Source organism: Pinus tabuliformis, chromosome X (genome assembly GCF_031772625.1).
Source record: "Pinus tabuliformis cultivar Carrire ecotype Pingquan chromosome X, CPIR1, whole genome shotgun sequence".
Lineage (NCBI taxonomy): Eukaryota > Viridiplantae > Streptophyta > Pinopsida > Pinales > Pinaceae > Pinus > Pinus tabuliformis.
The window spans coordinates 765,085,480-765,229,658 of record NC_142308.1 but is presented as its reverse complement, the minus strand read 5'-3'; the positions used below and the strand labels follow the sequence as shown (position 1 = coordinate 765,229,658).

Genomic DNA, 144,179 nt, shown 5'->3' with positions numbered 1-144,179 from the left:
GGTGGAATGCGAAGCTGCGAGGTATAAGAAGTAGTCCTGGTTGTAGTTGGGAGGATGCAACAACGGTGCATGGGTCAACGCGTGTTTAAGTGCATCAAAAGATTGTTGGGCAATCTCGTCCCAAAAGAATTGTGCGTTCTGTTTCAACAACCGTGTAAAACCTTTAGTGACCTCGGCGTAGTTTGGGATGAATCGGCGTAAAAAGTTCACTTTCCCTTGCAAACTTTGGAGTTGGCGCAAACTCGAAGGAGGAGGCAATTTGATGATAGCTTCGACCTTAGAGGGATCGACGCGAATTCCGGTTTTTGAAACAACAAATCCCAGTAATCGACCTGTTTCTATACAGAAAACACACTTGTGGGGATTCAACCGAATTCGATAATGCCTACACCTCATAAATATTGCTCGTAGGTGGACAAGGTGATCAGCTCGTTGTAAAGAATGAGCAGGCAAATCATCGAGATACGGTTTCACAATGTGCTTGATGTCATGAAATGCATAAGACATCGCCCGTTGAAAAGTGGCCCCAGCATTCTTAAGCCCAAAAGGTAACTTGTAATAAGCAAATGTCCCCCATGGACAAATGAATGCTGTTTTTGGTTGGTCGGCAGGTAGAATATTGATTTGATTATAGCCCGAAAAACCATCCATAAAGGAAAACATTTCACTTCCGGCACAATCATCAATAATTTGATCGATATAAGGCGTAGGATAGTTGTCTTTTGGACAAGCTCAATTTATATCCCTATAGTCGATACAGATTCTTATTGTTCCTTGTTTCTTGTTAACCGGAACAATATTCGATACCCTATCCGTTAACGGGATCGGATAAATGAAACCTGCTTTCAACAGCTTTTCGACTTCTGCTTTAATCGCAGCCGCTTTTCGAGGGTGAATCTGACGCAACCGTTGCCGGACGGGTTTAGCATCCGGGTAGGTCTTTATTTCATGAACAACAATGGCAGGATCAATTCCCGGCATTTCCTCGTAAGACCAGGCAAACACGTCGCGAAATTCTTGGAATAGGGCCTTGTAAGTTTGGATTTCATCTTCTGTACAAGCAGCACCTATATGAATGTTTTCCTCGATTCGGGCTTCACTGAAATATCAATGGGAATAGTACGAGAAATATTCCCTAAATTCAACTCTGAATCAGAATGTTTCGTTGGATCCTGAGCGTCTTTGACATATTCAGCGATAAAGATAGATGAAAAATCATTTTCAAATGCATCATCCTTAGGTAAAAACGAAGATCTGTGATGGAGATCCTCCCATGGTAGATCGTCTACACTTAGGATTTCACGAAGTTGTTTGTCAAATGACACGACTTCGGGAAACGCTATCCGTTCTAAGGTTGAGGTGAAAAGTGATTCTTCACTGACCACATTCATTTGGTCGATTTCGGTTGAATGCGAGTCAAAGGCATAGCATCACCGAATGAGTCTATCTCAGAGTCAGTTGGGACAATCCAAGGATCGTCATAAATAATGTTTTCTGATGTAATCATATGAATTGTTGCAAATGAAGGGTCTACGTTGAGTGGAGGGAGAGGAAAAGTTCCCAGTAAACCGGAATCCTTAACTAAACCTACACCAACGTCCCTATAAGGGATTGTCGTCTTACCGACATGCTGGATACTCTCTGAAGAGACTGGGTCGGATGAAAAGTATGTCAGCTGATCAATAGTCACGATCTTACCGTTATATGGAAACTTAATTACTTTGAAGACCGATGAAACGACCGCTGTCATAGCATATGACCAACTTCGACCCCAAAGAAGGTTGTAGTCTAGAGGGGCATCAACCACTTACACATCCAGACTAACGGTTTTACCTTCTACCCCTATAGGCAATTCTCGTAGAATACCAAACGGACGGAACCCACGGCCATCAAAGGCCTTAAGGATGGTGGGGGATTGGTTCAGCGAAGGAGAACCAAGCGATCTCCAACATTGAATCGACATAATACACGTAGAAGCTCCCTCATCAATCACAGTCCGATGAATAGGCCTGTTTTTGACTATCACTGGAATTTGGAAAGCCATTTGATGGGGGAGACGTGGCGTACTATTTTCTAGATCAAAGATTATCAGGTTCGGGTCCTGAACATCAACAGCTCGGATAGCCGACAAAAGTAATTTTCGTTGTGCTGGGCATGATTGCAGCACTTCTAACGCCGACATTGCTGAGGGTGAAACAGCTAAGTCCTCAACAATGTTGTAATTCTGGGCAACTCTCGCATGTGGATTGAAAGCAGACCTTCGAAGTACACCCTTGGTGGGCGGTTTAATTACTAAGTCCGGGTTAGGTTTTTCGATCTGTAGTGGATCGGAACCGGGAGCTGAGGTTGATGGGTTAGAATGAGAAGATTCTGCTTCCTTACCATCAACAGGAGCCTTACTACCATAATCTTGTGATCGAGTCGCAATCCTCACATGAGACATCATCAAAATGGGTTCTTCACTGGCATTCGAAGAAGAACCTATCATCTTATTCTCCTGCTCTGGAAATGGATTTTTTAACACAGCAGGAGTGGGAGAACCTTTGACTATTTTCACAACCTCGGCCCGATGAGGGCAATCTCTCATAAAATGATCCTCTTCACAAATAAGACAAGGATATCGAGGTTTGCGCTTTTCGTCATTGGTTTCCGGCTTTTCAGTTTTCTCCTTTGGAGCCTTGTCTGCTTTAGCCTTCTTCTTTCCTTTCTTCTTCCCACCGTTTTTTGATTTGGCCGTAGATGACTCTACAGCGTGAATGTCGGCGGTAAGTTCAGGAGAAGACTCTCCTGTCGGAGAATCAGGCAAAGTGATAATTGGAGTAGTTGAAGCCTTGGAAGACTTCTTCTTGCTCTTCGTATTCACGATACCAATCATACCATCAGCGGCATGAGATCCCGAAGGAGCAGCAGCGATTTGATTCGACTTCGGAAGATTCGGAATCTTCTCGTGTAACGTACCCGACTGAGTGTAAACTAAGTCAAGGTATTGTGCCTGAGCAATGACTTGCTCCTCAGTAACTACTCCGGCCTTAGCCACATCTTCAGTAATCTTCGGTAATAATGATTTGACAAACCATTCAGCTAAGATTTGGTCCGGGATAAAAACTTTCACTAATCTCCTTCGACGTCTCCACTCATGAATGTGATCAGAAATATACGTGGACGTCGATTGTTTTAGTGAAGTTAATAATTCTGTGCCGTTATCGTATCTCACCGGCAACTGAAAGTGAGTTAAGAATGAGGTAGCTAACTGGCTAAAGTTGTAAAAAGAGGCCCGTGGTCACTCAATGTACCACTTGGCCGCGAGACCAATGAGTGTACGCTGGAAAAGACGTAAGCGGATCGAATCATCCGAGATAGAATTTGAAGCACACCAGAGGTGGTAAGTCATCACGTGATTGGACGGATCCTCTCCAGACTTACCTTCGAACTTGGGTATATCACTGGGCAACTTATTTGGCATTGGCGGCCAGAACTGAAGATATTGAATTGGATCGTTCGTTAGGCGCGTCAAGTCTGGTAAATCCAAAGTTGCGATAAACGGTAACTGCCGGTTAGGATCTCTAAAACTCTGGGTCACAATACCAGCCCCAGGAGGAGGATATCCAGGATAACTAGGAACAGGAGTCGCATTTGGGATATTATATCCTCCTGGAAAACCAGGATTAACCGGACCGTACTGGGGTTGTTGAGGTTGTTGATAAGTGTACCCAGGATACGGTTGATACTGGTAAACCGGTTGTTGGACAGCTTGCCCATGTTGGTACTGTCCCTGGTACGGAGGTTGAACAAATTGAGGTTGAGTAGTAACAACCGTACTTATACCAGGCTGACCTACAGGCATCTGGACCGTGGTTTGAATCGTAGATCCAGACAACGGTAAAGATGTCTAAGGTGTGGTAACAGGGACAGTAGAAACTGGAGTCGTCGATACTCCAGACGTAAGTATGGTAGATGTAACGGTAGTTGCAGCAGCCGTTTGAGATGGAGTACTAGGTGCAATTGGCGGCTGAGTAACTACCGAAGTTATAGAAGTTTGAACATTTGGCTGGACAGGTTGCGGTTGCTGGGTTGGACCAGAAACTACGGGTTGTCCAGCTTGAGGAACCATCTGTACACTTGGCTGCAACACCTGTTGACCCTGTGATGGATCCCACACTAACATTCCAGGGTATTGACCCATAACAGGTTGAGGATACTGAGATCCATAACCAGATTGAGGGTAGGATTGATAATTGTAAGGTGCAGTTCCCATACTTGGAACATATGACTGACCTTGAGGCGGTTGATAACCTTGACTCGAGTATTGACCTTGAGGTTGATAACCTTGAGGTAAATACTGATACTGGGGTTGACCTTGACCTTGAGGTTGGTACCCTTGAGGTTGATAACCTTGGGGTTGATACCCTTGAGGTTGCCATCCTTGGGGTTGCCATCCTTGAGGTTGATATTGATACTGAGGTTGACCTTGGGGTACATATTGAGGCTGAGGTTGACCTTGAGGCACGTATTGCACCATAGGTACATACTGACTTTGAGGTTTCCCCCCAGACACGATTTGTGTACCTTGAGGTTGCCCCCCAGGCGTTAACTGCGGTTGCCCCCCAGGCGGTAATTGGCCACCTTGAGGTTGGGAAACGGGAACTGAACCTGACATCATGTAAATGTCTCCTACACCCAATGGTATATTACCACTGTTTCCATCAAATAACCCATGATCAACGGGTTGAGGAGATGGTTGAGGAGATGCCCCCACAAAGGTACCAGAAAGTAACTGATACCCAGTGGGAACAGAAGGACCGCCGTGTAAAAAAGATTCAGGACTTTGAGTAAACACGGATGACTGACCAGACATATTTACAGGAGTATAAATACCTCCAGGTGGAAAAGGAGTACGAGGTGTAGAAAAACCTACTGAGTTGTCTAAAAAATTGGTTAACGCAAGGTACCAAGAAGTACTTCTAGGAGGACTGTAAAAGATGGATTCACGCTCCCTTAGATCAATAGTAAGTTGACCTTCAAGGTGAGAGACACCTATATCCTCTTCTGGAGCAAGTTCTTCTATAGCAATCAAACCAGAAGGAAGATTTTCGGTGATAATTCTTTCTATTCTCGATGAATCTGGAACACTAGAAGTTGGAGTAACAGGTTCAGATATTTCTGGTTCTTCGCCTGTATCACTAGCAGTCGAAAAACTACCAACAAGCTCAGAAACTGAAACAGCTTCGGGATTATAACCTGTCTCTAAACTTTGGTAATCTGGATGGACTACCAAGGAAGATTCTCCTTCTTCAGGTGAACCTACTCTACTGTCACTAGGAGGAGTTACAAGGACCTTTAACCCTTCGTACTGACCCGGAATGTCTTCAGGAGATTCACCCCGCGATTTACGGAGTTTTCTTAACAAATCTATTCCGGTAACAATCTCAGGAGACTTGCCCCGAAGTCTACGGGACTGTCTCGGTAATTCCGCCACAGCTAAAGACTTTTAACTACTACACACGAAAACAAAGTAAAAATTTCAAATCAAACCACCTAAAGCCGCTAAAGAACCAAACAAATTTTGATGCACATGCCTAAAGAATCTAGGGCATCAAACCACACACAAACAGTAGCCTTCCGGACCGAAAACACTAGTTGGAGATGAAACCCAACATCGCCGAATTCAGTACAGAAGTGGAGGGTGGAACAGTTACCCCGGCAACCTGCTTAATGAATAGACCGACACAAGTTCCTCCACTTTAACCGTCTCTAAGTGAAGCGAATCCCCCGGAAAATCCAAGTGAGTATAACCGATGTCTGCTCCAGGTACAGTGGGATCTTCCCTCCACCGTCACCTTGGGTAGAATCCTAGAGATTATGGTCACTAAGGATACCACGGCCACAAGTACACCTGGGGGAACAGTCTAAACTCCGACAGCACGCAAGGGCAGAGTAACAAGCTCAATCCCCTTACCGGCTCCTTGACAATAATCCAAGGTTTACCGATAAGTGACCCCTGGCTCCTCGACAATGGTTAATCCGAGGTTTACCGTTTGTAATACGTACTGTCTGGCGTCGTTCCCAACGAGGGAGGATTGATCCCCTCACTGGTTCGGACACGAGCTCGTGCTTCTCCTTTAAGAGGAGCTTTCCCAGAGTGTAAATGTAACAATTGGATTTGATTCTAACTCAAGATCAGCTACTTGTTTGGTTTTACTGTCTTGGAGAGTTAGGTACTCACCTACTCCAAGACACTAGCCTAAGCTAAGTTGGTGCTTCAGAGCCCTAGTAAAAGAAAAGTTACTATGTAAATTTTACTTTAAGCGTGAATTTTATGGTTTTTCTTTAACTCAAAAGGTGGCGGAGATGAAACCAGTGGTGTGTAGACTCGACTCAAACCACTACAAAAATGCACTTAAGATGATTTACTCTACTTTCTTTTTTTCAATGAAATTCTAGCTAAGAAAGTTTAGAGAATGCAAATTTATAAAAAACAACTCTCTTTTGCAATGAAAATCAAAGAAATAAAGCTCTTAATCTTTCCAAGCATACAAACATGACCACTCTTTACGTGCACGAAAAACTCTTTTTCTCTTTCAAAAACAAAAAGCTACTCGAAACAAGACTTTTAAAGAAGATGTTTTTGTATTTTTCTTTTAATAAAGCAAATAAATCTAATTTAACAAAAATCAATCTTAACAACTATTAAAATCTACGAAAATTCACTCACAAGCAAATGAAAAAGTAAATTTACTCTAAGCAATCTTAACGAGGCCAAAACCTACAAAGATGTTTCTAGGTTGTTTTACTTGACCAAAATCAAATCAAGGACCAGCTATTGCAGAATCAAGAGCTGATCAAAACAAAACTCAAATCTTTTTGTTCTTTTTGTAAAATGGAAATCAAGACTTAATCAACAAGCACTTTGAAATTTGACCAAAGAGACAACTCAACAGGTTGGTTGCTCACACGGGTAGACTTACGACAGATCCGACTCTTAAGAAGGTTGACCAAACCAGAGAGATCTAAGGCTTGACAACTTCCACCATTAAAGTCACTACAGGATCTACTCAAAAATCAAACCATAGGCTTAAATTTCAATGAAATCCACTAAAACACTTAATGCTACGAAAACCAATTCAGGTGAAGGATCTTTGACAGGATACTAATGGATCTGGGCAGCAAAATCTATAAAAAAGCAAAATTTAAGAGGAAAAAATAAGAAAAATGGAATTTTCTCAAATTTTGGCAGAGGACGCAGGCGACCCGTTAGAACAGGTGCGTGCCCGCTCTGTGCGCACAGCAACAGTGCGTCCAGGGACGCACTATGCAATACTAAGAGGGTGCGTCCGACTGTAAAACTCAAGAAAAACTAAATCTATTTTACTGCTAAGCTAATCCACCCAAACACAAATTCACACAGTCAAAAACCAGAAAAAGAAATCAATTTTCTCAGAGCAAAGTTCATTCAAAGGAAAAATCTTTTTCATTCATGGAATCCCCAGTGGAGTCGCCAATTTGTCAGGCGGAAAGAGTCGATTGTGCGGACACAACCAACCTCCCTAGGAGCCTAAGACTCTCTAGTGACAAACAAGACAAACAAGATCTATCCTTCTCTAAACATGCATTATAATATGAGATATCAAGTGTTTTGTTCTTACCTTTGTCCAAACGCTGTTGTAGAAGTCCAAGCTTTGTTGATCCGGATGAGCTCCTCCTTTTCTCCAAAACCTGCAATCACCAACAGTCAAACAATTAAATAGCACCTGATTATAACATAAAACAAAGCATATTCAACATGTAGACCAAGGAGCACATGAAATAACTCATAAACAACAAGTTATTGAGAAGAATGGACTCATTTGCATTAATAGGTAACAAAAGAACAAATACAACCTGAGCCTTGGTGTTGTGCAAGTCCTTCCCAGGGTCCTTCAAGAGTTCTCCTTTACTTTGACAAAGCACACCCACTTCCAAATAAAACAAGTAAAGATGGCAATCTCTCCTCACAAGCTTCTAAATGGGAGTCCTAATTCCTGCAGCATTTACCCTTAGAAAATGTATAGCTTTAACCTCCCCTCCTTCTGGCCCAATGCCTTTATTTATAGTGCTCAAGAGGAGGTTAATCAGGTCCACCATCAATGGGATAATCCCCTCTTTGGGTGGGATAGCTCCCTTATTGATGGGATAAGTTCCTCTTTGATAGGAGTGCATGAACCATCTGGAGGCGCCCAATACACGTCAAACAACCTTCTAGAATGCTCTAGAAATAACCACAAGTAACTTTTTAAAGATGAAACTTGCGCATTCTAACTTTTACAGGGGGACGCACCTGCCCCTTTACATACAGAGCGTCCAAAGACGCAGTTTTTGTGAACATAGAGAGCGTCCCCACAGGTAAGCTTGAGAGAACCTGCGTCCCCAGAGATAAATACATTTATACAAGACTTTCTCTCTTTTTGGAGTTTTACATGGAGAGCAGAGGCATAAGACTTGCCTAAGAGGGTAGTATGACTGTTGATTGAGCCATACTAACTGTAAATAGTCATGGTGACATTTTTTAGTGTAACAGGGTCAACACGTGCTTAAGTGCATCAAAAGATTGTTGGGCAATCTCGTCCCAAAAGAATTGAGCGTTCTGTTTCAACAACCGTGTAAAACCTTTAGTGACCTCAGCATAATTTGGAATGAATCGGCGTAAAAAGTTCGCTTTCCCTTGCAAACTTTGGAGTTGGCGCAAACTCGAAGGAGGAGGCAATTTGATGATAGCTTCGACCTTCGAGGGATCGACGCGAATGCCGGCTTTTGAAACAACAAATCCCAGCAATCGACCCGTCTCTATACAGAACACACACTTGTGGGGATTCAACCGAATTCGATAATGCCGACACCTCATAAAGATTGCTCGTAAGTGGACAAGGTGATCAGCTCGATGTAAAGAATGAGCAGGCAAATCATCGAGGTACGGTTGCACAATGTGCTTGATGTCATGAAATGCGTAAGACATCGCCCGTTGAAAAGTGGCCCTGGCATTCTTAAGCCCAAAAGGTAATTTGCAATAAGCAAATGTCCCCCATGGACAAATGAATGCCGTTTTTGGTTGGTCGGCAGGTAGAATATTGATTTGATTATAGCCCGAAAAACCATCCATGAAGGAAAACATTTCACTTCCGGCACAATCATCAATAATTTGATCGATATAAGGCATAGGATAGTTGTCTTTTGGACAAGCTCGATTTATATCCCTATAGTCGATACAGATTCTTATTGTTCCTTGTTTCTTGTTGACCGGAACAATATTCGATACCCAATCCATTAACGGGTTTGGATAAATGAAACCTGCTTTCAACAGCTTCTCAACTTCTTCTTTAATCGCAGCCGCTTTCCGAGGGTGAATCTGACGCAACCGTTGCCGGACGGGTTTAGCGTCCGGGTAGGTCTTTATTTCATGAACAACAATGGCAGGGTCGATTCCTGGCATTTCCTCGTAAGACCAGGAAAACACATCGCGGAATTCTTGGAATAGGGCCTTGTAAGTTCGAATTTCAACTGCTATACATGAGGCACCTATATGAATGTTTTCCTCAATTCCGGGCTTCACTGAAATATCAATGGGAATAGTGCGAGAAATATTCCCTAAATTTAGCTCTGAATCAGAATGTTTCGTGGGATTCTGAGCGTTTTTGACATATTCAGCGGTAAAGATAGATGAAAAATCATTTTCAAAAGCATCATCCTTAGGTAAAAACGAAGATCTGTGATGGAGATCTTCCCATGGTAGATCATCTACACTTAGGATTTCGCGAAGTTGCTCGTCAGATGACACGACTTCGGGAAACGCTATCCGTTCTAAGGTTGATGTGAAAAGTGATTCTTCACTGACCACATTCATTTGGTCGAGCTGGGTTGAACGCGAGTTGGTAAAAGACATGACGGCTTCATAAGCAATTTCATATGGACTCAAAGGCATAGCATCACCGAATGAGTCTATCTCAGATTCAGATGGGACAATCCAAGGATCATCATAAATAATGTTGTCTGATGTAATCATATGAATTGATGCAAATGAAGGGTCTGCGTTGATTAGAGGGAAAGGAAAAGTTCCCAGTAAACCGGAATCTTTAACTAAACCTACGCCAACGTCCCTATAAGGGATTGTCGTCTTACCGACATGCTGGATACTCTCTGAAGAGGCTGGGTCGGATGAAAAGTATGTCAGCTGATCAATTGTCACGATCTTACCGTTATGTGGAAACTTTATTACTCTGAAGACCGATGAAACGACCGCTGTCATAGCATATGACCAACTTCGACCCAAAAGAAGGTTGTAGTCTAGAGGGGCATCAACCACTTCCACATCCAGACTAACGGTTTTACCTTCTACCCCTATAGGCAATTCCTGTAGAATACCAAACGGACGGAACCCACGGCCATCAAAGGCCTTAAGGATGGTCGGGGATTGGTTCAACGAAGGAGAACCAAGCGATCTCCAACATTGAATCGACATAATACACGTAGAAGCTCCCTTATCAATCACAGTCTGATGAATAGGCCTGTTTTTGACTATCACTGGAATTTGGAAAGCCATTTGATGGGGTAGACGCGGTGTACTATTTTCTAGATCGAAGATTATCAGATTCAGGTCCTGAACATCAACAGCTCCGATAGCCGACAAAAGTAATTTTTGTTGTGCTGGGCATGATTGCAGCACTTCTAAAGCCGACATTGCTGAGGGTGAAACAACTAAGTCCTCAACAATGTTGTAATTCTGGGCTGCTCTCGCATGTGGATTGAAAGCAGACCTTCGAAGTACACCCTTGGCGGGCGGTTTGATTACTAAGTCCGGGTTAGGTTTTTCGATCTGTAGTGGATCGGAACCAGGAGCTGAGGTTGATGGATTAGAATGAGAAGATTCTGCTTCCTTACCATCAACAGGATTCTTACTACCATAATCTTGTGATCGAGTCGCAATCCTCACATGAGACATCATCAAAATGGGTTCTTCACTAGCAGTCGAGGAAGAACCTATCATCTTACTCTCCTGCTTTGGAAATGGATCTTTTAACACAATAGGAGTGGGAGAACCTTTGACTATTTTCACAACCTCGGCCCGATGAGGGAAATCTCTTGTAACATGATCCTCTTCACAAATAAGACAAGGATATCGAGGTTTGCGCTTTTCGTCATTGGTTTCCGACTTTTCCGTTTTCTCCTTCGGAGCCTTGTCTGCTTTAGCCTTCTTCTTTCCTTTCTTCTTTCCACCGTTTTTTGATTTGGCCGTAGATGACTCTACAGCGTGAATATCGGCGGAAAGTTCAGGAGAAGACTCTCCTGTCGGGGAATCAGGCAAAGTGATTATAGGAGTAGTAGAAGTCTTGGAAGACTTCTTCTTACTCTTTGTATTCACGATGCCAATCATACCATCAGCGGCATGAGATCCCAAAGGAGCAGCAGCGATTTGATTCGATTTTGGAAGATCTGGAATCTTCTCCTGTAACGTACCCGACTGAGTATAAACTAAGTCAAGGTACTGCGCCTGAGCAATGACTTGCTCCTCAGTAACTACTCCAGCCTTAGCTACATCTTCAGTAATCTTCGGTAATAATGATTTAACAAACCATTCAGCTAAGATTTGGTCCGGAATAAAAACTTTCACTAACCTTCTTCGACGTCTCCACTCATGAATGTGATCAGAAATATACGTGGACGTCGATTGTTTTAGTGAAGTTAATAACTCCGTGCCGTTATCTTATCTGACCGGCAACTGAAAGTGAGTTAAGACCGAGGTAGCTAACTGGCTAAAATTGTAAAAAGAGGCCCGTGGTAACTCAATGTACCACTTGGCCGCGAGACCAATGAGTGTACGCTGGAAAAGACGTAAGCGGATCGAATCATCCGAGATAGAATTTGAAGCACACCAGAGATGGTAAGTCATCACATCATTGGACGGATCCTCTCCAGACTTACCTTCGAACTTGGGTATATCACTGGGCAACTTATTTGGCATTGGCGGCCAGAACGGAAGATATTGAATTGGATCATTCGTTAGGCGCGTCAAGTCTGGTAAATCCAAAGTTGCGATAAACGGTAATTGCCGGTTAGGATCTCTAAAACTCTGGGTCACAAGACCAGTCCCAGGAGGAGGATATCCAGGATAACTAGGAACAGGAGTCGCATTAGGGATATTATATCCTCCTGGAAAACCAGGATTAACCGGACCGTACTGGGGTTGTTGAGGTTGTTGGTAAGTGTACCCAGGATACGGTTGATACTGGTAAACCGGCTGCTGGACAGCTTGCCTATGTTGGTACTGTCCCTGGTACGGTTGATGAACAAATTGAGGTTGAGTAGTGACAACCGTACTTATACCAGGCTGACCTATAGGCATCTAGACCGTGGTTTGAATCATAGATCCAGACAACGGTAAAGATGTCTGAGGAGTGGTTGCAGAGACAGTAGAAACCAGAGCTGTCGATACTCCAGAAGTAAGTGCGGCAGATGTAGTGGTAGTTGCAGGAGCCGTTTGAGATGGAGTACTAGGTGCAATTTGCGGCTGAGTAACTACCGAAGTTACAGAAGTTTGAACATTTGACTGGACGGATTGCGGTTGCTGGGGTGGACCAGAAACTACGGGTTGCCCAGCTTGAGGTACCAACTGTATACTTGGCTGCAACACCTGTTGACCCTGTGATGGATCCCACACTATCATTCCGGGGTATTGACCCGTAACAGGTTGAGGATACTGAGATCCATAACCGGATTGAGGATAGGATTGATAATTGAAAGGTACAGTTCCCATACCTTGAACATATGACTGACCTTGAGGTGGTTGATAACCTTGACTCGAGTATTGACCTTGAGGTTGATAACCTTGAGGTAAATACGGATACTGGGGTTGACCTTGACCTTGAGGTTGATACCTTTGAGGTTGATACCCTTGGGGTTGATACCCTTGAGGTAAATATTGATACTGAGGTTGACCCTGGGGTACATATTGAGGCTAGGGTTGACCTTGAGGCATGTATTGCACCATAGGTACATACTGACCTTGAGGTTGCCCCCTAGACACAATTTGTGTACCTTGAGGTTGCCCTCCAGGGGTTAATTGAGGCTGCCCCCCAGGCGGTAATTGGCCACCTTGAGGTTGAGAAACAGGAACTGAACCTGACATCATGTAAATGTCTCCTACACCCAATGGTATATTACCATTGTTTCCAGCTAATAACCCATGATCAATGGGTTGAGGAGATGCCCCCGCAAAGGTACCAGAAAGTGATTGATACCCGGTGGGAACAGAAGGACCGTCGTGTAAGAAAGATTCAGGAGTTTGAGTAAACACGGATGACTGACCAGACATATTTACAGGAGTATAAATGCCTCCAGGTGGAAAAGGAGTACGAGGTGTAGAAAAACCTACCCCTGAGTTGTCTAAATAATTGGTTAACGAAAGGTACCAAGTGGTACTTCTAGGAGGACTGTAAAAGATAGATTCACGCTCCCTGAGCTCAATAGTAAGTTGATCTTCAAGGTTAGAGATGCCTATTTCTTCCTCTGGAGCAAGTTCTTCAATAGCAATCAGACCAGTAGGAAGATTTTCGGTGATAACTCGTTCTACTCTTGGTGAATCTGGAACACTAGAAGTTGGAGTAACAGGTTCAGATATTTCAGGTTCTTCACCTGTATCACTAGTAGATGAAAAACTACCAGCAAGCTCAGAAACTATAACAGCTTCGGGATTATAACCTGTCTCTAGACTTTGGTAATCTGGATGGACTACCAAGGAAGATTCTCCTTCTTCAGGTGAACCTACTCTACTGCCACTAGGAGGAGTTACAAGGACCTTCAAACCTTCTAGATTACTCGGGTCGTCTCGAGGAGGTTCACCCCGAAGTCTACGAGATCTCCTCAACAATTCGGCCACAGAAACCACTTCAGGAGACTGGCCCCGAAGTCTACGGGACTGTCTCGGTAATTCCGCCACAGCTAAAAACTTTTAACTACTACACACGAAAACAAAGTAAAATCTCAAATCAAACCACCTAAAGTCTCTAAAGAACCAAACAAATTTGAAGCACACGCCTAAAGAATCTAGGGCGTCAAACCAAGCACAAACAGTAGCCTTCCAGATCGAAAACGCTAGTTGGAGATGAAACCCAACATCGCCGGATTCAGTACAGAAGTGGCGGGTGGAACAGTTACCCCGACAACCTACTTAATGAATAGACCGGCACAAGTTCCTCCACTTTAACCGTCTCGAGTGAAGTGAACCCCCCGGAAAATCCAAGTGAGTCTAGCCGACGTCTGCTCCAGGTACAGTGGGATCTTCCCTCCACTGTCACCTCGGTAGAATCCTAAAGATAATGGTCACTAAGGTTACCAACCGCAACAAATGCAGCTGGGGGAACAGTCTACACTCCGACAGCATGCAAGGGCAGAGTATCAAGCTCAATCCCCTTGCCGGTTCCTTGACAATAATCTAAGGTTTACCGACAAGTGACCCCTGGCTCCTCGAAAATGGTTAATCCGAGGTTTACCGTTTGTAATACGTGCGTGTCTGGCGTCGTTCCCAACGAGGGAGGATTGATCCCCTCACTGGTTCGGACACGAGCTCGTGCTTCTCCTTTAAGAGGAGCTTTCCCAGAGTACAAATGAGACAATTGGATTTATTCTATCACAAGATAAGCTACTTGTTTGGTTTTGTTGTCTTGGAGAGTTAATTACTCTCCTACTCCAAGACACTAGCCTGATCTAAATTGGTGTTTCAGAGGCCTAGTAAATAAAAGTTACTAAGTTGATTTTACTTTAAGCGTTAATTTTATGGTTTTTCTTAAAGACAAAAGGTAGCGGAAATGAAACCAATGGTGTGTAGACTCGACTCAAACCACTACAAAGATGCACCTAAGATGATTTACTCTACTTTTCTCTTTCAATGAAATTCCTAACTAAGAGAGTTGGAAAATGCAAATTTTATAGAAAACAACTTTCTTAGTAAAGACAATCAAAGAAACAATTCTCTTTATCTTTCCAAGCATACCAACATGACCACTCCTTACGTGCACGAAAAAATTCTTTTTCTTTCAAAATCCCTCAAAGCTACTTGAAACAAAACTTTTCAAAGGAGATGTTTTTGTATTTTCTCTTATTTAATAAAGCATATAAATCTATTTTAACGAAAATCAATCTCAAAAGCTATAAAATCTATGAAAAATTGACTCACAAGCAAATCAAAAAGAAATTTACTCTAAGCAAACCTAACGAGGCAAAAGCCTACAAGGATGATTCTAGGTTGTTTTACTTGACCACAATCAAGCCAAGGACCAGCTAATGCAGAATCAAAAGACCAGTCAAAACAAAACTCAAATCTTTTTGTTCTTTTTGTAAAATGGAATTCAATACTCAATCAACAAGCACTTCGAAATTTGCCAAAGAGACAACTCAAAGGTAAGTTGCTCTCACAGGTAGACTTTATGACAGGTCTGTCTCCTAAGAAGGCTGACAAAACCAGAGAGATCTAAGGCTTGACAACTTCTACCGCCAAAGTCACTACAGGACCTACTCAAAAATCAAACCCTAGGGCTTAAACTTCTATGAAATCCACTAAAACACTCAATGCTATCGAAACAAGTTCAAGTGAAGATCTTTGACAAGAGACTAATGGATCTGGGCAGTAAAAACTAAGAAAAAGCAAAATCTAAGAGGAAAAATGTAAAAAAAGGAAATTTCTTAATTTTTAGCAGGGTATGCAGGCAACCGGTTAAGCCAGGTGCAGGCCCGCTCTGTGCACACAGCAACAGTGCGTACAAGTACGCACTGTGCAATACTCAGAGGGTGCGTACTACTGGAAAAACCAAGAAAAACTAAATTCAATCTAACCTTAAGCTAACCCACCCAAATACAAAGTCGCAGAGCCAAAAACCAGAAAATAAATGACTTTTCTCAGATCAAAGTTGCATACAAAGGAAAAGACTTTCACATCAATGGATTCCCCAGTGGAGTCGCCATTTTGTCAGGCGGAATAAGTCGATAGTGCGGACACAACCAACCTCCCTAGGAGCCTAAGACTCTCTAGTGACAAACAAGACAAACAAGAGCAATCCTTCTCTAAACATGCATTTACTATATAAGAAATCATGTGTTTAGATCCTACCTGTAATCCAACGCTGTTGTAGTAGTCCAGCCTCGCTGATCCGGATGAGCTCCTCCTTCACTTCGAAACCTGCATTCACTAACAATCAAACGAATTAAATAGCACTTGATAATCTCATAAAATAAAACATGTTTAACACATAGACCAAGGAGTACATGAAACAACTCATAAATAACAAGTTATTGAGAAGAATGGACTCATTTGCATTAATAGGAAACAAAAGGAACAATTACAACCTGAGCCTTGGTGTTGTGCAAGTCCCTCCCAGGGTCCATCAAGAGTTCTCCTTTACTTTGACAAAGCTCACCCACTTCCAAATAGAACAAGCAAAGATGGCAATCTCTCCTCACAAGCTTCTAAATGGGAGTTCTAATTCCAGCAGCATCTACCCTTAGAAATGTTTAGCCTCCAACCTCTCCTCCTTCTGGCCCAATGCCTGTATTTATAGTGCTCAAGAGGAAGTTAATCAGGTCCACCATCAATGGGATAATCCCCTCTTTGGATGGGATAGCTCCCTTATTGATGGGATAAGTTCCTCTTTGGTAGGGGTACATGAACCATCTGGAGGCGCTTCATACACGTCAAACATACTTCTAGAAGCCTCTAGAAATGACCACAAGTAACTTTTTAAAGATGAAACTTGCGCATTTTGACCTTTACAGGGGTACGCACCTGCCCCTTTACATACAGAGCGTACAAGTACACAGCTTTTGTGAACATTAGGTGCGTATCCGCAGGTAAGGTTGAGAGAACCTGCGTACCCAGAGATAAATACATTTATAAAGACTTTCTCTCTTTTTGGAGTTTGACATGGAGAGCAGAGGCATAAGACTTGCCCAGGAGGATAGCATGACTGTTGATAGAGCCATACTAACTGTAAATAGCCATGGTGACATTTTTTAGTGTAACAATGGTACAGATCATATATGATAAATGTTAGTTATTGCTGGTCTTAGAACCTGCATCTGCTCAGGGGAAGCATGGATGGATTGATACAACTTGGCATATACAAAGGGGAGCCAAATCAGAAACTTTAGCATGTACTCAGGGGGAGTATGGACAGCAGAAGGTATACCAAAGAAGAGAATATCTTGGTCCGCCCTTTGCCCTTGATGTCAAAGGGGGAGAATGACTTGGTGTGGTGGTTGCCATCAAGTCCAAAGGGGGAGATTGTTGGCATTATAATACAAGTGTTGTCCTTGATGGCAACTCACTCAGAAGTAGGTACAAGTGATGACAACTTAATCAGAGGACAGATCTTAGTACAGCAGGACAAGAAAGAGATATACGCAGGTTCATTAAGGAAAATCAGCGTATACACGCAGGTTGGCCTCAGTAAAAGCGCGTACAAGTGAAAACGTACCTTTGGTCCGTGGCGGTTAGTCCTTGGAAGTTGTGCCTATGGTTTTGGACCATGGTGTCTCAACGGGCATGTCGATCCCTAGTTTTGAAGTTGATGGTATTGTGTTACTATGGTTTTGGACCGTGGTATTGTGAAGTGCCTAAGGCTATATAAGGAGAAGATCATTAGGCAAAGATGTGTAAGCAATGTGTGTCTGATGAAGTGAGAAGATCTGGTATTGCTGGTTATCTGTTCGAGACGCTTGGCAAGGGTCGGATCTGACAGCGAAGGTATAAGTAATTATTTCTAGATCTGCACGCGGGTTGCCTTTGGAGAAAGTGTGTATACACGCGGTTTTGGTATAGCGAAGTAGCGTATGCATAATAAGGTTTGATATTTGAAGTTGCTGTTGATTCTGGTGATTGTTGCAGAGTTCTGGGCTCTGGTTTGTGTTCTGTGTTCTTGATGACAGGGTTTCAGTGATTCAGTATTGGGTGATTATGATGCAAGTATAAGTTGATGATTATATTGAAGCAGTGTTTGTTTTGTACTCATGGATCCAGTCTGAAAATTGATGAAACATGGTCCCTGAAGGAAAGAAGGTTGTAGCCTTCTGTAGGGTCAGCACCTACATACTAGTAAATGGATCGGCTAGTAGAAGAGCTGAGGGGGTTGTAGCTCCCTTCCAGAAGTAGCTGGAAAACGAGAGAGGGTTGTAGCCCTCTGCAGGTTGTAGCCTGCGTACTGGTATAAGGTTGCACCAGTACAAAATATTGTAAACTGAAGTTTCTTATTAAAGAAAGAAAGAGATGACTTGCAGCAGGTGGTTTTCACCCACATTGGGTTTCCACCTTATATCATGGTGTTCATGTGTGTGGCTTTTGTGTGATGATCTGTTCTGTTATACTGCACCTGTTTACTATTAATATGGTTAATAATGTCCTGATGCATTTACTGAAGATAAGCTAACTGAATCATAAGATTTCTGGTTATACGCTGGTTGCTTTAGACACAGTAGCGTGTACACGCTGGTTCATTTAACTGAAGTAGCGTATATGTTTCTGAGTATGAAATTGGAAAGGTTTTACTGATCTGATAATACTGATTCACCCCCCTCCCCCCCTCTCAGTATTATTTCCAACAGTGCCAACCACGAAAATCAATCATTGCTTGAGTGTAACAATTCCTAGAGTAAGACCATCATATGAATGAAGGTGTGAATTGATCAAGATTAGAAATTCAACTCCCACTCTCTAAACCCCAGAAAAAGAAGCATAAGTATGGGGATAGGCTATACAATATTGAGGATGTTTTTGGGGATAAAACATAAAAATCTGATCCCAAACTCTAAAAACCATGAAGTAGATAATGCTTAAAAGATATAGAAATTACCAAAGATTTTTGTTTTATAGCCACGATTTTCCTTTGCAGCGAAGCAAAATGATGTAGACACTAGGGGACTTCTTCCTAGACAATCGAAACACATCAAGAGTAAACAAGGTCTTGTAGTTCGATTGGCAAGGAGTCAAGGATGGTCCTTGATTTTATATGATTTTTTTGCCCCTGTGACTATTGTGTCAAGGATGGGAGGTTATGACACTTGAGAAAATCACCACGAAAACTCCCAATTCCCATGGGCATTAGCACAAAATACATATCCATATGTGATGAGAAGGAGAAATTCCCAAAACATATGTCTAACATAACACCACTTACCCAAAAAAATCAAATTAGGTTTCCTTTTCTTGCCTCAAACCTTGTGAGAGGTCAACTTTCCCTCCTTCCTATCCCATATGTCATCCTGATCAAGAATACAGTGGCATGATGGAAGTGATGCTCCCCTATACTTTCAATCATTAATTTCATAGGCTACCAATTCTCTTAGCATTGTCCTTTGTTCATAATTAGCACACAATCATACCTAGAAGCCCAACTTGTCCTTTATTTATTTCATATATTGATATCCACCCAAGCATGACCTTATAGTTACCATGAGAGGCAAAATTTAACATGCTCGCCCAATGCAAGGTTGTGTGAAAGGACAAGACATATTCCATACACTGTGAGAGCTTGTATGACCAACTTGCAATATATACTAATCGCTAAGGGAGGAGCCTCAAAGGCCTTATAACTCCCAAAAATTTAATAATTGTGGTTGCATGACTAATGTTCCTCCAATGTGCCATTTGGCGTGAGTTTGTTAATTCTTCTCTAATGAAGAGGTCGATGTTCATTAGATTATGGGATAGGTTTGAATTGCTCATTAGCTTTAGTCATAATTAATCCTTGTGCTAACGATGCACTTGAGTTAGACAAATAATTAGCTAATTAATTGTGTTGTCCTAGACTATGATTGATCTCATAAGATTTGAATTTATTTAATGTTCTCAAAATTTTCTTTAGGATACCCTTTAAAATCATGTCTTTGGATGATGTTTTCTTGACCAAGAGTTAAGGTCTTTTATGAAAGATAGAATAGGGATACATTTTTCATGAGCTATCATTAGGCCTTAAAGAAGAGCCTAAACCTCATACAAGTTATTAGAGGGAATTCTTGATCCCCAACAAAAGGGTTAGTGGAATGTTTTCATGAAAGTGTGGTTAAAAATGTTAAAACTTGTTCTTTCTAATATTTTCAAATAAAATAATTAAAATATATTCATATTTGAAAATTTAAGTCTAAATACACCATGCACTAATTTTGGTAAAAATAAAATATAAGAGTTCTTAAAACTTTTTATTTTTTGAGATTTTTGAATAAAGTTATTAAAGTGTAATTCTTTTTGAAACATTTGCGATAAACTTCTACCCATTTACCTTGAATATTTGGAATATAATTAATAATTCATGCACATGTTAAATAAAATTAAAATGTTTTGTTATTTAAAAAAATTTGAAATAAAATAAAAATGTACAACTTATTTTTAACATTAAATCTAACAAAAAAAATCATGTTAACTTCTAATGTCCCAAGTTTCTAGATTGAGCAAATCTTTAAAAATACAAATCTTTCATTAAATGCAAAAATTAGGAAAAAAATTCAAAAAACACAGAGTTAATAATACATCTATATTATTCTAAAACCACAACTTAATTTTATATATTTAATCATTACAACAATAATGAAATGTAAAAATTAAAATAATAAAGATTTAAAATATATATATTTAAAAAAAACATTCCATTAATAATTTTGTTACCCTATATTTTTATAGGCAACTAAACTTCTTCAAAGTATTACTTGTAATAAAAATTATAATGCACATTGGATATAATTAAGAGAAACATGTTTTAAGTAATAATAAATTATCTTTCAAATAAATCATTACACTGAGAGACTTATTCTACAACTAAATACGATGTGTAACACTGTTTGTCCATCATCAAAGTTGAAATTTTGCTCATGTGTGCCAAGTAAAAAAAATTAAAAAATCTAAAATAAATAAATAAGTATACCAAACATTTAAATAATGTAGATTCATCTCATGTAGATCCGTATTTAAGATAGATCTATGCTAGTTAAAACCAAATACATGTTTGTTGGCATTATGGCACAGGTTTGGAGCTATGGCACAGGTGTTGTCCTTGATGGCAACTCTCTTTGGTAACAGATCTCAGTGCAGGCTTTCAGAATGAAAGAAAAGACATATACGCAGGTTCATCTAGATGAAGACGCATATACATGCGAGTTAGACGTTTCAAAGGAGCGTATGCGTATACACGCACTTTCATGCAAGGAAAAGCGCGTATATGTTGGAGAACTTACTTTTTGTCCGTGGTAGTTAGTCCTTGGTATTTGAACCTATGGTTTTGGACCATGGTACCTCGTCAGAAGTGTTGATCCCAAGTATTGGGTCCGTGGTATTGGTTTATTATGGTTTTGGACCATGGTATTGTGGAAGGCCTAAACCTATAAAAGAGGAAGGAGATCATGTGGCAAAAGATCATCTGAATGATTATTGAATATCTGATAAAGTGCTAGATCTGGAATATTGGTAATTGGGTTATGGTGCAGATCTGGATCTGAATGAAGGAGGAACCTGAGTGCAAAAGAGAAGGATAAGTTATATTGATGGATCATAATCTTTAAGCTTGAATGATAGTATCTTTGTATGATTTTGACCTGTTATATGTGGCGCTTACTTGATCTGATAATCTGGGTTAATTAGTGTTTGAATATCTGAAAGACTGAATTATCCTTTATAGATCTGTACACAGGTTCAGTGAAGCGAAGGCGCGTATACACGCTGGTTCAGTGAATGAAAACAGCATATACGCAGGTTGTTCCATACGCAGAAGCGCATGCACGCAGGTTTCAGGTTATTGAAGTAGCGTATATATTTTGAATTGTGATCTAGCTGCTACTGTTTATTGCTGCAGTGTTCTGTGTTCAGATTTGGTGTGTGGTTACTATTACTGAGATCTGGGTACAGTCGTCAAAGAAGTGTTTATTTTGATTCAGTTTTGATTGGTGAAAAGGTGATTGGTTGATGCAGAAATTCTTGATGTTTGATTGATGTTATTTGTGGATCCAGTCTGAAAATTTATGAAACGTGGTCCCTGAAAGAAAGAGAAGGTTGTAGCCTTCTGTAGGCTAGCACCTACGTACTAGTATCTTGGCTAGTGCAAGAGCTAATGGGGTTGTAGCTCCCTTCCAGGAGAAGTTGGAGAACGAGAGAGGGTTGTAGCTCTCTGCAGGTTGCAGCCTGCGTACTGGTAAAGGACTGCACCAATACATTGTAAAAGAAGTTTTTAATTTAAAGGAAGATAGAGACGAATTGCAGCAGGTGGTTTTCACCCACATTGGGTTTCCACCTTATATCTTGTGTTCTTGTGTGCGATTGTCTTTCTGCTTTGTTTTACTATTTATGGTTACTGGTTATTTGAATCTGAAAGCACAGATTAACAATCAACATCAGAAAGATAAAGTAAATTAAAATTTTGCCTTGTATACGTTGGTTTCCTTCTGCAAAGTTGCGTATATACGCGGGTTTAATTAACTGAAGTAGCGTATATCATTTGATTTTGAAAAAGGAATATTTGACTTGATAATACTGATTCACCCCCCCTCTCAGTATTATTTCCAACAATTGGTATCAGAGCAGGTCCTTCAGAAGAAGCTTGATCGCTTGAAGGAAGATCTTTCATCATGAGCAACTACGAGAGGGAAGCATCAATCAGGCCACCGATTTTTGATGGGACAAACTTCGTATATTGGAAGGTAAGAGTTACTGCCTATCTTCAATCTCTTGGTATAGAAGTCTGGGATATCATAGAAACAGGGTATACTTTTCCATCAGCAACTCCTACAGATCCGGCTGAGAAGAAGAAATATGAAACAAATGCAAAGGCGGTCAATACTCTATTAGGATGCCTATCTCAATCAGAATTTGTCAAGGTTATGCAGTTTAAATCCGCAAAAGAAATATGGGACAAGATTGTACTGAGCTATGAAGGAGATGATCAGGTAAAACGAGCAAAACTTCAAACCCTCAGAATTCAGTATGAAAATCTCAGAATGTACAATGATGAAAGTGTGGCTAACTATTTTCTTCGTGTAGATGAGATTGTTAATTGTATGAAAAACTTGGGTGAAGAAATAAAAGAGGCTGTTGTGGTTGAAAAAGTTCTAAGATCTTTGTCCCCTAGGTTTGAATCTAAAGTTTCTGCAATAGAAGAAAAAGAGAATCTACAAAACCTTAAAATGTCACAGCTGCATGGAATTCTAACTGCTTATGAAATGAGAAAAGGAGGTCCATCAGACAGGAGAGAAGCTACCTTCAAGGCTTCAGGGAAAGGAGAGTACTATGAGTCAGGACACATGTCAGAAGAAGAAGAAGAAGAAGAAGAATCAAATTTTGTCAGAAATCTTCAACGAGGTGCTGGATGATTCCAAGGTAAGTTACCTTTCAAATGCTTTGCTTGTGGGAGAGTCGGTCACTATGCTGCCAAATGTCCTCATAAGGATAAAACTGACAAAGGGAAGGAACCCGTTAGATGGAACAAGAAACAAAATGTAACTAAGAAAAGTTACTACACTCATGAAGATAGTGATGGTCTTTCAAATAGTGATGAAGATGAACGAGGTATTAACTATAAACTTTTAATGGCCTTTGAAGATGATGATTACATGGATGCTATGGATGTGGATGGATTTTATGAAGAGATTTCTAGACTCAAAACATGTTTAGAGGAAAAGAATGTGATCATTGATACTTTGCAATTCCAACTTGATGAAAAAGAAAAATTTCTTGAGAAGTCAGAATGTGAAATTGTTGGCCTTAGAAAAGAAATTGAGAAAACAAAGGCTCTTAATCTTAAATTTGTTAAAGGATCTGAAACTCTGGATGAGATTATCAATGTACAACGTTCTCCACTAATCAATATCGGTCTGGGGTATAATGGAGAAGCATCTCAAGCATCCACCTCAAAGAGTTATCTTGATGCAGCAAGGAGGAATGAGCAAAAGCCAAATGGAGATCACCAGGTAAATCAAGGACGAATTACATCAAGAATAAACAAATAATACTAGGTAAATAAGGGGAAATCCACCTTAAGGATGAACAGAAGCTACAACCAGCCACAGGTAAAATCTTCTCAATTTACCTCAAGAATGGATGACAATAGAAACTACAATCATTTGGCAGGTAGATTTGATAATCGGAGGAGTTTCTTCAATGGCCAATGTTTCTCTTGCCATAACTTTGGCCACAAAGCAGCTCAATGTGTTGCCTATAAGACAATCATGACTAGAGAAGCTCAAAAACAAAGAAGTATGACTGGAATCACGAAAAGAACCTATAACAACTTTTCGGCCCTTGAAAATGAAATTGAATGTTCTATTTGTAATAACTTCGGTCATGAAGATTCTGAATGCAGGAGCAGGTTTTGGAAGACAACTCAGAAGGAACAAACCTCAAGTGCCAGAACATGGAAAATGAAGGAACCGCAACGAGAAAGATGTGGGATAGCTTTATATGCAGAAGGACAAGAAAATCAATGGTACATCGACAACAGATGTTCGAAGCATATGACAGGTGATAAAGAAAAACTTTAAGAATATAGTGTTTTAGAAAAGGGAAAGAAAGTTTCTTTTGGAAATGATACCCCTGCAGTCATAAAAGGAAAAGGCACTGCCCAGTTAAAAGAAAAGGTCAAAGCAGGAAATGTTTTGTATGTTGATGGCTTGAAGCATAATCTTTTGAGTGTCAGTCAGATGTGCGATCAAGGAACCGAGGTAATATTTCGATCAAATGGATGTAGTGTTCGTGATCTTGATACAGGAAAAACAGTGATCAAAGGCAGAAGAACTCCAAATAACTTATACATATTTGAAGAAGGACAAAAACAATGCTATTTGAGCAAGGATGATGAACACTGGTTATGGCACTGGAGGTTGGGGCATCTAAGCTTTTCACAAATAAGGAAAGCATGCAAATACCAGGCAGTTCGTGGTCTTCCAGATATCAAAATTCCAGACAACACCATATGCAAATCATGTCAGTTTGCTAAGCAAAACATAACTAACTTCCCTGAGAAGGAAGGATCAACCAACAGGCCTCTTGAACTAGTCCATACAGATGTATGTGGTCCATTTAGGACAAGGTCACTTTGAGGAGAAGAATACTTTATATTATTCATTGACGACTTCTCTAGGATGGTTTGGTTAGGACTTATGAAACACAAGGACGAAGTATTCGAAAAATTCAAATCTTTCAAAGCCTTGGCTGAAAACGAATCAGATCACAAAATTAAGTGCCTTAGATCTGACAGAGGTGGGGAGTTTACCTCAAATGAATTTTTCGACTTATGTGAAGAACATGGAATAAGAAGGGAATTCTCTACAGCTAGGACTCCTCAGCAAAATGGAGTAGTGGAAAGGATGAACAGAATGGTTCAACAAATGGCTCGTGTTATGCTTGATGAGTCTGGAACTCCCGCAACCTTCTGGGGTGAAGCTGCATTTGTTGCGGTTGTTATTCTCAACAAAAAAAATGTCTGAGTGAACATCACTCAAACTCCTCATGAGCTCTGGTATGGCGAGACTCCTTCGGTAAAGCATTTCAAAATTTTTGGAAGCAAATGCTATATTAAGAATAATGATGAACAGATTGGCAAACTTGAACCTAGAGCAGATGAAGGCATTCTTCTTGGTTATTCTCCCCACAACAAAGCATATAAGTGTTACAATAAAAGACTTGGAAGAATTGTTGACAGAATTGATGTAGTGGTTGATGAAAAAGGATACATTCCTAGGCAAGTAAATTATGAAAATATCGAAGAGGATGAAGAATACTCTCCAAATCAGACTGATGATGAAGAAGAACCTCAAGAGGCACCAGAGGAACAGATAAGGATAGAAGAGAAGACTCCATCCAGGTATGTTCAGAAGAATCATCCAGAATCTCAAATTTTGGGGCAAAAAGAGACAGGTATACAAACAAGAAGAACAATTGTAGAAGCCTCAAGCTATTTGGCTTTGATCTCCTCCACTGAGCCAAAAAATGTAAAAGAAGCATGCAAAGATGAATGCTAGGTCAAGGCAATGGATGAAGAACTTGAGCAGATCAAAAAGAACAACACTTGGGAGTTGGTTCCTAGACCAAAATATAAAAATGTCATAGGGACAAAATGGATCTTTAAAAATAAGTTGAATGAAAATGGAGAAGTAATCAAAAACAAGGCCAAACTTGTGTGTAAAGGGTATGCCCAACAAGAAGGAATAGACTTTGAAGAAACTTTTGCTCCCGTTGCTAGACTTGAAGCCATCCGAATGTTCCTTGCTCTCTCAAGCTTTCAGAAGTTCAAAGTATTTCAAATGGACGTGAAATCAACCTTTCTGAATGGAGACTTAGAAGAAGAAGTGTACATTGAGCAACCAGATGGTTTCATTCTTGGGAATGATCCAAATCTTGTATGCAGACTAAAAAAGTCTCTCTATGGTCTTAAACAGGCTCCAAGGGCTTGGTACTACCGTTTGGACAAATATCTTCATCAACAAGGTTTTTCAAAAGGATAAACAGATAGCAATCTCTATATAAAAATTAAAAATGACAAATTGCTAATACTTGTTGTGTATGTAGATGATATTATCTTTGGCAGCAATGAAGAAGCTATGAGTCAAAGCTTTGCCTTGGTGATGCAGAAAGAATTCGAAATGTCCTTGCTTGGAGAACTGACATACTTTCTTGGATTGCAAATCCAACAAAATGATGGCGGTATCTTCTTGTCTCAAACCGAGTACCTCAAGCAGATTCTGAAGAAGTATGGCATGGAAGATTCGAAACCAGTATGTACCCCTATGGTTACAGGATGCAGTCTCAGTAAAAAAGATGAATCAGCAGTAGTATATCAACCAACCTATAGATCTATGATTGGAAGTCTACTTTATTTGACAGGTACCCGACCAGACATCATGCATGTAGTGGGAATAGTTGGAAGATTTCAGGCAAATCCAAAGGAAACTCATCTTCAGGCAGTGAAGAGAATTTTCAAGTATCTTCAAGGAACTAAAAACTATGGCTTATGGTATCCTAGAGATACAGATCTCACTCTTCATGCTTATACAGATGCAGATTGGGCTGGAAGCATGGACGAAAGGAAGATCACAAGTGGTGGTGCATTCTTTATGGGTTCCAGTTAGTATCTTGGTTCAACAAGAAACAGAGTTCGATTGCTTTATCTACAGCTGAAGCGGAATATGTGGCCGCTGCATCTTGTTGCACTCAACTTCTTTGGATGATGCAAACCTTGCAAGACTTTCAAATCACTTGTACTCCACCCATCTCCATCTTATCTGATAATACAAGTGCAATCAGCATTTCAAAGAACCCAGTCATGCATTCAAAGACTAAGCACATACCGATCAAGTATCACTTTCTTCGGGAACAAGTGTTGGAACAAAAGGTCAAATTGGAGTATGTTCCTTCTAAGGAACAAGTTGCTGATATTCTCACCAAACCACTGCCCAGGGAGACATTTGAATACCTCAGACAGAAGCTGGGAGTAGTTGATGCATCATCTTGCTGTTAAAACTTGTCTGTTTCAGAGAAAAATGGGTGTACGTGAGTTGCCTGAGGAGGATCCGCGTACATACGCCGGTTTGTGCAGAGACAGTTGTGTATATGGAGGTTTGATGGATATTAGTAGGAACAGGCTCTGGTTGAAGATATTCTGATATGGGTCTGACAGAGACCATCCGGCACAGGTTCAGGGGGAGCAAATAATCTTCTAACAATGCATTGTTGGCATTATCTTAGAAGCTTTTGGTTCTAGTTCACAGCTGTTGTTGGTTTCAGGTGGAACATTGGCAGAGGGAAATCTTGGTTGCTGATCTGAATGGTGATTGTCAGATGCTGCTGCTATCAGTTATTGGTGACTTTCATAAGTCTTGTTCTAGATATTTCGTCTCTATGTCATGGATCTGTTTTGTGGTATCTCTTTTATGGTGTCAAGGTCATGTAACGACCTATTTTGGTTTCCCCACTATGCCTGGGATGAACATGTAATGAACTTGGTTGTCATATGTAAATTTCTGATGTATCCCCACTTGGTTGGGTGGATGATCCTCACTTGGTTGGGTGATGGATGTATGTATTGAGTCTTTTGATAGGAAGGTATTTTATGATGTATAAGTCATGGTTCTTCTTAAAGAACATCTTTTGCAGATCTTGCCTACAGTCAGGAGGAGCATGGTCAGCACAGCAGGGCATAAATTTTAGCATGTACTCAGGGGGAGCACAACCCTTTGCCCTTGATGACAAAGGGGAAGAATGACTTTGAGGATTTTGGGTTGCCATCAAGTCCAAAGGGGGAGATTGTTGGCATTATGGCACAGGTTTGGAGCTATGGCACAGGTGTTGTCCTTGATGGCAACTCTCTTTGGTAACAGATCTCAGTGCAGGCTTTCAGAATGAAGGAAAAGACATATACGCAGGTTCATCTAGATGAAGACGCGTATACACGCGGGTTAGACGTTTCAAAGGTGCGTATGCGTATACACGCACTTTCATGCAAGGAAAAGCGCGTATATGTTGGAGAACTTACTTTTGGTCCGTGGTAGTTAGTCCTTGGTATTTGAACCTATGGTTTTGGACCATGGTACCTCATCAGAAGTGTTGATCCCAAGTATTGGGTCCGTGGTATTGGTTTATTATGGTTTTGGACCGTGGTATTGTGGAAGGCCTAAACCTATAAAAGAGGAAGGAGATCATGTGGCAAAAGATCATCTGAATTATTATTGAATATCTGATAAAGTGCTAGATCTGGAATACTGGTAATTGGGTTATGGTGCAGATCTGGATCTGAATGAAGGAGGAACCTGAGCGCAAAAGAGAAGGATAAGTTCTATTGATGGATCATAATCTTTAAGCTTGAATGATAGTGTCTTTGTATGATTTTGACCTGTTATATGTGGCACTTGCTTGATCTGATAATCTGGGTTAATTAGTGTTTGAATATCTGAAAGAGCGAATTATCCTTTATAGATCTGTACGCAGGTTCAGTGAAGCGAAGGCGCGTATACACGCTGGTTCAGTGAATGAAAACAACGTATACGTAGGTTGTTCCATACGCAGAAGCGTATGCACGCAGGTTTCAGGTTATTGAAGTAGCGTATATCTTTTGAATTGTGATCTAGCTGCTACTGTTTATTGCTGCAGTGTTCTGGGTTCAGATTTGGTGTGTGGTTACTGTTACTGTGATCTGGGTACAGTCATCAGAGAAGTGTTTATTTTGATTCAGTTTTGATTGGTGAAAAGGTGATTGGTTGATGCAGAAATTCTTGATGTTTGATTGATGTTATTTGTGGATCCAGTCTGAAAATTTATGAAACGTGGTCCCTGAAAGAAAGAGAAGGTTGTAACCTTCTGTAGGCCAGCACCTACGTACTAGTATCTTGGATAGTGAAAGAGCTAAGGGGGTTGTAGCTCCCTTCCAGGAGAAGCTGGAGAACGAGAGAGGGTTGTAGCTCTCTGAAGGTTGCAGCCTGCGTACTGGTAAAGGACTACACCAGTGCATTGTAAAAGAAGTTTCTAATTTAAAGGAAGATAGAGATGAATTGCAGCAGGTGGTTTCCACCCACATTGGGTTTCCACCTTATATCTTGTGTTCTTGTGTGCGATTGTCTTTCTGCTCTGTTTTACTGTTTCTGGTTACTGGTTATTTGAATCTGAAAGCACATATTAACAATCAACATCAGAAAGATAAAGTAAATTAAAAGTTTGCCTTGTATACACTGGTTTCCTTCTGCAAAGTTGCATATATACGCGGGTTTAATTAACTGAAGTAGCGTATATCATTTGGTTTTGAAAAAGGAATATTTGACTTGATAATACTGATTCACCCCCCCTCTCAGTATTATTTCCAACAATGCTTATATTAAAAAACACTACTATAAACTTAAATAAAGCACAACAATAATTATGTAATAAAATTAAATAAAACACAACAATGATTATGTAATAAATCCTTAAAAGGGAATCCCTGTAATCAATTCTTATTTAATTTTTACATTCTCTACACGAGAATAAATAGATATAATTATAAAGGTTGGATTTTGAGCATTCTATATCATATCATGTTTTAATTTTGTGGGTCCTTTGAGTGGGGACAGGACAGGGAACAAGTACATTATAAAAATTTGTAAGATTTTATTCCGTTTTATTATTATTATTATTATTCTTATTATTTTTACGGCCATCGGTAACTTCTTGGTTGTCCAAATATCCATGGTGTGAAACGTGACGAGTTTGAGTTCGATTAGCAGCACGAGCATAAGGAAAAGGAGAAGAAAATGTGGTACTGTATAGTACTCTAAGATATGATTTTATTTTTTGTTTGTAAGTATTTGGTTCGTAGTAATAATAATTGTTGGTCGAGAATTTATAAGATTTTTTTTTTATAAGTATATTTTATTATATTAATAATAATTGTTGGTAATTGATTGTGTTGTTTGTTATTGGAAATATTAATTATGTTTTTATATTTATGATTAGCTGTAGGTTATATGTGATATTAATTGGTATGTGATGCTTAATTGTTTATGGGAAATAATAATTATTGTGATTTTTTTATAATAGTGGGAAGGTAATTGTGGAATTATTTGTTGAAAATATAAATGATTGTTTTCTTAAATAAAAAATTGTGAGTATAGATGTTGATTTTCTTTACATAGTCATTAAAGTATTTATAAAAAATTTAAATATGGTAGTGGACATGTTTATATATAGTTTTTTTAATATAAAATATGTATAATTTTTTTTAAATATTGTAGTGGATGTGTCTTGAAATCCTTTTAGCATGTTTAGTTGGGAGGAAACAATAATGTGAATGTTATGTATTTACTTGCAGGCTTATTTGATTGAGGGAAATGGCCACAAGTTCAAGATGTCCAATGCTAACGAATTCCTTCCATGTGATCACAACATGGATTTTTGTTTGTTGCTGCCTTCAACACCTATAGAGACTTTATACATTCCACCAGGCATCGCCACACAGATTCAATATTTCCAAATTATTTGTATGTTCCTTTTTGCATACTTAGTAATTTTGATATGGACATTGTATCCCTGAGATTCTATTCTAACTCGTAGCCTGCAATTATGAGTTTTTACATAATTTTTTAATTCTTAAAAGATTCACTATCATCACTCATTGTCAATTTGAGTGTTTGGATAATTCATGTTTGCGTTCTAATTTTTATGTACCATTCTACACACATTTATTTGATTTTACATTGATGTATTTTGTTGTCTTGGCTCATAAAATTTTACTCTTTTAGTAATGCACAGGGTATTAGTTTTTAGTTCTCGGTGAGCAGTGATATGACCACTTTGTCATGAGAGCCAATAGCCCCTCTAATTAAATGAGATACTCGCCATCAAGATTTCACGAGTCTTGAATATAACTTTGCCTCACATAAATTATCCCTCGATGGATCTCTACATTTCTCTGAGTTAGTGATCATATCACAACTTCACAGAGAACTAAAATTACTACCCCATCCATTACAGAAAGATTGATAGTTTTTTAATCAAGCCAACAAAATGCATATCTCTAAAATATGCACATGTGTTTATAGTTGTACTTAAAATCCATAATGCTCTCCTAGCATGCAATATCCAAACATTTAGATTGAACGTGGGTGGTGGTCTTGAACCTTCTTAGAATTAAAATGTCATGAAAATTCATAATCTAGCCCTGCAACTTGGAAGAGAAACACAAAAAGACAATATCCAACAACAAAATTATAAATTGTATGCAAAGAAACATTAATATAATTTAGAAATACTGAATCAATTCCAATGAAGAACATATTTAAATATCTATGGTCCTAGTATTGACATTGTCTATGCCAAAATATACTTTAAACCAATTATAAAACCATTGTTTGTACCTCCAATATTCCAAAACCAGAAGAGAATCAAAACACCAAGAGAAGTTAGGAGCGTAACAATAGACCTTAGTGGAAATATTCTAAAGGGTTGAGTTAGTGTTGTTATTCCCTACAACCATTGTTAGTAGTTATTTTGGTTGTTGTCTTCATGAGGTTTGGTAGTAACTTTTCCTGGTGGTGTCTAATGTCCCTATAGTCTCCATCGCACTCTTTGCGCAAACCCCTACATTTGCTCCTTGTGCTAGTGAGTGAACTTGGTTGTGAACAACTTCTTCCTCCAAGTTTTTGTTCATTTGTTCTTTCACTACTCTTAGGTACAAAGGTAGGCACATATTAAGCACTAGGTAGTAATTCAATGATTGAGTTAGTGACTTTATCTCTTATTTTTTTGATTGAATATCACTTTATTTTAATTTAGTGAATAAAATGTAAAGGTAGTAAACCAATCATTGACTTAATTCATAGTGCTTAATATTTATAAAAAACAACACACTACAAACTTGACATTCAAACTAGACACTAGTCCTCTGATAGTTAACATCCCATGCTGTTTAGTGGGCATCCTCGCCCTAGACTTCTCGTCAATAGAATTTGCAATGGCAAAATTTTTAGAGAGTGCATGGAAGGCACTTGACGTCCCTCCTCCCAATTGGGCATGAATTCACTGCACGAGTATAAAATTGTAATAGTAAACTTCTTATGTTTAACAAAAAGATTAAGTCAAAATAAAACATTATGATATATTAAGTGTTGTATGGGGAATATATATCCAATCCAATTTTAAGGTCACAGCCAAGCCCAACACCAAATTGGTGTATGAGACCCCTTGTCTGTGGGATAAGGGACCCACCTCCGCACAATGGTTTGGCTGCTAAGTCTATGAAGGCATACATACTCTACCCCCCATCCGGTTTTGAACGTGTGACCTCTAATGAGGAAACACATGATATTAACCATTAGGCCCACTCAAGTGATGAAATTAATATAAATATAAATTTACTATAATTTCGAATTAGATAATAATTTATAGGATTTGGATTAGTTGTGAGTGATCTTTTGTGCGGGAAAGCACTCCTTACACTAGGTTGGCACTTTGAATTCCCTAAAAATTAGTCAACCCAAAAAACCTCCAAATCAAATAAAATTTAACTAAAATTTTTAGACATCTGTGTATAATTTAAATTACTAATTAGGATAGTTGAATAAGCATATGACCATGATATAACTTTCCAAGCATGCATGGCCATTGCTTAACACTCTTTTCCAAATAGGTGCTCTAGTTATTTATTTTAAGCATAGTCTCCACACATCAGGATCATCTCCTGTAGTAGCCCGTCCAAGTGAAAATTAATAGGATAAACAAAGGTTACCAGAGAATAGGAAAGGCTGCACTCACCAACATACTCTTTAACAACTAATGGAACATCAATCCTTTATAACTTTCTTACAAACATATCATATCATATCATGGTATTTTGAGAACACTTGAAAAATAGTATGCAGGATTAGTAAGAAAATATATAGGCAACATTGAAGTATATATACATGCAGTGTCATGCAAGATCTGGCACAGAAAATTTGTCATTCTTGTTAGCGTTCAAATCTCCCATCATAAATATTTTGGGTTTTGACTGAAATAGATGCATTGGTTTCAGTGTAGTTGTTGATTTCTAATCCTATTTGATTGCTTGCACTACATGCATTGATTTTAGTGTAGATCTTGTTTACTAATGATATTTGATTGCTTGCATTATATTCTTTTATTTTAGTGAATATGTTTATTTCTAATCGTATTTGATTTCTTGCACTAAATGCATTGTAATCACAAAAAAATATTGATAATGTGCATTGAATTCTGTGTTATAGTAATTCAACCATAAGTAAAATACTTGAATTTTCATCTTAAATAAATGTTCACTTAACTGAAATGTTTGCTTCTTCAAATTGCAAACTATTTGTAGTTGGATAAATTATTATTATTCCTATTCTCCATCATTCAACATTGTTAGTTACTTTGAATTCAAACCAGGTAAGAAAAAACAACTACCCTTGAAAAATTACTTGGGGTTTAATGTAGTCACAGTGATTGATTTAGGAGAAAGCATTATTAATATCGGAGAGAAAGAGAAATAAGGTATGGCGTTTACTACAATAGATCAAGTTAAAGGTTTAAATGATCTACGATTTCAACCACCCTTTTCATATGATTGATACGAAAAGATGAAAAAAATAATACGTGTGACAAGAAGAAGATTAGAAGAAAATATTATAAGATTGATCACAATGAATATTATTTTTAATTGACTACATTCTTATTATCCACGTTCTCTATCATTCAACATTATTACATTGTCAATTTACATTCAAATTTTTTATAACATGGAAAGTTTATAGCTTCCCGAGTGGGGTCATCATTTTTTTGTCTAGGTAAATCCTGTCTGCGGACAGAGACGATCCCTCTAGCCCAATGGGTGGTACTAGCAACCAACGTGACAATCTATGAGACACTTTCATAAATTATAATCAAAATGAGAGAAAATGAAGGAGACCTACCTCGTTCTGACGATATAACACAATCCTTTGTTGAAGATCTTGATCTCTCACTCCTCAAGCTCAATCCTTATTATTCACCGTGTTTGAATAACTACACAAGAGATCAAAGACACAACAAATCATACAAGTGCAACAAGCATAATCAAATTTAATCCACTTAACATATCAAGTAGCATTAAGATAAATGAAGCATTAAAACAACCATTTATGGAAAGTGAACCAACAGTTGTATTTATTAATGAATAAAAGAGGAAGCATACAACCAAAGCCTTGATGTTAACAAGCCCTCCTTGAGTGAATGTCTAAGTCTAATCTCAAGCTCTCCAAGCACTCCTTCTCCAAGCCAAAGTGAAAAGCGTGTAGGCATTATCTCAGCATAAGGGTATAAATAATTAGAGACCAAACCATTTGGGAATGGAAGAGGATGAATAAATAGGCAAGGAGAGGGCCCTCATATCAAGGAGGAAGCTCATAGGGATAAGATCAAAGGGTAATATTGGGAGAACTCGACCACATCCACAACGAACAACCTCTAGCTCTTCGTTTTGGAAGCCTCTAGATCATGAAGGTTCTTGTCCTCTTTGGGGAAACTTTCCTTTTAGGGATCAACGCGAGTATCCAAGTAAAAAGCGCGCTCGTGGCGCGAGGCTAGTATGGTGCAACCTGCCATTAGCACAGGTTGGCAGTGTTATAGTCACGCTGACCCTGAAATTAGGGTTTTGAGCTTACTTCTTTAGAGAAGGCTCAAGGCATGTTTCGTTAAGTCTTCAGGGAGGATCTGGACTGCATATCAGGATGGGTACACTGTATAATTTCCAAGTTTCAGGCACTCCGGGGTATGACACATGGAAGTGCAGGAGGCGTTACAAAATACTGTGTAACAACTACCCAGGAACCTCTGCCACAACCATTGGGCCTTAGCAGAAAACACCCGAGCAGAGATGACCAAATACTGAAGCAGAAGATCATATAGTTACTCAATTTAAAGGAGATGTTGGTCTGAACTCTGATGCAAAATTGATTATGGGTACTCATGAAGCTGAAATACCAATGCTCCACAATAATTTCTCTTCTCTTCAATGCGTCCATCATTCTATCCCACTCCATCATCCCTCGAGTGGACTAAACATTTTGGAATAGAGGGATTAAATTCTTCTCATCCTCTCCCAAATTTCGCATGGTGCCTTCGCTGAATCATTGGTCACTACAACTGGTACAAGGAGGTGAAGTTTGAGTTCTCACACTGGGAGACCTCCCAAATCCAAGTGTAGGACGAAAATAATGAAAGCTACTACACTGCAACATAATCTCGATTAAATAGATGCCATGAGGTGTCAGGAAGGGCTAGGAGAAATTAAGCGTGATGGGACAAGGGTCAGTTGATAGGAAATAGTGCGGGCTGCAATGAGGCGTCAAGGGTGGCAGAGGAGAGGGGTGACAGAGGAAAGGGAAGGGAGGTGTCAGGGAGATAGGATAAGGGGGATGATGGGGGGAGGGGATCAACAGAATGGTGGAAGGGAAAGAGTGGGGAGAATGGGGGATAAATAGGCAAACCAAATTAAACCAAATCGTCTCTTTTAATTGAATTTTTTTATCCTACCAGGAGTACACTCCACAATCAAATTTTTGGAATTCATAACCATGAGTAAGGAATGAATATCATTTCCTCTATACCATTCACATTACTACTTTCCTCATTCATCCGACAGGCCAAATTTTCTGGCCTATCCGCTTCTTGATTATTCCCTCTTAGGATGTGGAAAAATGTAACATGATCAAAGAGAGAGATCATGCCTTGGGAGCACTTTATGATTTGGTTTAGGATTATGTTTTGTGCTGCTGAGCTGTATCTCATGTGATTTATTATCAGCATGGAGTTACCTAGCATTTGCATTTCCTTGATACCCTTTTTTTTAGCCAGAGAAATCCCAAGGAGAAACCATAAGCCTCAACTTGGTTATTTGTCTTCCTTACCTGGCCCCAAGCATATCCATCTTCTATGATTCCTTTGAAATTAATGAGAATCCCTCCCCCTCCTGTCACCCCCCAAAAATATAATTTGCTTTTTACTACAAGGAAACAATGTAATTTTTTCACATGACAAGAAATAGTATTATTGATATTGCATCATGTGTAATTCATTTTATGTTCCATTTTCATGTGATATTTAAAACAAAAATATATTTATAACAAAAAAAAATTACTCACAACCATAAGTAAAATATTTCAATGTTCATATTAAATAACATTATTTTATAGATACTTTATCTAGAGAAAAATAATGTAATTGAAATTGAAAATTTTCTTATATTTTCACTTTAGTGAGAAAGATTGAGAGAATTTTTATTCCATTAATAGTTGTTTTCTAATTCAATATGTGAGGGATATTTGTAAAATTTTCAATGTTTAATATGAATTTGATATGTAATATTTTAAAAAATATTAAAAATAAAAATAATTAAATGTATACGTACATGAAAAATATATGAGGGGACATATTTTAACATTTTAATACGATGAACTTGAATTATAAATAAAATATTTCAATGTCAACTACATGTATATTATACCAGCTGCCTAGATCAAATCTATTTTCACTCAAAAAGATGTTTGCATCTCAAGAGATTTGATCCCTTTTGTCACGTGGTAAATCTAGAGTTAAGATGGATCTAGGCTACAAATTGTAAAACAAAATGACTTAAATTTTTCAAATTTAACAATAGATTGAATTTTATAAACTAATATTGAATTAGTTAAATTGTATTTTTGAATAATTTATTATTAATAATATTTTGTAAAAAATTGAATGATTTACACATTTTCGTCTTTTTAAGAACTAATTAAAATATTTTACATTTAATTATTTTATCATTGTGAGTATTGAAATATTTTACTAATTATGTTACATTGAATATCAATGAACTATCTAAGCAATAGAAAATATTTATCGTAATTTTACAATCATAGTTTCAAACAAACTAAACTTTGTAATTTATAAAAATATCTTTGCATTTTTTTTAAAAGTAGGTCGTTTTACATGCAATTTCATATATAAAAGTTTGATATAAATTCACCAATACATAATCTATAATAAACATTATTTCATAAAAATAAACATCATGACGATAATCATCTAACAAACATAAACATCATCTAAGATACACATTCGAATTCACTACCATCATCTAATTATATACACTTTTAGTAGCACATATAAACGTCATTAGTTAGCACACAAATCTAATAATCTAACATGGCATCATCATTGTGATCACATCTAACAAAACACAAAGATTATAATCTAACATCATCACCACACACATCCTCAAATTAATATAAATCTCATGTCAAATAATTGTTATCACGTACACATCTATCTACAAGCACATTAAATGAACATATCTAACATGACCTAATAATATACACGTCAACAACAACATATAAATTAAGTACATAAACATGAAGGAAAAAATGCACCATATATGTATACACACACACACACAAAGAAGTCAAATAACTACATCATGAAGTCAAATAAGTGTAATCAAATATCTGGTACAACAGACATAGTAGTGCCTACAACCTGGTCTGTAGTAGAAGACCATGGATGGTCAACTACTACCTGATCAAGTACGTCTATTGAAATCAGCTAAGGTAGAGGACAAAGAGGTGGTTACTCAGTAGTAAAAGGTGGTTGTTTTGCAAGAGAAGGTGGTCGTTCTGCTCTATCAGGAGAAACATACGACACATCCTCTAGCATCGGGATTTTATCATCATTAGGCGACTGACGAGAAGGTGTACTACCATAAGGATCACCGACACCTTGATGACCATGATGTGATGGGATGGAAACACTAGAAGCATCATCATCAACATCCTCATGATCATGATCATTATCATCACCCTCATCATCATCATCATGACCAACCCCATCTCATGGATGTGTTGCTACATGATGCCCTATAACCCTCATCGGTACCAGTAAAGTAATAGTTCCAAAGACATGTCGCATTAGAGACATCAAATATCGTAGACAATCCCTATAGAGATCCATGAACATCAGATCCGCGTTGATATCTCAAGGCCTCACAGGGCAGACTCCATGCCAAACCAAAAATCTAGCCAATCTATCACAGTAGTCCATCCAAAATCGCATAGTAGCACTCCACCCCCGGACGCCCACGCCCCCCTGAGGATGTGCCTCACCCTCTTGGGCCTCGCCCATCTCCTCCATGCGATAGTGGGGGAGGAGGCATGTCCCCATCATATGAGTTGATTTCTACAAAATATATAGTACACAAAAATAATTAAACAATTTAATAAAACAAGTTAAAGAACGTGATAGAAAATTTTTTATTCTTTCATTAAAACAAGAAATAATGAAACTAGATTAATTTAAAGAAAACATTGATATTACCTCTATCATCTGGAGGCTCATTCGTTGTGAAGAAGATGTTGGGACACCCTCTCTAATCAATCCTCGCGTACATATACCCCAACACGACAAACACATGGTCATCCACACTGGCTAGTGGCGTCAGTGCCGCGTTTGAAATCTTGGATGAAAACTCTAGCATGTCCCTCTTGGGCATCATCTGCCCCCACATGTGCATCTGGGCCTCAGTGATCGTCCTAGGAGGGCAATGATCAAATGTAGGCCTCATCTTTAGAAACCTCTCGAAAAATAAACAAAAAATCTCGGAAGCAAAACGGAAGGTCTCCCTCCTTTGTATTGACAACGCACGACATGTATCTAAAGTTGTCCAAAATAACCTAAAAAAATATGAGACCATCTAATGCAATGTGGCACCTGAATCAAAGAATCAACATAATACAAAAGAGGGCAACTAATGCACTTCCCATCGCCATAAGAATGTGCAATGGTGTCAACTAATAATGAGAGGCACCTAGTCTCCTCTATGAGAAAAGAAGAAATTTTGTGTTCTCCACCATGGACCTGAAAATCTAATGGACAGACCACATGAGGCCTGACATATCTCTGAGTGTATGCAAGTTGACTCTCAACTAGAACACCATGGGGGACATCAGGGAACTGGGGAAAATCCTCCCCTCTCTTGGAACGCCAATGATAAATTATATGTCCTCCTCAGTGGGCCTATACCACAACTCAGGGCCAACATGGAAAGCCTGTTGCTGGACATTCCATTGGTGGATCAGATGCGCCAATAATATAGAATGCACCTTCAGGGATGTACCCTCCTCATATTACTTGAGGAAGCCTACATTCCTGGAGAGTGCTTGGGTCATTGTAGTAATAGGGCAAGGGTATAAATCCCTCTCCCTCTCCCTCTGTCTCACCTGCCATGGTCGGATCATATTGTATGGCCTGCTTGTTGCTCTTGGTCTTGTTGTTCCTCCCTTTCTTGACATATTTTCTACATGATTGACATATACATCAGCCTCATACATAAAATACATTTTTTAAATATTAAATGAAACATGTATTTATAACTATGGAAACATAACTTTCAATTAAAAATAAATAAATAAATACTGGTGTGCTCAAAACACAATACACACTGGCATCGGTGCGCTTTCAACTATAACCACACCGCTAATGGTGCACAAATAAGTATGATGCACAACAGGTGTTTCATAAATTCAACATTTCATAGTAGTGCGACATACTTGTGCACTAGTGCACACGTATAACATGTTGGCACCGGTATGGTACATTTAGGTTATTGAATGCATCAAGCCATAGGAATATTATTAAATATTTATTTACGGTGTGTTTGGTAAATATAAATGCACCGAGAGTGACACACCAACACACAATTTGTCACATCTTTCCCAGTGCGTTTATATTTACAAAATGCACTGCCACAACGACGGTGAGTTATGTTCACGCACTGAAATGTGGTGCACCTCGTAAATTTATAGGGCACACTGCTCACGGTGCGAGTCGAACATATCGAGCGCACCGCTCGCTGAACAATGTTTTTTTCAAAAAAATGAGAAATTCAACCTAATTTGCAATTCTAATCTGCTAAAAACTTAAATTAGAAAGAAACATAGAGATTACCTAGACATTTGGTCGTCGGGGAGACATTATGGACACATAATGGAGAAAAACAATTTTTCACATCGTTTGAAAAAATTGGAAACTCAAACAGTGAACACGATACTGAAAGGTGGTGAGAAAGAGAAGCACCAACGTCAGGGCGCTTGCACGTGGCAAGAGTGGCACCGGTGCTTCAAAGATCTCCTACACTATAGATGGTAAAAATGAAAATTATGGTCGGGAGGGTTTTTTTTTTTAATTTAACCCTCCTCTGGTGCATTTCGCGAAGCGTACCAGGGCGGGTTATATCTAAAAGCATCATGTTGTTGTTGTTTTTTTTTTTTTTTTTTTTTCTAATTTAACCCTCCTCTAGTGCGTTTCGCGAAGTGTACTAGGGCTGGTTATATCTAAAAGCGTCATTTTTTTTTTTGCAATGCTTTATCGAGACACCAAAAGCATATATATTATTATTATTTTTTTCGTGATACTTTATCGAGATAGCAAAATCATATATATATATATATATATATATATATATATATATATTTTATTTGTTTTTTTCTTCCACGATGCTCTATCGAGACACCAAAAGCATCATGTTGTTGTTTCTTTTTTGTTAATCGCAATGCTTTATCGAGACACTAAAAGCATCATGTTGTTGTTGTTTGTTGTTTTTTGTTTTTAATATCGCAATGCTTTATCAAGAAACCCCTCGACTTTACATTATTGGTAGTGCACCGATGTTGTGGTTTTACAATAGCACCGATCTTTTTTGGAAATTAGAAACCATTTATTAGTATGGTTTATAAGATGCCCTTGGGTGTTGTTATACATTTTCCCCAACCATTGGTGGGCGATATGCAACGCATCCGGATCCAGATTCCAATCTGTAGAAATTTTGAATAATATGACACTTATTCACAGAGATTATCTTGATTATACACTATTTGCAGAATGCATTTATAATACATAACCTCCTCTACTATTGATCATCAATTTTTCGGAATTAAGAAACAATCGCATGCGCACATTGAAGCATCAATCACACATATCAACACAGTATATCACGGGGAAAGCATACAGCTGAAAACCCCCAACTATCTGTATATTATATTGATTGAGAACATGTAACAATACATAGTACAATACTCCTCTCAAGTACTTAGTACTATCTCCACCTGTTACACACAAAACTAGCTCAGATCTGAATCAATCACAGGTTCAAATCTCCTCCGCTGCTTGCCTGCCTCCACTGCGCAATCCTGCATGAGAATAGATGAGAATGGCTGATCCAAACTCGTATTTCCCTTGGCTGAACCATGCAATCCTCATTGGAAATCCTCAATCCATTGACTGTGCAAATCTCATGCACAACTATAGTCACAACTGACACCTGTCTTGCCCTTTGACTCACCTCTAACACCTGTCTCCACTGAACTGTCCATGCATTGAGTTAACTGATGTATTCTTTAGTTGATTTATGAGTTAATAATTAGTGAATTAATTAATAATTAATTCACATCACTCATCACTAGTGTATTCTGCAGTTAGACTAAATACAACTAGTTCAACCAAGTCAAACTGAACACAACTCCATCAACTCCTCAATCAACTCCACCAAACTCAACCACTTGAGTTCTAACTGAAGTCCATCATGCAATAGCTCAACTGACCCATAAGAAAAGTGTATTTCCTTCTGGCAGCTGCATGTGCCACATCCGTAGCTCGAACTGAAGTGCTCCAAGAGGATAAGATAATGTTTATAGTCCAAATATTATTAAGAGCTAATAATATTCGATTGTTCTATTTTTAGACTGGCAGTCTAAAAATAGACTTCGCCCATATGTCTAAAAATAGAAGTCCATCTATTTTTACCAACATGACCAATCATCCACAAATAGCATCCTGCAACTCATAGACCATGATCCATATGTCTAAAAATAGACATAGTCTAAAAATAGACTTTGCGCCAAAAATAGCCTGCGGGCCCACTTAGTGAAGGCGACTTCTTTTCACTAAGCTCCATCATCTTGTTGCATTTTCAAAACAATTCATATGCAAGGACAGAGGAAGCATACAAAAAACCTAGGATGCTCCTTAAGCTCTATTTGTCCAAAGCTTTTTATAAGCTCAGTTGGGAATATATTGAAAACACTCTTATAGCTTTTGGTTTAAGCCCTTTATGGACTCCGGATGTCATTGTCGAATAATACCAATACATTTTACTATATGGAGGAGTCTGATGCTAGTGAATATTCAAGCACCAGTGCGTTTGGGTATTTAGGGCACCGTCGTTTTTTATTTTTCAAAAAAAAAAACATCTACAGTGCACCATGTTATATGCATCTTTGGTACGTGTATGGATAATAAAGCATTGATGCGCTTAAATAATTTAGATGCATCGTCAAAGAAACATCCGCTAAAACATTTGCCTGCCCACCTCCGCTAGTGACCTTTGCTACAAATGGATTTTTGGGCTATTTTTATAGGGGCCTCTGCAAAAACCTCTGCTACAAGGTCTTTTCCTTGTAGTGAGTTTGACTCCCCCAACTCTTAACTAGAGATACAATATCAAATCTTATAGACTCACATTCATAATGGTCATGTGGTTAGCCCCTTTCCTAGGAAGAATGGGGCTAGAAGTAGCATCCTCTTGATTCATGGTGGTTAAAATAGGAAGGTCAACTTTCTAGCGACACAACCTTTGCATACAAACTCCAATTGAGGTGATTCTTGAGTCATTGGAAATATATTTGTGTGTAGAATAGTCCATGGGGTACCTCACTTAAGCAACAAATTTTTACGCCAAAAAAACATCATTTGATGCCTTAAATTGCTTTTCGAAGGTTTTAGACCTCAATTTACAAATCTAGGACTTGCTAGTAAAAATAGCCCTGTGAGTTGATTCCTCCAATTTTTCCACTCTAAAAACATTAAGATGGATAAAAAACAATATAATTATTCAATCTAGATCACATCATGATTTCCTCAATCCTTCATGATTTCGTTGCATTGTCAACTAAACATGTTGCATCTACACTTTCTCTTATTATCCCTTCATGAACGCAAGACTAATGCATTATTCCCATAATTAGCTTTGCAAAATTGTGTCATCCATTTTTCAATTCAAATGGATTGTAGCCCATTATGAAACTCTTTTACATGCCATAACCAAATTAGGTTGCATCCAACAACTCTAGCTAGCTCAACTGGTCTAAGTGAACAAAATGCCTTAAGTAATCGTCCAAAAGGCCATTGATATGTTCAATTTTGTTGGGTCCCTATAATACTAGTGATTACCCCATTACTATTGTAGTTATACCCCTTATTTATATTGTTGTGCCCCTATTACCCCCATATTGTTATTTCTGTGCCCCATAGAATCCCTCTATTGTTATTTTTGTGGCTTTATATTATTATTGTTAGGTCGGCTGGATTATATTGTGGCTCCTTAGACTCCTATATATAGAAAGGAGGTTGTGTCATTTGTATCATCGAAGAATTGTTCATTTATGTATTGTAAAGGAGGTTTCCCCCTTGAAGAGGCTGAATTCTAAGGCGTTGATCTATCTTTTCTATCTTTTCTTGAGCTGGTTTCATAACATTTGGTATCAGAGCTTTGGATTCTAGGGTTTCGCTGCTCCAAACAGGTCATCGTGGCATTTTTGCTATAACTTTTTTTCTGTGACATTTCAGAAGTCGCAAAAAAAACCCATTTGAGAAGAATTGATGCTGAACCTTGGGTTCAAATTTCAGAGCTTTTTGCACGACATTTTCGGAGATATGATCTGAGGAAATTTGCCTTTTTTCAGACTCCTGAATTACATTCAAAACAGGTGACCTGGGGAAAATCGTCATAACTCTCTCTCTGAGGATCGGATTGAAATTTCATAAAAAGGTACAGAAAGAGGACGGACTGTAGTTTCTTGTATGTGTGTTTCAGATTCAAAGGTTGAAACAGTGACTCGTGGCACGTCGTACAAGTTCGCTCTACTGAACCAGTCTAAAAGCAAGTCATTGTGGGAGATTTCACATAACTCTTACTTGGAGAATCCAATTTGGCTCAGACTTGTGGCATTGGAAAGAGGACGCAGAAGGCTACTATAGGTAGCAATTTAAGAACTGGATGATCTGAAATTACAGAGATACATCAGATTCAATATCAGGCTTCTATAAAGTGAAAAAAGGTGTGTAGTTTTTTATTTTATTTTTTATCTAAGCTTGGTTTAACGGAATTCAAAGGGCATAGTAAAGCATTATTATCGGTAACTGATGCCCCAAGGAAAGAAAATGCAAACACCTAGTAAGGAACCTGAAAGCTCTAGCATGACTCATGAAGAAGAGGAAGAAATGCTACATGATATATCAAAATTACAAGAACAAGTGCAACAAATGTCACGCTCACAAAAGCTAACAGAAGCTAAGATAAGTGGCGTGGAATCTAAGATAAATGGCGTGGAATCTAAGATAAAGGGCATGGAAGCTAAGATGGAGGATTCGATGGTAAATTTGAAGATAGATTTGAAGACAGACATGGAAGAATTGAAGAACTTGCTACAAGAAAGGGTCACTAATGGTGAAAAGGTAGTAAAGGAAACTCATGATGAGAACAAAAGAAATGTTAATCATGATTCCATAGACTCTAATGTTGGATCGAAGACTCACCATGTTCCAAAAATCGATATGAGGAAGTTTGATGGCAAGGATCCCGCCACATGGATATTACAGATGGAGCAATTCTTCGATCTCAATAATGTGCAAAACACACAAAAGGTACGTATGGCAACTTTATATTTGGAACCAAATCAGTTTGTATGGTATCAATGGCTTTGTTCTCGTAAACAATTTATCACTTGGGCAATTTTTACGGAAGAATTGATAGCACATTATGAGGATACAAAAAGCAACACTTTTTTTAGCCAATTGATAAGTCTCAAACAAAAGGGTTCAATAATGGAGCACATTGAGGAGTTCCAAAAATTGAACATAAGGGTAAAAGATATTCCAGAGGAGCATAGGATTGATGTGTTCATAGGGTCTTTAAAGGATAATATCCAACATGATGTGCGCCTTTGGGAACCTGATTCATTAGAGAAGGCATTCAGGTTAGCAAGAAAAATGGAAAGCAAAATTATGGCAACTAGGAAGCATACCATTCACAACTATAAAGATGGAAGTGTTGTTGCCCATAGTCTTCCACAACCTACAAGGTTGACACCACAACAATTGGAAGAAAAAAGAGCAAAAGGGCTTTGTTACAATTGTGATAGCAAATACAAAAAAGGTCATAAGTGTGCTGAGAAGAAATTATTCTACATAGATTGTGAAGAGGAAGAAGAAAAGGAGCAAGAAAGGTCAAAAGAAGAGGATATATTCCAGGAACAAAGCCTAGATGAAGAAAAAATAAATCCGACCATATCTTGTAATGCATTGGCGGGAATTACCACTCCTCAAACCATCAAGATAGAAGGACAAATCAAGAAGAAAAAGGTAATAGTGTTGATTGATTCAGGAAGCACCCACAATTTTATTCATTGTAGGGTAGCAAAAGAATTGAATTGCTTCCTATATCCAGCACCAGAGTGTCAAGTGATGATTGCAAATGGAGGAACAATAAATTGCTCTGGAAAGTGCCATAATATCAAGCTATCCATGGGAGAATATGTATTGACTAGCCCAATGCTTTCCATTCCAATGGGAGGTGCTGATGTTGTACTAGGAGTCCAATGGCTACAATCCTTGGGTACAATAGCTTTTAATTTTCAAGAACTTTTCATCAAATTTTCTTTGGAAGGAAAGGAAGTTGAATTAAGGGGTATTGCAGGGAAACCAGGAAAGATAATCAGCTCTAATGGTATGACAAAGCTTCTAAAAAAGGAGCAAAGAGGTGTAATTGCACAATTATGTTCGCTAGATGTTTCCACATTGGAATCATCTATTTCTCCAGATCTCCAAAAAGTCTTGGACAATCATTCCAAGGTATTTGAGACTCCCAAAGGTCTCCCACCTATGCGTGATCATGATCATGCTATTCATCTGATTCCAGGAAGTGTTCCTCCAAACATCAGGCCGTACAGATATCCCTATGTCCAAAAAAGTGAAATTGAACGTATGGTTGCAGAAATGCTAGAGGCTGGTATAATTCAACCGAGTCAAAGTTCTTTCTCAGCTCCAGTAGTATTGGTGCACAAGAAGGATGGATCATGGCGCATGTGTCCAGATTATAGGGAGCTCAACAAGCTCACTATTAAAGATAAGTTCCCCATTCCTGTTATTGATGAATTACTGGATGAATTGCATGGATCAATTTACTTCACCAAGTTGGATCTTCGTTCGGGATATCATCAAATCAGAATGAAGATTGAAGACATTCCAAAAACGGCATTTAGAACTCATGAGGGTCATTATGAATTTTTGGTCATGCCTTTTGGCCTTACCAATGCACCTTCAACATTTCAAGGTTTGATGAATTCAATTTTCAAACCATTCCTTAGAAAATTTGTGTTAGTATTTTTTGATGATATACTAATCTACAGCAAGTCTTGGAAGGATCATGTTGAACATGTTGACAGGGTGCTACAACTATTGGAGGAGAAACAATTATATGCAAAAAGATCCAAATGTTTCTTTGGAGTCCAGGAGGTGGAATATTTGGGTCATATTGTATCTCATGAAGGAGTTAAGGTAGACCCTAGCAAAATTAAAGCCATTAAGGAATGGAAAATCCCCACATCCATAAAGCATCTGCGAGGATTTCTTGGGTTGACAGGGTATTATCGCAAGTTTGTTAAGAATTATGGGAGAATAGCAGCACCTCTAACAACATTATTGAAGAAAGATTCATTTTCATGGACTTCGGAAGCAACAAAGGCCTTTGAACATCTTAAAGAGGCAATGTGCCAAGCACCGGTCTTAGCTACACCGGACTTCACAAAAACCTTTATTGTGGAATGTGATGCTTCAGGAAATGGAATTGGTGTTGTTCTAATGCAAGATGAAAGACCCATTGCTTTTGAAAGTCGTCCAATCAAGGGAAAGTTTTTAAGCAAAGCTATTTATGAGAAGGAAATGTTGGCAATACTCCATGCACTTAAGAAATGGCGACCCTACCTAATGGGAAGACACTTCAAGGTAAAAACAGATCATGATAGCCTTAAATACTTTTTAGAACAAAGATTATCCTCTGAAGAGCAACAAAAGTGGGTCACAAAGATGTTGGGTTATGACTTTGAAATCATCTACAAAAAAGGGAAGCAAAATGTGGTGGCAGATGCACTCTCAAGAAAGGATGAGGATGTGGAAGCATTGTTGTGTGCCATTTCTATTATCCAACCAGATTGGATAAACGAAGCAAGGGAGGAATGGAAGAATGACGAAGAAGTGTGGGCACTTATTCGAAAGCTACAACAAGATTCCAGTACTTCTGATACATTTAGCTGGCAAAATGATTCGTTATGGTACAAAGATCGCTTATACCTCTGTAAGAATTCCCAGCTAAAACAAAAGATTCTTATGGAATTGCACACTTCTCCCTTAGGAGGGCACTCAGGATTTTTAAAAACTTACCACAGGGTTAAGAAGGAATTTTTTTGGGATGGCCTTAAATCAGATATTCAAAAGTTTGTGGCGGAATGTTTGGTTTGCCAGCAAAATAAAGTTGAAACAATTAAGACACCGGGTCTATTACAACCTTTATCCATTCCAAGCCAACGTTGGGAGGAGGTTTCAATGGATTTTATCACAGGTTTACCCAAGTCTGAGGGAAAGAGTGTCATCATGGTGGTAGTTGACAGACTTACCAAGTATGCACACTTTTGTGCATTATCACATCCATTTAAAGCCAGTACAGTTTCTACTGCATTTATGGAAACAGTTCAAAAGCTACATGGAAACCCAAAGATTATTGTAAGTGACAGAGATCCCATTTTCACTGGAAATTTTTGGACAGAATTATTTTCTTGTCTTGGTACTCAGTTAGCTCATAGCTCATCTTATCATCCTCAATCTGATGGGCAAACTGAGATAGTAAACAAATGTTTGGAAGGATATCTTCGTTGCTTTGTATCTGATAAACAGACACAATGGGTCAAATGGTTGCCTCTGGCTGAATGGTGGTATAACACTTCCTTCCATACAGCAACAAAAATGACCCCATTTATGGCACTTTATGGGTATCAACCACCATCCATCACATCATATTTAAGAGAAAATTCTAAGGTTCAGGCAGTGGAACATCACATCGAACATCAACAACAAGTCCTCCAACTCTTAAAGGATAACCTCGTGTTGGCACAAAATAGAATGAAACAACAGGCAGATCAACATCGCAGTGAAAGAAGTTTTGATGTAGGTGATTGGGTATTCCTACGGCTACAACCATATAAGCAAATGTCCCTAAAGCAAGCTAAGAAGGATAATAAATTATCACCAAAGTATTATGGTCCATACAAGGTGTTGCAAAAGATTGGTACTATGGCATACAAATTGGAGCTTCCTGCAGCTTCTCGATTGCACCCAGTCTTCCATGTTTCATGTTTAAAGAAGGTTATAGGTGACAAGCTCCCAATTCAAACAATATTGCCAGAACTTGATGAGGAAGGAAAAATTATATTGGAACCGGAAGCAGTCACAGAAACAAGAACTCGACAGCTACGAAATCGATCAATTTCAGAGTATCTTATCAAGTGGAAGAACTTATCTGCTGAAGATTCCACATGGGAGGATGAGAATTTTATGCAGAAGTATCCAGAACTACTCAAACGTTGAGGACAACACTTTTTTGAAGGAGAGGGGCATGTTGGGTCCCTATAATACTAGTGATTACCCCATTACTATTGTAGTTATACCCCTTATTTATATTGTTGTGCCCCTATTACCCCCATATTGTTATTTCTGTGCCCCATAGAATCCCTCTATTGTTATTTTTGTGGCTTTATATTATTATTGTTAGGTCGGCTGGATTATATTGTGGCTCCTTAGACTCCTATATATAGAAAGGAGGTTGTGTCATTTGTATCATCGAAGAATTGTTCATTTATGTAATGTAAAGGAGGTTGCCCCCTCGAAGAGGCTGAATTCTAAGGCGTTGATCTATCTTATCTATCTTTTCTTGAGATGGTTTCATAACAATTTTTCACATATATACGTGGATGCTAACTTAAAATCATTATCAATTTGGTTCCTACAAGCCTGAACAACTCTGTAAAAATTTTCCCAGTGAACCTTGTGCCTTTATTTAATAGAATTCTCAATGGGATACCCCAATACCTCACAATATTCTTAAAGCACAACTTTGCAACTTCTTCTTCTATACAATGCATCTTCATTGGTGTGAACATTTCATTCTTGGAATATCAAGTAACAACTACCATAATCTCATTATACCCTTGTGAAACTTAAAGTTGAGTGATGAAGTCTGTGGAGACACTTGCACAAGGTCTCTCTAGCACCAACGAATGCCAAAGTGGACCAACCTACATTTTAGTGTCTACATTGTCTTGTTGACAGGCAAGGAAAGTTTAAATGTATTATTCCACATTTCACCTCATATGTTCCCAATAGTAACCTCATTCCAACATTTCCATTGTACTTTATTGTCTGACGTGGCTAACCAAAGCAAATCATGACACTCCCTTAAGAGTTCCTTCCAAAGGTTAGATGACTTATGCATGTAGATGTGATGACCAGAGTAAAAAAATTCACTATGCGCCCACAATTCCCTTGTTTTTTATTCCTTCGCTTGTCCCATGATGTTCAAAGTTATGGAACCCTTGTCCAATCCTTCCTTGATCTTTTCAAAGCTTGTTAAAACTTGCGCTTGACTACCCATGAGCATTGACAACTCATCCTCCTTTAAGGCTTCAAGTTGTACCTTCCCGTGTAAGGCATCTACTACCATGTTCAATTTGCATGGCTGATACTCAATGGTAATGGCTACCAAGAAGTCTTACCACCATGCCTACTTAGGTGACATCTTTGGTTGGGTAGCATAGTAAGTTGAATTGTAGGTCTTCACAATGAATAATTTGTGTAATAATTAGTGTCCCCATGCTTGTAGATAGTGTGCAACTAGATTCATCTCTTTCTTATGTATAGGGTACCTCTATTCACAATCTTGTAGATTTTTAGTCTCATAGGGCACTAGACATCATACTTTGCGCTTTGGTTCACATCATACTTTGCGTTTTGGTTCCAGGTACTTCTTTCATTTATTTTGTGGTTTGTTCTTCTTTAACAAGTGACTAAATGGTGTCAAAATATTAGAGTAACCTTTAACAAATATGTGGTTGTAGTTATCTAAACCAAGGCAAATCCTTAACTTATGAACTATTACCAATTTCTCCCAATACTCAATTTCCCTTATTTTTGCAGCACATGGATGCATCCTTGTAAAATCCAATAGCTCAAGAATGGAATTTTAGTCTGCCTAAAGACACACTTGGACATCTTCATTTAAAATTGATTAGCCTTGGTGTATCAAAGAAACCTACCAAATGCCTCTTATGGTTTTCCATGTTCTCACTGAGCATCATAATGTCACTTGTGTAGATAACCACGAGCTTTTGTAAGAAAGGTCTAAGACATTATTCATCAAAATCTAAAAGGTGGTTGAAGTGTTGCATAATCCAAACGGCATAACAAGGAATTCAAAAATATGATACATTGTCATGCATGCTATCTTTGACTTATCTACAACCCTTACTTGGTAGTATTTCTACCTCGAGTCCAATTTTGAGAAAACCTTGGCCTTAGCCAACTTATCAATGTAACCTACCATCAAAGAGGGTACCTACTTTTTATTGTCTACTTGTTTAATGCACGATAGTCCAAGCATAACCTCAATTCTAGTGTGTCCTTCTTCTTTTAGAAGAGGGCTAGTATGCCATATGAAAACCCAAAGGACATTGCGAAGCCAAGATCGATGAACACATTCAACCATTGCTTTAACTCTTGTAACTTGGGTCTAGAAAGATGATAAGAAGCTTTAAAGATGATAAGAAGCTTTAATAGTTTTTTGCAATATCAATTCAAGATTAATATAATGGTCAATAGTGCACCTAGGTGGGAGAACTTTAGGCAAAGAATAAAAAAATTGATCTATAAACTCATCTAACACATTGTTAAGTGTTGGTGGAATATACATCGACACTCCACCCTCATCCACTTATCTAATAACTATTGCAAAAAGTCGAGACTCTAGGTGGTTGGCTACCCTCTTCGTGCTTGATGTAGATTTAATCCACACCTTTCTATTTTGCTTCATTATTGTCGTGCACTCAATAAATGTCTTCCATCCACTAAGTTTTACCAACTTGTTTATAAATGGCATGATAATTAACTTCATTCTCCTTAGGTATTTTTGCATAAGAACAACTTTAAAGTCATACATCTAGAATACCATCAAGTTTTCACTACCCTTCTATTTTTCCATCTACATGTGAACTACAAATGTAACCCTAATTGTTGCCTTAGCCTTAAAATTGATTACCTCAACTAAAGCATTGCATGAATTAACTCTAAACCAAAGTTCACTTGCCACCTCCTTCTTTAGGAATATGTGCAAGGCATAAAAATCCAACAATGTGAGTATTATCCTTCCATTGATGATTAAATCCACATAATGAACCTTGTTGATATTTTTCCCTTGGTTTCGAACCAAGGCACTCATCTGCTATAAAAAACCCTCCAAGAAGGGTTCTTCCTTCCATCTACCATGAAGCTTGATGTGCACAACTTGTTAAAGGAAATGAACTAAATAAATAAAAAATAAGATTTTTACCTATAGTTGAAATGGATTACCAATAGGTTCCATGCAATGGAATCTTTAAAAGGTTTGTGGGGAAACCCTTGGGCCTGACTACACTTGAACCCAAGATAGTCCAAAGTGTGTCCTATTTGACCTTTTTGTACATCTTAACCTGGATAAAAAGCACTCTAAGGTGTGGTAAGACACTCATCCAGGCTACTTCTAGACTCACCATAGCCTGCAACAATGAATCAATATCATCATATACCTTCATCCAATCTCCAATGACTACTAGCACTATTTTGGACAATTTTTGAAAGAAGGGTAGCTCCAATAATTATGTTGCTAGATGTTGCCTCAATGAGTGCCCAAGCCTCCTAAGCAACTTCCTTGCCAAAAGATGATTTCAAAGTCACTTTGAATCATTTAGACCACCCTCACAACCTGCTACTCCCTTTTGAAACACGTGGAAAACATCGAACAAGGTTTTGAAACCAACTCTTTTGAGAAGTCAAGATTTTATACTACATATCACAAACCTAAGAGTCTTGCCCAAAATTTCCCTTTTGTCATCTCCATTCATGTAATGTTGCCTTGAAACAGTCATAATGGATTAACCAACTTGCACTTACTACAACTAGACTATGCGTCTTCTTTTAAGGTCCACCCATAACTTCACCTTAAGCTACAATATGTTAGATGCACAATAAAGTTCACCAATAATAGGGGCACATCCAATTATATCTTGAAAAACATTCCAACAAAACTTAAAATTATCCAAGTAAAGCAACCATACTACACAAATATAGGTGGCACACAAGGTGAATGCCTTAATTATATTTATATGAATAATGATACAAAGTAAAAAATAGGAGCACAACTAATTGTTTACAACTTATTTATAGAAATAGTTATATTAGGCACAACTATGTACAAGAATTGTCAACCCAACCCTTAAAGCAACTCCAAGTATGCCCTAATATGCCAACCTTTTACTTAACACAAATCAAAAAGCTCTTTCACACTATAATGAATGGCTAATGCTTCTTCTTCCATCATTAGCATCTTCGAGACATCCTTCTTTTATGTGACACTTGGCTTGCACTAGCAAGCTCCTTCACTCTAAGGTGAACTAAGTGACAATTGTCACCATCGATTCCTTTAGTACCTTGTTCATTAATTGTTCCCATCCAGCAAGTACACTTAACTATGCCTAGTATGCCTGACGAGTGCACCTAATAATGCTTTCAAGCGTACCCAAGTACCTCCAAGTATGTAAGGTAACTTGAATGGCTAAGAGACATTTATCTCCTTGGGCCTACATGTTCAACTTATGTGCTTAAATCATCCCAAATCATATAAAGGTGACATGGAACAATTTACCATTTTTTCCGTTGACTGGGTAGACACCCTTTGGCATTGCAACCTACTATGGCCACCCTTTGTGGGAACCTAGGTGGAGCACTTAACACCATCCATAGCGAATGAATTTACAATAATCGACCACAATTCAAAGCAAAAGATACAACAAAAATATTCTTGTTACAAACATTTCTCTTGAAGAAGGATAAAAGAGCTACAAAAGGAATTGTGACAACTTACATTCTTTTAATTTGCACATCATCACCCACTATCCATATAAAGAGGCTTTGAATGATTATGATATCTAAAAATGTCACCAAATACAAGCTTCCAGCTAGCAATCTCATTGGTTATTTGTGTTTTTACTTCCTTGTCCAATTGTCCATACTTGGTTAGATCTCTCCCTACAATGTAAAAAAGATAAGAAACAAAATTATAATTAAAAAAAAATCACCACGAGGGAATTCAATATTGAAAACCAGTGGACTCGTGCACCCCCATCTTTCGATAAGCATCCTAAGGTGGACCTTATCTAATATAAATTATTTGTGACACCACCTCATAAGTGAAAGATATATGTTCTTTCTCCTCAATCACATGTTGCATTTCCTGATATGTTGAATGGTAGAAAATTTATTATACATCTTATTCTTCGGCATCATAACTAGATCTCATTTAATAGTCAAGGGACCACCCCGAATTCAACAAATTCAAACCCAACCTTTTGTTTGGCATTATCCTTTATTGCAACAATCCCATTCCTTCATTTCTGACATCGTCCAAAGAATTAAACCTAGAATCTTAATACTCGTGGACTAACACCTCAAATACAAGGTAATTTCTTTTGTAGTCAATCTTCTCTTGGTCATAACCACCCATGGGAACTAGGTCCATTTGATCGACATGCCATTCCACTGAGTGTACCTCATGGGGGAATTGTCAAGGATTAGATTTTGGTATAGATAATCATTCCTTTCCTTAGAGACCTTTACTTGTTTTTCACGTAAGGGCTCAATAATACAAAAATAAATGGAATTATTTGTATTCTTGTGAAATATATAAAGGAGGACTCGATTTGGTTATCCATGAGAAGCCCAATAAAATTCTCTACACTTTTTTTATGCCCTTGGGGGTTTGCTAATGGGGTAAGCTGTAATAGTTAATAGATAGTTCACTCTCTATCAAGGTTAGGAATTTGATCTTTGAAGTTAACTATCCATCTTTAGGCATGTGAGAAGAACTTGTCTTAGTCTCTGCTTCAACTTGCTCATCTCTCTTTGGAGAGGTCTTTCATTTCATGTACTCCTTTTGCTTTAGAAACCAAGCTGGTACCAATTCCAGATGAAAATCCCAAAAATTTTCCTCGTCATGTCCTCTCTTGTGCCAAAAATATCATGATACCTAAGAGATATCACTGGAAGACCATTCTCCCTTTTTGACATAGCCCAAACCTTGATATCAAGGTCTCTCCTTTGCCTCAATTGGATGGATAATGCCTTGATTGTTCACTCCAAAGCCTCCTCCCTTGTAACCCATACTAGACAAGAACGTTGTTCCTATGCCTTTTCTATGCTTCTCAAAGGCTGCAAAGAGATTAAATCAACATTTTCATGTAAAGAAACTACATGTAAATGCTTACCATTTTCCTCATATTTCAACTGAGGGACAAACATTCTCTTAAACTCTTTCCTAATTCTTTAGGTGTCTTATTGGACTCATGGTCTTTCTTCTTTCAGATCCTTGGACTTTGGCGTTGATCGAACCTCATGTACTTCATCATGTGGACAAAACGTGGAGACTTGGCCATCTTCCTTCTCTGAGGGGCTTTCTGCACTAGCCTCTTGTGAAAGGGTTGTTGTGGAAGATGATGATGACGAAGGTGAGGATGATGATGAAGAAGATAGTGGTTTGTCACCTTTCCCTTTTAAAGGCTTGTCCCCATCTCCTCCTTTTCCTCCAGGAGAACCCTCTCCTTTTGAAGGCTTGGAGCTCTCACCCTGCAATCTTGAATTTCTTTCTTCATAGAGAACTTTCACCATGTGGGTCATGTTAAAGAAATCTTTTCTTAAAGCCTTCTCATACTCTGACATATTATTATCTCCTCCATTAGACATGCTTACTGAAGCTTCAGGAACAAATTGAGGTGAAACTTGTGGTGGAGATTATGGCAAATGTGCTCTCCTTGTCCTTGTCCCAAATTGAGAACCTGTACCCACAAGATTACCTTCTCCTCTCTTAAGCTTCAACCTTGTAAGCATCAGAAACACTTGCAAAAAATTAAATCCTCACAGCAACAAAGAAAACTTATGCTCCGATACCAAACTTGATTTGTATATGAAACTGCTTAAGGATTATGTAAATTGCAAGTTAATAAAATGAGTTTTTATGAATCTTCAAGTTGAATTCATACACATATTAAAACATGAATTTAACTCATAAATTGCAGAAAATTGTAGAGAACAAAACCATAACCATAACCACAAAACAACAAGTGTTGAAGGAGTTCACCTCTCCTGGGCTACGTCTCTTGGTCCAACTTCCAATGCTTGGCTCTCTTTCATTATGCTAAAAGAATGTGATTACAATGACTTATAGTGCTCAAATGGATTCAAAACCTGCCCCAACATCTTCAGAGCTATCAAAAACCCCTGTCTAGCCTCTTTCTGCTCCCAAAAAGACCAACAACAGATAAAGTTATGAGTTTTCCAAGTTTTGTTTCCAGTTGACCCACAATTTCTCCAAATCCGGCTAATTGTCCTACATTTTTGCCCCATTTTTCGCTAACAGAGCAACAAATTAGTGCACCACTAGTGTAAGTTATGGGACCATTAATTTCTCCATTAACTCCTATGCTTGTCGGTGGTCACATGGGCACTCCATATGACCTCAGGTTGGCCCTCGCGGTCTAGCTCCCCTTCATATCGTCCCTTGGTCTCGGTGCTATGGTCGCCTGACCAATGTTTAAGGTTGGGGGGGCCGGGCTAAGCCCTGGTCCTCGGTCTTGCCCCTAGTCCTTGTGGGCACGGTGACTAGGGCTGGGGCTAGCCCTCAGCCCCTTACCCCAATACCCTACCCTGTTAATGTTTAAATAAATATATGGCGGGTCCTTTAGTAAAAGGCCCACCTTTGACACAATGGTGTATGTGGATATTTGTTGGTAAGAAGTTTCAAGTTCGATTCTTGTGGAGTGTAATTTGGACTTGCCCCAAAAAATTCCGTGGCCACTGAGGTGCCACGTGGTAGTCAAAGAAAGCATGTTGAGACATGTTGATGATCATAACCTTAGTCTTGAATACGAATCTATATTGACTTGATGGTTTGCTTGTAGGTACTTTCTATTTCTATTTAGAAACTTCAAATGACTAGAAGAGTAATTATGTTTCCCTCCTCTTATCGGAATGAAACTACTCTTTCAAAGGAAAACTGTCCAACCTACAGTTGGGTTTTGGCTGTCTTCCAATTATCACCTGGATCTGGAGAAAGAGAGAATACAGTGTAATATTTAAATACATAAGCAGTCAGAAAACATGACCTATTGGAATTATGATTTATGCCACTAGTTTTATTTTTGAATATGCTTATTGAATAATGTAGCTTATGCAATAAGACACAGGTCATGCCACAAAAAAAACAGGGGTGGAAAATAGGTTGTGCCACAATCACAACAATGCAAAATCTGGGGAGAATAAAAAGTCCCTGCTCTCTAGATTCTCACTGAAAAATATAATCAAGGTCAACCTCCTCATGTGTTCAAGGAGTTTAGGGTTTTCAAAATAAGCCTAAAGAGAGTTACAATGTGACAATATTGTAAATGCTTTAGCTACTTGGAATAGATTAGAATGTAGGGTTGATGTTTCTGTTGGAGCCTAAATTCATGCAATGTTCAGATTGTAGGTTTGCCTCCAACAATTATTAAAACAATATTTTATGTTCCCATTGTAGTTTTTGATGCCTACTGCATCCATTCTAGGGTTGATGGTCAACATGCTTCATACAAAACAAGAACCAACGAAATAGTAAGCATCGCACAAATTTACCCATATGTCCCTTATAACACTTTCTTCATCATAAGCTTGGTGAAGTCAATTGCATTTCCCCAAAACATCTCTATGGGAATCTTCCAAGCATTGTAGAGAAGGCATTTGAATGTAGTCCATATATAGAAGCATGCTTCAATTAACTTTAATGCAGTGACAAATGAACTAGCTTCAACCCAATGAATTTTATATTGTATTTATTAAAGTATGGGTATTTCCATGAAGTTAGTTAAAGGTATCAATCAATAGTAAATAGGCAGAAACTCTTACAAGCCAATATTCCTGGCAATCTACTCTATCTCCAACAAGAACATAACTTTCACATAAAACTAAAATACATTAAGTTTTGAAACAACCATTCACATAGTTCTGCACATGTTTCGCTTTCAAGATAGCTCATTGTCCGCGTTTTGTTCTATGTGGAGGGATGAGGTAACCCTCAGCTCTTTCTCAAGGACACTTCAAGATGTCCAATCTTTAGATCCCATAGCTTATTTAGGATCTATCTAAGTTTTAGGAACTTGTGGGAGGAAGTTATGTTGTCCATTCTACATGCCTTTTCACTTTCTTTCTTTTTATTCTCTATTGTTTGTAAATATTTTCCTATAAATATAAAACATATTTTATTCAAAAGAAAGAAGAAGAATAGATAAAAATCTATCATTGAATTCATTAGAACAAAGTTTGGCTTTGATTATCTATACACAAGGTCAATGTAAACCACAAGGAGAAAGCTCAGAGGGGCAAGACGCTAAAGAAAATGCGTTCAATGTAGAGGTATGAATATATAGGCAAAAGAAATCTCTCTGGAGTCTGTTAGCAGAAAGACATTGTCCAAGGAGTCAAGTTGATTTGTAAATGTAATATGCCTATGGCCTCTCCATTTCACCAACACGGATCCTTTGTGGAATTAATGAATTCAACTGGTGTCTCTGCAATTGCTTGAATGACAGATTACAACAATGCATATAAATTCTTTAACACTAACCTCTGTCTCTGTGTTATGCTTTCAATTATTTATTTTATGTGTGGCCTATCCAGAGAACCTAGTTTCTAATACATTGATTTCCAACTAGTAAATAAGGGTATTTCATTTCAAAACATTCCCAGCACTTCTATGCTCATTAATAAAACAAAAGAACAACTATATATATTGTTTGATCAGAAACAAACATCACAGTGAGCATTATCCTTCAAGGAAACACTGAATTTATGGTTCTTAATTTGAAGAGAAGGCAATGGGGATTTAAATATGCACTTGGTTTGAAATATGGTATCCAACCACCAACGCTGCATTAAATAAGAACAAAAGCACTCCAACATTAAATAAGAATAGTAGCATTTTCCTCAAGTTTCAACATCAACATCACGAAGCATTGACATATTTATATATTTAGATGAGGGCCAACAATTTAAATGGGAGTATCTACATACCATCTCATTTTCTGCCCTCCATCTCAGCAATTAACAAAGTAATGAGAAAGTATTTGTTTACAAAGGAAAAGATATGAAGTGACATACATATACCGATTTTTCATGTATACGTTTTTTGCAATTTACCATACTATGCATTCTCCAAAGACTGCCTGGTCCTGCATATGTTCAATTTCAGAATAGGGGTCCAAAAAAAAATTAATTTTCAGTGCAGAAATTATATATGGAGAATTACATAGCTTGAAAGACATCCATAATACATATACATTGAACAAATGGGTATATCACTAACATGGTTAGTCACAGAATTAAGAATACTTGGACGTAGCTAGTCAGTGGGTGGGTGAGATAAAATCTAATGCCTGTGAGTAGATGAAGAAAATGTTGTCATAAAATAGAATACACCCTAAGGAAAGACAGAACAAGAAATTTGTTGTGTGAAATGAGGATGGTAGAATTTAATACTACGATGTTGTTGAAACCCTAGAGATTACTTCTGAGCATGCAATGCGAACAACACTACGATGCTTTTGAAACCCATGAGATTAATTCTGAGCATGCAATGCGAACAATACTAGTCTAGTTTAGTCATCCCATTACATAGCACTCATAAAAAATTCAATGATGTTGCCCAAAACTATTCCTCTTATGATTGTGATTCTATTGAGTACTACAGTCTATCGTTGAATGGGAGGATTTCATACTAGCTAAGGAGACAATTAATCACTCGACCCTAAAATTTTATAATTTGTGTAGACACAAAGAAGATTACAAGATAAACACTAGCTTAAGTAGATGGTATTTCGATGAAAAGTCAACTTGGTGAATAGAAAGTGCACTTTCCCCTAAAAAAATCACTGATCCATCACTTCTAACGTCAATGACTGAAATGACCACCAACATAAGCTTCAGCCCATCCATCAACGAAGGGTTCTAAACCCTCACATTAAAAATAAAATGAGCCTACATCTAACAGAATATCATTACAAAATCAAAAGAACATTCCTCAAAATGAATTTGACCCATGTATTAGACAACTATTTATGAAAATACACAGATACATAGCAATGAAGCTATGGTGACCATATCTTTGGTGCCAAACCAAAAACCCAGTAAAATGGCTAAGAAACAAAAACCACACTGACGAAGATCATTAAAATTACAATCAACAAGGCTTGACTCGTAATGAAATAGCCGTCTGACTGCCAGTAATCCTTTGGACTTTCAAACCATAGAACATATTTTCCCACCCCAAGAAACCACCTGAGCTTCTGAAATGTATATATGGTAGATAAATGAGTTATATTTTGCTTAATTTCTACATATCTTGAAGATTTGTTTCATGGAAACCGGAGAGTTTTACTCCTTACCTTTGTGGAGAGTTCGATTCCCTAAAAAAACTATGCACATGGCTCTCTCTAGTCACTGACATTGTTACTGAAGTGATTCCTTACTCCCAACAACCATACGGTTTACCAATTGAACCATAAGCCTAACCAGCTGAGTTGGGGACTGCCAATGACTTCCCAACCATAGATTGGTCTGCACTGTAAGCTTTCTTGTAGCCTAATCACTCCCATTCCAGACTCCAGAGCATGAGGAGTCTACTTAAAGGATGAAGCACTCGCTCCTATTCTACTTGCAATTTCTAGCCCATTCTCCCGCGTACCTGCTTCTCACCCTCTTCATGACATGCTACCTTAAACAGAGTACTGTCATTCACAGACTTCAAGTTCTCCCCCTCCTTGTCAGTGCGCTCTTCCTTTTGAAATATGCCTCAAACTGTTTCCCCCTTTCCCGGGTATAACCAGGGTCTGATAAAAAAAATCTCCCTCTGGCCCAAAGTTACTGAGCCAATCAATTGTTTCCCAACTATCCATCTTGTTCCATATTTTTTTGTGTTACTTGACCTTATCACCACTGATTAATTTTTTTTCTTCTTGCCAAGTATTGCAAGCCAATCTCTGTGATGCCACATACAAGCCTTCATGGTTGTCATAAGCAACAAAATCCCAAGCAGTTTACCTCCTCATCTCTGGAAGTCCATGTCACCAACTTAGCCTTTTTATTTAATTAAATTTATAATGCTTAAAGCAAGCGGGAAATGTATTGAGTTATTACAGCCAACACCACATTACAAGATCCATAATTCCTCCAGGCACCTAGTGTCATCAAATTATCTTACTCCAAGAATTAAAGGACTTGATATTGAAACCTAGAATTAGCTACCATGATGAGAATTCTCTTAGACTAGCACATCAAGAAAATTACACTTCCACCTTGTCCTTTGAAAATTAAAAAATTATAGAGAAATGGCAAGGTGATATGTTTGGAGATGGCCCATTTTAACTCTTAGTTACCTCCTGTACACACAGTTTCTAATCCGCCTAAAGGGTGTTTAGACTCTACATACAGAGAATAAATAAAAATCTCCTTAGATAATGCACAAGATTCACATAAATTATCAGTGGTCAATAAAACCTCTAGAGCTTAGAAGTCACTCTCAAGATAACACACATGTGAGGTACATTGGATGCAAGAATGATAAAAATGAAACCACAATTGCAACCTAGCAATGTCACCCACCCAACACCCCTAAATTGTCTCAAAAACAAAGAACCCAAAAAACACCACAACAAATAAAAAGCAAACCCTGAAACTCATAACCCCAAAATTCTTGGATAAGATTTTTTTTTTTGAAGAGCTAAAAAAATCAATGATGACATTGCAAAAACAAACTATTGATAAACCATTAACGTTCATATAAACACTCTTAGTTGATGTTTCTCAACATTTCCTTGTATCTTGGCATATCCATTACGAACCCATGAATCAACTTGAGCATGCATAACTGAGGGTCAATCCCTCTCATGTCTGGGTAGTCCCATGCAAAAGCCCCTTTATATTTCCTAAGGACTTGGATAAGTTTCTGTTGTTGGTCATTACGTAGATTACTGTTAATGTTCAGGACTTTCCCTTGCTTGATTTCAATAGGCTTGCTATTATAGACAGTGGTTGCTGGTATCGATTGGTCATTAAGGTCTCTCAAGGAATATTCTTAAATCTCATTAACAAGGACTGCTTCAATCATGTGACATCTCAAATTAGACACTGCAGCGGGGTGATTGATAAAGGTGTTAATGACATCATATTCTGTTTGTTTTTGAATTCAAGCGCATCTGCCACAGTCAACGGTGAACAAATATTTTCTTTTAAATATGTTGTTGGTTGTTTCCTAATTTTTACAATGGTTAGCCTTGGCTGAGTAGGAGGGTATAAAGCTATATTATTTACATCATTCCCTCTGGTTATGGTCATACTGCCTATTCGACAACCTATATAAGCATCGAATGTTGCTAGCCAAGGCCTTCCCGGTATTAAGGGATGTCCATCTAATCGATTTCTAGGGTTAATGATAAAAAAATCTGTCGGATATTCCCAAGAGTCCACAAAAACCATCACATCTTGTAATATTCCTTCTGGCCTAATGACTGAATGTTCAGCTAGTTCCAGCAAGGTAGTGGTTGGTTCTAAGGCTGTGATACCAAGCACTTCACAAGTTTCTGTTGTAAGAATGTTAATGGCTGCCCCTAAGTCAACTAAAGCATTGGGAAAAGAGCGACCATTTATTTGTACTGTGACAATGGGATTTCCCGGGTCTTCGTATTTTACAGGTGTCTCTTTGCCTAGTAATAAATCAGACAAAGTTTCGACGACATGGACAGTTGGTGTTATTTTTGTTTTCCTCACAGACTTCTTTGCACACAATTATTTAATGGTTTTAGCATATATCGGAATATCTTGAATGGCCTGGAGGAGGGGTATTTTTATACAGATATTTTTGAGTTCACCCAAAATATCAAAGTCAGGATATTCAATTCGTCAAGGTATTATCAATATTTCTGGGAGCGGGGTAGAAGTAATTATAATTTGCTCAGGGTCTTTCTGCCTGACTGTATCGTCTCCCTGTTTTATTTGCTTGTCATCTATAGTCGAAGGCTTATCCGGATGCGTTTCTTTAACTTAGGTTGTAGATTTTTGTCCTCATCTGGAGAAATTATGCATCCAGATCTTAACTTAAGTTCATTACATTCTCTTAACTCAACTTCAGGGTCTAGACTCTCAATAATTTGTATTGGCTGGATTGGTTTGTTGTTAGGATTTGGGTTGGGTTAAGCTGGGAGTTGCGGTCGTATATTAGGTTGAGGATTTTGCTTCAACGTGTAAGGTGCTAGTAAAGTTGGTTGAGGCATAGGAACTGTCCCTATAGGCTGGTTTGCGGATCATTGCCAATTTGGTTGCCATTTATGATTTTGTGAGGTAGAAGGAGACCATTGAGAGGAATAGGGGTTCTTCTACCAGAATGGTGGAGGGTAAGAAGAATTTGGCCAATTATTATTTGGATTTGATTGGTTGGGCCATGATGGCATAGAAAATGCTTGAGGTGGCTAGGTAGAGAAAGGTGGTTGGTTCTGCCATGCTGCCCCTAGATACTGCTGAGAATTAAATTGTGAGGGAGGAAAGAACGAAGAAGGTTCTGTAGGCATACCTCTTGGACATGCTTTCCATTGATGGCGTTGGTTCAACAGATATACTAGTTCCACTTCCTCGTCTGCTTCCTTGAAAACTGCTTTTAACCTAGGAAGCGATGGACAACTTTCCGTAGCATGATCCTTAGTGAAAATGGCGCATGTTTGTATCATATCTAGTAGAAATTCTCTATGATTGTGTTTCTTTCTGCAACGTGGACAAAAAATAGCCAGGTTCTATTATGCTTCGGCCTTTTTTTGTTTGGCTTGCATGATATTCAATTGTGTCGTCAGGGTCCTCAAGATATCAATCTTGAAATCTTCCAACAGATTGCTGATTTCAACTCGTGTAATGCTTCTCCCTGAGGCTTTTCTGTCTCTGGCGATCGCACCTCATTCGGTTGGTTTTAGCCTTGTACTACCTCTGGAACACCTAATGTACAATCATATAATATTGTCATAATCTTCTTGATAAATATCACCCTTCCCCATTAAATTTAATGTTTCTACCCATTGGTCTTTCATACCTTTGATCATCATAGTTTTAAGAACTTTAGGAGGCAAATTTGCATAACAAGATCTTTGCAAATTATATTGAAAACGTTCTACATATTCTTCAAGAGTCTCATTAGTATTAGCTACCATTTGAAATATTTCATCCTTCAGTTCTCTAGTTCAGCAATAATCTTGGTTTTTCTTTAGAAATGTTGTTTTCATTTGGTCCCAATCATTGATGGTACCTCCACCAAGCCCCATAAACCAACGCAGAGCTCCTTTCAGAGTAGAGGGGAACAACTTCAGCTTCTGGGGGTCGGTAGTGTAATTACACCCCCTACATAAAACATTGAATTCGGAAAGGAATGCATCAGGATCCTTTGAAGTTAGCCCATGAAAGGTAGGAATATTCTGTAATGGAATAGCTTTCATGGGAGCATTGACAACTTTATCAACAATAGGGTATTGTAATGTAGAGGTCTGAGGCTATTGCTAATTATTAGCCATTTGATAAAAAATATGCCAATATTCTTCAGGGATTTCCGGCGCTGGAGATTTGTTCCTGGGGATTTAGAAGAGACTTTTAGAATGGTTTTAACAACGTAACCTTGTTCTGGAATACTAGGTGTCATCTGTTCAACTACTACTTCAAGATATTTGGGTTCTGATGATTTAATCTTTTCAGCATTACCTGTTTCTCCCTCTCCTTCATGGAGGTTGCAAGAATTCCCTTCTTGTAAAGGGTTAGGCTGTAAATTTTCCGTGTTCTGAAAACTTTGTTCATACCCTTCAGTCTTGCTGTGAATATTAGCGTTAGCTACAGATGGTGATCCTGCGACCTGAAGGGTTACAGTAGGATTTCTTGTAGAAACGGTTCGGGGTCCTACTGATGACTGAGTCTCAACTTTCCTGATGATTTCATCAATGAAGGTTGATTGTCCAAGTGGCACTGATCCCTTAGATTTTTCAGATCTGGGCGGAGGAAGAATATCTTTTTCTACTCTTTTCTTCTTAGTCATTCACACATAAATTCAAACATTTATTTCCACTTTAATTCCTACACAATTTTGCTAAAAAGTGGGCAAAGGAGCAAGCACTTTACTTGTTATTACGCAGGTTCTTACCTTGCGTTTTTAATACCCAATTCTTTCACAACAAACAAACATCAAACATCTATTTCTACTTCAATTCCTACGCAATTGTGCTGAAAAGTGGCCAAGGGAGCAAGCACTTTACTTGCTCGTACATAGGTTCCTACCTTCCATTTTTAATACCCAATTCTTTCACAACAAACAATTATAAAACAAACATCACCTTCTGTGAAATGGGAAACACTCTCCCCGGCAACGGCGCCAAAATGTTGGGTGCATATAAGGTGTCTTTTAGAACTCCTAAATGCTTCACATTAATTATCAACCTGGGTCAGTATTTTTGTTTCAAGAGTGTACACAATATGTGCAAGTGATGGAAATCGTTATATCTACATAGAGTAATGCTTTGAAATAACTTATTGATTTCAATACAAGAGTAAATGGATCAAACCATAACTATCAAACTTGTAACTTCAAACCATAACTATCAAACTTGTAACTTCAAGGAAATTAACCTATTCAAGCACCAAAACTCAATCTTAATCAAGAAGTTCTAATTGCAATTTCATCAACCGATTGCACCGTAGCAATAACAGAGCTCTTTCTGCTGAATCTAAACTTCTGCATAAAAGTAATACACTTGATCTAACCAATAACACTCTGGATTTCAATTAACAAGAAATGATTCTTACCTAATAATTAAATCAATCTACGACATGAATAAATAAAGCCAGTTGACAGAAATAAGAATTAACGCAATGAATACACAAACTCAACACTAGTGAAAGTAAATCAATCGTAAAGCTATGAAACAGAGTAATTAAACTTGCAGTAAAAGAAAGGTAAACTATAAAATAGGGAACATCAGTGAAATCCACCTGTGACTGGGCCCAATCGGCCAGTGATTACTGCTTAATTACTTCAGAATATTGTGAATGAACAGTAACAAGAATTATATATTATTTATCGAATCCAAATGTCATTACAACACGATGTATCCTTCAGAATAACGCTCTGTATATTAAAATTACAACTGAAGTAAAAAGGAAAAAAGTTAAGTCCCTCCATTCTATTCGTTTTTCCCCTCTTATAGTCAAAGAGGAAAAGAGATAAATGTGATTCCTCAGGATAAGGAGATCCTGAGGAACTCGCAACCAAATACTATTATCAAACAATCTTCCATCTTGCGTTGATCCTCCTGATTCGCTTCTTGATTTGATTACACTCTTTTCTCCTTGTTTAGCCTTTGTTGTTCAATAGTTTGAAAAAGCAGTTGTTCCATTCGCTAATTTCTGCATAAAAAGCAACGAAAGTTAGTTTTGATAGCCAAATCACATCAAAAGAAGTTTCATTCACTTCTTATCGAAATTCTATCAAAACCTTATTACATCATGGCACAAATACATAAAAAGGAGGAAAAAGATAATGTAATCAAGAGTAAATTTATACCTGTTGCACGACCCAACAGTGGGGTGAGAGATTTTTCTCTCTAATTATCTATGTCAGATACTTGCTGATTGGATTGCTAGTTGGGCATCCATAGATTGTACTCAGATTTCACTACTGCATAATAAAGTAAAACCCTCATCTTTTGCATCAATTTTCCCAAAGTTGGGTTTTTCTGAGGACATTTGCCCAAAAACAACGGTGTTAATTTTATGTGTGTGTGCTAGTATTTTCTCAGTTCCAACACTATTTATTTCCACAATTTTTATTTGTGAAGGTTGAATTTTATTTATTTCGATGTTGTCGTAGCAATAAACTAAATAATTAATTTATCAGTTAGAAGAAAGAATACTAGTTGCTGCAATAAGATTATGGTTTTAGGAATTTTCACAGCCCTGGCCCAGATGGCAAGGGTATTGAATTTTTCCTGGGTATTTATGAAATTATGGGTAGTGATTTATTAGATGTGGTTAAAGAATCTTGCTTGAATCATCATATGCTCCTTTCTTTAAATTCTACTTTCATTACTCTGATTCCTAAAGTGGAATACCTTATTTCCTTTGATGATTTTAGGCCTATATCTCTCTATAATGAAGTATACAAAGTCATTACGAAGTGATTTCCCTTCGTCTCAAACCAATTCTCTTGGCCTCCGGCTCTAAGGAGCAATTTGATTTTCTTGAAGGCATACAAATTCATGAAGTAATTTGGGTGGCTCAAGAAGGCCTTCATAGTCTGAAAACTATGAATCTCAAAGGTGCTATATTAAAACTTGACTTATCAAAGGCCTCTGATCAGGTTAGTTGGATGTATATTTGGTTACTTCTAACACATGTGGGCTTCAGTCTTGATTTCATTACATGGGTTATGAGTTGCATTGAAATGGTCTCTTTTGTTGTGCTTATTAATGGTGTTTCTTATCCCTTCTTTCATGTACAAAGGGGTCTTCGTCATGGGCGCCCCCTCTCACCTTTATTATTTCTTATAGTTGTTGAGGACCTTAATCGGATTTTGGGAGAGGTGAAAAACAATGGGGATTTTTAGGGATGCATGGTAACTCGAGCCTTGGATATTTCTCACCTTCTTTTTGTCGATAATATTCTCATATTATGTAATGGAGATATCCAAGAGGTATGTTGAAAAACTGTCAAAAATGATTTCTTCTAGTTTCAAATCTGGAAGAGGATATTGTTCAACTAATTATTGATCTACTTCTGAAGGATTTCTCTCATCTAGATGATGGTCTTAAATATTTGTGTTTTCTCCTAAAAACAAACACTTACAGAATGATGGATTAACATTGGCTGATCACAAAGGTTGAGAAGCATATAAATATATGGTGTCACATACAGATTTCTCGAGTTGGCTACCTGGTTCTTATCAAATATGTTCGCGAAGAAATTTATGTTTATTGGTCTTCTCTTGCCTAGATTCTAAAAGGTGTTTTGGAGTGTATTAGGTTGGTTTGTTTCAAATTTTTATGGTCTTGTCAAATTATGATGTCACCCTCCCATGTGTGGGATGGGATAAAATAAGAAAGCCCAAGGTCTTGGTTGGTTTGGGCTAGAAGAACATATTTCTCTTCTCACATACTCTTGATGCAAAATGTGGATGACGTCTTCTTACCACCCAAAGCCTATGGCCCACAGTTTTTATTGAAAAATACATTTCTCCACTCTCAGTGGAGGATTGGTTTCATCGTGCAAATAAAACTCACCTAAACATCTCTAGAATTTGGTGTTCTATTGTAAATACCTTTGAAACTATCTATAGTGGCATGGTTTGGAGAGTTGGATCGGGTCTTCGGGTTCATCTGGGTATGGATCCATGGCCTGGATCCCATCATGATCATCTTCTTCCTTCTCCAATAATAAACTTTCTTTAGGATCGTGTGATATCAAATTATCTCACATCGTTGATCTGACATCTTCTTCTATTTGGAGTCAAGGGTGGAAATCTGTGGCAGATTTGGGAATTCCAGATACTTTCACTAGTTAGTGGAATAATTTCGTTAGCGCTCTTTGATTGGGCCATGTTCGTCTATCAGACAAGGATGATGAAATCATTTGGTTTGGAGCCAAGAGAGGGATTTATTCTCTAAAATATGGTTATAATTACAATTAATCTTAGTGTCATCCAAATGATACATTATGGTGGTAGCCAATTATTGGAAATCAAAATTCCCACCGAAGGAAAAAATCCTAATGTGGTGTATTATGAATAGAAAGGTTCCTACATGGGGTGTACTTCAAAGGTGTTATTCTATTGGCCCTAGATGGTGTGCTCTTTGTCAAGATGAGGGGGAGTCTATCACTCACCTCTCCATGAATTTCTGTTTTAGCCACGTAATTTGGGACCTCTGTAGATTTGCATAATCTCAAATTAGTCCTTGGATGGGTCCATCTATTTAATCCACTTAGCAATACTGGCTCTCTCTCTCGTCCTCCCACACTTTCAAGTCCCTTCCATTAATCATATGTTGGGGCATTTGGGTAGCTCACAATAGATCTATATTCTAGGATCATATATCTTCTCCTAGGATTATTGTCGTTGAAGCAATGGTGATCCTCAGTCACTATCCATAGGAGAAATAAGTTCATAGGGTGTGTGAAATAGTGGCTAAACAACCCGAGGAACTAAATTGTGGGCATATTTTGACAGTGCTTCAATTAATTTGGGTGGGAACAAGAAGGGGCGATTTTATTCTTCATCTCACTTCTAACATCTATTTTCATGTATCTGTTGGTATGGGGGTTGGATCAAATAACTATGCTAAAATTATTACTTGATGGAACCTATTTGTTTTTGCCATAGAACAGGGTGCATCTCATTTACAACTTTTTGGAGACTCCAAGCTTGTGATCGACTGGTTGAATGACACTTAATATTGCATAAATTTTCTTTTATCACCCTTCTGGATGAAGTTATGAGATTAAAAAATATGTTCTCATATTTTTAATGTCAACATATACACACGAAATTAAATCAATGTGCACATGGTATCTCCAAACAAAATCTTAATCTAGCAAAGGATTGTTGGCAGATCACCGAATTTCATGGAGGAACCTCAACTACATCTTCTTTCAGCCGATCTCCTACACATATTTCTAGTCAACAATTGTGATATGATTGTTGGGATCTATGATCATTTGTATATATAATTTTTTCCTTTCTTCTATTTTTTCTCTAGACATTATTCATCTTGATCTCTATTTAGAATTGTTTTATGTATTATTTTGGGACTCTCTATGTGCTCATGTTGGATGAGCTTCATGATATTTTTGTATTTTGGGGACAATAGTTAGTATATGACCCCGATTTGATATATTTATGGTGATATTGAGTGATTGATTGATAAATATGCATACATACAACAATGTGTCTACAAAATGTAATTTTTATTATCTCTTAATAAAAAGTACAATATTTTTTTTTTTGTGGGAAACAAATATTGTATTCATTAATTCAAATTTATCATTCACCATTTTAAAATGTACGTTTATTTAAATTCATCATTCATCATTTTATAACATACATTAATTTAAATTCATTATTCTTTACTCATTATTCTAGCATTTGATTAGTACTAAACAAAATAGTAGATATTAATATCCCAATGCTAGAATAGTAAATTGAAATTATTGAAACTCAAAAAAGTAAAGATTGATGAGTCAAATACTCGATGTGAGGTCATAAATATCTACAACCAAGAAACAAAAGTTAAAAATAGAAATTAACAATGGGTATTGAACCATGTTATCTACTCATTAAACCGATCGACCACAATAATGAGAAAAATAACATAAAACTAAAAGCAAACCAAAAATCGATTGACCAAAAAATAAATAAATATTCATGTGCATCCATATGAATCAAAAACATTACACACAAATATGTAAAGTTTCTTATATATAAAAAGTAGGTGTGCATATAACAAAAATAGCACTAAGTGCAATCCATGTTTGAACAAAAAATATGTTAAGAAAGAGGCTCTAGATGGCCTCTACAGTCCAAAAAAATCATGGTACAACAAATACCTACATATCATCAAAATCATTGCCTATATTGGGATACTTATCATCAATATCACTATTTAAGCATTAAAATAAGATATAAAAATATTAATATGTAAATTTGAGATTTTGTTTGAGTGATAGATACATTTTTACTAGGGTCATGACAAAGGATTTTAACAACTAATACCACAAAAATTGAGGTACACAGAGGGCTTGGTCTTCTTGATTGAATACTAGTTCCATACCCTCAAACATGATAGAATCCAATGACAACATTGCAATCCTCCACCAATCCTAAAATCTTGAAAAATGTTACTTTTGTTGGATTTTGAATGGGATCCAAAATTCTACTTTCTCCATATGAAATCTAATGAGGTTGGAAGCACTCTCAAACATCTTGAATCAATTAATGGTATTGTTAAAAATTTAATTAAAAGGATGAAAATGGAATATAAAGGAGATGCCACTTCTTGACATTACAATTAATTACATAGCATTAGTAGGGAACTAGGGTTGAATGTCAAACTTCCTTACTCATAAATTATTTCTTTTAGGAAAAATTCAACGGGTTCCCACAAGAACCCCCTTTGGGGAAATGCATTCCCCACATTGGGAAAATGTTCCCCCCTATGTTTCACTAAGTTTCCCCAAAAGAGGGAAATGGGAAACATTTCCCTAGGTGTCTCCTATCTTAGGAGTGCAGGGAATGTATGGAGCATAATCCCCTCTCTCCAATACTACATATTGGTGAAAAATACAACGCTTTACTTTGATAGTAATAATAAAATCAGTCGTAATGTTAGATTTTATTTGGATTTTTTTTTATATTTTTTTTAATCCCTGACCATCATTAGATATCTTACTTTGTTCATTAATGTGTTGGATATTTGACGCAAACTCTAGATATCCGACTTGCATGCTATGTGTGTCGGATTCCCGACATATGACCAGGTCAAGCATAGCAATGTTGGAATACCAATGGTGGAGGAGGTCAATTTTTTTGTTCGTTATAAAATTTCTCTACATAATATTTGGATGGTGTAAATCTGACAAAAAAATTATTATATATAATGGAATTACAAATTGCATCACAAATAGTTAAGCTGTGATTGATTTTTAAAGATAATCAATATTGAAAGTTTGGTAAGGAAAAATGGATGATGGAAAATATTATTACCCTTGTACTAGATGCAGGGGCTACAACAGGAGGAGACTTTTAATAAGAACAACTAAACACCATTATAGAGAATTTGGACACCTTGAAGATAGGCATGAATATCGTTCCTTAGTAAGTTATTCATTATATGTCTTTATATTGTAGACTTTTTTTGTAAAGTAGGCGTTTATGGTTTAAGGGGTTTAAGGTTAGGAATCAAGGGGTTAAGTCGGCTTATGGGTTAATAATTTAGGGTCTTAGGGGTTATTGGTTATAAGGGTTTGGGGGCTAGGGATTAAGGGTTAGGGGATTCAAGGCTTAATTAGGAGGAATGGGCATAAGGTGTTAAGGATTAGAAGGATAGGATCTAAGGGGTTATGGGTTAGTAATTTAGAGGTTACCAGGGGGTAGGTTACTGATGTATGTGTGTGTGTGTGAGCTTTAAATATTTTTATTTGATTTTTAACTAATTTGTTGTCAAATTTTGTTTTTTTTTTGGTCATATGGTATGATTTATATTTTGAATGAAAAATGAAGACAATATAAGAATAAGTTATCTTTTTTGGTTCTGATTATATATCTCACAAAGTGTTTATTTTTCTATCTGCTAAGAAAAGTAATGTTTTTCCTAAAAAAATTCAACATATTCCATGAACCTCTTGATAAATTGCAGAAGCTTTGTCATTGATTTGTTGTTTTCGTTTCTCAGTCTCACCTAGGTTTATTGCTCCATCTAGACTACCAACTCCTTAATACCCCTGATGCTTGGATTTTTAATTTTTGAAAATTAAAAAAATTATTTAATAAAAGTTACATTATCATACACATTTTATTAAATAATAATAAAATACCCCAGCGTTAAGCATTCCACCAAGAAAAACTTCATCGATTAATGGTCCAAGTTCTTTTAAGGATGAAGTGAGAGGGAAAGTTGCCACACTAACTCCAAATATGGTTGTGTCGGGGCCTTACATAGATGAGAAGGCATAAAAAGCATAAGAGCTATCAGTAAAATTGATATAAGTGAGTGGTATTTTCACTGTTCTCCAAGCTATATCTATGATCTACCGATTTAATGGCTTATGGCCCAAGTCTGAAGATCTACATCAATGGATCTACGTCAACTGGACTAAAAATTATGATATATGCCCATGTGCAAATGGATTTTTTGTGTTTCAATTCGACAATCTGAAATATATGGACTACGTCATAAACGAAGGACCATGGTTTTGGGGAAGGGAGGGTATCTTCATCACTCCAAGGTTTCCAGCTTTTGATGCCGCAATAATGGTGATTACAAAGATGCCAATATGGGTAATATTTCACAATCTCCCACTTCCTTTTTGGAACCATCAAGTTTTAAAAGGCACTTAAAATTCATTTGGGAGAATTATAAAGATGGATCGAGAAATAATGGACAAATGTATCTTTACTTTTTCCAGCATCTGCATGGAGATATACCTAATCAAAGGCATACCAAACTGCATCCATCTAAATCATCAAGATTTCAAGCGGACACAATGTCCAGACTTTGAAAAAATTGCATTTAGGTGTCGAATCTACCATTAGACAAGGCATTTGCAGAACTCATGCCCTTAAGCAAAAGGAAGGACAAATAAAAGATCCCAAATTCCAAAGGGATGGAAATCTTCAAATCCACCTTCTTCAAATGATAAAGATGAAAAATGGATGAGAGTCTTCAACAATCAAAAGCATAGAATCAACAAGGCTCCTAAGTGGAGGAGGTAGAAAAGAAGTAGAAGGATTATGCTAAACATGTCATACCCTTTCAAAAGGAAGTAGGGGGGAATAAAGTGAACCCATACATCAGGGAGTTTAGATTCAGAAAAAGAAGTTCCCCCGAAGGTAGAAGGCAATCAATTGGAAATAAAATAAACCGCTCCTAATCAAGGAGTTTGGCGAAAGGTGGAAAAAAAGAAAGGAAAAAGGGGAAGCCTAATTAATTATTATCACACTTAGCCTCGACAATTTTATGTAATTTTTTTGTTTTGTTTTGTTTTGTTTTGTTTTTTTTTTCTCTTTTTGTGCATTGGACAAAAGGTTGGCTTGATCAAATTCTTTCGGGCATTTGCAAAATGTAATTTTTTTCCTTTGTTTTTAGGTTGAATACAATTATGAATTTTCTTCGAGAAATATATAATATTGATGTGTGTAATTTATTTATTTTTAATTTTATTTGTATAATTAAAATTTATAACTTTTTATTAATAATTAGATTTGAAACAATATCAACCAAAAAATTACCTAAAATGTATTATAAAATTATGTCTTTAAAAATCCTAAAATATTCAAATTATAAAAAATTCAACTTCAAATTATAAGTTAGGGTACTTATTAGTTAATAGGTTAAGTGGTTAGGGGTTAATAAGTTAGGGTTTAAGTTAGGTTTAGGGGTTTAGGTCCTGGGGAATTTAAAGGATAATTGGTTATTGGTTAAGGATTTAGGGTTGAATGATTTAGGTGTTAAGGGTTAAGGGCTTAGGGGTTAGGGGTTTAAGGGATTAATTAGGGGGAATGCGGTTAAGGTGTTAAGGATTAGGGGGATAGGGTCTAAGGGGTTAGGGTTTTGGCTGGATTAAAGGGTTAGGGCCGGTTAATGGTTTAGATATTAAGGGTGGGATAAAGGCTAAGGATTAGAGGGAAAGTTTCCATTGACTTAAAAGCCCGCATGACCACCAAGTGAACTCGAGGAAGAATATGGCATGATGATGAAGGTGAAATAAGAATAAATTATTTTTATTATTATTGTGACTATCTATCTCACAAAGTATCTCTTTCTACGTGTCAATACAAGTAACATTTTTCCTAAAAATTTTCAACATATTCCATAAATATCTTGATAAATTGCACAAGCTTCATCATTGATTTATTGTTTTTGTTTATCACTCTTAGCGAAGTTGATTGCTCCATCTAGACTACCAACTCATAAGTACCCCTAACACTTGGATTCTAATAACCTCTTAACTCCTATTGTGTTAACCCTTAATCCCTCAGCTTTGAACCCCTTATAAATTAAACCATTGTCTTGAATTAATTTGGAAAGGAAAGTTGCCATCGAAATCAAACTCACAGTCTCCAAGTGAAATAAAGAAAAAATAGGACATAATTATGAAGGTGAAATAAGAATTGGTTGTTTTTTTCTAGTTGTGAGAATATATCTCATAAAGTGTATCTCTTTCTAAATGTTAAGAAAACTAACAAGTTTCATATATTTTTTCAACATAGTCATAAACATATTAATAAATTGCACAAGATTCATCATTGATTTGTTGTCTTTGTTTTGATATAGTATATTTTTAAATTTTTGTATCATTTAAAGATTTATTATATACATCAATATTACTTTATTGTTTGTAATTATGCAGAAACAACGCTTTAGGTAACTGGCCATGGATCAAGATGTCGTGGTCGTTATACAAGCGCCTACTCAGGAACATGGAGAGAATATTGAATATCAAGTTAATGATCCTATGGAGGAAGATGATGATGCTAATAACACAGTTGAAGAAGTGGGGACAAATATATTGATCCAGGATACATTTAATAATGATGGAATGAATGATGACGATGACCAAGTAGATGGTGTTTTTGATAGACCTCTAATTGAGATGGAAACACAATCTCTTTATGAAGGCTCCAAAACAAGTCTTATCTATGCTATATTGCTAATGGTGAACTTAAATAATATGAATGGTTTGTCACACACTTGGGTCACACAACTCCTAAGTTGTGTAATATATTTTCTAACATTTAGTACTTGATGATAATTTTTTTTGTTTTTCCTCTATTTTTATTGTAAGTTGATCATCTATAAAATTGGATGCAATATGTATGATTAATTTTCTTTATGTTAAGCATTAATAATTTTTTAATTATGTTTTAGATTGTTAGGTAAATTTATGTTACCATCGTCAAATGTTTTACCTCACACATATCGATATTTACATGCCATTATGAAAGATATTGGAATGGAGTAACGAGCTATCCATGCATGTCCTAATGATCATATTTTGTATCATGGATAACATGCGTTGAAAGAAGAATGCCAAAAAATTCAAATTAATAGATATAAAATGGATCAAGTAACAAAAAATGTGCCTCGCAAAGTGGAAATCATGCTTTAATTAATTGACCCTGCACAAAGGGGGTTTTGAATGGGGCCAACGTTGAATTTTTTTTAGTTTGTACTTATATGCACTAAAATTTTACATGGTTATAGTAGATGCATGTGTTGATAGTATGGGAAGGTTCCAAGACTCAAATATGACTCACACAAAGAATTCGACAAAATTATAATATAAATGTCGAGGAGATGAAATTATGTAGGTAGCAAGATGTGATCATAGAAGCAAAAATTGAGAAACTACTAGAAGAAAAAACATACCAATGATCATCACATGGATGCCTCGAATCCTAAATTTATCCATTCTCATAATAGCGAAACACCAACACAAGATTGAAGTGGAATTAAAGACTAGTGTGTATGACGAGATTTAACAACAAGAATTTTGTTATCCCTCTTATCCTAATCTTGTCTCCTCCTAATTGAAAATATTCCTTTGGTTTATGGCTTAATTGATAAACCTAAATTTTGGGGGATAATCCTTAAGTCTAATATCCACTCCCTCTTGTAATTTGTAGTCCCTACTTCCCCTTGAATGCTTTAACCATATACTACATTTGTAACATATGGTCTCTAAAACTTAATAAATCCCCACGCCACTAACTCACGTAATCCATACAACCCTAATAACTCTTGAACCCATAAGCCCCAAACTCTTTATAGGCTAATATAAATATACAACCTTCAATATTGAAATTTTAACTCTTGAAGCCTTTATCTCATAATATAACGTTTAATGCACCTATAACTTGATACTTATATTCACTCATCACAACAACACTTGACCATTAAGCCATGTAACTTATGTCACATATAAAACTGAACTCCTAGTCCTTAAAATATAAGCACAATACAAAATTTTAAATAATCATTGAAACAAGAGTAGGAGTAACTTCGATCTTAGATGTGATCCAAGTCCGGGTGTGAAGAAGGACCCTTCCAAGACCTTTTACTTTCGTGATGTGTTAAAATTTATTTTTAAAAGAACATTAATGAATACATCTACATGCGGAAAGAAGAGAAACATAACAATCATCAACACATGAAAACATAAGCGTTGATAACGGAGTTCGTCCAGGAGGGACTACGTCTCCGGGCCTCGTGTCAAGATGGTGTAGGCCACTGCATTAAGTGTTGTCAATAAAGGTGATGTACACAAGATATGATGTCGTGATCATTCAAGGAAAAATGACCTCACGCAGGAGTGGCTCTAAGAGTTGTTCCACAACTAGAAATCTCGATCAAAAGACTCATATCAGTATGATACAAAAACATGCATGGTGAGCATCCTGCCAACATGGCTCAAAAGGGATGTCAATACAAAACACATGCATGATGACAACAAGAGTAGCCAAGCAACATACAACACAACCAAGGGCCATCTGAAGAAGTGGAGGTCTCACTGCTAAGGCTGCTTAGGCCATCGATCTCAAGGAGACGATCGTATGAAGATGGCTGCTCGCACAAGAAAGTGGACATCTGAAACATAGCTTTCAAAAATGTTGAAGCTTGCTAAATATAGATTTCACAACATTGATTGCAAGAAGAAGAATCAATCAAAGAAGAATTGATCAAAGAAGAATAACTGCATTGGACTTCTCGCTCTGTAGCTCTATGGCTATCTGGCCCTATAGCACTGTGGCTTGTCACTGCAGCTCTGTGATCAGCTAGAATTTCAAGCGTTGTGATTCTATAGCTACCTGCGCTCTGGATTGATAAAGCTATGTGGCTTTATGGGGTTCAAGCATTGCGCTAGCTTTCTAGCCCTCTCTGGAACTTAGGCTCTTGGGCCTCTTCCTCGCAGCCTTTCCACGCAGCCTCTCGGTCTTTCTGTCATACTGCTCTCGCCCACTGTTACCCAGCCTTTTCGCACTCCCCCTCAGCTCTCTGTCACCGTCGTGTGTTATAATACGCTTGGATCAAAGTTGCGCTTAAAAATCAGAGGTCGGTTTTGTTTAGAATAGAAGCCATTTGCTTAGAAGCATTGGCTGGTGCAACAAAATCCTTAGAATAGACTTCTTTCTATTTAAAACATAAATACACTAAAACTGATAAATCCGAACAAAATCCTTTAAAGCCGAACTTCAAAATATTTTAAATCAGCCCTACAAACCCTATTAGGTCTACCTTTAAACGCTTATAGCAATCGTTGCAACGTGGGTTCCTGCCTTTGGCATCCACCGATAACCGACGCCGATCGTTCTGATCGCTAATCACAATCGGCCCAAAGGTCTGGGTCTTGTGCCTTGGGTTTCACCGACCCGATTCGCCGATGCCGACATTCCATCACCGATTTGACTTCTTCGACCCCATATCTCGGTAATCGTTGATCAGGGGTCTTAAATTCCACCCTTTGCATGATTCCCGAGGTGATTTTCCTTATAAAGGCTTTAAGTCCATTTTTATGAGAAAAACCTCCTTTTTTCAAAGGAACCAAGGCAACTCTTTTCGTGATAACTTCATCATCCATACTTAGATTGACGAACCATTCACACATCCACGATCAGGAAGATGAGATATATGCTCTGGTCCTGGTTTGAAGTCATTCTGAGTGCTTTTGATTTTCGAGCATTCATAACCCTCTATCCTGTGTGTCTTTCTGGAGCCACTTGGATCAATCCTCCCCGTTGAGGAGATTTTGGTCCTCCGAAAGCATAAAAAGTAATCTACAACTCTCTCTGTACCCTGTCTGCATCACAAGCATCCTGAAAAGGTCTCACTTCCATCTCCTTCACCTTTGTTCTTCGGAGCCTTAAGCGACGAGCCGACACCTGCTACTTTTGTAACCTGTAGTACATTGTTTTACAAATCACATGCTTGAATGATATGACCAACTAATGACCCAACATCCCACGCTTGCCATAAGTTTATCACATACTCGATGGTCAAGTTTACAACAAGATGGACGTGATATCCTAGCTATGACAACAAGGCCAACCTATCATGGTTGCTTCAAAAAGTGATGGAAAACACATCATCACTGCAACACATGATTTACACACATAATGCCAAACACTATTGTGTGGACAAGTGATGGAAACATAACATCACTTTCAGAGTTTTAACATGCAACTCAAAAGACGATTCAGGAAATGACTAGACATCATTATTGTTGAACAAGTGATGGAAACACTTCATCACTTTTACACTTTAAAATGCAAGAAATGATTTATAAAATAATGACCATGAAACAACAACATGTCTAGAAACCATTTTTCACTTATCATGGTGAATGGTCACCTTCTTGAGGTGGATTTTCTTGTCGAACAACTGCTTTACTTGGTTCACACACCGATGCTTTGTCTTTATGGCACTGCTCTGGATGGAGCTTCCAGCAAGTGGCTCTTTGATGGTCGTTTCTATTGCAATTACTGCAGTAGGCTTTCTTCCTCCATATTTGCTTAACTTGTTTCTTTTCATGCTGTTGAGAGGGTCTTTCACACCTCATGAGTGTTGCCATTCTTTTCCAACACTTAAAAAAAGGTATGGTTAGGTAAACCACAAAAGGTACATTTTTTTCGATGCCTTGATCTTCGTTCATTATTAACAACATGATCATACTCAAAATGAACATTTGAAGATCGAAAATGTTTATACCTTCCTTTGTTGTTTCTGATGTCAGTATGGTGATGAGAGATTTCCTCAGCTCTCTCCCTGCAATGGAAACTGCCATGGGATGATGGGGATGTTTTCCCATCATTCTCTTTCCTCGACGATGTCTCGAACGAATCTGACACCTTTGAGCACTCTCGTTTAGTGTATCTCGAGCTTGAAAATCAATGTTCATGCACAACCTCCAAAGGTTGAGTGATGCCTTGGTTATTAGCACCAAGTTCTTCTTTCTCCTCATGCCTCATCCTTGTAAGGAGCCTCATGTTTGTCCCTATAATTGGGATCTCCAAATCTCCAACAAACATCATACTATGAGAAGATGAAATCAAAAGGAAATCAACATCTTTTACCTTCTCTTTCGATTGGGAAAGAACTGTTGAGGGATTTTCATCATCCGTCGTTGGTGGTTCGTTAAATGTCTCAACGCATTCCCCAACTTCTTTCCTGACATACCCAAGTCCTGCTTGACGGTGTAACTCCTCTACTTTGATGGTATTGACAATGCCTTAGCGATTAATACCCAAGCCTTTTCCTTCATACCCAATTCTCTTCAACAGTTTGGAGCCAATTCCTATGGTGTGATTTTCAAACATAGCGAAATCATTACAGGAAACATACATGAAGATGGAGAACTACTTTTTACCTTGCATGGGTCATGCTGTAGCTTTTCCAAGGCCTCGTCCTTTGCTTGCAGCTGTCATAGCAAAATTTGTTTTTCCTCTTTCTCTTCATGTAGGTGCATCTTCAATTCATCATTCTTTGTTTGAAGATTATGTTTGTTTTTCTTCAGTTCTTCCATGGCCTTTTCTGTGGCTTGCAACTGAAGCTGCAACCACTCCTTTTCCTCTATCTCTTTCTGTAGAGTTTCATACATAAGTTTCACTCTCTTGGAAATGTCGAGCATGGTCTCGTACATCTCTCTTTCATCCTCTATCATTGTTCACACTACAATTCACATCAATGCAAAGACCGCTCTAATACCACTTGATCCAGGTCCGGGTGTGAAGAAGGACCATTCCAAGACCTTTTACTTTCGTGATGTGTTAAAATTTCTTTTTAAAAGAACATTAATGAATACATCTGCATGCGGAAAGAAGAGGAACATAACAATCATCAGCACATGAAAACATAAGCGTTGATAACGGAGTTCGTCCAGGAGGGACTACGTCTCTGGGCCCTGTGTTAAGATGGTGTAGGACGCTGCATTAAGTGCCGTCAATAAAGGTGATGTACACAAGATATGATGTCGTGATCATACAAGGAAAAATTCCCTCACGCAGGAGTGGCTCTAAGAGATGTTCCACAACTAGAACTCTTGATCAAAAGACTCCTATCAGTATGATACAAAAACATGAATGGTGAGCATCCCGCCAACATGGCACAAAAGGGATGTCAATACAAAACACATGCATGATGACAAAAAGAGTATCCCAACAACATACAACAAAGGATCTCAAGGCATAACATAAAGAGTTATGACAACAAGTACATCACATAAAAGATTCCGCATAACATGAAGCAAGGAATCATGACAACATGTAATAAACAAGATCCTGCATCAACATCAACCAAGGATCTGTGCAACATAATGAAGAAAGAAGAAGTACATGAACGCATCATATACCTCACAACCAAGGGCCATCTGAAGAAGTGGAGGTCTCACTGCTAAAGCTGCTCACACCATCGATCTCAAGCCGAAAATCTTGTGAAGATGGCTGTTCACACAAGAAAGTGGACATCTGAAACATATCTATCAAAATTGTTGAAGCTTTCTCAATATCGATTTCACAACATCGATTGCAAGAAGAAGAATCGATCAAAGAAGAATCAATCAAAGAAGAATTGATCAAAGAAGAATAACTGCTCTAGACTTCTCGCTCTGCAGCTCTATGGCTATCTGGCCCTATAACGCTCTGTCTTATCACTGCAGCTCTGTGATCTGCCAGAATTTCAAGCGTTGTGACTCTATGGCTATCTGCACTCTGGATTGATCAAGCTCTATGGCTTTATGGGGTTCAAGTGTTGCGCTGGCTTTCAAGCCCTCTCTGGCACTCAGGTTCTCAGGCCTCTTCCTCACAACCTTTCCACTCAGCCTCTTGGGCTTTCTGTCATACTGTTCTTGCCCACTGTTACCTAGCATTTTTGCACTCCCCCTCGGCTCTCTGTCACCATCATGTGTTATAACACGCTTGGATCAAAGCCGCGCTTAAAAATCAAAGGTCGGTTTTGTTTAGAATAGAATCCGTTTACTTAGAAGCATTAGCTGGTGCAACAAAATCCTCGGAATAGCCTTATTTCTATTTAAAACAGAAATACACTAAAAACTGATAAATCCAACGAAAATCCTTTAAATTCGGACTTCAAAACATTTTAAATCGGCCCTACAAACCCTATCATGTCCACCTTTAGATGCTTATCGCAATCGATGCAGCCTGGGGTCCTACCTTTGGCAGCTGCTGATCGCTTCGATCGCTGATATCAACGATCGCTAATCACAATTGCAATCGACCCAAAGGTCTAGGTCTTGTGCCTTGGGTTTCACCGACCCGATCTTCCAATTCCGACATTCCATCGCCAATTTGCAAGCGCTGATATCACCGATTTGACTTCTCTGACCCCATATATCGGCAATCGTTGATCGGGGATCTTAAAGTCTGCCCTTTGCACGATTCTCGATGTGATTTTATTTATAAAGGCTTTAAGTCCATTTTTATGAGAAAAACCTCCCTTTTTCAAAGGAACCAAGGCAACTCTTTTCGCGATAAATTCATCATCCGGACTCGGATTGATGAACCGTTCACATCTCCATGATTAGGAAGATGAGATCTACGCTCTGGTTCTGTTTCGAAGTCATTTTGAGCGCTTTTGATTTTTTAGTGTTCATAACCCTCTGTCCTATGTACCTTTTTGGAGCCATTTGGATCAAGATGCCAAGCCTTCTCATCGATGAAGACCTTCAGGCAGATTGATTCCCTGGGTTAGCCCTTGGGAATATGATTAAGGCGACAAAGGTGTGATAATTTGGGGTTGTGTTCTCGACAAAGGCATTATCATTTGGGGTTTTGTTCACAATGAAGGTGTGAACATTTTTGGTTTTGTTCAATGCGATGAAAACATGAGCATTTTGGGTTTTGTTCTAAATAAAGGCATTAATACAATCTTAAAAACCATCTTGGTAGAGAGGTTATTTGGTAAATTGGCCTAGCTTTGTGTCAAGCAGTGAAAGTGAAAGTGATCATGGAAGTAATTTGTTCGTTTTATGCTGCTACAATTTGACTAATTTGAGGATTCAAACCCTCCTAACTCCATAGCATTGATTGCATTCACCATTCAAAATTACCTTTCATATTTAGTAATAAGAATATTCATAGTAATTCCACAGAGTCACGTACCTTAGGCCTCGAGAATGGCATCAAGTTGTGGGCTTCAAAATGAGTTCTAAGCCACATGCAGGGTGTAGAATGTTGGACATGGCCACGATGCTATGAATTATCAAGCATAAGAATCATCAACAGTGGCAAGCCCATATCGAATGTGGAGATGAGAGTGGGTGAATAGCCTTTGAACGATATGATGGGAGGAGTTGGTCTATCGTTGGGTTGATGTGGCATCATGTTATTAGGTATTGGGCCTAGAATAATGCCTGAAAATTCACCCCTCAATTGGTTTGATATTTTTAATGGAAACCGAGGTATATCCACTGATTTTCCATCAACTTGGGTTATATTCATGTGGGTTTTTTTTATAATTTTCTTTCGCCAAATCATGTGCAATTGTAATAATAAATTTGATATTCATCACATTCTGCGACTATATTTCAAGAAATCATCATATCACATACTCATTGATTCCTTATAACTAGAAGAAACAACTTGAATGTGCATTAAAAGAGAGCGTAAAAGAAAAAGGACAAAATAGGTGGAAAGGACAACGCACACAATTAAATCTTAGATATGATTTAATTTGGTGGCCATGGCTTGCTAATAAATAAGCATTATAATTTAAGATCTGAATGGGGGGAGAGAGAAGGAAGTCCGCTATTTGAACAAATCACAATTAAAAAAAGAACAATGAATTTTGATTGAGATGGGGCAATGATAGTGCAAGATTGCACACAACGTTCAATTTTTTCCACCATTTTTCCCATTAAACAAAGAATTTGAGCATTGTACACTAGAATTTAAACTTTTTGGGCTAATAATAGGTTGTTAGCTAGGATGTTTTGAGTTGATATAGATTATCACCATGAGGGTATATTTATCTTAGCATTGTTTGACTATTTTGATGTTTTCTATGCACCTTGCATAAGATAATCAAGCTTCTTTTGTTAAATATCATTTTTTTCATTTTCTTTTCATATTGTTGTTAACAATTTAAGATTTCAAGTATGTTTCAAGAAATTGACTGGATTATGATTTTCTCATGGGTTAGAGAAGTTGGGAATTGAATTGTGTTTTGTAATGGATTAGAGAAGTTGGGAATTGTAACAACTATTTGTAAAAGAAAACACAATTTCTACAACTCATTTATTTCTTGTTTGAGGTTTTTGTTGTGAATTTCATCTTTGGGTATGAATTCAATGCATTAAATGAATATAATGTTGTAATACTAAAACATTGTAATGATTTGAAGGAGAATTTGGTTTATTCTCAAGCTAGACAAAATGCCTTTAGGTAGGGCTCTTACTATAACACCCATGGAATTCCCCAAGGGAAAGAAACCTATAGAACAAATGAATGCTTTGCAACAAAAACCTATTATGGTAGAAATATCTTCAAAAGAATAAATTTTTGATATCTAGACACCTCAATCAAAGGTGGAACAACCAAGACCTATTTTCAAAGGCATTGAAGCCATCAAAAGGGCTCAAAACCCTTTTCCATGATGAGGGGAGGTGTATCAAAGATTTCACATATAAGAGTGTCTTGAAATAGTACCTCATATTCACCTTTTTTTTTGTAATTAAAATATTTATATTATATATGATCAAAAATTACAGTCATGAGAGCTCTACAGATTTGCAAAATCCAGCCATAATCATGATCTAGCATATGAAAACCAAAGAAATGCCAGAAGTAGGAGGAGGCCTTTTTGAAAATTGTAATGAGAGTTGGTCTTCATAATTGTCATTGTACTTATGTAGTCATATATTTTACGTAAAAAGAAAAATAAAGAATTTTGTTTTTCAAGCATGGGTTTCATGCTCAAGTCAATTTATTAATTAAGTCAAGCATGCTTTTCATGCTTCTAGGGTTTATTGAGTCAAAAGAATATTTTTCATGATTCAAATTATTGTATTAGAGTCAAGTCCCATTTGTAATTTGAAAAGAAAGTGGAAAAATATTTTTATTTGAGTCGAAAATATCAATTTTGTCCCCATAAGACCAAGTTGGACCTACTTGGACAAGTCGGCCCTGAAAGTGACCTATTTAACCTCCTAGTTGTGTATAAATAGAAGACAATTTGACCTCATTTCGAGTATGTCAAGTAAATTTTATTTCTATGCCAAGAAGAGAGAGAAAACAAACAAAAAAGTCAAGAAGAAAAAGCAAAAGTTAAAGGAGAAAGAGTGAAGGTCAATGGAGGAAAAAATATATCCTAATTCTCTCACACATGTGAAATTCTGAAGCAATTGCAGGGGCTAAAAATCTACAGTTTGACCAAGTTTTGAATGTGTTGACTATCGTTGACCAAAATGAATTTTGACTTGTTGGAAAAACTTGAAAGGAGGGTATACTTGGGTATTGTGGGAAGTCTTGGTCTTGGTGTTCGGGTTTTGGAATTATCACTTTGATTTTAATCTATAAGAAAAGAAGAAATTACGGGGTTTTCCCCTTGGAGGGGTTTTCCCCGAGCTTCGAGTCTACATCTCGTGTTCATTGTTTTATGTGATATTCATAGTTTATGGTTTTGGTAATTGGTTGATGAATTGAACATAACAAAATTAATAAGAAACCAACATATAATCACAACCAATTATCAAAGTAAAGATATTTCAACCTTAATTTCTACCCTCGTGATTTCTCAACATGGTATCAAAGCTAAGATGAGGAGAAGGCAACTTGAAGATCACTCTTGTTGGCACAAGTGAAAGACATTCATCAAAGCTACTTTGGAGGACAAAAGGAAGGATAAAGGCTCATCATTCATCTTGAAGGAATACATGTACATCATCTATTTGTATTTCTCTTTCTACCATTTAAGACTGTTGGTTGCTCATCATTTTTTGAAGAACATCATCATCTTATCAATCTCTCTCTCTTGGAATCTCTTTGATCATCATTCATTTTGAAAAATATCTCTACAAGAAGAAGAATCAAGATCCTTGGGAACATCATCTACATTCTTGGAAGCATCATCATTCATCTTTGAAGTAACCATCCTAGAAGTCATCATTCTACGGCATCTTTGAAGTCTCTTGGAAAGTCTTGGGAGCATAAAGATATTTGAAGACATCATCAAAGGAAACACATTTGAAAAGTAAATACTATATTACTCTCTATGTCTCAATCTTCAAATAAAATGAATTCATTTTGTAAAGAAGGCAACAAGCTTGATGGGGTATGTGCCTTGCGAGGCAATGATGATGGTGTCTATAGTCATGCATCCCCAACATTGTGCTTTAATATAGTGGAAAGATAGAGCTTGTTAGTCAAGGCCTCGCTATATCACTATGTTGACAATCTGGCTCTTCTTATGATAATATTTCAATTTGATATTTTCCTTGTATCTTGTAGTGCAATTATGAATACCTCCCTAGTTAAGAGGAAGTGTTGAAAATTGTAACTAGGTTTGGTCTTCATAATTTTCATTGTACTTATGTACTTATATATTTTATGTAAAAACAAAAAGAAGGAAAAACAAATCTGTTTTTCAAGCTTGGGTTTCATGCTTAAGTCAATTGGTTAATTAGGTAAAGAATGTTCTTCATGATTGTAGGGTTTATTGAGTCAAAAGAATATTTTTCATGAGTCAAATTATTGTATTAGATTCAAGTCCAATTTGGACTTTGAAAAGAAAGTGGAAAAATATTTTTATTTGAGTAAAAAATGCCAATTTTGTCCCAACAAGGCCAAGTTGGCCCTGCTCGGAAAAGTTGACCCTAAGAGTGACCCATTCGACCTCCTGGATGTTTATAAGTAGAAGATAGTTAGACCTCATTTGGAGTATCTCAAGCAAGTTCAAATTTTGTGCCAAGAAGAGAGTGAAAGCTAGTAACAAAGTCAAGAAGAAAAAGAAAAAGTCAAAGGAGAGAGAATGAAGGTCACAGGAGGAATAAATATGCCCTAATTCTCTCACAAGTTGGAAATTATGAAGTAGTTGTAGGGGCCAAAGTTGCAGACCTAGTTGTAGGGGCCAAAAATATGTAGTTTGACCAATTTTTAAAGGCGTTGACTACTGTTGACCAGAGTTGACTTTGAGTTGTTCGAGAAGCTTGAAAAGAGGGTTGACTTGGGTCTTGTGGGAAGTCTTGGTCTTGGTGTTTGGGTCTTGGAATTCTCACTTTGATATGATTCTATAAGAAGAGAAAAATTTACTGGGTTTTCCCCTTTGAGGGGTTTTGACCTAGCTTAGAGCCTAGGTCCTGTGTTTATTGTTTTTCTGTGATCTTATAATTTATGGTTTGGGTAATTGCTTTATGAAATGAAGATAAAAAAAGTAATAAGAAGCCAACATGTAATCGTAAGCAATTATCAAAGTAAAGAGAATCCAACATTAATTGTTTCCATAGTTATTTCTCAACAACCTCTACCCATTAAGGAGAAACCAAAGGTCATCTTGAATACTACAAACCACATTACAAAGGGAAACCAAAGCGAGGTTGTCAAAAGGAACCATGAGAAGAAAACAAAAAGAGGCGGAAGCATAGGAGAATCGTGGCCATGAGGAGGATACCTTGGAAGCCTCACGTGGTCCAATTAGAACCCGAGAGTGACTTCCTTGACCATGGGACAGGGCTTGTAGCACTCAACATTGTCAGGAAGAGGGTGCATCATTAGAGTTGGCTCACTGGAGGGACCTATTTCGACTTGAGCTACCTTAGGAACCTTGCGGGTATTGCGACACTTTAGTGAGGGACTGAATTGTTGATCATGCATCATTGTTGTCTGAGTTGGAGAGAATTGGGGAGAATCTAGAATTGTGTCCATCGAGGGTGACACTTAGCCTTGAACTTTCATTCTCATAAGCACAACAATGTGGAATTCCATGTCTAAGAATTTTCCTTCCAATATAAAATTTACATCCTCTTGGTCTTTGAAGTTATGATTGAGGATGTTTCTAAGAGCCCAAATATTATCACCTGTGACCCCAAATTATTGCATCTCTATGTCTACAACCATTCAAAAAAAATGGTGGGGGATGGTTCAATCAAAATGGTCATATCCCTTCCCATACCTAGGTTGGAGGGTAGGCCTACCTTTGCCACAACCACCTCTGTGTGGGAAACCCTTCTTGTGCATCATGGTTTTTATTGAACTGTTCTTCAAACTTTTCACCAGAATTTCTACTATGGATCTTAGCACCCAACTTCTTAACCAAATTTTGAACTCTCACCTGCTCTGGAATGAGACAACATATTGCTACATTAGTGAATTGTGTGTGTTCCAGCGGAATTTCAACATATGCTGGAGGTCCTCTCACTAGGTGGAAAAATGAGTGTACTAGCTTATAAGCTATCATAAATGCCATTAGATGGTGGGTTTGTCATCGACTTCATCTCCCAATCCCAATCTACACAAGAAGACAAGCCCATGGTGCCGCCAAAGGCCTACTACATGAGAGCTAGGGATGGGATTCATGAATTTAGTTAATGCGCTCAATTCAATGTCCATAACCCAGATATGGGGGTAATACCTATGTATACATATCTCGAATCCCCTCCTTCATGTCCGTTATCAATTTATTAAGGAGAATAAGAGACATTATACAACAATTTGTGATCAATTATCCCCTTGGTGAGTGGTAACATTGCTGATATTTCATGTGGTGGAAAAGAAGTCGACCCTGAAAGGAATATGGATCAGTTACATAGGGGTCATATCCTAGTGACAAGGATGAACTTTGATGAGGTCTTTGTTGAGAAATCAATGCTCGTAGACTTAGGGTTAGATTTGTCTTTCTTGATAATTACTTGTGAATTATGTTGGCTTATTTTACTTATTTGTTATATTATCTTTTATCAAGCAATTACCAAATTATGTGTGCATGAAGATCACAAAAACACAAGACACAACCAGGGAAAAGACCTATCGAGGGGAAAACCCAGTTAAAATCTCTTCCTTCAATAATTTTTTTTGAGACTCTTCAACCTAGACACAAACCTCCTAAACACCAATCCAAACTTTCCTTCTTCGATCCAACCTTCGACCTAGTAGTAGCCACAATTCAACTCCAACAAATTTGACTTGGAAAGGAGACTTCAATATCCTAAATCATCCCACATGAGAGAGAGAGAGAGCAAAGCTTCAATTTTTTTCTTCCCTTCCAAATCACATGAGAGAGAGACCAAAGCTTCAATTTTGTTCTTCCCTTAAAAATAACACTCCTGAGAGAGATAGAGAGAGAGAGAGAGACCAAAGCTTCAATTTTTTTCTTCCCTTCCAAATCACACTCCTTTTAGCCTCCTTCTTCACCTTAACAATTTTCCCAAATTCCAGCTTTAGATATCGAACTATGTGTGAGAGAGTGAGATGCTCCAAGTGAGTTCGAACTGCCTTGTATATATAGCCTTCCAATGAGGTCAAATTACCTTTCTTGAGACCGACTTGATCTTCTTGAGGCTGACTTGGTGTGGAGGTTACATAATTCATCTTTGACTCAAAATAATTCTTTTTACATCATTCGAAAGCCCAAGAAGGGTCTCATAAAATATGCAATGACTCTAATAACTCTTTATTAATCCTAGGAGTCTAGAATGGGGACTTTGACTAATAAAATGATGACCCAAACATGAAATCCACACTTTAATAAATCATTGTAACAATAATAAAAAATATTTTGACAAATACATTTTATGAAGACTAAACCTACTTACATTTGTCAACACTCCCTCTTAACTAGGGAGGTATTCATAAGGAAGATCTCAAACTATATGAACTATAAAGAGTTTAGGCACCATGTTAGGGTCCAACCCTAAACCCCTTATTTATGTAATAAGGTCGAGTCATAGTTATAGTTAAATAAAGAGTCAATAAAGCCCATATTAATAATTGTAAGTGGTTGACCCACATTTAAAGAAGGGACCACAATTAGTTACAAATGGGCCATGGTATTAGATAGATGGTATTAATAAGAACCATGGTATTAACCCATGGTATTGCATGTATGAATCCTATATAAAAGATAGAGACTCCCCTCGGGGAGCATTGTGTCTTATTTTGTAATTGAGCTCAACTCTATTGGAGGTTGCCCCCTCGAAGAGGCAAGTGAACATTGCTTTCCTTTTCTGAATAATAAAATACTTCCTATTATTTCTTATTGTTTTATGTTCTGGGTATATTTCTTCGCATATTTGGTATTCTGGTATCTTCTCGCAGGTCAAGAGCATAACACACCGCAATGCCATGGAATAGATTCCTGACCAGGGAAATTTATCCAAGGTCTCTCAATATTTTAGGCATTGCAATGCCACATACTATCCTAACCAGGAAATCTATCTGAGTGGGATTAAGATGGACTAAATCATTCAGCCTCTCTAGGTACCATCAGGCTTACTTACTAACCATCAACCCAGGAATCTGGGTGTGTATATGAGGTTAGAGCTCCATGACCAATGCCACCCTCCTACTTCGGGAACTAAACATCAACACATAGTGTCGACCAGATGTCCTCCCAGGCACTGTGTTTCACACACAAGGCCTCAAAAAATTTCTTCCAAACTTTTATCATCATCAAAAAGATCACTAATATCAACTAAAACAAGCACGCTTATAAGATATTCAAACATATTATTAGGAAGAGAATTTGTTAGTATATCAACTACCTCATTTTTTGTCGAGACATATTGTAGCTTCATGATCCCATCCTTCACCAAGTTCCTAATATAATGGAACTTATTGTTGATATGCTTCATCCTAGCATGAAACACGTGATCTATAGACATCTTGATACAACTTTGATTATCACAATTAATCATAGTAGGGTCCAGAGGCTTCTCGAACAAATCTATCAAAATCTTCCTCAACCATACAACCTCCTTTCCTACTTCACATGAAACCACATACTCTGCTTCAACACTACTCAAAGCAACACGATCTTGCTTTGTACTCATCCATGAGATCATGGTAGATCCCAAATTAAAGCATCCACTAGTAGTGCTTATTCCATCGGTCTCGCTACCACCCCAATCAGAATTTGTGAAGCCAACCGGCTTGACTTCCTTGCTATTTTACTTTAGGCCGTGATGTATTGTGCCACAAGGATATCTCAATATATGATTGGCAGCTATCCCATGATCATGAAGAGTCTCCAACTAAAATTGATTGAGGATGTTCACAATAAATCATATATCCACCCTAGTATTTACTAAATACATCAGAGAACCCACTAAATGAAAATATGAGGTAGGATCCACAAGACTTGGGAAAGATCCCCTCAACTTCTTGAGATTAGTGATCATAGGAGTAGTCATGGGATTAGAATCGATCATCCTAAATTTCTGTAACAACTTGATGATATAATTTCCTTTCCCCAAATATATATCCCCAAGATTTTTCCAGACTTCCAGACCTAGGTAATAGTGCATCAACCCTAGATCCTTCTTCTCAAATTCATCTACCAACATCTTCTTACATTCTTGTATTCTTCTCTCCACACTAGTAATGAATAGCACACCCACATACAATAGAATAATGACTAGCTTATTATTCACAACCTTGATGTAGAGATTTGGATCAATGAAACTCTTCATGAACCCAATTCTTAAAAGGCATGCATCCATTATTTCATGACATGCCCTAGGATCTTGGTTCAAAACTATAGGGCCTTCTTGAGTCTACACACATGATTATATTTTCAATTTACCTCAAAGCCTTTGAGTTTCTCAATGTATACTTCCTCATTGATGGTCCCATTTAGAAATGTTGTCATCACATCCATTTGATGGATATTCCATCCCATTTTAGCATCCAATGAAACCCAATTTCTAATGGTAGTATACCTTGTAGTGGATGCAAAGGTTTCTTGATAATATATGTCTTCCTTTTGAAAGAAACCACTTGCAACAAATTTGGCCTTGTATTTATCTATACTTCCATCAACAACGTGTCTGATCTTGTAAATCCATTTTGAGGTGAAAACCAATTTTTCTCTAGGTCTAGGAATGATTTCCCAAACCTCATTCTTCATGATGGATTGACATTCTTCCTGTACAAATTTCTTCCATACTTCTTGATGATAAAATTATTCAAATGTAGATGGTACTTATTCAATTAGTCTTCTCATATATGAAACATATGCAGAATATCTCTTAGGCCTTTTTCTTTCTCTAAAGGTTCCTTTCGCAGCTCCATGTCCTTCATCATATTCAAGAGTAGATTTTAACAAATTTGGCCTCTTTCTAGCATTCGGTATGACCACAGGTTGAATAGGCTCATTTAGTCCTTCTTCTTCTTCTTGAATTGTAGAGGGCTTGTCAGGTTGTACTTCTTCTTCTTAAAATATAGGTATATCTTCATCATCAGAATCAATAGGAATATACTTTGATCCTTTGTAGGCTTGATTTTCATCAAATATAATGTCGCTTCTTACTTCAATGTGTCTCCCTTCCTTGATGTAGATTCTATATGATTTTGAGTAGAGACTACAGCCAATGAAGATCCCTTTGATGCTTGTAGAATCCAACTTCTTTTGTTTTTCCTTTGGAATGTGGATGTAGGTTAGACTCCAAAAGATTTGGAGATAGTCCACACTTGGCTTCTTCCCTGTGAATTCTTCCTCGAGTGTCATATTTTCAAGAATTATATGAGGACTTCTATTTTGAATATATATGGTTGTCATTGTTGATTTTACCCATAGAAATTTTGGTAAGCCTTGATCAAGGAGCATTGTTCATACACCTTCTTCAATAGTACTATTCTTTCTCTCAACCACTCCATTTTGTTCGGGATAGTAGTGAACAATAATATCCCTCTTATTTCCTGCTTCTTTACAAAATTCAATCAATTCTTTAGAAGCGTATTCCACACCATTGTCAGATCTCAAAGTATTTATTTTCCTTTCAGTTAGGGTTTCCACTTCACTTCTAAACTCCTTGAATTTTTCAAATACTTCATCCTTTTTCTTGAGAAGGTAGAGCCATGTCTTTCTAGAGTGATCATCAATAAATGTTACATAGTAAAGATGACTCCAAGTTATTTCTTAGACATGGGCCCACACATCATAATGTATGAGGTCTAATATTTATTTATACCTTGTTTCACTATTTGAAAATGGTTTTCTTTTATGCTTTCCCAAAGAGCATCCCTTGCAAACTCCTTCATGATATTATTTAATATCAAGGATGCCATGAATTGGATGTTTAAGAGTGGGAAATAACTTGTAGTGAAGATGACCATATATTCTATTCCATAGCTCAATGGGATTGATTTCCATATGAACTAGGGATTGAGGAAGTGGTGTAATGACTCTATACAAGCTTCCTTCATGAACTCCAATAACCCTAGCTTTATCAATACTTGAATATTTTCCCCAAACCAAGACCTTTCCATCAAAAAAAGAAACTATATCCCCTTTATCTTCTAAGCAAGAAATTGAAAGCAAATTCTCTTTCAAACCTGGAAAATATAGTATGTTATTGAGATGAAATTTTGCTCCATTTTCCATCTTCAAAGATGTTGATCCCATGCCTCTAACAACGTAGCTTTTGTTGTCTCCCAATTCCACTACATGAGAAGATGGTTCCTTTGATAAAGTTTGTAGTTGTTTACTTTCCCCTATCACTGATCCATTCATTATCATCATTAAGTGATCCTGTAAGTGTAGCTAAGAACCCTTGACTTTTGACCTTGTTGAATAAGTAGTAGACAATATTCTTGATCCATATTCCTATAGAATTGAATCCCATTGTTATCATAGAGGGAGTAATCATTTCCTTCAAGCCAACGAAGTGATATTCAATCTTCTTTGACCTTAGCTCTAATACCATGTTGATAAATCAATGCTAGTAGACCTAGGGTTAGATTTCTCTTTCTTGATAACTACTTGTAAATTATGTTGGCTTCTTTTACTTATTTGTTATATTATATTTCATGAAGCAATTACCAAATTATGTGTGCATGAAGATCACAAAAACATAAGACACAAGAAGTAGGCACTCTGCTAGGGAAACCCCTATCTAAGGGAAAACCCAGTCAAAATATCTTCCTTCAATTTTTTCTTGAGACTCTTCAACCTAGACACATACCTCCTCCATACCAGGCCATCCTTTCCTTCTTCGATCCAACCTTCGACCTAGTAGCAACAACATTTCGACTCTAGCAACTTTGACTTGGTATCTTCCGGCATCAACAAACAACAACATCAACTTCGACTTTGACATGGATACTTCAATCTCCTAAATTAAACCATGCAAGAGAGAGAGAGAGAGATCCCAAAGCTTCGATTATGTCTTTCCCTTCCTTTTTTACCAAACTCGCACTCCTTTTAGCCTCCTTCTTCACCTTCGCACTTTTCTCAGCTTCCAACTTCATATATGAACTATGTGTGAGATGCTCCAAATGAATTCGAACTGCCTTGTATATATATCCTTCCAATGAGGTCGAATTACCTTTCTTGAGGATGACTTCGTGTGGAGGTTAGATAATTCTTATTTGATTCAAAAATAATTCTTTTTACATCATTTGAAAGCCCAAGAAGGGTCTCATAAAATATACAACGACTCTAATAATTCTTTATTAATCCTAGGAGTACACAATGGGGACTTTTACTAATAAAATGTTGACCCAAGCATGAAACCCATGCTTTAATAAGTGATTGTAGCAATAATAAAAATTATTTTGACAAATACATTTTATGAAGACTGGACCTAGTTACATTTTTCAAGAGTCTTAGGGGTTTTACGCTTGAAAATCACAACTGAAATACAAATTTAAAATGTCATATTTCTTACCCAACCTGAATTGAGGGACAAGCCTTTGAATATATTTGAGATCCATCATGTGGAACTCATATTCATATGATGAAATTATCACCAAATTCTTCCCCCAAATGAAACTATTGACTACTTCACCTCATCCAATTATCAATAGAGTACACAAACAATTTCATCAATGATAACCCACTGGGCCAACCAACCAAACATTCAATCTTCATGAAGCACATTAGAGCAAGGAAAGTTCCCTCACACACCCTCAACCTATGAAAATTCATGTCTTTAGGCTCCCCTAAACTAAGTGTAAGTCCACTGATCAAACCACCAAACTATTTATTCCCTAGAATATGAGAGTGTTTACCCAAAATGCAAGCAATTCAACACAATTTGCATCAAGCATTAGGAATAAATATTTGCAGTAAAAAAAAAGGAAAACAAAACCAAACATTTTCTCCTTTGTATATAGGTGTTGGGATTCCTATTACATGTTAGCATTGTAGTATCCTTATATTATCTTGATTTAGTGACTAAGTTAGTTAGAAATCAACCACCCATTTTCTGCATATGGAATTTCGAATCTTAGGAATTCACTTATTTGGAATATTTCCAATAGCTCACCTAGTTGATACAGGGTAAGATCTAGGGAGTGTATAACGTGCATATAACCCTCCCCATGATGATCAAGGGACTAAGCTAACCCCCATACTATAATTGTGAGGAAAATGAATATATTGGTGAATATCTTACATCACATTGTTAGATGTTCTTTGAAGACTATACCCCACGTAGTCTTCTTATAAAACCTAAGGTTCGAGTTGTGAATCCAATCACGAACCCAATATCTAGGATTCTAGTGGAATCTTTCAAAAACTCTCTTCTATAACCTAGTTTATTCAACCAAGATATTAGAATCATTATCAAATAACCAAACACTGTAACATTATAATAAACAATATACAACATACATTTAAAACTAAAAAACAATAAATAAAAAACAACTCCGCTTGTCCCCGCTATTGAAGCAGGTAAAGAACACTTTAATTCTCTTTCTATAAAATGAATACTTGTAATAATAATAAACAAAATATCAATTCAACATTTCTTTCTTGTTGCAGTTGATGATTTTCCCCTCTTGCAACGACCTCAATGATGTCGTGAGTACATGACCGAGTCATCAATCAAAGCTACAAAGGCCATAAGAACGAAGGGGAAGAAGAAACATTTGATGAAGTCATTTCTGAATTCTATTCAAAAGTGAAGAAAAAGAAAAATAAATGATTTACTAGTTATATAATTAGAAACATCATGTACCATGTTATGAAAACATATTTTTGATGATAAAATTTATTGAGATAAGTGTTTTATGTTTATGATTAATGAATGAATGAATGGATGAATGGATGTTATAGTTTAATGAATGATTGCTATATGTTTCTTTATGTAAAAAGCATGTATGTTTCTTTATGAATTTTTTGTTTTGCTAGTGTTTATGCATGAACCCTAATTTGTTGATTTCAACTATTTCCTAGTAGATAGATTGGGTACTAGGGAATTGAGAGTGATGGGAGAAGGGGGGGGGGGGGGAGAAGGGGGTTAGGGGGGGGGGGGGGGGGGGGGGGGGGGGGGGGTGTGGGGGGAGGGGCCATAAGAGCTTCCACCTTCATGTGGTTAGCCCTATTCATTAGAGAACAAATTAGGATTTGGATAATATTGCAGAAAACTTCCCTCAATACAACAGAGAAACAACAAAGTTAATGTTGAGTTCATGTGTGGCTTCGTCAAATCGAGGGACATTTGCTCTAGGATTTGACTACTCTGATAAATTATTCTAAAAAGAAGAGAGGATCTCACTCGGGTATTCATGCACTCAATTCTTTTTAATTAATATTAATTCATAAAAATGTTTGTTGATTGATTATATTATTTTGATGATTATTTTTCTACCTTCAACTCAATTTATGTGAGTTTCGGGTAGTTTATTCTCAATTTATTTGTTTTCATCCCAAATTCGACATCAAATCAGTTGAAATGGATCTTTACTAGTAAATTTCATGTATGTTACACAAATCAAGTCAAAATTTTATTATTTTTTCATCTAACTTGTTCATATGAGTCTTCTACCTCGATTACCTTCTCTTGTTTGATAGACCTAGTACTTTTTTCTACATTGATATTTCTAGTCATGCTCCTTGTAAAATTACATTTAGGAGACAAACTCACATTGAGAGAAGTCCTTCTTTTCTTTAATCTTGGTGTTTTTATTCTTGGCATGACAAATTGACTTTTTATATCTAGGACTTCTTATTGAACATGTGTTCTAGGTTCAACCATAACTACTATGGTTACATGTTCTTGAATCGGCATGCTGTTATTCCTTCTTTGTATAGGCTATATTTTTATTCTTTTAGAAGAAAAACAGATTTAGGTCTAGCTCTAGGGTTTTGGGATTTCTTATCAATCCTTCTAGGCTGCTAGGGTTTATAAACCCTAGACTTCCAATTTTTATCGAACCTTTGTCATATGCAAGTTTTCTTTCTAAAATTGAAATGCCAAAAACCATAAAATCCATATGTGATAAAATTAATCAAGGCATATTAGGGTTTATAGTCCATTATAACTTTTGTGAGGCAACATATCTCAACTAGTTTCATATGCAAGGCATCTTTCAAGGTTCACTTCATCAATACAATGCCCTGCTTCTAAGCAAATTCTGAAGTGCAATGTAACATTTCCAATAGAAACATAGGTCCCCAAAACTTCAATCCAATGTATAACACTTCAGTTTTCCAAATAATTTTGGCAAAAGTACAAGAATTTCACATAGTTAATCCCTAACATGCTTGATTAGCTTTCATGTGCAGTTACCCAAGATACATTTTGATAAAGAGGCTTCTTTGAAGCCTTATCAAGCTATGGATTAGCTACCGCAACAATCAATATTGGTTCAGGCTAGGTTCATTAACTGCCATGCACCTGACATTTTGATATATCACAACAACCATTGATTTGCATTTCTCACTGCCTTTGGATCATATCGCTCAACAGAAAGGCATGCATTATAAAAGTCCCATCTTCTCACCCGACATTACAAATTGAACATTGGATGTAATGAGTGTGGGTCTTCAGATCGTATCAGGGGTTAAAATCGCATTGAAATGCACGCAAGTTCAAGGGGGATGCACCTTATCAGCCATAGGATTGATGGATTTACAACCGCTTGATGATATCAGATTCAAATATGAAAGTGGGTAAATGATGATTAAACGATAGGATGGGAGGGGCTAGCCCCACTACTAGGTTGATGTGGTGTCATGCTATTGGGTATTAGGTGCAAAATAATTCCTAAAAAACCACCCCTCGATCTGTCTGATACTTCTTATCAAAACAAGGGATCATGGTTCTGTGAATATCAGTTTGTTTTATAATACTCCATTAACCATCAAACTTCCAATGCAAAACCCATCGGATACACAAAGGGGTATTTGGATTCACCTGTGTATTCTATTAGATATAATGTTGGCCTGTTGGATAAACCGTCAGATTTACAACACATTAAGGTCAGAAGGGGTTGTTGGATGTACAATGTGGTCGTCAGATGTATAATAGCAGTGTTGAATTACTACATCAAATTTATGACGTAGACATGTTAGAAAACCCTAGTTGAATGCATAACTTGGCCTTTGATTCATTCTTAGATTTCCTGTCGGCTATCTGAAACCCATTGTAAGATTCTTATCTTTGAATTTGTGTACTTTATAGCAGAAATTCATCTTACATCTGACAAGGAAGAAGTTGGATACTTGATGGAATGTTTCATCTCATGGTTGTCGTTTATCTAACTAGAGGTTTGTGGATTTCCCATTGACTATCCAATGCCAATTTGTTGGATTCTTATCATCAAATTTGTGGACTATCCGACAAGATGTCGTGGGCTATCCAATGGAATATGTGTTGAATACTCGAAAAAATATTTATATCTTGTTCATCGTTTATCCAACTAAAGGAGGTTTTCGGATATCTGATGGCCATTTGTCCGATCAATTATTTGGTCGGGTTGCACTGATGGCCTTGGAAAAAGAGGTCTGTTGAAGTGATTATAGAATTCTATTAAACATATGACATTAGGCCATAAGATTTTAGTGCACTATAGAGTAGTGCTCGGGGATGCATCCTCATGGAACACTAAATTTAAGATGGATTTAGACTATTTGTTTTAGATGTTACCATGTATATATGTACAGATATAGTTATTTATTTTTCTTATTACAAACTAAGTACATGTTTACTTTTTTATTTCCATGATCACTTCATAATCAAAACTATATGTTTTTTTTTAGTTCAAGTAGTTTGTTTCCTCTAGAGATGGCTATAGGTTTAATATTTTGCTTGATAAACCGCGACCTAGGGGCATCTAAGCTGTCAAAATAACCCGAGGATCACGCCTGGCCTGGGTCACACCAACCCTTAACATGAATGGATTTTTTCCATGGATTTTTGAATCAGTGACCTTCACCTCACGAAGTGACTTAACCATACACCCCATCACTGTTTATTATATGCCCCGTGGGCCAAAAGTATATGCTTCTTATTATTATCATTGTCATCTAATAAATTATCAAAAAAAAATTATTTCTATTTAGAAACAAAAATTTAAATTTCCCCTAAAGCCCTTTTGTTTATTTTTAACTTTAATATAAGTATTTTTCATTACTTTTTTACTTCGTTTAGAGCACCTCACAAGTCGTGCAATAAATATTTTAAGAAATGTTAGAAATTTGTCACACAATAACATCTTTGAGACTATATTTAACTCTACTAACACAACAAAGAGTATCACTCATATTTAACAAGCAAGAGAAGAATACTAAGGAAGCTCATCCTAGAGAAACAAGTGGTATAAGGGGTAGAAAATTGTTCCAAGATGATGGAACTTCCCTAAGCAAAGTGAAGTAGAGAGGGCGAAAAGGAAAACCCACACATCATAATGGTCTCTCTAGTAAGGGTAAGAAAACCAAGTGAAATCTAGTAAGGGATTCAAGGAAATGTGATTAAAATGACCAGAAATAAGCCTAAGGAAGATCAACATACATAAGTAAATAAGGCAATGTATAGAAAAAATCACAAGGTAGATTTTTTTTGGGAATCCTCCCAAGGTATGGCTAGAATACAACAGAGGAGAGAAAATGAGGCTCATATTTAGATTCATGGTAGGTATAAAGGAGGGATTCCAAGGTTATAAAAATATCCAATATCAACACCAAAAGGGAAAATAGGTGCTAAATTAGGGCATCCATGTAAAGGAATGCTCTACCCTGTAAGTCATGAAATAAAAATAAAGAAGGGTTATTGTCACAACCTAATGGGATCAGAACTAAGGCACAATGAAGAGGGAAATGGTGGTCAATAATGCATTAGAAATGGCATGGAAAGACCAACCTCTATATGCCAGGGTCAATAAAATTCACCTAATATTCAGTGGATATAGCAATAAAAATGCCTACCTTTGCTATGAAATCCATCTAGAAAGACTAGACCCATGGTTAAATCCATGTTTTGTATATGTGTGTCCTTGTATAAATCCTCAATGATTGTGAAAAATGTCAACATAGATAGATGAATTACGTAAGTAACATCGCGCTCTCCCATGGGTGTGCCTATGACAAGCCTAGAACATGTGACTAACAAATGCAAATAAATAAATAAGCATGAAAACCATTGAACTAAAACAACCCGCAATCAAGATAAAAAACACTCATGTCACATACCAAACCAAAACTAAAATACATATGTATAAGGTACAACATAATCTAATAGGTTATGTTATTTAGTGCCCGACCCCAGGCATAAGCCAAGGATCCCTATGGATGTTTATGAACTCATGGGTTGTTATCAACATCATATGGCACACCATTTCGAGGCCACACTAAACAAAGTTGAATTGTCACATTCCTAAAGGTTGATGATTCCAGAGGAAAGCCTAGAAATGTATCATTATTAGGAACTGCCCAAGGACATAGAGAGTGAGTAATATGATGAACTATTATAGCTCCTTGATGATGGCTATTAATACACAAAGTAGTTACAAGACACTCGCCAATGTGGGGGGGTGGGTTTGGATTGGAAAATTCATTGTAAAGTTTTATAAAATCCAAGGCTTTACTCGATCCAAGGGTGGAACTTCATTGGATGACTGAGGAAATGGCCGTTGGCCTGATTCAAAATTTTGTTTACCAAGATCCACCATTTCTAAATCAAGAAAAATAGAGGTATTATGACACATATCCTCCCTTGGATTATTAATTGAATATATGACCTCCACGATGGTTCATTGTGAAGGGAACTTATCATCAAGGAGTCATATGGAATAGTTGGAGTGATGAATTTTGTGAGAAAAATTGTTATAGCTAAAAATTTCATCCTTAAGGTACACCATAGTTCAAAATGACACCCCTTTGGGTCTACTACAAAAGCACCTCAAAATGAGAGCTAGAATGTAAGAGAAAAGCTAGGGATAGTGATATTATATCAAATTTGAAACTCACTTCTCTTTGTAATAAGCTACAAAACACATTGAGCCTATTTATGAGTTGTGGTGAGAGGAGGAGCCAAGGGAAAGGACCATAGAGGGACCAACATTGTAAGTATTGATTGGTATAATAAAAAGATCATACATTTCCCTAATGCAACATATTTTTTCTATTTTATTGATAATGTATGTATCTATGTTATTATGATGACAATGCTAACTTCATTTGTAAGGAAATATATATATATATATAGTGGTTGTTTGTTTTTTGTGTGCATGTTACAGGTGCAAGTAGTGAAAAGACCAAGACCTTTAGGAGCTTCATCACTGCAAGCACCAACCATCCACCTTCCATGATAAGGTGTAGTTATTTCTTCTTCTCCATTTGATTTCATTATTCATTCCTATGCCATATGTTTTATGGGTTAAGTAGATATCAAAAATATTGTATTTCATAGGCCTTGGGTAGGTCCGTGGGTCAAAATTACTCTATTACAATAGAGGAAATTCCATATAAATAGGACTAGCGCTTACAATAGAGAGTCCTAGTGGATCCTTTTTGTGGTTTTTTTTTTTTTTTTTTTTTTTTTTTTTCTGATTTAATTTCTTTTGTTTACTTTTCTTGCTTTTGAGTCATCATTAGGGGTCTTAGAATAATTCATTATGAAAATTTGTGCTTGAAAAAAACTTCAAAACTAGGTCTAAAACCCTTCAACTCTCCTCTGCAGTCTTGAAAGAGTGTTGTTCGCTTGTTCAACACTATGTATGAGTTGTGACAAAGGATTGCAACTCTCTATTTCCTCTGTTATAAAGCATTAAAACACTCAAAAAGGGGTTTTGCATGAGTTTTCTCTAAAATTTCTCAATTTTTCTTGCACCAGTATTAGCCCAAGGTTAGGCCAACTTTAGATCTAATTCTTTAGTCCTTGTCTCATTCAAAAATTTCTTAAATCCACTTCAAATAAGTGAGTTTGCAATCTTGTATAAAAGTTTTGAATCCTCTTGGGTTTTATTCCCAACGGTGAAATTGGAGATTGGGTGTTTCTCTCAGTCACCATTTTCATGTAGCCATGTTTCATTTTTGCCTTATGTTGTGAGTATGTTCTAACAATTGAATCCTTTTCTTTCATGCATTCTTTCTTGTTGTTAGGGTCTTAGGTTTTGGGTGCGTTCCTTTTTTATTCCTTTGGGTTTCTCTTTTATTTCCTGCATATTACGATTCTAATATATTAACGTATGTTAGAGTGATAAATGAGAGCGTTTTGAGGATTGTATTCATATTGCATTGAAAATATATAACTCTCCCATAGATAGTTTTCATTGAAATAAAATATTACATTTGCATATTTTGCATCTCTTTCCTTGAAGAAATTCAAAAACCCATTGAGTTTCATGCCATATACTCCTGACATAAAAAAATAGCCACTAAGAAGAAATTTAATTAAATTTATCAAACATTTTTCATTTCTTTGGCAGTGCACCAACATTAGCTTAGGATTATAGGGCCTTCGAATAGGTTGGTGGGGATGCTCTCCAAGGCCATAAAAACAAAAACTAGAGTCTTCAGTTAGTTAGTGTAAATCTAGATACAATTAGACATTGTCTAGGAATCCCTTCGAACACAAGGGTCAAGCATTAAGTCACACTGGGGATGGTGGAGTGACTGCCCCACTTCATTTGGTCTTGTTGGTGTGGTATAAAAACATACGAGGGTATCTATTGGGAGGTTACGAGATCAATACTGTTGATGTCCAAAATAAAAGTACTATTTGCCCAATTTTTTTTGAATCCTTGGTAGGCTAGAACAAAAAATATGGGAATGTAGCCTTGAATTTCAAAGTAACTACTCAATAAATAAATACCAATAACATTAATATGATTGTTATATTTACATGCATGGACCAACCATAAGTAGTGCCATAAGTCACATAAGAAAAGAATTAAAACATCTACTAACGATGTATTTACAGTTATAAAAGATAAGACATACATGGTAGATTGTTATAGCAAGTAGTTGCAACCATGTCAAACAAAATTCAGCAATATTTACTGCTTCTATTTCATATAGAAATTCATCAACAAGAGAGGCATTGTGTACAAAACAAATGAAACTACAATTAAAAATGTAAAAAAAATAAATAATAACAAGAAGACATAGGATGGCAAGATAAGAAATAAATCCTTCATTGAGTATATCTGAAAAATTGTTTGGATATAATGATCCCAACTTAACAAATTATAAGTAATATATGACAAGAATCTTCTTTGGAAATGACAACGCTTATAACCTTATGAGTCAAATGTAAGTAGTAAAGAACAAAATATAGCCTCAGCCTTGTTGCAGCTAACTCAATAAGATCTTTTGGATGTTGGTATGACTATTGCAAAAAATGTTAATTATTAGCAATGACAAATAAACAATAGAGATAAATATCATTAAAGTCAAAATTTAAAGTATACCTTAATAAAAAACACAAAACTTTTAAACCTCCATTCATTGCTACTATTTAAAAGAAGTCTTATAACAAAATTTTCATGTGTCTCAAAATATCTAAAACAACTTAACAAATTATCTCGAAACTAAAGAAATTAGGCTCATTCATACCATACTCTGTGTGAATATTGATCTAGTTTTCCTTCTCCATTTAGGTATTTGTAATCAAGTTTTACTTAATAGGGTTATGCAATTGTTTCATGTTTTATTTTCACTGAGATTCAACAATAAAAATGACTCACAAATAGGTGAGAAGGAAAATCATTTTAAAATGGTGGACTCTTAATAAATAGGGGACACATATGACTCAAGAGGGAGGGAGGACCCACTTCCATAACATTAGCATGCCATCATATTTATATAAAAAATGATCTTTTAAAGAAACGAAAATCCACATTATTCATGATAACACCTTGTATCTTGTACAAAGTCATGCGTCACATTATGGTCACTCATCACAAGATCGACTTTCCCTCAAAGATTCCATATATATATATATATATATATATATATATATATATATATATATATATATATATATATCAAAATTAGTGAATAGGAACTTTCGATATGAGTTTCATTGTCAAAACAAAACCATCATCAAAACTAACCAAACAATTGTAATTAATACTTAATAGAAGTCCAAAACCTAATCTACAATCCTATAAATTAAAATACGCATGAGAAAATAGTTGAGTTATATGTTGTTTCAGAAAAAATATTATAAGTTGCAGCCATTGGTTTCCCTGTAGATGACTCAACAAGGTTTGCATTAGACACAACCTCCTTTTATTTTCCTCCTTCTTCATGAGGTGAAGCTCTGAAAACATCACCTATGTTTAAGTGTTCAAGATTAGAAGTAGGATTTTCAACATTAGGGCTAATAGAATTTACTTGCAGAGGACAAGGATTAGTTGAATCAAAATGTTTGGGAATTGGATCATCAACAACAACAACTTTAGTAGCAACAACATCAATATGACTAGGATCAAAAACTATAATGACAATAGTCACAATATATTTGGTGTTAGGGTTATAGATGCTTCAAATGGGGAATATTGAGCATGGATTTTTGAGGAATGAGAGTGATTAGACACATGGCGAGCAAAGTTTGTAACAATTTGTCCCCAACCTTTATCTTCAACCTTTATCCACACTTTATCACTAAATTTATAGTAGTTGAGTGTAATTCTTCAAATTTTATAGCTGAAACAACTCAATATAAGTGAGTATGGAAAGATAAGCAAGTTATCATGGCTAGGGTTTTTACAAGGCTTGAGGATTTAAGATCATGAACAAGGGTAATAGGTCCAGAAATAGAACTTATATCAAAATAGATGAATAAATGAATTCACTGTCGAGCATAAATACCCAAGGACGAATTTAACCTTAACTTATATGAGGGCTTTCACATTTTGCAATAAGAGTGAGAATTATTTTAAAAATGCCCATTCAGAGCTCATTTCCAGAGTCTATTTCATGAAACCTTAAGTCAAAATTAAGGCCTTTTAGTTTACTAAGCTCGATAGCTAATTTCGTGAGGTTTCCAACAAAAAGTTGTTAAAATATGTTGCAGTAAAAAGGGGTTTTATAGAGCCAAATAATGTCAATGTAATGGAGAACGAGAAAATATACAATAAACACTAATAGTGTAAAAAATGGTTGCAGAATTGATGATGAATCTACAGAGTAACGAATTAAAAGAAAATTGATTAATCAACATCCAAGACACATGTTAACTGCATAATTAACCATAACATATATCGACTTACTTGTACCTTTCATTTCCAAAATTGACACACGACCTTTAGAAACATTCTAGTGGTTTTTCCACAACTTTAACTCAATGATCTCTTTTGGTTATAACTACTGCAATGATGCTTTGGTGAGACAAATAATTGTCGTTTAAAGTTATGGTTTGGTATGGTTATTTATTGTGAACTTGTGTCATGAAAATCATTTGATTCATAATAAAACATTGCAACATAATCAGTTATAGATTCGATTGTTGAGGCTTGATCTGGTTGCAAGTCATCTAGTCATAATTTGCTTGGAATACACTTTGATCCCACGGTTACATAGCTTTGGCCTTGGTTCAGTATAAAACATCATATGATTCACATTATGACATGGAAAAGGCATAATATATGGTCGAGGTTTGATTGGTTCAATATTTCCACGACATATTCCACGATGACATCCCTCGATAGGATTTCATGGTATATGTTGTATTGGTTGGCACATGACATGAATTTTCAAGCCTGACACATCAGACCAAGGTGGTTTGTATAAGGACTGACACAATGTAACACATATTTGAGCATAAGGTAGGCATGTTATCTTGCCCCTATTCAAAGTTAACTTTATTATAATGCCAGAAGAATAATATTACAAGGTTTAACATATAGATCAGTCGGTGGTGCACCGATAGTGTATGGGTTGAGACCCTGGTTCGAGTTCTGACGATAGTTAGGCTATATTAATTGTCTTTTATATAACGTCATTTAATCAAATGTTTAACAAACCGACAACATACATTTTGTAGTGTCGACACCAAAATGTGACCATAATATGGCCATTATGTTTAATGCCATAAATAAGGAAAATTGTATAATGGTTATTTTATTATATGGTTTTAAATGGTTGTTTTGATTTTTTGAGTTCATTCATGAGCCAAATTGAAATCTAGAAGATGCAAGTATCCCATGAACCCCTCCTTCAAGTACATGCTTTAATGTCTAATGTTATAAGGCCAAATCATTTTTTCCTCTGTCTTATCCAAACTTTAGGAAAATGGGTAAAAATTGGGGGACCATGTGACAAGATTTGTGGCTCCCATTGATGCAACACTTCATGCAACTCATTTAATCTCAATCTCTTCACATTATCTGAGTACAAGGAAATGTCGATGTTTTGATCTCTTCTCAGATCTAGAAATCTTGCTATTGATTGTTCCAATTTCTACAATAATTTTTTAAGGTTATTGGAATATGGATTATAATCGCATGTGGGATTAACTCTAAGCATGTTAAATTTACAGTATCATATTGATATCCTACTCTCAACATGTTAATTCCCTGCCACTTTTTTTTTTTTTGGCCTTCGAAGGTACTCTAAGTAGTTTCGTTTGAGAACGATCAACATCTCCAGGCATATCTCTGTGGTGACGAATATAACTTTCTGGTTTGTTGCTTCATCATTTTCTGAGTGGACTTTGGCAGTATTGATTCCCTCTAGACTCGTCTAGGTTTCAGGTTCGTTCTGGTGTGCCCATTTCAATTAGTCTTTGTTGATTGTATTTTCATCTCTAAGTTTATATTTTTATGTTGGAGCTCCTCAAATTTGGTTTTCTTTATCCATCTATCTAGTACTCCCTTCTTTTGGCTCATATTTTGTGTCTTTGAATTCAGCGAAGCCTCTTCCATTTCTGGAGTTAGATTTATACTTTGGCATCTTTGTTATCTTTACCCCTTCGTCAATGACATTAGTTTGTCTCACTCCTACTTGGGCCCAAATGTCACAATATTAGGATTTCTTTAAGCGTGCTCTATCTCCTTTAGTGAATTGTGGTTGTTTCCTCTCTGTCTGGACCATGTTGTCTACTATAAGGTCTCTCTTGTCCTCCTTTGAGAAAATTGTTCCCTAGCACCTTTCTCCTATATCCCTCCTATTATTCTCTAGCACCTATTATGCATCATGCGAGAAGGAAAAGAGGTCTCCCATGCCATCAATCTGATGATGTGGGAAAAAAGAGATAAAACTCCTCAAACTATGGATAACCTAAATTGTATAAATTGTTCCAAGAAAATTGAATCTATACAATTGGAAACAATGGAAATTAACTGGGAGTTGCATAAGCAAATGCCAATGTCTATCAACCTCCTTGAAGAAATAAAAGCCTTGAAAGGAAAATTAGCTTAATAGAAGGCCACAATCGACGCTTCCCAACAACAAAAAGAAGGTTTAAAGGTGCAACACCCGGTTGATGATAATCAAACTACCAACAACAATGCTTCTAATCAGCGTGTGGGCATATTATTGCCTGATCCCAACTAGCTTCCCAAAGATGACCCCCCATCAATTCTTTGAAATATTCTCTCTATAAATGTGTTTTGATTCTCGATCAGTTTTGAAAATTTTATGCATGTAGCTCATTAGTAATAGTCAGATTACAATATAGCTAATTTGTAATTCTAGAAAGATCCTCTCTAGAGGAACCACTACTAGATGAATTATTGTTACTACTTCTCAAGTAATTGTCGCATTAGAGCACATATTTTAATAGAAAATATTCTCGTTTTTGTTAAAAAAAAATGTATTCTATAATATAAAATGTTCCTTATCACTAGATCTACATCCACACTTTACACTAGATCTATATCTATATATTTATATAGATATAAATATATCTATATAAATTTTTTGGGAATTTAAAAATTTATAAGAAAAACAATTAGTTTTTAAGGATATAATCCATTACAAATTTGGTTAGAAATATAAATAAGTTATATTTTAATTTATTTTCAAAAATCGTAAAAATTATTTAATTTAAATTTTCTAAGGTTAAAAATATAAATAAATTATATTTGTATTTATTTTCAAAATCATAAGTCCACGAGTCTTGGATAGATGGTAATATGCTGCAATGTTAATGAACTCCTTAATGTGAAGTCACCGGTTCAAGAGCAAAGCTTTACTCTTCACTGCTGATAAGGCAGAGCTATTAACCACTAATATTTTGGAGAAAGGCTGGAAGAAAACTCAGCATGTAAATCTGGTGGGACCAAATGCAGTTTCATGGAAGCTATACACTCACCAGCTGATTTTATCCTTTGTTAGACTGGGGGATAGATATGATTCCTTCAAATGGTCTAAAAATATTGCTACAAATTATCTCACTGCCAGACTAGGTTATAGAGAAACGTTTGGTGATGAAATTGGTGAGAAATGTTTAGTGGTGAAAGCCCATTTGGAAGGTCAGATGAAAACACATGTTTACATGTGGCTTATTTTAGCCAAAAAAGTGTTTCTGGGAGGTACTACAGAAATGAGCATGGCAAGGTCCTAGCCTCTTTTCACTTTGCAAGTGTAATAGAGAAACTATTTATCTCCTACTCATACACTGTGCATATATAAGGAGGTGTGGAGACACTGTGGCGGGAAAATATTTTAATCAACTCTATGAACTGGTTCACTAACAAAGCTTTGAAGAAGTTTAAAATGGTTCCCCTGTTTGTCTCCTAGGCCATTTTGATTGCCAAGAACATTTTCTATTTCAAGTTCAGGAAGCTCCCCCTTCTCAGGTAAAGCACCAAATCGTGTATGTTTATGATGCCATCAAACGTACTCCTTTGGTTAAATTTCCTAGGAAGCTTGGTACTGGAAGTGGACAAAGCTTCTCCATGGGCTGTTTTCAAAGGACATACCAGGGTAATCATGCATCTAGTGGAGCTGGAGGTGTAATTTGCTTTAGTGATTCTTGGAAAGAAATATTACTAGTTTGCAGGGCCTGATTCAAAACTGGTTACAAATGGCATTTCTAGGCATTTTGGTAATATGAAATTTGGTTCTTAGACCCCACCGTCAGCAGGCTAAACTTCTGGTCAACAATTTCATGGTCTGCACTGTTGCTCACATCTATAGGGAGTTGAAAACAGAAGCAGAAGACTTACCAAGGAAAGCTTTGGACCAGAATGATGGTGTTTGGGAAATGTTTGAATTAGAAGGAGAAGCTGCACATCCTCCTTGTATTAAATCCATATCTGACTAGTTTATCTTGCAGTGCTAGGTGGACTATCCAGAATAGACTTTATACATTTCTAGGAAGTTATTCAGTTCTATTTTTGAACTTTTGAAGCTCAGTTTGAGCTCGCCTCTAAATTTGATTTGAGACTGTTATGTATACACCATATGGACAGATCTGTGGATACTTGGGGCTTAGTTTCTGAATATATTTTGTGGTCTTTTCAAGCATTTAAACAATTTTAATGGTTTCCCTTTGTAGTCGCTAATAGAGAGTGGGTTATACTGAGGGATGTACCCAAGTTAGAATGTAAACGTTTTTCCTCCTGAATATAAATTACAATTTTTTTCTTTAGATTAATAATAAAAAAAGATTACACAAACATAAAAGAGAGAGTATATTAATTAGGGTAAAGGATATTGACAAATTGTCCAATGGCTTCGTCACCAATATAGATCATACTGAACCATAAACTACATATACTCAACTATACATATTACAGACCATAGTCAATTATAAAATCAAGCATTTAGAAAAGAATATAACACATCATAAGTTGAGAAGATCATCATCCATATGACCACAGCAAACCATAAAAACGATAGAGTAAACAATAGAGATCATATAATGATCAACTGGTCTAGTTCTTCGTGTACCAGGGTTGGGTAGGAATTTGTTTTCCATAGAACAAATTGCAATTGCAAATCACCACGTTATACAATTCAAAGATGGCAAATGTCTTGTGAAAAATAAGAATAATGATATACTTTCAATACAAGATCTATAAAAAAACCCATGGAAAGTTTGTGTAAAACTCTGATTCTACAAATGAATCTTAGATATCTCATAAACTAAAGATATTTCATGAATGTATTCGAAATTTGGGTTATGACTTATGAGGTCTCAAAAGTTGAGTGGATTCTGTTGGTTTACTTGTTTTTACTTCAAACAACTTCTTCTGTGAAGCGTGTGTCTATGGTTAAAAAACATAAACAGAAACTTGACAAAATTCTAGCATATAGAACTAATATGAGTTTGGTTTATTCAACATTTTTATAGAAGCAACATAGATCCATCTTAAATACGGATCTAACATAAGCCCAGAGGAATCCAATTTCTTCACATTCAATTTTTTTATAAGTCGACATATAATGTTACACATCATACTGGGCTATAGAATGAACCTCTCCTCAATAAAAAACTAGCATATATCCATCTCTGCTCAATAAAAAGAACCAACATAAATCCATCTCGGCTCAATAAAAAGAATCAGCATAGATCCATCTTAAATAAGGATCTAACATGAGCTGAGAGGATCCATCTTAAATCAGGATCTAACATAAGCCGAGAGGAATCTAATTTCTTCACGTGCATTCTAGGGCTATAGAATAAACTTTTCATATCGAGCTGTAGAATGAAGTTTTCGGCCAAAACAATTAAAACATTTTTATAGAATTAAAAAAAAATTAAAAAGATGGCTAATTTCTTACTTGTTTGGTTTGAATTTATTTGATTTTCACATCATAATTTGTAACTTTTGTTGTTATGTAAAGATTAAAAAGATGGCTAGTTTCTTACATGTTTGGTTTGAATTGATTTGATTTTCGCATCATAATTTGTAACTTTTGTTGTTATGTTTAAGTAGGATTTAGTAAGAATATGATATAGAACATACATATTTAAAATCGATTACCAGTTGATTGAAAATTCTATGATAACAAAGACTCTCATACTATTGGAATGCAGCATTACTGTATGATTCACAAAATTCAACACAGTGGATTGAGAATTCTATTGATAAAACATACTCTTCAGGTTGAAATTTAACATAACTCTATCGCATACATAAATCAACATAAAGTTGATTGAGATTTCTATGATAAAACATATTCTTCCAGTTGAAATGCAACCTAGTTGTATCACATTCCCACCTAAATAGCGAGAAGATACTACCCTTAATGCAAGCCCCTATGATAGATGACATTTAGTAAGGCCCATGTGTGCTGCTTTTGAATTGAAGAAAACGCAAGGACCTAATAATTTACACTTTGCAGCTTATCATCAATCACAAACAAGCAAAAGCTGACCTTCACCTTCAGGGCCTCAGGAGTACAGAACCAAAAATGAAGCTCACTAGTGATCAGGAAAAGTTGCTTTCAACGACATGGAGATGTCTGACGAAGGCATATTGGTGACAAAAAGGATCCACATATATACAATATTAACCACATTTTCACATAAAGCATCACAGATCTGGTTTTCTTTGAAGATAGATTAAAGCGCTTTGCGAGATTTGTGGCAACACTTTTGCAGTGAGTTAATGATGAGTTTCTAGCAATAACCTTGCTATCATCTTCCATCAGATCCTTCGTAAGATTCGGCCAAACATCCAGAATTCGAACAGGTAACGATATCTGCAATCAGAGGCATTGAGAAGCTTTTAGTCCAGAGATAATGGAGTATAATTTAGGGATTTCAGTGTCAGACAGAAATTGCAGTTAGTTAATTGTATCTGCAATCAGAGACAGTGAGAAGCTTTTAACCCAGAGATAATGGAGTGGAATTTAGGGATTTTTCAATAGCAGACAGAAATAATAGTAGTGCTTAAGAACAATCATGATCTTTGGTTAAAGCAGACATTCTGAATTTTAGAAAAGGCCTAGTTTGTATCAGATAACGCAATGCAAATTAATGCAATAGGAATTAATAAAAAAGCCTATTCCTAATCTATACATTTTCGTGAAGCTCTTGCTGGGTTTTTAAGATTTTATTTATTTATTTTGAGTTGGAAAAGGTCAGGACTTGGCAGCACATTGTTTATTGTTATGGAGTCCCACACAAGAACACTTACTACTATGAATAATGAGAAACAATGTCTTTGCACAAAGTATCATCAAATCACACAGCTCCTGGGCACCCCTAACCACCTGACTGACTGATATCTACTCAAGTGGTAGAACACCATAAGTAATTACATGAGTAAAAAATATGCTTACAAGGTCTAAGATGAATGCTCATTAGTATCAGCAGTTATAACTACAAAAACAATAAGAGGAAGGCTAATAAAAGAATAATGCCTATGGTGATGAGGAATTACAGTGAGAATTTGGGTGGTTAATAAGTTTGAAGCTATGTTTGAGCCCTGAGACTGAGCCAAGACAAAATAATAATCAATTAGGTAAACAAAAATAAGAACCCCTACAAGGATCTGCAGGGACTTCTGGAAAAACAATAGAAGTATGCCTATCAAGATCTACAGGAACCCTTGTTAATGTTGAAAACATAAGAGGAATGCCCATCAGGATCAGCAGACTAGCCTGAGCAAGAACTATTGCAAAAAAAAAGAGGAATGAGTATATGAATAGAGCAGGGCTGCTACCACACTACTTACCACACTATAAGAAAAAAGGACATTGGTGAGGGGCGAAAAATGCCACCATAAGCTCATTGGTGACGGTCAAAAGAGTGTTCGTCACCAAAAACTAAACGTCACCAAAAGTGGTGTCGCCAAAAATATAGGTGTTTTGGTGACATTCAAAATCCATCACCAATAATGATTTATAATGATGGATAGCGACTGTCACTATTTCGTATGAGCAATGGTGACGGACCATAGCCTCAGTCACCAAAAACTGAACGTCACCAAAGGTGGCATCGCCAAAAGTATAGGTGTTTTGGTGACATTCAAAGTTTGTCACCACTAATGATTTATAATGACGAATAGTGACCGTCACCATTTCATATGAGCAATGGTGACAGACCATAGCCCCAGTCACCAAAAACTGAACGTCACCAAAGGTGGCGTTGCCTAAAGTATAGGTGTTATGGTGACATTCAAGGTCCGTCACGAATATTGATTATAATGATGGATAATGACCGTCACCATTTTATATGAACTACAACGATTTATTGTGATGGATATTTCATGGCTGTCACTATTAGTGCATATATATGGTGACGTTCATTAACCGTCACCAAACACTGCATTGTCAAAAGTATAGGTGTTGTGGTGACATTCAAGGTCCATCACGAATAATGACTATAATGACGGACAATGACCGTCACCATTTCATATCAACAACAACGATTTATGGTTATGGACCTTTCATGGTCATCACTATTGATGCGTATATATGGTGCCATTCATTGACCGTCACCATTTCATATTTTGGTGAGGGTCGAAAATTGTCACCATAAGCTCATCGGTGATGGGCAAAAGAGACATCATCACCAAAAACTAATCGTCATCATTCCATATGGATATTAGGGCACAATGGAATCGAACCACCAACCAAATGCTTGTAAAGCAGATGCTCTTCCATTGAGCTAGCACCCTTTAAATAATTAGACCTTGAAACTTCATAAATTGTAAATTCAACAAATTTCAATAAATTAAAGTCTCGAAAATATTTTACTAAACAAGCAAAGCAACATCGAAGTTGCAAGTCCCTACTTAATGGTTATGGAACTTATGAAATGTGGGTGGAGGAAAAAATAATTACATATAAGAAAATCAATATGTTAAGTTGAATACTCAATTAGAAGTGTAACTTTGAAGACATTTATAACCTATAAATGACCTATAACTAGCAAATGCACCAAATATTGCAAAAGAAATGTCATAAGTGGATAGCATATGGAAGAAGAGCATTGATGAAGACAGATGCAATATGTTATAGGTTGAGTGAAATAAAAATCTCAATGTTGTTGTTGTTGGATGTTTAGATATTTGAATGATATCTAAACTTCTGTGCAAATGTAACATGGATCTCCAAAAACCATGAACGGCATAGGATATATATATATCTATATATATATATATATATATATATATATATATATATATATATATATATATATATATATATATGTATATATATCTATATATGGATATATATATATATATGTATATATATATATGTATATATGTATATATGTATATATATATATGTATATATGTATATATATATATGTATATATGTATATATATATATATGTATATATATATATATATGTATATATATATATATATATATGTATATATATATATATATGTATATATATATATATATATATATATATATATATATATATATATATATATATATATATATATATATATATATATATATATATATATATATATTCCCCCTTCACATAAACTAACACGCAATTTAAAATTTCACAAGTCTGCACTCAAAACACAACAACAACCAACAAATAAAAAAATTGATGTGGACAGAAAGCAATAGCTTCACCTTCATTCTTAAGCTACTTCTGTTTATTTGAATTTGACTAGTGACATTCTTTATCTAACAAGGAATCAAAATCATCACTAGTATTAAATTCATCCAACACGGACTTTGGAGGTCCAACTGACATCTGCATTTTTGTCGCCATGCCTGAAAACAATGGAGATCCATGTCAATAGTAGAATAAGATGTGTGCCTGTTGCTCAAGAACACATTCCTTATTAACCATTGTTACCTGACAAAAACCAAAGAGAACACAATATCAATGTACACAAAATCCCCTACAGAAATATAATCATAACTTAGCTAAGATGTCTAAAATATGTATTTAATTAATAAACTTTGTATTTGGAAATTATGTTTCTTTAGATTTAAAAAACACTACATTGTAGAACACTTTTGTCTATTTATCTAGGCAATGATATAGTAGCATATGTCATGCGGTAGCAATCTACAACAACTAAAGTAAAAAGACATTTTCTCAAGAAAATAGATTTAGAAAAGAGCTTTGAAAACTATATGTTCGTCATCAAAGCTTTAATTAGTTTCACAACAAACTAGTTGGAGTTTGAAAATCAAAAATATTTCATAGGAAACGAATAGGACAATGGCCAAAGTCGTTATTCATACAAATAAATCTAGAGTCACTATTGCCATTGTAGATAACTGAAATTTGGGCAGTGGTCTAACAATTAGAGCTTATTTGCAGGGAAGACTCGTCAGTACCATCATTTTTTTCTAGGGTTTGTTGTGTCTCTAGATCTAGATCACATAGCTTTCTATTCTCAAGTTCTACCTTTCAAGTACTTATTTTTGGCTTACCCTTTAAAACACAATTCTACCACTCCATTTGATTTTGTTTTGTCAAGAGAGTTGGCAGGAACCTTCCCATCCTCTATTTTACATCAATCAATAACCATCCATCAGTGATATAAAGAATAAAAAATACACAGCAAAGGCCAAAGATGCGCTAGTTGTATACCTATGTTCTATGACTCATCTGACCTTACTGGTGCAAAGAGCTCACCCTGAAAAAATAACGTCTACGTGGAATTTACAAAATTTTTTTAAATCAATTAAAATACGAACATCATTTTAATCAATAAAATATCTGACTTAAAATAAAAGTGGCCTAGAATTGAATGTTATATCAACCATGTCAAGTAACTAAAATTGGGTGAGAAATACAAGCCATGCATATTGGATTAGTGAAATAATTGATCTGATGAAGCTCAAAATCAAACAGATGACTTACAACTAAGAAACACAAATAAATGACTTACAATTAAGACATGAGGTTTCCCTTTCAACCATGTCGTTAAATGACTCTTCTTTATGTCACAGAACATTAAACTTTTTCTGATACCAGGTGGAAGTGGTATTGTAACATTAACCACTGATAGAGTTTGTGTCCATGACTACTGTCACACGGAATTTGTCAAGGGTGCGGACACAGCTGACCTTCCTAGAAGTCTAAGACATTCTAATGACAAACAAGACAAAATGGAGTGATCTTTCTCTAAATACACCTTTTACGACATGAAAACTACAAGTGTTTAGGCTTACCTTATTCCAAAACGTTGTTGTTGAAGTCCGTTCTTGACGATCCGGATGAGCTCCTCCTTCAAGTCAATTCCTGCAACCACAAACAATCAAACAATTACCAAGCACTTGCATTTCATATAATAAAACATATATTCAACATGCAGACCAAGGAACACATGAAATAACTCATTAACACAAGCTATTGAGAAAAATAAACCAGTTTGTATTAATAACGAAACAAAGAAACTCTTACAACCTGGCCTTGGTGTTGTGCAAGTTCCTCCCAGGGTCCATCAAGGGTTTTCCTCTACTTTGACAAAGCTCACCCTCTCCCAAGTAGAATCAAGTGAAGACAATCTCTCCTCACAAAGGCTCTAATGGAAGACCTAAATCCTGCAGCATTTACCCAAAGAAAATGTATAGCTCCAACCTCCTCTCCCTCTGGCTCAATGTCTTTATTTATAGTGCTGTAAAGAGGTTATTCAGGTCCACTATCAATGGGATCATCCCCCTCTTTGGGTGGGATAGCTCCCTTATTGATGGGATAAGTTCCCCCTTAATAGAGATACATGAACCAACTGGAGGCGCATCCATTTCATCAAACCGACCTCTAGAATGTTCTAGAAGTAACCACAAGTAACTTTTTCAAGATAAAACTCGCGCATTTTGCCTTTTACAGAGGGACGCACCTGTCCCTTAACATACAGAGCGTCCATGGACGCAGATTTTGTGAACATGATCAGCGTCCCCGCAGGTAAGGCTAGAGAGAACCTGCGACCCCAGAAATAAACATAGTTTTTACAAGACTTTCTCTCTTCTTTGAGTTTGAGATGGATAACAGAGGCATGAGACTTGCCTAAGAGGGTAGCATGACTGTTGATTTGAGCCATACTAACTGTAAGTAGTCAAGGTGACATTTTTTAGTGTAACAGATTGCCCCCTAAAGTGCGAAGCCTGGAATAGAGTAGGGTTTTGTAATTCTAGGAAGGGTGAAGCGCTTTATCATTTCAAGGATTGTCTTGTGGATGGCCTGGTTGGAACCTGCAATTTTCAACACAAAATACATGGATAAGATTATATCATCATTGAGGTAGGCATTCCCATACTCAGATTCAAAACTTTAACTAATGGACTAACTATTCTAATACAGGAATGATCTTGCAGTACATCATTTTATAGACTTTTGTAGACACAGTATGGACGCAGCCATCTGTTTATGATTAGTCTACATAGATAATGAATACAAAACTCCTCGCAGCCTGGATGGTAGAAACTAGATCCAGGGTCTTCACTTCTACTTCCCGAATTGGTACGATTCTAGCCATGTGATTAAATGATTCGATGTCGAACATGTTAGAAACCACTTGATTACCAGTCGATGATGTAAACTGTTAACAAGCATGAGAGAGACCACCAGTAATGTCAATGGTTCTCAAAGTACCAAGCACAACCCGTGAAATGTGAATAGATGTTTTGATGTCGAACACTTCACGGAATCCTTTGATCGAAAGTCAATGATGTAAACTGACGTCAAAGGTGAGAAACCTGCCATTGATGCATGCAGACTTCAAGGTACTGTCGATTCCTAAGTCATCTTTCTAGATAATGTGTCGATGTCGATAGAAAGCGACCCGTTGCAGGCAAGCCCGCAACACGAAATCATTGTTCAAGTTGAAGAAATGTTGCTGTAAGGACTGACTCAGGGATGGTCAAATGGATGACAAGTATTTTGCAGATGAAAGTTTTGCTTGCAGACCTCTTGAACACATAACGACACAACAGATGGCTTGGTGACGAATAACTCAAAGTTAATCCCCGAAACCCGGTTAAAGACTTTCAAAGTGATTTGGTCAACTGTGAGGTAAAAGATTTCCCAACCCAGGTGAATGAAAAGTGTCGTGTTCAAGAGTGGTAATAAAGTTTCTTCTGAGACAAAAGGTGACAAACAGGTTCATTCTTCTCTCTTTTCCCCCACCATTTCTGGCAAGTACCTCTTTATTTTTAACAAGCTTGAGGAGGATAACATATGCTTGATTATAAGCTCATCCTTCGGACGAGTCCAACCTAGTTTAAATTCGAACCCTAGGAAGGAGTGGTTCGTTCCTGTTTGTAATTGAACAGGTCCTCTACTGTAAAAGTTTAACGAGCCCAGTATAGGAGAAACTCGGCGTTTTTCAATTTTAGAGAGTCTGAAAAAACTAAAGGAGACTCCACGTTGAACTTTTTCGTATATTTGTGTCCCTCAAGCCCGAAAAAGTATAAAATAATACCTGGGGGAACCGCTTGATCTTGCGACCAAGGAGTACTTTCATAATAGTGTCGTTGACCTGAAAAGTAAAAAGCGATCAAGGACACGTCGTTTTATTTCCTTATCGAGTTTGAAACAACAAAAACCCGGCAATCTTTTCCTGATTTTGCGGTCAGAAAAGAGCTAAAAGGGGACCGTCTTTTAATTCCGTTTTAACGAGTGTAAAAGAAACGCTCGGCGATCTTTTCATGTTTTAGGAGTCAGAAAAGGGCTTAAAAGATGGCTCTGAGGTTTCACTTTTTCGTAAGTTTTAACGAGTTCGAAAAAGGGATAAAAATGTACTCATGTGGCCGACTTTCAATTTAATTTACGAGCAGGAAAAGACGGAAAGAACTCGGCATTTTCATTTGTTTTACGAGAATGAAAGATAGCAAAATAATCTCGAGATTTTCATGAGTTTAACGAGTCTTGAAAATAACTGAAATTGACTCGAAATAGGTTTCATTTTTACAAAAGCTTGAAACAGAGAAAAACTATGCTTCAAAGTAGTTTCATTTTTACACAAGCTTGAAACAGAGATAAAACTGTGCTTGATGCTCCCTAAGCATAACTGTTAGAGCGCATGCCCCCCTAGCTTCATTTCATTCAACCAAGTACAAGCTGGATGGAATGAAGGTTCATGAACGAGATCATTTGAAAGACTCGACCGAAAACTACGTAAAAAACTGAAATAACTAACCTAAATATACAACTTAACATTTATGAGATCTAGTCAATCTCTCGACTCAAGTAGAGGAGGATTTGTTTCATTTTTTAACGAGCTTGACACAGGAAAAGAACTATGCTCGGATTCGGTTTCATGTTTACACAAGCTTGAAACGAAAAACTATGCTTGTTATAAGTTCACATGCCCCCAGCATAATGACGCAAATCAAGGTGCATTTGTCAAGGGTGCGGACACAGCTGACCTTCCTAGAAGTCTAAGACATTCTAATGACAAACAAGACAAAATGGAGTGATCTTTCTCTAAATACACCTTTTACGACATGAAAACTACAAGTGTTTAGGCTTACCTTATTCCAAAACGCTGTTGTTGAAGTCCGTTCTTGACGATCCGGATGAGCTCCTCCTTCAAGTCAATTCCTGCAACCACAAACAATCAAACAATTACCAAGCACTTGCATTTCATATAATAAAACATATATTCAACATGCAGACCAAGGAACACATGAAATAACTCATTAACACAAGCTATTGAGAAAAATAAACCAGTTTGTATTAATAACGAAACAAAGAAACTCTTACAACCTGGCCTTGGTGTTGTGCAAGTTCCTCCCAGGGTCCATCAAGGGTTTTCCTCTACTTTGACAAAGCTCACCCTCTCCCAAGTAGAATCAAGTGAAGACAATCTCTCCTCACAAAGGCTCTAATGGAAGACCTAAATCCTGCAGCATTTACCCAAAGAAAATGTATAGCTCCAACCTCCTCTCCCTCTGGCTCAATGTCTTTATTTATAGTGCTGTAAAGAGGTTATTCAGGTCCACTATCAATGGGATCATCCCCCTCTTTGGGTGGGATAGCTCCCTTATTGATGGGATAAGTTCCCCCTTAATAGAGATACATGAACCAACTGGAGGCGCATCCATTTCATCAAACCGACCTCTAGAATGTTCTAGAAGTAACCACAAGTAACTTTTTCAAGATAAAACTCGCGCATTTTGCCTTTTACAGAGGGACGCACCTGTCCCTTAACATACAGAGCGTCCATGGACGCAGATTTTGTGAACATGATCAGCGTCCCCGCAGGTAAGGCTAGAGAGAACCTGCGACCCCAGAGATAAACATAGTTTTTACAAGACTTTCTCTCTTCTTTGAGTTTGAGATGGATAACAGAGGCATGAGACTTGCCTAAGAGGGTAGCATGACTGTTGATTTGAGCCATACTAACTGTAAGTAGTCAAGGTGACATTTTTTAGTGTAACAGATTGCCCCCTAAAGTGCGAAGCCTGGAATAGAGTAGGGTTTTGTAATTCTAGGAAGGGTGAAGCGCTTTATCATTTCAAGGATTGTCTTGTGGATGGCCTGGTTGGAACCTGCAATTTTCAACACAAAATACATGGATAAGATTATATCATCATTGAGGTAGGCATTCCCATACTCAGATTCAAAACTTTAACTAATGGACTAACTATTCTGATACAGGAATGATCTTGCAGTACATCATTTTATAGACTTTTGTAGACACAGTATGGACGCAGCCATCTGTTTATGATTAGTCTACATAGATAATGAATACAAAACTCCTCGCAGCCTGGATGGTAGAAACTAGATCCAGGGTCTTCACTTCTACTTCCCGAATTGGTACGATTCTAGCCATGTGATTAAATGATTCGATGTCGAACATGTTAGAAACCACTTGATTACCAGTCGATGATGTAAACTGTTAACAAGCATGAGAGAGACCACCAGTAATGTCAATGGTTCTCAAAGTACCAAGCACAACCCGTGAAATGTGAATAGATGTTTTGATGTCGAACACTTCACGGAATCCTTTGATCGAAAGTCAATGATGTAAACTGACGTCAAAGGCGAGAAACCTGCCATTGATGCATGCAGACTTCAAGGTACTGTCGATTCCTAAGTCATCTTTCTAGATAATGTGTCGATGTCGATAGAAAGCGACCCGTTGCAGGCAAGCCCGCAACACGAAATCATTGTTCAAGTTGAAGAAATGTTGCTGTAAGGACTGACTCAGGGATGGTCAAATGGATGACAAGTATTTTGCAGATGAAAGTTTTGCTTGCAGACCTCTTGAACACATAACGACACAACAGATGGCTTGGTGACGAATAACTCAAAGTTAATCCCCGAAACCCGGTTAAAGACTTTCAAAGTGATTTGGTCAACTGTGAGGTAAAAGATTTCCCAACCCAGGTGAATGAAAAGTGTCGTGTTCAAGAGTGGTAATAAAGTTTCTTCTGAGACAAAAGGTGACAAACAGGTTCATTCTTCTCTCTTTTCCCCCACCATTTCTGGCAAGTACCTCTTTATTTTTAACAAGCTTGAGGAGGATAACATATGCTTGATTATAAGCTCATCCTTCGGACGAGTCCAACCTAGTTTAAATTCGAACCCTAGGAAGGAGTGGTTCGTTCCTGTTTGTAATTGAACAGGTCCTCTACTGTAAAAGTTTAACGAGCCCAGTATAGGAGAAACTCGGCGTTTTTCAATTTTAGAGAGTCTGAAAAAACTAAAGGAGACTCCACGTTGAACTTTTTCGTATATTTGTGTCCCTCAAGCTCGAAAAAGTATAAAATAATACCTGGGGGAACCGCTTGATCTTGCGACCAAGGAGTACTTTCATAATAGTGTCGTTGACCTGAAAAGTAAAAAGCGATCAAGGACACGTCGTTTTATTTCCTTATCGAGTTTGAAACAACAAAAACCTGGCAATCTTTTCCTGATTTTGCGGTCAGAAAAGAGCTAAAAGGGGACCGTCTTTTAATTCCGTTTTAACGAGTGTAAAAGAAACGCTCGGCGATCTTTTCATGTTTTAGGAGTCAGAAAAGGGCTTAAAAGATGACTCTGAGGTTTCACTTTTTCGTAAGTTTTAACGAGTTCGAAAAAGGGATAAAAATGTACTCATGTGGCCGACTTTCAATTTAATTTACGAGCAGGAAAAGACGGAAAGAACTCGGCATTTTCATTTGTTTTACGAGAATGAAAGATAGCAAAATAATCTCGAGATTTTCATGAGTTTAACGAGTCTTGAAAATAACTGAAATTGACTCGAAATAGGTTTCATTTTTACAAAAGCTTGAAACAGAGAAAAACTATGCTTCAAAGTAGTTTCATTTTTACACAAGCTTGAAACAGAGATAAAACTGTGCTTGATGCTCCCTAAGCATAACTGTTAGAGCGCATGCCCCCCTAGCTTCATTTCATTCAACCAAGTACAAGCTGGATGGAATGAAGGTTCATGAACGAGATCATTTGAAAGACTCGACCGAAAACTACGTAAAAAACTGAAATAACTAACCTAAATATACAACTTAACATTTATGAGATCTAGTCAATCTCTCGACTCAAGTAGAGGAGGATTTGTTTCATTTTTTAACGAGCTTGACACAGGAAAAGAACTATGCTCGGATTCGGTTTCATGTTTACACAAGCTTGAAACGAAAAACTATGCTTGTTATAAGTTCACATGCCCCCAGCATAATGACGCAAATCAAGGTGCATGCCCCCCAAGCTTCATTGCATTCAATGAGGTGGATGGAATGAAGCTTTACTTTCAAGATCTTGGAAAGACTTGTGGGAGTTGTTTCATTTTTTAGTGAGCTTGACACAAGACGAGGAACTATGCTCATAACTACTTTCTACAATCTACCTAACAAAAAACTATACTCTAAAAAACCTTGATTCATTGTTTAACGAGCTTGACACAAGACAAGGAACTGTGCTCTAAAAAACCTTGTTTCATTTTTTAATGAGCTTGACACAAGACAAGGAACTATGCTCTAAAATCCTTGTTTCATTTTTTAACGAGCTTGACACAAGACAAAGAATTATGCTCATGACTACTCTCTACAATCTACCTACTTAACCTACCCTTGTTTCATTTTTTAACGAGCTTGACACAAGATTCGCATGCCCCCAGCATAATGATGCGAAATGAGGTACATGCCCCCCAGGCTTCATTGCATTCAACCGGCTGGATGAAATGAAGGTTTACTTTCAATATTTAACTTGAAAAGGGAGTTGTTTCATTTTTAAGGAGGTTGACACAAGAAAAGAACTATCCTCAAACCTGATTCATTTTTTAACGAGGTCGACACAGTAAAAGGAACTTTCCTCGTACCATCCAGTTTCATTTTTTAACGAGGTTGAGAGAGGAACAAACTATCCTCATACACACTGATTCATTTTTTAACGAGGTTGACACAGTAAAAGGAACTATCCTCACAATCCTACTTTCTAACTATCTATATGACCTAAAAACTAGCTGATTCATTTTTTAATGAGGTTGACTCAGTAAAAGAACTGTCCTCATGACAGCCTGTTTCATTTTTTAACGAGGTTGATACAAGAAAAAACTATCCTCGTACACACTGATTCATTTTTTAACGAGGTTGACACAGTAAAAGGAACTTTCCTCACACTCCTTGTTTCATTTTTTAACGAGGTTGATACAAGAAAAAACTATCCTCGCAATACCTTGTTTCATTTTTTAACGAGGTTGGCACAGGAAAAGGAACTATCCTCGCACCATCCAGTTTCATTTTTTAACGAGGTTGAGAGAGGAACAAACTATCCTCGTAACTCCTTGTTTCATTTTTTAATGAGCTTGACACAAGACAAGGAACTATGCTCATGACTTCCAGTTTCATTTTTTAACGAGGTTGAGACTAGAAGAAACTATCCTCACACTCCTTGTCATGGCTTCCAACTGGAAGAAAGACATGTCAATGGACACACCTTGATCATGGCTTCCAAGAGGTCTTCATCAGAAGGAAGAATACTTCTTTGGAAGGAACACATGTCAAGGGACTCAAAAGGGATAAGAACATCGTGTTCAAGAAATCCCATAGAGTTTTCCATGTCAATTACCGGATCTAAATCAACAGTGAGAGGCTCACTTACATTGGTAACTGAAAACATGGGATCAGTTGCCACATAATTAACCCGTGGCGGGGTAGATACCACTTTAGAATCAGGAACATTTAGGGGTGTCATATTATTGGTAGTTGAGACAAGACTAGGGAACGAAAGCTGGTCTACAGTCACAATACTGCCATTGTGAGGGAAAGACATCACGCGAAAGAGTGTCGATACGACAACTTTCAGTGCATAAACATAGTCTCGCCCAAGGAGTAAATTGAAATCCAAGGGACCTCGAACTACCATAAGATCAATACAGACAGTTTTACCTTCCAAGGTAATAGAAAACTTAGGAAGAATCCCTAAAGGTTCACTGATGGTTCTGTTAAAAGCTTTCAGATTCTGCGTAATAGGCGCAAGCTGAGGGGAACCCAAAGCTTTCCAAACAGTTGAGGATAAAATACTGACAAAAGCACCTTCATCTACCTGAGTACGATGTATGTCCCTACCACCAGCCTTGACAATGATTTGGAAAGGGATGGAGGAAGGAAGACGAGGTTCTGTCAGTCTATTCCAATCAAAGGAAAAGACCTCAGTGCTTGGAGGGGGTTCTGTAGAAACAGGTGAAGTGCCCCCTGGCATAGAAGAATCTGATGTAACAAGAAGAACCTGAGCGGTATGAAGTTCACTCTCCAAAGGGAAAGTGTGATCGACCGAATGTGAAATTGAATCGACCACTTGATCAACTAACGGATCATCAACCTGAGTGACATGAGTTTCACTCTCCAATAGGAGAGTGTGATCGACTGTACTTGAATTTAGATCAATCACTCCGTCAGTTGACGGCAGGTTGGGAGAAAGTTTACGGTAACCAGTTGGAAATTCTTGCTGTGGAACAGTAAGTTTTTCCAACAATGTTGAGGCTTCATCCATGTGAGGGCAAATGTGAGTTTGATGACGCCCTTTGCATAACTTACAAGGAAACTTAACTTTACCCTTTTTCCCAGGAACCTGACTATCACTGGTTGATGGATCAACAGAAAGTTGATGACGTTTTTCTGACCATACTTCCAAGACCTTTGGAATACTAGGACAATTAACAAGGAAGTGGTCACCCTTACAAAGCCTGCAAGGGTATTTTGGTTTACGGTGCATGTCGGAATTTTGCTCAACACAACTAACACTTACAGCCATGGTTGGTTGGTTGACTTCTTTCTTATCTTGCTTCTTCTTCTTCTTCTTCTTCTTCCCTTTCTTCTTCTTCTTAACCTCCTGGTTACTAGCATCAAGGCTTTTACCAGGCGAAGAGGAAGAAATGGAGGAAGAAAAATTAGGCGAAGAAGGTAAAGGATCAACAGAAGGTTGATGTTGAGATGGTGAACTCTGTTGAGGTGAAGCATCCGGTTGAGGTGGAACAATTGGAGTACTTTGGGCCAACGAAGTTGAAAATAACCATATTGGTAATCCTATTGTAAATCCAGGTAATGACAAAGTAGCCATATAAGGAGGACCAACATTTCCAAAGTAAGGAAAAGTACTAGGATTCTCATTAGGAGGGGTTCCTAGGTTGATAAATTCCGGAACATTTGCCATTATATTCAACTTCAGTGAATTTTATTAACAATTTAAAACTAAAATTAACAATTCACAATTCACACTTAACAACTAAAATTCACAATTCACACCTATGGTCTCTAAAAGTAAAAACAAACAAATTAACACGCGCTATCAAATCTAGGAGTCAAACCACACACAAACAGTAAGCTCTCCGGACCGAAAACACTAGTTGGTGATGAAGCCCAACCTCGCAGAATTCAGTACAGAAATGGCGGGTGGAACAGTTACCCCGGCAACCTGCTTAATGAATAGACCGGCACAAGTTCCTCCACTTTAACCGTCTCGAAGTGAAGTGAACCCCCAGAAAATCCAAGTGAGTATAACCGACGTCTGCTCCAGGTACAGTGGGACCTTCCCTCCACCGTCACCTCGGTAGAACCCTAAAGATTATGGTCACTAAGGTCACCAACAGTAACAAATACACCTGGGGGAACAGTCTAAACTCCGACAGCACGCAAGGGCAGAGTAGCAAGCTCAATCCCCTTACCGGCTCCTTGACAACAATCCAAGGTTTACCGATAAGTGACCCCTGGCTCCTCGACAATGGTTAATCCGAGGTTTACCGTTTGTAATACGTACTGTTTGTGAAAAGACTGAGAGAAACCTCCAAGTAATGACCAAAGGAAATCAAATTAAGAATTTCTCAAAAAAGAGACTCAAAACACCCAATTGATGAAAGCTAAAAGCAGGAATGCTAATGAAACAAGTTCAGGTGAAAATTTTTGACAGGGTACTAAAGGATCTGGGCAGAAAACACTAAGAAAAAACAAAATCTAAAAGCAATTAAAGCAAAAATGGAGTTTTCCTAAATTTTTACAGGAAGATGCAGGCAACCCGTTAGAACAGGCGCGGGCCCGCTCTGTGCAAACGGCAACAGCGCGTCCAAAGACGCACTGTGCAGTACTCAGAGGGTGCGTCCTTCTGGAAAAGTTAAGAAAAACCAAATATAACTAAATCTAAAGCTAAGCCACCCAAATACTAATTCTCACAGTCAAAAACCAGAAAATAAAAATGATTTTCTCAGAGCAAAGTTCACACAAAGGAAAAGACTTTCTCATTAATGGATTCCCCAGCGGAGTCGCCAATTTGTCACACGGAATTTGTCAAGGGTGCGGACACAGCTGACCTTCCTAGAAGTCTAAGACATTCTAATGACAAACAAGACAAAATGGAGTGATCTTTCTCTAAATACACCTTTTACGACATGAAAACTACAAGTTTTTAGGCTTACCTTATTCCAAAACGTTGTTGTTGAAGTCCGTTCTTGACGATCCGGATGAGCTCCTCCTTCAAGTCAATTCCTGCAACCACAAACAATCAAACAATTACCAAGCACTTGCATTTCATATAATAAAACATATATTCAACATGCAGACCAAGGAACACATGAAATAACTCATTAACACAAGCTATTGAGAAAAATAAACCAGTTTGTATTAATAACGAAACAAAGAAACTCTTACAACCTGGCCTTGGTGTTGTGCAAGTTCCTCCCAGGGTCCATCAAGGGTTTTCCTCTACTTTGACAAAGCTCACCCTCTCCCAAGTAGAATCAAGTGAAGACAATCTCTCCTCACAAAGGCTCTAATGGAAGACCTAAATCCTGCAGCATTTACCCAAAGAAAATGTATAGCTCCAACCTCCTCTCCCTCTGGCTCAATGTCTTTATTTATAGTGCTGTAAAGAGGTTATTCAGGTCCACTATCAATGGGATCATCCCCCTCTTTGGGTGGGATAGCTCCCTTATTGATGGGATAAGTTCCCCCTTAATAGAGATACATGAACCAACTGGAGGCGCATCCATTTCATCAAACCGACCTCTAGAATGTTCTAGAAGTAACCACAAGTAACTTTTTCAAGATAAAACTCGCGCATTTTGCCTTTTACAGAGGGACGCACCTGTCCCTTAACATACAGAGCGTCCATGGACACAGATTTTGTGAACATGATCAGCGTCCCCGCAGGTAAGGCTAGAGAGAACCTGCGACCCCAGAGATAAACATAGTTTTTACAAGACTTTCTCTCTTCTTTGAGTTTGAGATGGATAACAGAGGCATGAGACTTGCCTAAGAGGGTAGCATGACTATTGATTTGAGCCATACTAACTGTAAGTAGTCAAGGTGACATTTTTTAGTGTAACAACTACTTCTCAAGATCCACTCCATTACCATCATTTGGGGCTAGATAAGATTCGTGCAAAAACCATCAACATGAAAATGAAATCTACATCCTTGTAAAAAAATGGGAGGAAAAAAAATCCACAAATTGAAACAGACTGTAGGATAACTCATTCCTGCAGCATGATTATCTTGTCATGAACAATAAAAAAAGAAATCAGGAGAAATGTAATTTTTTCCACATTTTGACAATCATTTCCTTTTGCATATTCTATGAGCAATTGATGAAAAAAGTCGACTAAAACTTGTCAACATCAAGATTATAGTAAAACATAAAAGAACTGCTCCAACACATATATAATCCTAAACATAAGTATCTATGCATATAAGTATTTATTGAGATCATTGTATTTTGTGAAAATATGGAAGTCAAATCTTTGAATTAACACAATTTATGGTACCACTGCCTTATGAAGTCCATTCATTCGAGTATTTACAAAGTCCATTCAAAAATTTCTTCAAGGTTCAAAGTTCAAACAATTAACATGTAGCCTAAAAAAGCTCAGATTTGAAAAAGAGATAACCCAAAAATGTAGAGTATATATCTCACATTTATATATCCTAATTTCTAGACATTGAAATGACACTTTTTAGCATACTATTGTGAATTCAGCCTAAAATGCTATAAAAAAAAGTATTGATGGTTATTTTTGTTAAAAATGGAAACTAGGGCCAATTTACACTTTGAATAGCTCCTTTGGGGCTAGATAATTGTGGCATTGAATTCCTCTTTTTTAGAGGACCAAAATCGATCTAAATATCTTCAAATTTGGATAAGTAGAAGTGGAATTTCAAATTTATGTTTCTCTCATGTAAATTATTTAGGTCGGCCTCAACTATATGTCAGCTTAAGAAGATCAAAAGTCACATCCCCTCAAATCCACTAAATTGTATATATAGAGGAGCATTCCATCTCATTTGGGACACATCAATCAAAAGAAAAAGATATCTTTGTGGCAGCGAATATTAAGGAGGATAAATTCAACTACAGGTCAAGGGGACCCATCAAACAACCACATAAGAAAGTACACTTATACATAACATAAGTTGCATTTAGATTAAGGTGCATGAAACACTTTCAAGCTAAACAAAATTCAACGGGAAATCTCACAGGTGACATACTACAATTTGACAATTAGCAGTCGACATTGTTTCTCCAAGTCCATAACTGAATGATTAATCATTCAGAATTGGTTAAGGTGCAAAACTTACAAATTCACTTTAAGGACACTTCTTCCATTTAAAGAGTCATAAAAGCTAAATTTGAATTTAAGATGTCACTAGCTAGAAAAAGTATTAAGTGCTCAATAATCCAACAATTGTAACGCTTTCAATACCTTTTAAATATTCATAACAGTGACAATCGTGAATCATTGGGATAATGCATTCCATTAAATTATAATATGAGTTGCGCACATTATCTTTTGGATGTATATAGAGCTTTACAAGCTGAGTCAGTTTATTAGCGACAAACCAGTTTCATCAACATTCAAAAAATGAAAATGAAGATAGAAATGAATGAAAGGAGATATCTACCTTGCAGGATAGTTTAGAAACCAAAGCGCAAAATTATAGAATTTGGACATAGTGTTATCCACACTTTTGGGACTTTAGCTTCCCAAATAATTCACTTTCTTGACATCGACACCCTTTACAATGAGGGAAAATTTAATAACTATCAAAGGTTTAGAGTTAGAAAGATTATGTGAAAGTTCCTGTAGATGGAGATCTTGCTCCCTTATTTCAATCACTGGGTAAAACTGCAAGTCACACATCAAAAAAGATCGATGTTACTGATGTGAGTATTTATTCCTTTAGGTATCATGAAGTCTGTGGGTGCTACACACATGCATATGTGTGTGTGGGTGTAATTAAGCCTATAGGTTGCATGTAAGCCTTTCAATGCTCTTTACGCCAAAAGTATTCTTACAATGGTCAATGGCTCGTAGGTAAAAGCATTGGATAACAAAAATCAATGTTGGATAAAGCGAATAAAAATACCAACTGCAGAACAGAAGATGACAGCCCCCAAAAGTTTTCTACCAAATCTGCATTTTCTAGTAGACCTCAAGATATACAGTAGTTGCAACTATTTGCATGTCATAGTTAGGACAGAAAGAAACAAGGATAAATTACAAGTTTCCATCACTGATTGCATCAAAATGTTGATAAGATTATCAATGCATAGTGATAATGGTTGTAAGGTGACAAGAAACAATGCATATCTAATTCACAAGTTGTACTTATGTATGCTTCAATACTGAACTCATAGGCTTGTAATTGAACTTTTAAAACCATCAAATTAATTCATGCACTATCACGAAATATCATCAATGATATATTTCCTTATAAAATATTATGCCTCATACCTTGAATTCGACCTAGAGTTTAATGCACATTCCAATCATAAGAAGTACTAATCCCAGATAAAATGGGCAACTGAGTTATAGACTAAGCTTTTCCACCTAGCCATAGATTGGGCAGCACTATGGTCTTTCTTGCTGCCCAATCACCACCGAGCCAGGTTCCAGGGCATAAGGAGGTTGCTTAAGAACAAAAACAATCGAGAATCCAGAAAAAGATCTCCACCCCAAGCTATCAAGGGGAAATGTTGAAGATGCAGTTGAACTCATCGAAAAAATGCTTGATTGGGATTTTGTGTCTTGGAATGCTATCATTTCAGCGTTTTCCCAGCAAGGCCACAACAAGGAGACTCTGGAACTTTACTTTTAGATGAAGCTTGCAAGTTTAAGGCCAGACCAATTTACATTGACAAGTGGTCTAAATCCATGTGCCAACTTGATGTGTCCCCAGTGTGGTGCGCAAGTTCAAGCTAAGGTAATCAAAGTGGGATTCGAATCAAATGCCTTTCCAGAGCTTGCTCTTATTGAAATGTATGTTAAGTGTGATAGAAAGGAGGATGCAATCCAAGTCTTCGATCACATCTGCGTGCCTAATGTTTTCACATGGAATGCTTTGGTTGTCAGATATGCCCGATGCATTAGGTTAGAGCATGCAAGGTAATTGTTTGATATGATTCCTGAGAGGGATGTGGTCTCTTGGAGTAAATTGATTGGGATCTACACCCAACATGGGTATAGTGAGGAATCCCTCCAATAGTTTCGTGAAATGCATAGGTCTCGCATGAGGCTGAATTATATGACCTTCAATAGTGCCCTAAATGCTTGTTACATTACACTCCATTGAGCAAGGAAGACATCTACATGGCTTGATAATCATAAGTGAACTTGAATTGGATGTATTTTTCGAGAGTTCCCTTGCAGACATGTATACTAAATGTGTTGGAGTATAGATGATGCACACCTTCTATTTGATAAAATGGTTATGTGAGATGCCATTTCATGGACATCAACCATTACGAATTTGGCACCTTAGAGAGTGCACACCAATTATTTAATATAATGCCTACAAGGAATGCAGTTTCTTGGAATGAAATGATGGCAACATATGCCCAAGTTGGCTATGGTGAGAAAACCCTACATATTTTTAGACAAACATTTTTGGAAAGAATGAAAACAGATTGGGTCACCTTTGTTAGTGTTTTAAGTTCATGTGCCCATTTAGCGACTTTGAAGTAGGGCAGGCAAGTCAATGTACACACTATCAGAAGTGAACTCAAGTCAAAATAGGAAGCCACCTGACTTGAAGACTACCATGCACATCGAAATGGTGGGCCATGCAATTTGGCGAAAGCTAGTTGCTGCAGGGTTTGAACCTGCAACCTGCCAACGACAACACCCGCATATGAGTTTGCAACGAAAGTGGTATTCCTAGTGAGAGATTAGAGTTTGCAAGGGAAGTGTTTGTTAAAATTCCACTAAGAATATGCGTTGAGGAAGTACAAATGTTCTCACTCTGAAGTTTTCTCCCCAAGTTTAACAAAGGGTGGATCAGCTGCACAAGTAGCACCAAATGCCTCTATATTCAGACATTCAATTTTATTTCAAGTTGCTCTAAGCTCAAACATAGCTTTGTTCTTATTAAATATCCGCTTAAGACGTCATACAATTGTCGCGTCTTATAAATTTACAATTTGGCACATTGGAGTCTCCAGGAATGTTTATGAAGATCCAAAACCATTGTAGCCTCTTCCATATTTTTCAAAGAAAACTTTCACCAAGTTGGTAATATTTCTATTTCAACAAAAATGAAGACCCCCTCTTTGGGTCTATAATGTATTTTGTTATTGGAATGGTTCATGGCTATTGTCAAAGCGTTGCAATATTTGTCAGAGTGGTAAAAATCTGTGCAAAATAAATGTTTTATTACACTAATTGCATAGATATGGACTTGAATTCCATCCACGTTAGTGTAACTACTTCCTGGTTCTGGTGCAAAAAAACATATTATTAGAGTGGCACTTGAATTCTGGAACTCGTATCAAAGTGGTGGTTCCCTGATATTTTATATTGTGAATGGGTGACTGAAATATAGGACTCTTGACCCGCATGCAAAAATATTTCATTTCAAGGATTTGGTGATATAACCAATGTGTATATTTTAGACTAGGATGTATACGCAGTAGTTGTCGGGATTCGACAATGAAGCACTAGTCATGTCTTCATGACCCAAATGTAAGAAGTTTGAACCCACATGTCCAAAATGTCATTTTTGGTATTTGGATAGATATGTAGTATGTATATGTAGTAGGCTGAGTAAATATATATATCATATACTCGGTGGTTGTGGACATACAATGAAGTACTAATCAAGCACACTATGCAAGATAGGCTACTACAGTGTCTAAGCAATTATTGAACCTCTTGTCTTGTCGAGAACCAAGAAAAAAAGGTATGAACAAAGAAATTGAATGCATATATATTTTGAGCCATGATTGTCCTACTTTTGAGTTGATTTGATACAGACCATTGTAGAATTTGCAATCGAATGGAGTAGTGACGCTGAAAGGGGAAGTTTAGAGTAGGTAATGAGCATAGGATGAACGTTGCCATCATATCAAAGGAAAAATCTTCCCATCGCAGGCTTCAAAACCAGGTGGATATACAAAACATACATGGGTATTTGCTTTGTTATTCTGGGAATTATATATTGTCTTAGCATGCCTTAAAATGATGTGGTAACTTTCAAGACAAATAAGTATTAGCCTTTTCTATCTTCTTATTCTGGCCTTTTTGGGTTCATGGCTGCCTCTGGTCTTCCCGATTAGAGTGTTTTCTAACATAGCACAGGGCACAAGGAAATGCAATGAAAGTTGTGGGAATGCCTCAATTCCATATCCTTTCTATATCAATTCAAGGCATTGTCAGCTGGATGGATTCAAATTGCAATTCTATAAAAATAATGTGAGGATTTAAGTGAACAACCTTTACTATAAGTTTCTCATCAGATGGGATCATCATCAATCCTCTCTAATCTTCCTATCCTAAAAACCTCAAGGGCTTCAGTATCAAAGGCGTGAAGAATTATGCAATTTCTGTCAACAACTTTCTCCAATTATCTGACTGCAAGAACACTCCAGTTTGTCTGTTGAAGTGCAATATTCCTTATATGCAGAGGTGCAATGAGTAGTGCATGTTTGATAGGACATTTTTCTATCCCTTTCTGAACGAGACAATATGGCACCATGGAGATGATGACTTTGCTCACTTCTCCTAGTTGCAGTGCTAGAGCTTCATTAGTTGGATACTCACACCCATATTGACCCGTTTGGATGCAAAGTGTGGGCTAAGTGGGAATTGGGTGTTATGGGCACTTTTTGATGATGTTCACTATGACCCCAATGTGGTCTATCAACATGCAGTAGATGTAAATGACAATGTGAGATGTGCTTCTAAAGATGGCTATCAAGGAGATGAGTTCTGTCAAGGCACTGGATATGTAAGAGTATGCAAAAAGCATGGTGAGAAGTCATACGATAAGGACTGTCGAAGAGATCACAATGCAACAAAGAGAATTGTCCTTGCGACTGGGCTTGTGGCTTCGTCAACACTTGTGGCAGCAAGTCTTATTGCACTTGCTTTACATAGACAACATAGATAATCTAATTTTTGAATTAGATAGTCTAGGGAGGAAGCCAACTTGCAAACCTTCTACCTATGCACTCTGAAGAATTCAAACTTGATCTATTCTCTTATAAGATGTTGGAGAAGGCCACTAAAATCTTTGCTACTACAAAAAAAAAGTGTGGACATAGTGCTTGTGGGACTATATATGCTGGGAGGCTTACTGATGGTCACCTTGTTGCTATAAAAGGGATCCATTTTGGGAGTTCTCATGGAGTAGATCAACTATTAGATGAAATTAATATCTTCTCAATAGTGAAACAAAATAAAACTTAATACAAATTCTTGGTTTTGTTTATTAACTGAATTTGTCTCTACTTGAATTGAGGGTTTATATATACTAATGTTGATGAAGCGATGATATAATTGCCTACATTGTTTACCTTGTTGTTAAAGTATGTTAGAATTCTAGAACCAAGTCAGTAAGAAGCAGAGTTCATCTCTGTTCTACCTATGATTATCATATCAAGTTGAGTACTCCCTACTTACTGTTGTTATTTTGCTAGTATCAGATTTTGCAAATCAATGTTCTAGAGATTAGATTATTGCATACAGGGTACAAGAGCTATGTGCCATCATTTGCAGAGCAATGCATTCAAGCAAGATACATAAAGGGTTGTGAATGAGTTGAAGTCATCCACTCATCGGGTAGTGAACAAATTGGATAAAAGAGAGCAGTAGTCAGATTCTCAGTTGGAGCACTCTAATGAAAACCATAATTCCCTAGACTCTATTTATTCTCAAACATAACTACTGGATCAAATTCAAAGGTTGTACAAGATAAAATGACAAATGTTATAGATAAGTGCAATTCCATTTTTTTGAGCAATCTCATCAGATAATTGGCATTTAATTTAAGTTTCAAGAATAGTAGTTTGATATGCAGAAGACTGTGGATACTAGTATGGTTGATCTTCAAAAGTTCTATGTAAGATTAGGACAAGATATAGTGTACCTTCAAAAATTAACTTCACAGATATAAAAGCAAATCACTGAAGTGGCTAGCACTGTATCATCTCAATTAGACAATATACAAAATAAAATAGATGACATTGGCAATGCAGTGACTTTGTCATTGGGTCAACATAAACTATTACTGGATGACCAAAGTCTTGCTTTGCAAGGCCTTGACACCCATACACATACTCAAGCTGAAGCATTTGAATAAAGCAAGTATAAGTACAACAACTTGTTGATAATGCTTTCCAGCACTAGCTTTAGTTCACTACTTACCAAGAGGAGCTTTAGCCAACTCATAATTGCCTAGCACAGAGCTCCTCTATGGTTTTGTCAACTCAGGAAGAATTTGAGTCAAAGAAAGCCACTATGGTCATGGCTCAGAACAAGTTATCTTCATTGCAAAATGTCATTATTCTTGAATCTCGGGCTATTAATACCATCTTCTTCTACTTGATTATGATGTGTGTGCTCTATATGTTGATAAAAACAAAAGAAAACCAATAAGGTCAGATGTGTTCTGTACTCTGTACTTTGCATATCATTTGCCATTGAGTTCATCATAACCCATTTTAAAGGCAATGTCTTTCACAACAACGTTGGATTGCCTCAGAGACATTTTATGTAAGAACAACATTTTCATATACTCTTGCTCTCTTGGGAGTTCAATATTTTTGACTCGTATACTGTCAGCAACAGTGGAATCCAAAAGACATCACATAAACTTTTTTAATGTGCTAAATATTGAAAGGCACTCTTACTAAATATTTTTCACTTCAATGTTGCCAAGTTAATATACATGTATATTAGGAATATAACACCCCATGGGATCACCATCGCTGATACATTAACACTCATGAAATTGGCCGATAAACTTTTCTTGGGAGTTCAATATTTTTGGCTCGTATCCAAATAATGGAACCCAAAGGACAGCACATCAATTTCTTTGATTACTGGAACCACAAAACAACACAATAATTTTGAATAATTAACAATATATGACAGGTTTGAGATTCCTGTAGGGTGTAATATATGGTTGTAGGTTTCCTGGAGAATTTACCAGTGTTCATCCTGAAGATGAATCTAGTTGAGGATTCAAAACATTAACCATTCTAGAAGATGAACACTGGTAAATTCTCTAGAAAAACCTACAACCTAACAATGAATGCTTTGCTAATTCATCAAGAGGCATGATATAAACAAAAGGTACAACATGACAAACTCAACACATACAGAAGAATGGCATCACATGATTGACAGGTTGCAGATTGATTAGCCAACCCACTGTATGTGAAGCATCTCAAAGGCACAAAATCGAATTGCATAAAACATACTATTTCAAGTTCTATATATTTCACAATGGCATTTCCTCTGTGTGAATCCTATGGCATATATAGTCAACCCTATAGGAAGACTTGATGCCTAATTTTCCCCACACAAGAATTCTTGCAAAATCTATTAAAATTTTCAAAATGATACACTGACTAGAATAGGGGCTAGGTTTTGCTATAATGTGCCCATAACAGATCAAGGCACTAGTCTTCTTTCCTTCTTAATAAAAAAAATCCAAAATTATTCTCTCTTTTACCCCATTTTGTTTCATTCTGCAATCTAGAATTTACCAGAAAATTTTACTCGATATCAGAGTCTATTTGAACCATAAAAATCCCAAAAAATATATCATAAACTTGGCTCTACTTTCCTCAAGCAAATCATGTGAAATTGACCTAAAAATCCTAGGACATTTTGCTTGTAGGCGCCCTTGATGTGTGCTTTGTTGAAAGATCTTAATAGGGCAAAGATGGTAAAAGCTATAGACCATGAGGGTTACTCATCCACTAAGTGAATAAATATTCACTTATAAAAGTTCCCTACTTCTCAATAATCATATAAATAGACTTTACATTCTCAATGCCAATGAAAAGCTAATAAACAGTGTGCAGATTTGGCTTCCATAAATGCTTGTTATCTCTTTTTAGTGACATGTTATATAATTATTTATGTTTGCCTGGAATTTTTGCATAATTGATTATAAGTGTCATACTATGGTTTGTTAATATTCTGAACAAATTTTCAAGTAAAATGATTAAATTGGTTTAGATGTACACTCCAACATGCACATGCAAAAAATATAACTAATTAGGTCACACATAAAGCTAATGGCATTTATGGAGTCTTGCAAAACTAAAAATCAACGTGTATCCTAGGGTTTAGCAAAGAAAATTACCTTCAAGATGTTGAGAAGAGCATCCAGGTCCACCAAGCTTTGTCGTAAATCTCTATAGAGGAATCCCAAAAACTGTAAAACAAAGGTACAAATTATAAATTTCATTGATCACAATCCAACAAAATTCAAATAAATTACATGAAACACCATTTAAAGAATTTGTATCCCAAACAAAATGGGTAACTACAAAGAATTATTTTCATAAAATGTAATAAAGCATCTAACTTACTGAAGTTTTTTGATTTCAGATTGTCACTTTTCTTCTCATAAAATGTAATAAAGCATCTAACTCACTGAAGTTTTGATTTCAGATTTTCACTTTTCTTCTCATAAAATGTAATAAAGCATCTAACTTACCGAAGTTTTGATTTCAGATTGTCACTTTTCTTCAAGTTTTTATTTTTTAGTGTGAGAATGTATCTGGTCATTGAATACAATGGACCTATATGTTATACAAGTTGATTTTAGTGCCAGTGTGGAATGAGGATGGAATGCTATTGTTTTGTTTGGAAGTGGAACATGCCTTTCACGATGGGAATGGATAGGGTATTGGTAGAAAATTGGTTATTCATTATTATATAAATGTATTTTTTGATTGTTTGTGGGTATCATTCTAACAATGATAAATTGAAACTTTGGGGCATCACACCTGCTTCATTGCCAAACTTGAAAAGGTGCTTGTGTCTAGACAATTTATAAGTTCTAGTTTGTTAGGATGCTTGTTATCATGCAAAAATCAAGTTATATGGTACTAAAATTTCTTCCTTGAGGTCAAGTAGAGATTTGACAATAAGCTATTTGAAGCTCCATGCCCAAGATATTTTAAAGAAGATGTACCAAATGCCACCATTCCAGAATTGGAAGTACCAAAGGAATCTCAATTCTAAAAGCATTTCATTTTTTAAGAACTTCCATAGTGATAACAATAACATCCTACAAAAGATCCTAACATGCATCCACACAAACAAATCATTCAACAAGCAGATGTTAAATGCTAGAATAATGTAAAAGATTATGAGAGATGCTCCATAAATGGTTTTGATATGCCATGTTATAGTTGATATACCTTGGTAATAATCAAGTAGAAGTCAAGTGGAGGCTTTCTCAAGTTAACACTATTGAGTTTTGGTATGAACTGTGTAAAAATATTTAATCTGACACATTTTGCTCGAAGATTTCACTTCTTTGATAATGAGTGAAATTTTAACTCGAAACAAGTTAGATTAAAACATCTTCACAGTCCCAACAAAAAACTCAGATAAAAGTAGTGGTAGTTATATTAGTAATAGTGTTGGTTACAATAATTAATCTTCACAAAGAGTTATAAAGTTATGACCCCTTGCTAAGATATACAAGAAAGCATATATGCCTTGGCTCTCATTGTTAGTGACCCTCCATCAGTTGACCTATATGGATTAATTAAATAAAAGTTTCAACTTTTGCTTGCTTTCCCATTCTATGGGACTTGCCAGTTTTGATGAAATGAGTGGTTGTGGACCTTGAAGGTACACCATATAACAAAATTGTGGTTTTTAGAAGTTCAAGGTATTTCAATTTGTTTTATCTGTGAAGATTTAATGCCATTGAATTTTAGGATGTAATCGAGTACATGGTGTGCATGTTAACCATGCTGACTGAAATATACACTTAGTAAAGAAAGACTAGACAAATACAGACTTGCCTATTTCGCTAAACATGTAGGATGTGAACATGTAATAAAGGGCATTCTAATTGAATATTGGGGATTGATTTGAATCATGGAAGGGCTTCATCTGCTTGCAACTGATGTTGCATGGAGCCAAAGTAATGGTCATCTTCTTCACAAATTTAACTGTTGAAATTTTGTTAAAATTGGAGACTAGGGCCAAATTCCACATTGGGCAGGTCTCTTGAAGAATATAATTATGGCATTGAATTCATCCTTTCGAGAGGACAAAAATCAACCCAAAGTTCATCGAATTTGGTTAAGGAAAAGTGTGTTTTTGAATTTATGTTTCTATCATATAAAATCATCAAGGTCGGCCTCACCTATATGTCGGCTCAATAATCCCAAAAGTCATGTCTCTTAAACCCCATTGAATTGTATATAAAGAGGTGTCTTTCAACCTCATTTGACACAACTCAAGGGCTCTAATATATCTCTGAGGTAGCTGCAGCTTGAAGGAGATAGGAGGACAAGTATTGGGTAAGTTTTTGGCGTGTTCTTCCCTCCATAGGTTCGATCTTGAAGCAGTATGGCAGCTGTAGGTCAGGGCAGAGAATTTTGGTGAGATTTCTCCTCTATTGAAGGATTCATCTTCTTGTAATCATTTCAGGAGGGCTGTAGGATTTGTGAGTCTTGGATAGGGGGCCGAAAGGCTGTTCTAAGGAGTAGAATAGGCCGCAGTACAAATAGACATGAAACCTTGATGGAGGCTGTTTGTAGCACAAAACCTTAGATCAGGTTTGCCTAAGGAAGGACCGTAGCAAGTGTCTCAAGATCTGGGCTAATCTACAAGCCCTAACTACAGATCTTCAACCTCAGAACTCGTCAACTCTTTGACTAGGCTTCACTGCTCAATTTGGGATTGTCTTGTCCTCTTTATAATCAGAAAAGGAAGCCGCTTGAAGCAAACCAGGACCGAGCTCATTTTGGAAGTTGGAACCTATTGAGTTGCAACTTTGAATACTATTATCTACTGGTTAGGGTAGAACTTTCCTACTATTATTTGAAAACAGAATTGCAAACTTGTCTGGGTTGTATATTTGGCACATGGTCAGTGGTTCTAGTCATCATATTGATAAGTCAACCTTGACATTGATTGTACTCTCTTTCTCTCTTTCTCTGCTGAACATTTGATATTGATAATAAGAATATTTGGTCAAAGGTTTTCCCCAGCTTGGTGTTTTTCCCTAGCTTGTGCCAATTATTGTGTTCTCTAGTCTTGGCTTGTCTTCCGATTCAATCATATGTTCTTCCTTAAGTTGCTATCAATGTAATAATGATTCAGTGCTAATGAAAGTGAAATGGGATAACAAATGGGCTAATATAGAATTTGAAGTATCTATCTTAAGCAAGAACATGTCATCCTAAACTCAACGTGGTATTAGAGCTCAGGTGAGGACAAGCCCAAACAAGAGTGAAAGAGAAAGCATCACTAAGTGAAGTTTGTTGATCAACAACAGAAAGAAGGATGAATTCGTTTTTTTGAATAAGAAAGCAAAGAAACCTTGTACCAGACCAAGTCTCCACAAGGTCTGATTTAGAGCTCCTTTCTCTTGAAGAATATGTATGGAAATAGCCACAGTTGTGGTTGCAGATCTATGGTTTGTCAGAGTTTCAGAGAGGACTGAAAAGAAGGTCAGTTTAATAGTAGCATACCTAGAACCAAGTTCCTATTTCAAGTCAAGATCCAAGTGCATTATTTCAGAGCATTCTGATCAAAGTGAATGGTCCAAGACAGATAATTTGATTATCTCTAAATGTTTGCGGTCCTAGGATGCTAACACACAACAAAAAAAGTTTTCTTTTGTTTTTCTTCTAGACCAAGGAGCTGTATATTTTGCAGACCTGTATTTTGCTGAGGTGTATTCCTTTCTCTTGCTGGTAAAGAACCGAAGTATTTTGAGGACATCCTCTTGTATATCCCAGACTGAAAAATATCATGCAGTCCAATTGGGATATGGTCATCCTTGAGGTATAAGAAAGGAGTCTCATTGACAAGCCCCAATTAGGGCATCAATTGCAAAACACTGAAGTTTTTTTTATTTTGTAGACCTAAAGACCTAAGACACAACATAAGTCTCTTGTTTATGGGAAACTATTCTGCAAGGTGAAGAACGAAGTTTGTGTCTAATCTCTGTGGGTTTGGATCTAAGAATATTCTACAGGTCTTGAAAGATCGTTACAGGTCTCTTAAGCTAAGTCTCATCTTCTATAGGTTCAACGCAAGACTATATATGACATCATTCTTGTGCAGTTATGAAGGATTTGTGAAAATTCTTCTGTATTGTTTGGGTAGCAAAGAGTTTAGGGCACCGATTCGGAAAAGAGCTTCAAGGTTCAGGCCACTGAAAGGCATTCTCCAAGCTCGGCCTTCATTGCAGAATTTTTTATTGAGAATCATCGTGGAAAGTGATTATCTACCTATAGAAAAGTAAGAGACATGTTGAAGTCATTCTCTTGAAACTTGACTAAACAATTCCTAAAGAAAGCTATAGTTCACTTTTGGTAGAAGGCAAAATTGAAGGCTCAGCTCAATGAATGTATATGTATCCATGATACGACATTTACAGTAACGAGACTTAAAGGATAGTTGCAATATTATAGCTTAAAGGACTTCATCAATATTTGTAGTGTTACTACAAAAGGTCAAGCATCCTTTCATAGTAGTAAGGGAAGAGAAAATTCATCATTTCCCTACAGCAATTGCTTAAGACTATCAATTTGACACATCACCATTGTAATAGTAACCGTTTGTATGACAATAATCCTAAATTTTTCATGATAGTCCACTTGTGGGTCTAACTGAAGAATACCTGTGGTAAGGATGTTCTGAAGGTCACACAGTTTCGCTAGCACAGAGATCTTCTAGAGTTTGCTGGCATGGTATTGAATGAGTGGTTTGTAGATCAAGGCCATCAACCTGAAGGGATCCATAAAAGCATCAACCAGCCTAATCCCTGTGATGTACTGTTGATAGCAAGATGCTTCAAGTACAAAAAGGATCATTACACTTGAGGTGTAATTATCATTAACGCACACAGAACAGAGAATAGTAGGCAAGTTGTTTCAGATTCTTTTGATTAATATATAGTTCTAGACTAGAGCCTTTAAGTTTAGAGACGCTAGAGGCTCCACTGGGAGTGTTCATGACAATAATCAATAAGACAATATCTTTGACTTTAATGTCTATAAGAACTTGATGAGTTAAGCAATCAGAAAAATGTTTTTAAATAGAGAAGTGCAAGAGGAATGGAGGAGCAATGACAATAATCATTTAAAGCAATGATGGTGGTATTTGATGTAGTGAATTGTAGCAATAATCGAAGGAGCAATGATGGTGTATGGAAGCAAACATTTACATCTTTATCTAGCAGCTGGAGGAATGGAAGTTTATGCAGCACCTTTATACTAGTACCCTTAAGTATCCTTGGAAGTCTAGCAGCTAGGAGAAAAAGTGCATGGCACTTTTGGAGATATTCCTTATAACAACCCTTATCAACATGAAAACATATCAAATCCTATGTCTTGAAAAGCATGATAAGTAGATGGAACTGTGAGGACCCTGATCTTGACATCCTGATTATGTTATTGAGCTCCTTGATGCATTAACCCAAGATCTTATGAAAGACAGACTTATGAATATGGATGCCTGGATATCATGGACTGGGTAATTTAATTCATTGGTCATTGTCATCTAGCAAAGGAGGATAATGCAGCTATTTCTTCATTTTGGTTGAAGAAGGACCATGATGATTCTACAAAGCTTTCTTTATATTCCGAGGTAAGCTTCTTAGAATTTTGTTGTTGCATGTGCATTATGGAAAGTCTCTCTCATAAGAAGCTCAGCAAGCAAGGCTTCAGAACACCCGGTAGTATATCCCAATGACTCTTCCTGCCCGATGTTTGTTGACAAAGACAAGCCATGGCAGCAAATTATGGTTGATGACTTTGTCACATGGACCTAAGGAAAAGGGTCAGGTTACAGTTGGCTCGGTGATTATGCTTTGGCATTGTCACTTTCCCTATATTCAAATTTCAGAGGGAGTTATGGACAAGCCATGCTAATTGTAAATATGCAAATATCAATGATGTTTGATTGATGACCCTCTCATTTATCAATGTAAGAGGGAGTTGACCTTTAAATTTAAGATGAAAGACCTAGCCATGTTGCACTATTTCCTGCACTTAAAGGTCTAATGAGTTGGAAACGCTGCAAGTTTTCTTATGTATATCTTGTGGGATCCCTGGTATTCTTGATAAACACCATATCAGTCATATGCCTCGCTATGAAGACTCTGAGTCGATCTATGGATAAAGCCTCATATATTGGATATTCTGATACTGGCTCGGTTGGAAGTGTGATGGTTCGAAAAGCACATTCAGTGTTGTGTCTCTTGATTTGGTTGCTCTGGAAGAACTATTGAGGTTGGATGTATATAGGAGAAAGTATGGCTTATTATGAAGCCAGTTGGTTGAGGAAGCTCTTCAGTGAGCCATTTGAGCACATACTAGTAACCACCATTGTATATTGCGATATTTTTGAGTCGAGTTCATTTTTTAAGGAATCCATGTTCCACGACAACTCCAAGTATTAGGTACCGCCTTATTTTGATATGGTACATTGGAGAGCTACCAAGCTCCATCATTGTTGGTTGGATGAGCATATTACTTTCATCCTCTTGGTAAGGTCAAGATTATCTTTCTTCGGGGAGAGACTAGGAGCTGTGGATAGACCCTACTATGAGGGTCCCGATTGAACATTGAGCTTTGGGAGCTTCTAGGGTCCTAGGGTGCTTATTGAGCTATGAGTGACTATAGACTGAGTGTTTCACCTTCTCCTATTGGTGTGTTGTGTACAGGGTGAGTCGTTCACCTTCCCCTGTGATATCCCATGGTGGTTGACATATGTGTAGGGTGAGTGGTTCATCTTCCCATACTGTTGATGACATATGCATAGGATGAGTGGTTCACCTTCTCCTATGGCATATGAGAAGGATGAGTGGTTCACCTTCTCCTACAGATACCCCAGCGAGAGATGCATATAAGCATTTGTTGACATGTCAGCGGGACGTGGTTCATCCTTTCCCCACATGTACGATGCGTGTTCCCTACGATTTGTGGTTGACATGTCAGTGGGATGTGGTTCATCCTTTCCCCACATGTAGGATCCTTCCCACTATTGTTGTTTTTCATGCATGTAGGATGTGGTTTATCCTTTCCCTATGATTATTGTGATATGTGTTTGCAGAATGCAGTTCATCCTTTTCGTACGTGTGATTATGACATGTTTGTAGGATGTTGCTTCCCCTTTCCCTACAAGTGGTTGTGAGCAGGATGTGATATATTCTTTTCCCTGCTGATATTCTTGTGTCATCCTACCCATGTAGTCTGAGACACATGGGAAGTACCTCTCATCTGGCTAATGAGTTGGGAAAAATGG

The 144,179-nt window shown here is 37.0% G+C and overlaps 1 pseudogene; it reads left to right on the top strand.

Moving 5' to 3' along the window:
- The first annotated feature begins 75,166 nt into the window (after positions 1–75,166).
- Positions 75,167–135,485, top strand: LOC149142099 (protein GAMETE EXPRESSED 1-like; annotated as a pseudogene).
- The last annotated feature ends 8,694 nt before the right edge of the window (positions 135,486–144,179 follow it).